The following is a 144,179-nucleotide window of genomic DNA, read 5'->3' as shown; positions in this document are numbered from 1 at the left end:
ATTTTAGCTTGTTCTCTATCCATCTCTTGCAAAATGTGGGCATATCTTGCCACAGAACAGTGTAGTGAAAATTCCGTGTTACAGAATTTATTCCATTCGTACTATAATTTGCATTAAATATTCACAGAAATGTATTCCAGATGCAAGAATTGTAAAATTTGTGGAAGTCAGTAGGGCACCTTTATTACTTCAGCAATAATCCCAGTGCTTGTTTTTGTATTTCCCATGATAAAGGATCATACTATAATAAGAAAGCCTATAACTACCATTCATAATATCTACTTTTCGCCTCTTCAGAACACGAAAGTCGAAAAGTAGAAGTTACGACAAAATGTGAGGCGACAACAACTTCCTAGGCGAAAAGTAGAAAAGTCGAAAAGTCGACAGTACAACAGATCATAGGTCGCTAATAGCGCAGTGTGTTAATTTCCTAATTTCTACTTTTCGAGTTACATTTTGGCTTGTATAGCGTGTTGGCGCCTTCTTACTGACATCAATAAATACAAAAATATGACTAAGTCGAAAGTTGACAAGACGGTATACAAGCCAAAATGCAAGTCGAAAAGTAGAAATTAAGAAAAAAACGGGGGGCGCTATTATCGCTGTGTGTTATTTCTTAATTTCCTATTTTCGAGTTGATTTTGGCTTTTATACCGTATTGTCGCCTCACATTTTGTCGTAACTTCTACTTTTCGACTTTCGTGTTCTGAAGAGGCGAAAAGTAGAAATTATGAATGGTAGTTATAGGCTTCCATACTATAACACTAATTTGTCATTTTGTATGTATAGACTTGGACAACCTATAAGGTGGGGGAAGGACTGCTAAATTTTTTATGAACAGTGTGATCAAACCCCGAAAATGCTATCTAGCACAAAAAGATCGGTGGAAAATTGCAACCTATATATAGCTCAGAAAATTTCTGTAACAGTGGACGGTGCAAAAGCATCTAAACATCTTTCTTCCAACTGGCAGACTACCTATATATACTATTCAAAAAAAGTAGGGGATATTTGATTTTTAAGTGTTATTAAAGTCACCTAATGAAACTGACGAAGAAACAAATGACAAAATGAAATGAAGTTCACATTCATCGATTTATTCCAAATGATCGTTAGACTAAGTAAGGCACAGACTGACCATTATAAGGGTAAAATGATACCCGGGGTCAAACAGCAAAGTTACCACAGCATCACAACCAAGTCAGTAACGGGTAAATCCTCCTCTGTTTGCCAAACAAGCATTGATCCGACGTGGCATACTCCTAATGAGACGTCTAAGGTCATTTTGGTCCAGATTGTCCCATTCCTGTTGCAACGCAGCAGCAAGTTCTTGGACATTGGCAGGACGTTGTTGACGTTGACGTAACCTCTGTCCAAGCATGTCCCAGACATGCTCGATGGGAGAGAGGTCGGGACTCAGTGCTGGCCAAGGTAATGTGGTGATGTTCTGTTGTTGGAGGTAACCTGTAACGATCCTGGCCCTGTGACATCTTGCGTTGTCATCCTGGAAGATGAAACGGCGGCCATGACGTCGTGCGAACGGCACAAAATGGACTGCCAAGATGTTGTCCCGGTAGTACTGGCCTGTAACACGCCCTGCAACAACATGTAAAGCCGTTCTTCCAGCAACAGTGATGCCTCCTCACACCATAACAGAACCACCCCCAAATCGATCATGTCTGATGACGTTAACGTCTTGGAAGCGCTCGTTTCGACGACGCCACACCCTCCTACGTCTGTCCAAAAAATCAACAGTGAACCTTGACTCATCTGAAAACATCACATTGCTCCAGCGTCGATTATCCCAGTGTTGACGATCCCTACACCAACGACGTCTTGCCTGAATGTGATGATCTCTCTAACAAGGGATCACGCGAGGACGTCGGGCGCGAAGGTGACCCCTATGCAGTCGATTCCGAATCGTCTGGCCACTCACTCTCACACCAGTGTCTGTTTGAAGACGAGCGCTGATCTGATTTGCTGTGATGACACGATTTCTCAAGGCCAAGGTACGGATAAATCGATCCTGGGCTTGAGTTGTCGCCCTTGGTCGACCTGAGCGTGGTCTGTCCTGTACAGATTGTGTATCACGGTATCTGGACCATAGCCTGCTTATGACAGACTGAGAAACATTCATCGTCCGCGCCACAACCGCCTGTGTTGTGCCGATCTGTAGCATGCCAAGGGCACGTAACCTTTCATTTTGGGTAAGCCGACGCATTTCAAAATTTGTTTTCTGGTCACTAAAACAATTAAACTGATGTTTCCACCCTGGAATTCAATGCCACAATGACTGTAACATTCAAAGTCAGAGTCGTGCAAATCTTGGGTTGGACCCCCATGATGATCCCAAGCATCACCTGCATTCCATGCGGTAGCTATTGGTGCGTTTGGGCGTCACATGTAACTGGAAATGTTTCTTCTGTTAGGTTCTATAGTGACTTTTTTCGTAGTCATTTGCATATTTTAGTATTATGCCCCCAAAATCAAATATCCCCTACTTTTTTTGAATAGTATATATAGTAGTCAGAACAAAATGTGGGTGGCGGACAGATGCGACGGCCATGTCCACGTGAAGCAATATTTTATGATTTTGTTCTTGATCTAAAAGTAAATAAAGACCTATAAATGCATAGATGAACAGCATCTGTAACTTCATTACAACAGAAGAAAACAATAGTTTCACCAGTTATAATATGATTAAACTTAATTTACATAGCAAAATTGACAAGATATCGTAACATAGAAATTGTCAGTCATTTATTTTCTCAACGATGTTCGAACTGTTCCTAAATCATTCCACATGTGTGTATGATAGTCTTTATATAAAGTCATGTTTTTCCAGGAGAATTTTTGTTCATCCACATAGTTTACACCAGGATACCATATACCAAGCTTCTTGTGGCTGGAAATGGTTGGACGGCGCATTCTCTCTACAATAGCTTTGGTACGGTCTATAGGCAGTTTATTTTGACTTGAATTTACTATGGCAACGTGATTTAACGTTAAGGGAATCTGGCCGCCATGATGGAGGTACTGTCCTGGCTGAGTTGAGGTCTGTTTCTTTTCTCCGTTCATACTGGTTTTGCGTTGATTCAGCTTTACAGAATTACTAATTACGTTGTGACCAGATCTGAAGCATATAAAGAATGGGTTCTGGGTTATATATTTTATAGAACATGCACCTATTAAACAGTGAACTGGTGTCTAAAAGTACGATTTCCCATTACAAATTACAAACACGAAATGTGATCAAAAGCTGAGATCTTACATTGATGGTAGTAGTCGTGACCGACCAATTGACTATTCGAAGAAAAATAACAAAATGCGTCTGTTAAACATACATTATGCAAGAGCTAAATCTGCCTATTACAGGTCTTTCTTTAGGCCTGAAATGTTATCTAAATTATTAATTAGACATTAATTAATTTATCCAGACCATAATCAACTCGCGATGTCATCGCTAGCCTGCGATGTTTATTGGATTAGGTTCCGATTTGCTGTTTGACTTCCATTTTTTATTTAATCATGAAATGGATAATCGAGACTATGTTTTTATCGTAATCACTAAAATCTTGGTTCAGAGTGGATCAATTTGACTGACATTTTCGGCAAATTCCCTTTAAATTATCTAGTTTTTAACTATTATAGTGATAGCTGTCAGCTCTTTATCTAATCTCCCATAATGTATCTTTAAATTCTGATATTCATTAAATGCGTTCAACGTTTACTTTATTATCCATCGCTGAACGAAGTTAGGGAGGGATAATGAAATGGAGTCCGTCCGTCCCGATTTCGTGTCCGGAGCATATCTCATAAACCACTCAAGATATCTTTCTGAAACTTTGTACACACATCATCCTATTAGAGTAGTTAAGCCATTTGCTAATAGAAATCTGTCGGATTTGGATGATTTTTGAATTTTTACTACACATTTGAATTAATTTTTGATATATAAATATTCTAGAGCATATCTCAGAAGCTGTTCAAGATTCCTTTATAACACATTTACATTCATCAACCTATTATTTTATTTTCTGATGACCGTCTTCCTCTCCCGATTTCATTTCCGGAGCATATTTCCCTATCCGTTCAAAAAATCTTTTTGAAACCTTATACAAACATCAAACTATTATAGTATTTTATTTTCTGTTAAAACATACAGCAGCTGATTGGGGTAGGCAAAGGTCGTTGTGCAAACCTTACAGGGAGTACATGTAGCAACCCTGCCTTGTCGAGCTACTATGATCAGAGTATGAATCTTCTGACTAGTCCCATTGATATTCCAAGAAGTTGTTTTTCCTTATGTCTCCCAAACAAGTGAAAAAATACGAACATGACATAATTTCTGTCAGTATTTTGTAAAATCTAATATCGATGTTGTCCTTCTATTCTAGACGAGCATACACCATGTGGGAATCCTTTACGTGAACGCCTAGGTAACACGGGTGGGTGCCTGTTCATTGGACGTATTGACGTCAAACCCATTTTCTTCCTCTCTAAGACTTACGGGAGCTTTACTTCATATTATGAATACGCGAGCTTGTTATTGCTCGATTTTGCCCAGTTGGTATACTTCTGTTTTTTTTAATTTAGAATTTAGTAGTCCAAGCATGTTTTGGACCTCAAAGATTATGATGTGTCAACGTTTAAAAGCACAGAAACTGTTAAAGAGAAAAGATATAATGGTTTGAACTTACCTTCTTACTGTCTTGCCACTCCATGTAAAAGTGTGAATAATCGTTAAGATCGCAATACTATCTAGCTATAATCAGCTTGTACATATTGTATAAGATATATACGTATTAAACATAGATTATTATGTAATAGGTATGAAGTAACCACTTAATGAGCTAGTGTGTGACATCCAACCAAAGAAATAAACACTCTCCCTACCTTACGTTGAAATCTTTCACTAAGTCTTTTAAGAACTTATATTTCCATATTATACAATTCTGACAGTGACAACTAATAAGCGTTTCATTGTCCAACAAAATACACCAGAGACTATCAATGTGTATTTTTACGCACACATTGAAATGTGGTCGTGTATTGTTGTCGCTCCCGCCCGTTTGTCCGTCCGTCTGGCTTCAATAAATAACTCTAGAGGCTAAAGTTTATATCCGATTGACTTTGAATTTATACACAGTGTTTAATGGCACGAGAGGAAGAATCCTATTGATTTTCAACTACCAGAGTTATGGCCTTTGTTCACTTTGAAAAATCTCGCCGACGCTTTAGAGGCTAAAGTTAATATCCAATTAACTTTTAATTTATACACAGTGTTTAAGGGGATGACCCATGACCAATTTGAAAAATCTTGTGCGCGCTCTAGAGGCTAAAATTAAACATACATTATGCAAGAACTAAATCTGCCCATTGCAGGTCTTTCTTTACGCCTGAAATGTTATGTAAATTATAAATTAAATATTTATTAAAGACACATTATGGGAGATAAGATAAAGAGATGGCAGTTCTCGCTATAATAGTTAAAAACTAGATAATGTAAAGGTAATTTGCTGAAAATTTCAGTCAAATTGATCCACTATGAGCCGAGAACGATCGAAGCGGGTGAAATTTTCTCATAATCTCGGTCATCATTACTAAAGTCATTAATATAAACAGCATAGTCTCGATTATCCACTGTTTTGATTTAATTATCAATGGCCGTTAAGCGGCATAGAGGAATCTAATCCAGCCAACATCGAAGGCTAGCCTTGACATCGAGAGTTTATTATGGTCTGGATAAGTTAATTAATGTCTAATTGATAATTTAGATAACATTTCAGGCCTAAAGAAAGACTTGTAATAAGCAGATTTTGCTCTTGCATAATGCATGTTTAACATGGTAAGACCTTAATCAATTGATTAAATGCAAAAATGGTTAATCGAGACTATGTTTTTTTTTATCGTACCAACTTAAGTAATGATGATCGAAGCTAGGCCTAAAATTCATTCACTAATATCTCGTTTTAGAGTGGAGCAATTTGACTGAAATATTCAGCATATTCCCCATACATTATCTAGTTGTAAACTATTATAGTGAGAACTGTAATATTGATTTTTAAAAGGTCTATTGATTATCAATGGTTTCCGATAATTACTGTCAGAGGTATGGTCCTTGATACTAAACGTTAGTATAGAACAGAACTAGAAGTCAAATGTGTTGTTACCCGTAATCAGATGTTAATATATTGTAAATGTTTTCATTACTGACAAAAGAAAAAAATATGCGACAACCCTTGTTGACTGCGTGGACGACTTAGCTGCTATGGGTGTATGTTTCATTGCCCGACAACCTATCTTTTAGCTTGCATGACAACCACTAGTTCCATTACATTCCGTTAAAGAAATGAAATAAAATCGGGGTTCCTTTAATCCATGCTAATGCCATGCAGTATACAATACTTTAAAACATGCAGTATCTGTCGGATGCCATTGTGGTTTTTAGACAAGTAATAGAATCCATCATGACAACGTAATAATAAAAGCAGTTGTTTGAATTAGCCAACACAAGGGTCTCAATACTATTTTAACTTTGTTGCCAGTTCTTATAATTATTCGTATTTCAAGTAAACTTTGGATAAAATAAAGTTAGGATTTAACCGGAATATTCTAAAGAACGTAAAAGAAAACAAGAACCTGACTAAAAAAGTGATTCCACTCACATTAACAACTAATGCCAGACACTCATGTAACTGTATTAACTTCAACGTGGAGATGGCCATTTTGTCAATATCGCCCACAGTATTGCAAAAAGGGACGGACAAGGAAAGATATGCTATAAATTTAAATGATTTTTTTTTAAAAAATGACAAATTATGTATTATACAATTTTGACAAAAACGGGCCTAATTGACCGACAATTCCCGACATGCGGTGATTAGTATGGCCCGAATTACGAAGTCGCGGGTCTCAGTATAATAATAAAGACGCTCTGTTGTCTAGTCTATTTAATTATACCAGATCATTGATAATCTGGGTTTTTTATCATTAATTATATAAGTAGATCCCGATCATTATTTGACACTTGTTTGATTGGCGTCTTCATACATTATCCATGGCTTGCTGTTTTTGTGTAGTTAGCGGACTAGACTAAGAAATAGTATTATCTAGTTTTGCTCCTTCATTATTTTCCAGCCTTGTTCCTAGTTGTCCATTTCTTTTCTTTGACTTTTGATTAAACCAGAATTGTTCAGATGGTGCCCGGGATAAATCGTCAATCTACAATTCATTAGCGCCCACATACAAATTTAAACGCAGTTCAGATCTGTTTGGCTGTCTGGACACGTTCTTCTTGTTCAATTAATTTTATTCTCTCACAGAGAGACTAAACATTTCATATTGTGAACACTTTTGACCAGTATTGATAAATCATATCAAAAGGAAGATACAGCATATATTGTAATAAATATATAAAAAGTGAGCTGTGTGTTATCACGCTTTGTAGAATAAATGCAAAAATACAATGCTGTCGCGTACACGACACCCACCACTAATTACAATTGAATGTAGAGATTGCTTGCAATTGGATTTCAGAAGCAGACTTAATGCGTAGTAGCATTGAATAAAGTATTGTTAGGTATATCTTACATGACACCTTTCACTATTGAATGGCGTGATGCTTTTGGTTATGTACCATACGATAATGTAATTTTTTTACAATGTTTAGTTGGCCTTTCTTCTATGAGGATTTATCAATAAAAATATTAAACACAACATAATTTATAATTTCTTAAATGGAAATGTATGCCGTTTTTGAATAATTCTATGTGATTCAATTAGGATCACCCAAAATCAATCTGAACACAGACCCTATTTCGTTTCGCTTTTTATAGTTCAAAATTTCGTTTTACTTGTCTTTACTACACTAGGATGAGGAAGAGTTGTTATATTACCGGCGTTTTGGTGGAAGTGGGGGATAAGCCAATGAAACGGTCTGTTACGGCAACTTCTTGGCGTGCCATGCACGGAACTGTCGGTAAACCACTAGAAACGCCACCGCGCATTGATTAATCAATGTCTGATGTCATAGGGTCAAAAGCCGCTCGTACGACCCCTGACACGATCTTCGAGTACAACTTGTCAGATCTTCATGTAGTGTAGCCCATCGAAAGTATAAAAAAACGAAACGAAATGTAGATCTATATTTTAATCAGATTGACTCAAAATGGGATTTTCGTCCTCTGACGGATTTTACTGCTGTTAGTCGATGTTACACGAATTCACCCATTGACTATCGGTATGGTTCGATTGTTCTGGAAGGGTCAAGTCAATCTACCTTTTCATTTGTTGTGCATTACAGCTTTACCAAAATCATTCAATCGGAACAGATATTATACACGTAGTACTTAATGAAGTCGCGAACAATAACTAATAATTTCCTATTGCCCAATATGGTTCCGACACTGGTGGTTGAAGACTACATATAATAGTATATTAATATACAGTTCATAATCCTAGTCCTGTTATATAGTCTTTTGTGTCATTAATACAAAATCCATTGTTAACTTATTAGGTTAAGGGATTAGCCCCCATAGCACGTTTAGCTAATCTCTTCCAAGTAATGATATCTTAACATATAATAATAAGTCGTTAAGGTTTTGTCGAACTTTTGGAAATATTTTTTAGAGATTAATAATATGTAAGCAGAATAACATCTAGTTAGAGCGCGGAGGTGTTTTCAACATTTATGGGTAAAGCATAACTGTAATTTGATTTAGGATAATCAGTTTGGAATTTGGTGAAGAACTATGTGTTATTTATGAAAAGATCCAGTTCGCCTTCCTGATCACCATTTTCTTTGGATGTTAAATCTATCAATTTATCAAGGGGTAAGTTAAAAGCACGTTAATTTATGAAATTGTATTTAATAATTAATTCACCATTCAATTTTTTTTATTAGCGTGTTCCACAAACAATTCATGGTTTCTTTTTAGTTTTGTTGGTATAATAAACATAAGTTATAGGTTTGAGCAATGTTAACATACAATGGCGTTAATGGCCTTTGTCCGGGTTTTTGTCATTGCACACGCTCCGCTTGGAGTAAGAAAATTTAGACACCCCCCCACCCCCGGATCTGCGCTTTGTAATATAGCTTTGACATCAAATGATATTTTGGTCCAGAATTCTACTTCGTCTTGTGTGGACATAATATACTGCAGTGTGCACACTATTGTTTACTGATGTTACAATTTTTAATGGTAATGAAGGAACAACGAATTAGCCAATTTGTAGATGCTTATATGAAATAAAATAAAATGGCGTTTAATATACTATCGGCAAAATGGCGGAGATTTTGCCAGGACAGCGGCGTCTTCGCCTATCAGGAGTTGGGGAGCCAATGCCATACTCACCGAGCATCGTATGTCTTATTAGTTTTGATTGTATATAAACACTTCTATCTATTTTTTGGTTCGACGAGAGTCCCGTATAGGCTATGTCTTTACCTCAATCGACCCCCAGCACAAGTAAAAAAATATGTTAAAGATGAAGCTTCGCTATTTATTATAATTAACAAAATGCCCATTTTTAATGATCTTTTCCTATATTTTCAGAGAGAATAACTTACAATGGATAATTACAAGCTAGGCCCCGGATCTGTGTATCTACCGTCATTTCCGGTAACATTTCCGGTTAAATCTCCATCTAGACCTGGATCGGCGCGATCCATAATGTCGGAACAGGTATTGGAAACACCAAAACAACAAGACAATAAACCAAGATTATTGAATACTGTTGTTTTTGAACAAGAACTGGACGGAATTGTTCGTCGCTTATCAAGACCAACCATATCAACTAGACTTAAATCTGCAAAGTACCGACCCCAGGTGAAATTTGTAGGCATGGACTATTATCGCTGGAATCAAATGGCTAATTTCTGCGAGCACCATGGCATGCTTTACACTAACCAAGGGGCTGTAAGACAAACTTTCAAGAAAACAACAAAAAGACCAGCCACCGTAGCGCCATCACAATACAGACTCCCTTTACCCATGTCCGTATGGTAGAACTTATGGTTTTACTTTTGTTAAACTTTTGGTCAATTTAGACCTACTTAAACTGTGCCAATTTCTCTCGTTGAAAATTATCAGAATTCTTATTTATTTTGAGAAACAAATCAGATCATTTTACTGTATTAACGGCATTTGAAGGCATCTAAACGAAGTAATCCTTTATTTGTAAAACTGGGATGATTATTATCTGATCGATACGGCATGGCCCGTTCTTGAAATATCATTACATCACATTCACAGTCCCGCCATTTATTCGTAAAAGTAACTAAGCCTATTATCGGTTACAAAGCTTGAAACGTTGTCATTAATTTCGGCAAAGAAATCATTTGTAATTTTACATCATCGACTTCGTCGTCGACAACCTGAAATAATTTGGGTACATGGAGATGGATGAAATTTCGAAGTGAGTGAAAAAATGACTTCCGCTCCCATGTGTGCTAACCTTATGTTTCAATGTATTCGCAGGGTAGTAATTGTCTTTACTTTCGATTTCGATTATTTCATAATTGTTTTACCCTTTAATGCGAACCGAAACAACTCTTATAAGATATAACAAAATGCTAATATTGCTGAAGAATAAAATACTTTATTTGTATGAACAATTTCTAGCCCATCGGACAAACGGCCCAATATGGCATGTTATAAACCCCTGTCCGTCGTCCGTTCGTCATCTGGTAACCTTTCACATTTTCGACTGTCACAAGTATATAAATAATGATAAATGTATCATTTGTACTCGATTAAATTTAATGCGATATAATGTCGATAGTAATGGTAATGGTACAGATGATACTAGCTAGCATTAACATCTGTCTGTTCAAACATTTAAAATAGCCACCTCTGGGTTTTATATATGGGACAGTTCCAAATATTAGAGGACACAAAGATGTGACGATATAGTTTATTTACTATAATTGAAATTAAAATATAGACTCGATCATGAGATTATTATTTTGGAGAGAAGTTTTTTGTAAGTTTGTGTAACTTTTGCCCGATCCGTTCACTTTAAAGTTAGAAATTATATTAAAACTATTAAACACGCATGTATAAGTGAGAAGAGAGAAGATTATTTTAAAGAAGGCAATGATTCGTTGTCGTACATCGATACCCCCTCCCCCCCCCCCCTCCCAAATAAAAAAAAAGAAAAAATGAAATGACGTTTAACGTATTAATGAGATAAATTTAATTATGGCTTTCTCTTATATCGAATTCCAGCTGCACGCCAATGTGTACATGGGGCCTCGGTTTTTCGTCCCATTAGACGACGATAGGTATCCCTTGCCAGACCCTCAGTCATGCACCACTGGCAAGGGGGGACCACGCCGGAAAATACCGATAAACTTTCTTGGCCAACTCCTGGATCGAACACGGACACCAGGTTAGCGAGCTTGCGCAGATAGAAATTTGTGATCAAAGAGAGCGTTTCTTTTTCAGTTGAGTTTTCTTGTGGTCTGGTTGGTCATTCCACAAATTTCACATACAATGTCGTTCTTATAAAATATTTTTTGGGAATTACTAAATACCAACCGCTATTTTAAAATCGGCTGATTTAGATTATGAAAACTTCGGATTGGTCAGCGCGTGTTTAATTCGTATTCACTTTAAGGCTAATTAATATTTCAATGGCCAAACTTAAACATACATTATGCAAGAGCTAAATCTGTCAATTGCCTGTCTTTATTTAAGCCTGAAATGTTATCTAACTTATTAATTAGACATTAATTAACTTATCCAGACCATAATCAACTCTCGATGACATCACGAGCCTGCGATAATTACTGGATTAGAACCCGGTCTGCTGCTTCTGGTTAAATCAAAAACTGGATAATCGAGACTATGGGGTGGGGGGGGGCATCCAGGGTCTTGCTTGTTCTTTTAACGATTTTATTTCTAGGGAAGGTTCAAATTAGATCCATTGCAAATTATTGGTGTACCACTTCCTTGCCACCCAGCGTCTTCGTGTCTGTGCCATATCCGTTTACTTTAAACAGAATGCTTACTTTAAATAAATGAATGTATTAGTATTATGATATCACGTTTATGTTGCCTTGATCTTATATTTATGTATCTTGGGCGAAATCAACCAGTCAATGAAACAATGAAATGACAAACATAACTTCAAATCACACACTGTACGCCTTGTCGATATAACTTTTATTTCAAACCGATTAGAAAGAGAATAACAATCATTGAACGTGTTTGTTGGATTACATTGAATCATTGAACTAGTCGTTACCTTCAAATCGCGGATGATTCAGCAATATATTTCCTTATTCGCTCAAAACAAATAAAGAGTAAAAATATTTTTAAAAATTGTATTTAAATGAAAATATTAACATTAAATAACATATTTAAACAAAGATAGCCAAAGCGTAGAAATACGCCCACATAGTCGCTTTGTTTCAACTGAAGCTTAACTGAAAAGAAAATACTTGGATCTTGAGCAAATTAATTGATAACTCCGGAACGAAAAGTCAAAGGATTCTTTATTTTATAATAGGACTCATCCTTTGTTAAAGACAATAGCTTCTATCGCCTTAACAGGTTTTTTTTTGACAAGAGGGGATAACCTCAGAAACTGAATATCAATGGGGTTCATCCTTTCGTGACCCCAAATGCTTCCTAGCAATTTTGAAAAATCCGTTAAAACTAAGGTATCTATCGCGTTCACAAGATTCCCGTCAAAGGAGGGATAACTATGTAAACATAGTTCATCCACTCATGACAATAATGTTTCACACCAAATTTGAAGAGAATCCGTCGAAAACGGTTGCCTCTATCGCTCGCGTTCCAAGATCTACGGAAAAGGGGCATACCTCTGGTATGACAGGTCGCAGAACGTTGAATATCGATAGGGTTAGGGTTCGTACTCTAGTGATCACAATGCTTCACATCAAATTTGAAAAGAATCCGTCAAAAACTGTTGCCTCTATTGCGTTCACAAGCCAAATGTTGACGGACTGACCGACGGACAGGGTGACTACATAATACATCCATACTGAAACAGTTTACAATAAATATTATACAAGAATAAAACAAAACATCACAGAACGTTGCTGGTTGTGATTTAGTGTGGGCGTATCCTGATTGTAAGCACTTCATTGTTTTAGTGTTTATTGGTGTTCAGTGAGATCAGCGGCGTAGATAATTGAATCATCGAGATTATTAAAGAGTCAGTCCAGATATATTTTAGTAAATAAATCTGGTAAATTAGTCGCAAAAAACTCTTCCAAAGATTTATAATCGTCGTGTGTAACGACCAAAGTTGTGTGGTAATTTTTGGAAAAAATACAAACTTTCAATTTTAATGTGTCCCAAATTCTCTGGATACAAAGTTATGGTGGTAACCAATAGTCTTGATTATCAAGTCACTCATAGAATTGAAGAATGAAATTCCTTAAATGAATTACATATTCCGTTAAACTAATCCAGGAATCGTTATTTCTAAACGACGCAATATCTTGTCAGTCACGGTAAATAGACCATATCGTCAGATTTTGCCATTTAATTTACATACGAACTGCCGCTTTTATTTACGATGTCCTTTAAGTGAGATTTACATTACTCACCGATGCAATTGGGCAAACAAGGCACCTGACTTGATTTGTTTTCAAACCTCAAGAAGAATACTTATAGATCACAAGTAACTTCAATAAAACAATGTAAAATGTTCGATTTACGTGTAGTAAGTTTTCCGATGCTTTCTGAAACAGTGTCGCGGTTTCATTCAGTGGACGAGTGCTAGTTATTTCATGTTTTTAGAAGCGGTGCAAAAAATACTCAAGTAATGACAGTTGGTAGACAATTGTCGCTATTAATAATAACCTTGGAAGAAAAATAATATAACAAAAGTTAAAATTGAACATAACATATAACGCTCGATTCTTAAGGAAACTGCTACGCCTTTAGTGCATTCTAATTTATCCTCCTCTTTCTCCTCCTCCTCGAGTCCCGAATATTCAAAATTTCCACAAGTAGGAAAACCTTTGGGTTTCCTTGGCATCTCATCTTTAGATCCAACTTGTATTATTAATCCCATTCCAATTTCTACATGAAATTCTATGTGGCAATGGAAAAACCATACTCCTGCAAAGTAATCGTTTAAGATATATGTGTACAGCGCTAATATACTCTTGCAAATGAATGAACTAGTTTTAGAAACAATAAAGCATACATTGGCTCCCGACAGACTCCCTTCACCACTTTACATCTAAAAGGAGAGATGGTTTAAAACTTGATTTCCGAATCAAAATTGATTGGCATAAATAAGTAATTCCTAATTTCAGACAGTTAATAGACTAACTACAACTAGCTATGATAAATTTCCCAGATAAAGCAATGGCTGTATATAATGTCCCACCAATTACATGTGTATGGATACTGTACCTGGATTATCGGCATAAAATCTAATAACAGTATAACCACCATCTGGTACAGTTACTGAATCTTTACTAACAGCTTTACTTAATTTTCTCTTGATAAAACCTCCTTCATCTAGAGCTTTAACTTCTTCTAATGATGTGGTTGTGTTTAACTAGAATACACATTACTTAATTTTCAAACGCATCAGTAAACGTTTTTTTGTGGTTATTAGAATTACCTTTTGAACATCTAATAACAGTAAAAATGAGGCATCTATACTTTCTATAAAAGAAAGAGCGGGGTTAAATGTCCCTGGAAGCGGACGTAAAATACAACTAACTAACAATAAATGTCCCTTCAGACATCATTTGGAGTTCCTAGGGAAGACATTATGAGGGCTTCCTAGAGAGATATACCGTTAGCAGCCTCGGCTTACAGACCGGGCTACCCACATCATACAGGGTTCTTAGGACGTACTCTCAGCCTTTGGTTCGAAGCCGGGATAGATAGTGTTTCAGCCGTTAGGGCTGAGTTCTGGACTTGTCATGTTCAGACTGTAGATATTATAATAACTCATACTGTACTATCATAGATGTTGTAGTTTTCCGTATTTCATATATAAATATAGTTTTAAAAACACGTTGTTCTGGAGTTAATTGATTATATACACAGCGTAGACGTCCGTGTTAATTCATCGATTTAACAACACTGTACTGTCACAAGTCTACCAGAAACCGCATTGAAATCTGATGTTGGCTACACAGGTTGCTCGACTATATGATGATAACATGATATGGTCTTGATAACATTTCGAATTGACAGATGGCGGCGAAAGAAGAGTAGAACGATGGTAACTTTTAAAGGTGCAAAAGAGACGAGACAAAGACATTGTTCCACCCGTTTGACTTTGCCTAGCCACAAAAATGAACAAGGAAAAATCCAAGACAAAGAAAAATAAGCCCATAAACAGAAAATTTACACGGGGTTATAAAAATTGTTTGCAGACGAGTTATGACGACAATATTAATGATCCCATAAATAAATCCCAGGTTTAATGGGGCTATAAACAAAAGGGTAAATGCAGAAATTTAAAACAATATTCCGCTAAATATCGATCGTGGGCGCAGCTGACAAAGGCAATAACCCTGAGCGTGTCTTGTTTAACAACCCAAGCAAAATTTTCAAAACTTCTGACCTTACCTTCCCTATAGCGACGACACGGAAGGAATGTCCATGTAGATGAGTTGGATGATTGGCATTAAATGTAACACCTTCATCTAACATTATTATTTCTACAGTATCATATAAATCTACTTGTAATCTGTGTACACACTGACAAAATTCCTTTCTACAGTTCTTTTGTATCGTATCTGTATTACAATACATATCCTTAAAAAATAAAAACAAAAAACATATGTGACCAAATAAGAACACCAAAGCTATTAAATTTTTGTGTGTTTCAAAAAACATGGCTTATTTTTGAGTGTCGGGGTGTGTGGGTGGGGTTATAACGTGTGTATGGATGGGAGAAGGGGTATGCACAAATAATACTACAAAAGTTTGTTGTACACCAACTAAGTACACCAAAACCACGCGTAGAAAATATTTTAAAAAATTAATCTCACAAGAAACCATCGAATATAAACTCAAACCCCCCCCCCCCTCCGCCCCCACCTCCACCAAAAAAAGAGACAACACCAGGGGCGGATCCAGGAATTTTTGCAGGAGGGGGTTTGCCAGGTTCATGAGAAACTGTATCCCCCACCCCCCCCCCCCCCTCGGCTTGAAATTTTTTGCATGGTCTCTATCGTCATTTTGGCGTATATACATACACATTGATCTTTTTAAAGGGACAATAACACTCTTGCTGGCTTGACAGCTCCAGAAAATAAATAATAGCTTTATTCTAAGTACTAGATGCTTAAGTGTCCTACCTGTTGTGTAAATTATCCATTACATCCTATTTTACTTGTCCAGAGGGTTCGAAAATATTTTTAAATCTAAGTCACATTTGAAAAGGTTTACGTTAGGCTTTTCAAATCATTTAGTTGAATTTTTCCAATTTTTTAAATTAGGTGTGTTAAGATGAAATTTGTATCACCAATTAATTGGAATATTGTAAAATAGTCAATTTTTATTATGAATTAATACGATGACATTGTGATTCAATTTTATTGATGCAAAGCATTAATTGTGATATCACATATGTCTATATCATTATTTCGCGCTTTGAGTGCCCATCCTGTCGCACCATCTGACGATAAAGGATAAAGCACAATTATGACTCTTTTCTCATAAAAAAGGTTGTTTTACAAAACATTTTATGTAGCTGAGCAGCCCCCCCCCCACCCCTGGACTCGCGTCTGAATACATACCTCCGGTATATCATCAAACTGTGTTAGTGGTGGTGCGTGTGGCAGCATATTCGAAATACCATTTATTTGTGGTGAATAAAGACGCTTCTCCTTAACAATAGATAACATTGGGTAGAGATCTGGATGATGGAAATGGAAATTGTTGATTGGGTTAAAATCAAAGGCTAGGTAAAACTTCTTATCTGGCTTTTCTTTCATGGAGTCGTCATCTGGGACCAACGCTGTTAGTTCAGAAACTGGTATTTTACTTTCTGTTCCGGCTTCGTTCCATGGATTCAGCAGCTAAATTATATAATAATAATAATAATAATAATAATAATAAAATAATAATAATAATAATAATAATAATAATAAAAACTTTATTCAATGATACGGTGACTAATTTAGGTCCGCTCAGTCACTGCGGCTTTGGATGGGTTGTAAAAAGGAACAAATGAATATCTTTATTCTGCAAGTTTATCATTAAATAATGCACAACAATATACAGATTAAAACATCGGTTGAGACATGTCCAATTGTATTATCTCGAGCGCTCGACTTAGTATCTCGAGAGCTTGACTTAATAATCTCAAGCGCTCGACTTAACTGTTAATTATCTCGAGCGCTCGACTTAGTATCTCCGGTGCTCGTCTTAGTATCTCGAACGCTCGAGATATTATTATTTTTTTTTTTTGCGTGTCCTAAATCAGCCACCGTATGCAACCCTAAGCTACGAAGACATATATACATGTAATATCAGGATAAATTCAAAATCATTTGAAAAATGCAATAGCATTTTGAAGTGAGAAGTTTGGGTTAGTAAGCCACTCCTTGGCTTACATTAAACATACATTATGCAAGAGCTAAATCTGTCTATTCGTTAGGCCTGAAATGTTATCTAAATTATTAATTAGACATTAATTAACCTATCGAGACCATAATCAGCTCTAGATGGCATCACTAGCCTGCGATCTTAAGTGGATTATGAGCCGATTTACTGCGTAACTTTCCTTCACGATTTAACGATTAAATGGATAATCGAGACTATGCTGTTTATCGTACTGACTTTAGTAATGATGATAGAGGCTAGGTGGAAATTTCAAAAGCTTAGTTTTCGGTTCATAGTGGATCAATTTGAATGAAATTTTCAGCAAATTGCCTTTACATTATCTAATTTTTAACTATTATAGTGCGAACTGCCAACTCGTTATCGAATCTCCCATAATGTATCTTTAAATGTTAAAAGGGATTTGTATTGTTTCAAACAGTGTTGTTATGAACATGCGTAATAAAATAAAATACAATCGGCCCTAACCAATGATCACAGGGCAAGATCTAACGGATTGATCAAGGAAGGAATTATTAGTGAGCAGAAATTCGGCCGTATATCCGTTATCACTCGTCACATCAGTCAGTTATATAGAGAGATGACTCGTGTTTTCCTTTGGCGTTCGTCACTTCCGACTCAGGAAACCTGTATTACTCAGCTATCGTAGCAATGATGTGTTAAAATTATATTTGGAATGTGTTTAACCAGCTCTATCACATATGTGATAATGACTGGCACCAATATTGTCCTTTAACTCATGTTTCATATTCACGAGGCGCTCGTGATCGCCATATTAATTTTCACCTACTTTTACTTTTTTTTGTTTTCTATCGCTGCAAATGTCTGCCCACAGTTCTGCGTGCTAGACGACAAGAATTCGACCCAACAGACCACTTGATTGGCTAATCTCTCAAACAGCAGGATGCACGTTATTTAACAACTCTTCCACATCCTAGTGTAGCGAAGACGAGTAAAGCAACATTTTTAACTATAAGAAACGAAACGAAATAGGAATCTTTGAGATCTTTGGGATATAAACACGTTCTTCTTGTATGTTTTGTCGAAATTGTGTAAAGAGTCCGCAAACAAAATGTTAACGGGTGGACGTCCTGACGAACTGTAACCTCCAAACGTGATATTTCGTACAATCAGGGGCAATAATCAGATACGTGCGGATAGGTGCCAATATCGAAAGGAGCCGAGATGTTTGGGGATGTAAACATATAGTTTAAGTTTCGTCAAAATCGGAAAAAAATTGTGACCTGTAGAGTTCCGCAAACAAATGTGAACGGAAGTCCAGACGTCTGGATGGACAGGGCGACGACATAATACGTCCACATACAAATCCTGCACTTTATTCGCCAAATACCTTGACCTATTAACCAGCATCGACCTTTATTCAACAGATGGAACATATTTTAGCTCGTTTTTACCATGGTCATGGTGTTACGACATTTCTTTCTATCAATAACAATAATGTTAATAAAAACTCACCCTTCCACCTCTCACTGAGCTATCGTAGTCTGTTGCACCCGTAGGGGCTTCCTCTAGACTCCCGTTATATCTAACAATGGCTAAAGCCTGTCCACGCTTCTGGTCTGCACCACAGTCTGCCAATCCACGAACTCTAAACCAATAATTTCCAATAGTTTTATTCGTAGCGAGTATAAAATCGTATCTTTCTCCAGCAAATATATTGAAAGAATCCACTACAATGGGGTCAAAGGGTTTTCCATCACTGGCTATAATTATCATCGGGTGGTCATCTACGGAAACTTGAAGTGGACAGTTGAGGATACCATTGCTGACAACTCGGAAGCGATATCGTTTGTTTGGTTCAACATAAAATATTTCTTGTGAAGTTTTGTAGATCTGACCAGACTCATCACCATATGTGAAATTTTTGAAAGCAGCTTTACCTTAAATACAATTTACAATCATTGATATTTCGTATACATTTGAAACTTTTTATCTCCAAACCACAACAAATGTAGTAACATTTATGTTTAGCAACACACAATGTTTATTATGTCACTAATAAATACTAATATAATGCAATACTTCTGTATGTAACATATAAATGATGTCAAAAAAAGAGAATAAAACGCGAATGGAGCTCCTTGCATTTTGATTTGTGTATGCAATTTAAATTTGATTTGAAAAACAACCAAAATAGAGTATCTTCAAATGGATAACAGAATAAATTGCTAGCGAACAATACAGGAAACGTATAGAATATTTTAAGAATCTGGGCTTGATTTTAAATGAATTTATCTTCTTCTTAAACACACATTCTTTATCGCCACATTATACCATACTCCTAATGCAATGGCCCAAGAAATCCCTCTTTAGCCATTGCTGTATTGAGACTGAAATCTCTCCTGAGTAAAATTTGGGAATTTTCATGACATATCCGGGGTGACATGTTGGTTAGTGCTGATTTCAAAATAAATTTTACCCTTGGGTGCATCGGGAACAAACATCGATACCTCGCATAGGTGAATTTGGCCTTCGCTGAAACTCGCTATTGGAACGAAAATTCTTTGACTCAAATCTCCGATATAAATTCTATAAACGCTTCTGTTTGTAGCAATTGTTACTGCTCCCTTTAAGTATTCGATTATTCGATAATATTTATCCATTTTTGTGAAGAAAATCCATCAATTATTTATTTTATCAAAAAAGTAGTACATGTCGTATTTCTATCTAGTTTGTTGAACCACAATACGCAGCATGACAGTCTTTCCCTTTGGTCTGCTGTATGGTCCAAGAGATGATAAAAAGATTCCACTTGCGCGGCGATTACCAAATGTTTACCACGCAATTAGCTTCTCTGCAATATTCACGCGTTCTGGCGTAATGTAGCGGCGTTTATCACACTTTACGGTAAGAGCTCTGGACCAGTCATAATTTGGGACAGAAATTTGCGCTAAGTATAGAAATGTTTAAGTATGCATTTATACCAGCTATTCATAAATTTATGTTGTATCCGGTAGCTCTTAAATACGTATATGGATAATGGGATATTAATTGTTTGAATGGCTGACACTTACCAACTAAGTGAATTTATGTTACCTTCTAAAGAGACATAAAATAACAATAAAGCAAGTTTAATTTTCTTATCACAATCTAAAGTGTTTAAGAATGTCGGGAAGTAGAAATAGAGTATATCAAATTGGTGACCTTCCACCTACCATTTATGATCATTAATCTGGGTTTGTTGTCACCGTCACTATGGTGATGCTCGGCAAATCGATCAATTGTTAGTTGATTTAACCAATCATTGACCATTACAGTATGTTCAGCAAGATCTTCATCATATAGCGAAAAATGGACTTCTCTACTTGGTGGTTGACGTACAACCAAATGACCAAATACTCCATCTGCTCTTTGCACTCCAGCATGAGCATGCCAAAAATGTGTTCCAGCGTTTGCAGCTTTAAATCTGAAACGTATATATTTTTCATGTAAAGTTATCAAATAATACGGCATTGGTTAAGCTAGTTATCCGACTGTATATGTGAGCCAATATATACATTGAGAATGCTTTCACCAATCCATCACAAAAATCAATTTCGACTACTTGCTAACAATTCTTTGCGGTTTCGTGCATAAAGTAAATGAATGAGATCGTGGCACTAAAATACTAACTGGTACTTTGACGACAAAATTTCGATATTCGCTCTTGTTTTTCAAATTTTGAACGATGAATCGAAAACAAAAATAATAAATTAAAGCAACAATCGAATTATGCTATGTAAATGTGGAACAGCAGTAGATACTTAATACCCCGTGTTTTGCTGCTTAGAATCATCATAAAAAATAGAGTTTCTTAAACAGTTGTTTGATCTTATTCGGGCTGTTTGTTTATATTAGTTTTCACTGAAATATTACCTGTATTGAAATGTAGAATGTGTTGGTATAGGGCACTGTGTTAACATCGGAACACCATCCATCCATTGAGAACCTTTCTGATAAATACCATGCCAATGTATAGTCGTGCCTTCATTTGTTTCTAACTGGTTCTTTACATTAACAACTATCATATCATTTTCACAAACCTAATAGATGCATAATTTAGAAAAGAATTATAACATAATTCAAAGGGCAATCATGTTAATTTAGATTAATATATTAAACAGGCATTATGTAAGAGCTAAATCTGCCTATTGCATGTCTTTCTTTGGAACTTAAATCTATATAAATAAAACCAAAGCATGTATGTATGTATGTATGTATGTATGTATGTATGTATGTATGTGTTCACGGGTTCATGCTGGTTAATTTGATACCACATATGTGAGGGGTGGAGCGAACACCCTGACATACATATATACATAGATGCATGCACGTAGGTGGGTATGTGTGTGTGTGGGTGTGTGTGTGTGGGTGTGTGCGGGTGTGTGTCTGTGTGTGTGTTCGCTCCACACCCACATATGTGTTATCAAATGAACCCGTGAATGTTTTGGGCCATCGAATGGCCTCGGGCGAATGACGCTTCGTCGCTGCTCTCCACACCCACATAATATGTGGTATCAAATTAACCAGCAGGACCCCGCCATATAATTTAGTCCCCGGACGAATTGGGTCCCTGGCGAATTTGGGTCCTTAACGAATTTGGGTCCCGGGCAATTTGGACCCAGGACGAATTTGGGCCCTGGGCCCCGAGGGAATTGGGCCCCGGGCAAAGCTGGGTACTAGTGTTATATAAATTATTAATTAGAGATTTATTAACATGACAAAATCATAATCAACTCTCGATGCCATCGGATAGCTCCGATTTTAAGTAGATTAGAACGGTTCGGCCATTTAATAATTTAATTTAAAATGGAGAAGTGAGGCTTAAACTCGAATGACCAGTATGGTGGTTACAATCAATGCACACATCTTGTCAAAACTAAAATCATTGATACCATTGCTCAAAATAAAGTAATTTGAATTAAATTTTCAATATATTCAAATTGCATTATCTATTTTTGCAATATTAAAGCGACAATGACCAGCTCTTTATCTAACTCCAACATAATGCCCCTTTAAATGAGCGGCGCAAAAATCCAAGATTCCCTCATGTAGATATTGAAATAAATCTATAAAGACGCTTGATTATTTGGTGGAGATTGGGCGGAGGCATTTCTCTAGTGTTGGTCACATAATCACAAAGAAAAATGAATAAACCATTATGCTAATCTGAAAATGACAGAACTATTTCGGGTACTAGACGTTATTTTGCTTACCTGTTCTTGCCGAGATATTTAGCAATGTTATACACAACCCCACCCTTGCATTAATTCCTTTTTGTGGAAAAAAATAGTGGATTAGATCTTGGTCAAGGCAATCAAACTTAAGCCAAACCCATACAGTGTTACTTACATGTATTCCTGGACCAGGTAACATTCTATTTACAACAACTACAGATCGTGGAACTCCATCAGCTGATATACAATGTGGTCTATTACAATCTGTTATATTTCTAGGACAATCATAACATGCTTTACTCAATGTATAATAATATTCTAGAGTAAAGTTATATATACATGTCATTATTTCTCCACCATCTTCACAAGCTCGTGCACATTTATGATCTTTATAACCTGAAACAGAATTCGTAAAAGATCACTAGTTCAAAGATCGCAGTGAAACGATGGGGGTTGAGGGGACTCTTAAGTTCACTATTCCAACTGACTCACTATTCCCATTGAACAAATTGTCATTTCTTTTTTATGCCACGTTGTACACGTTTAGGTTGAAAGAAGCACCCAAGTCTTTTAACAGGGTGAAAGACGTTCTAATCTGGCCCGAACGGTATAATATATACTGTTTCTTAATGTCCTTACTGGCGATTATTCATTGATTTTAGACCATGAACACTTCACAGCATAATGTATTCTGGAACCGATTCTCATACGTTTACATGATTTAAATGATTTATCTTATTAAATTTTTACAAATAAAGAAAAATTGAAATACCCGAATAGTCCACCGCTCCTTGCAATAATCCAAGTTGTGATATTATTGTTAGAAATAAAATTACTGAAGTCATATTGTATTATGTTAGAAATAGACGTCCTCTTCTTGTCTCTGACCGTTCAAGTGTTTTATAACAATTTGGTGTCGGTTCATATCCCCAATGACATCCTGCAACTTGATCCTTGTCAAGAAATAGTCATTACGGACTCTGTTTTAATAATGTTGACCCTTTCAATTATTATTATTATTATTATTATTATTACGATACTAGACTCATGTTGACAATATCTTAACTTTATGTATCTTGAAGATACTGTGTACCATTGGCGTATGCGGTGACACGAACCGTTTGTAATTGATATTAACACAATATATACAAGATACCAGAATTACTATTAAAGCATATAATATAATACAATATAAAAGATAAACTTAAAGATAAAGTTCTTATTTAAATATATATATCTCTCTTGTTACAAGGAAATTAAATAAAATAAAATAATTAAAGCGTAAAACTGAGTAAAGTCCAGACAATTGAGTAATAAACCCCAGTTTTAGATGTTTATAAAGAGACCATGACATTTTGGAGTAAAAATATAATTGTGATAAATTTATGAATTGTTTCTATTTCGTTCTTTCAATAGTTCATTCGTTCAGTATTCATTCATTCAATTAAACATTTCTATTATTCTTATTATGTCTCTGTTAATCCACCATTTTAATTAGACGTTAAGCTACTAATCTTATGACAGACGGTTGACAGCTGACACATTAACAAGTTCAATTACTATCTTATTGTTTTATTTTATTGCAATGCCTGTTATATTTTAATCTTTCCTCGTTAATTGTTAATTGTTATTAGTAGCCTTGGTGTATATTGTTAATTCCTTAGATACCATTTTATTATAAATACCGATTTGTACATTTATATAGTATTCACCAGCTCGTTTGGAAAATACCTGCCAAGCGGGGAACGGGGAATAAGCAGGAAACTGCCCAACAGCTGTTCGGCGTACACTGCAGAGATTGTGGCCATTTGTGACGCTATATCATGGATCTCCTATCAAAAGACTAGTAAATTCGTCATTCCAAGCGACTCTCTCAGCAGTCTGATTTCAATCCAAAATGACAACTCGGACTCAAGACCAGAAGTCATTTTGGAAATCAGACCAGACAGCTATACCAGAAGGTCCTAGAGAAGGGAAGCAAACTAGAGCTCGTGTGGATTCCATCACATGTGGGCATCAGAGGAAACGAGGAGGCAGATCGGCTGGCCAACGAAGGTCTCACTGACACAGCACCACTCCGCACCATAGATTACAGCACCACGGAAATCTACAGTATGGTAAAAAGACAGGTCAATTCAATCTGGGAACTGAAGCTCGTTGAACTTGACACATACAGATTCCGGCTGGATGACCAGATCTACACGAAGATCAATCACCCTAGAAGAGATATAATATTATGTAAGCTTATATCGAAACAAAGGGTGAAAGAGCGGCTACGTGAATTCAAACACCAAGTCATCGTCTGTGAGTGCGGAGAAGAATGTACCACCAATGTCCTGGTAGACTGTGAAACATACAAGGAAGAGAGAAGGGAACTAGTGGGGATTATGGAGACCAACAACATACCACACAACACTAAAAACCTACTTTTCCCGAGACCAGAACTGAAGCTGCAAATCTTCGAACTAATCCACGATCTGATGACCACGGTTGGATTAAGTAGAATAGTGAAGTAAGAGGGGGGCACGGTTAGACAGGCTCGGCATCTAAACACTAAACTACAAAGGGAAGATATACCAAATCGGCAGGATAGTGGAGTAAGGGGGAGTCACGACCAGACGGACTCGGCATCTAAACACTAAACCGCTAAAATGACATCAAACCTGCAGAGTGGGATAGTGGAGTAAGGGGAGATCACGATAAGACGGGTCTGGCACCTAAACACTAATCCCACAAAGACGACATCTACCAATCCAGAAAAGAAATCGACTACCAAACATTACGTTTTGTTTCTTGTATTCAATAAAAGGATGAACATCCAACTAAACCTACTCCATATCCTAAGGCCGCAAAAGGAAAGATTGCAAAATCATATTCTAAAAACAGGAAGAAGCTTCGGCTTTCCTATGCCTTGTCTGCGATATCACTTCTGTGGAAGCGGACGTTAAAACACCAGATAGTAGTAGTAGTTATATAGTATTCTAGGTTTCATCCCGTTTCCAGGACAGTTACTCTGCTTGTCGAACGTGCTGTTCTCCGTATATGATGTTTAATGTTTCCGGTAATAAATAGTTTCAAGGTTAGTTCAAGTCTTTAGTTATTACCGAAGATTCTCACTGCTACAGACATATCAGATATATTTCAGTTTGTGTATCTGGAACTGGGAATCTCAATTCGATATTTAGACAGCCATGAAAGCATGTAAAAGCAATATAAGTTATCGGTTATACTATTGTGACCTCATAACTCTTAGAGTGTATCGCGTTCACAAGCCGATTTTGTACAGTCGAAGATATAGAAGGCAATACAGCAACAGTTATATATTCATTTAGTTTATACTGAAACTTACTAATATGGGTTCATAAGGACAATTACCGTGAAAATTGTTGTATGTAATAGAATCGAAATACCTGAATAATTGTCCAATCCTTCAGCATAATTGAAAACAATGGTCACATAAACAAAATATAAAGCAACTCTCATCACTTCTGGATAAAGAAGCCCACTAATTCTATATGATCCGTATGTGATATAGCACAACTTTGGCTTTATTCAACCTCAATAAGGAGTAAAGCAGTTAAATCTGATATAGCCCCCAGCATATTCATTACCATAAACCACTTTAAAGTCGATAAAGGTACAATATTGTGTCGCTAGTATAGAAGGAATAAAATAGGGTACATGTATTCGTATTTGAGAGGCGTCCTCAAACACTTCAAATAAAATGTTTTTCATATTCAGTGATAATTCTGGCATTATAATACCCCCACAACTCTTGAATATGCATATTATATGGGTTTTTTTACAAATGCAGTATGTTTGACAACACAGTGTAAGACCAGATGCATGTCACCTCTTTCGCTTGTAGAAAACTAATATTGATTAACTTTAAAAGGGTAGTGTCGGTTTTCACATACATTACACAAATAGGTTTAAGTCTAGAAATCGAACCCCAACATGCACAGAAATAGCTTAGTGATCGTTATTTTAAGTCCAAAATATTGACCTGTTTGGTAACATACCCCAACATTGCTTAACCAGGTCAATACCACTACCCCCCCCCCCCTTCGCCCCCCCCCCCCAAAAAAAACAAAACAAAACAACAACAGGATAAATGAATAATTGATATTTTTATTGGAGTCACTAAAACTCGGAAAGAAAAATGCAGTTACTGTCAGCAGGGCTTGAAATGTTCGCCTGTCTACTTGTGGCTACAGGCAATTTGTATGTCTGACAGCTATACTTAAAACTACATATCCCAGTATTCTAAATTTTATTTAATGTTCGGTAAACTGACTTAAGACCAAAAAGCTCACATATTTAATTATTCATTTCCAAAATGATTGTAATACAAGAATTAACTACCAATAAATAATTGGAAAAGCCAACATTTGCATTATTTTCACAGGGCACAGTCGTATTGCGGTATATTAGATTCAAAATTCTAACATGCTATCGTCTAATTTCTAACTTCTATTCATATAATTTCTAGATTCTATCCATGTAATTTTAATTCTGTTTCATCTTATTTCTATTATTAAGACGAAAAATGTCTACTTTGTTGTCGCTTTACATGTTAAGTATGAAAGTCAAACAAATTTAGAATTTTCATACTTCTACTTAGCAACCAGGTTGAATGGTTTGGCGGAGTGTTGAAATTGAAAACAACATCGAACGTGACATGGTTTGCAAATACTATTTCAAGTATAAGCCAACAGCAAATGTTGTTTAGCTTGTATTTGAAATAATTTTCGCCAACCACATCACGTTCGATGTTTTCAAATTCAGCCTCGATTCCCCGCTTCGGCGGTTGTACGTGACAAGGAGTAGGGTCGTCTGTCCAACTTCGTGGCTTTTCTCCGGGTCCTTCGGTTTCCTTCCACTGCTAGCGAATTCTTGAAATAAAATTGAACCATATGTTAGTTAGGAAATGGCCTAGTTTGTGTCGAGTGGTCGTTGAACCCCCCCTCTCTCTCTCTCTCTCTCTCTCTCTCTCTCAATTTCAGCACTCCGTTCCCCCTTGCCAGTGATTGAGGACGAAGGACAGTTGTCTAGTCGTTCGGATGGTATGATAAACCGGGGTCCCGTGTACACATTGGCGTGCACGTAAAGCATCCATTGACAGTTGGAATTCAATGTAAGAGTAGGCCGTAGTGTCGCTGTCCGGGCAAAATTTCCCTCATAGCACACTGTATGGCGTATGCCCGTCTTCATTAGGCCAATTCGGAGCAGAACAGTAGGGCGTTAAACCCCATTTCATTTCCAGACGAAGAGTGAGTCGTTTATATCAACGTAATGATCCCGTCCAGGTGCGCAATCACCAAATGAGCACGCAGTGGGACAGAAGTGTTAAAATTTTAAATTCTTTGATGGCATCAATAAAGAAGACGTTTTTCGTCTAAATAATAGAAATAAGATGAAATAGAATTAAAATTTACACTGAACAAATAAAGAAGGTGGATTATACATTGTCTTAATTTAGAAATTACATGAATAGAAGTTAGAAATTATATGAATAAAAGTTAAAAATTGCATGAGCAAAAGTTAGAAATAAGACGATAAGGGGGGCGTGAGTTGTCTTCTATTAATAATAAAATAGTGCTATGTGCAGGTGCAAAGTCTTTTTTTTTGATATTGAATTTATTACGGATATTTTACCATCTGAATTCAACACAAAAAAAATATTTTTAAAAATCTTTAAAAAATCGATTCTGATTCTCGCGATTTAATGCGCGAATCTTGAGAAGGTAAATCGCGATACATCGATTCAAAGATATATCGTGCCTGCACTAATGTAATTAAACCCATTGTACTCATAAAACTTAAAAGAATTAATTTAGACTGTTCAATCAATTTAATTACAATTAATCTTGATAACAATCAATAACATACACCCTCGTGTTTTTTATGAATAAATATACATTCACAATCTTATTAATTTCAAACAGTGTATTTTTTATTTTCTTTATAATTGAATTCATTATATAATTTGTAATTAATAAATTTAATCAATGTTCTTATATTTTTGTAAAAAAAAATCTTACGGGAGATGAATTTATATAAACTCTGGCTTGTTTTCAGATCCCGTAAGTGTTTAATGTATGTCTCTATTTCATGTCAATATTTAATGAATAAATATCGTAAGAAAAAGAAACCTAGAATACATATTCCGTAACTTGAGGATCACTTGACATTGTAAATTGGTACATTCAGGTCATCTCCATAGTTTTATAAACAGTTTATCCAGTGTAAGCTAGAATTCCGTGGATATTGTGTCGCATTGTCATAATTTCTAATATTCATGATTATGTCATTTTGTGGATATACCTATTAAAATTTTAATATACACACTAGTGATCTGGGCCCTTATTCACGAAAACTTAAACTAAGTTACAACCGAAATTTTAAGAAATACTGCAACTTCATTGGATATATGCAAATTGATTTTACTGGTCAGCCAATCGAATTGCAGTTTTTCTTAAAATTTCGATTGTATCTTAGTTTAAGTTTTCGTGAATAAGGGCCCTGTATGTGTCAATAGTGTTATATTGCTCTTACACCTATACTTTACTGCCACTGGTCGCACTGTTGCTTCTTTCTTGCGTGAAGCGATGGCCCGGATATTTGTTGTTTATCGCTTGCTATGTCCGTGTAGTTCGGCGGGACGATTTACCCAATACTACCCAATACCACCCGAATACCACTCCAATATCACCACATACTACCCAGTACTACAACATAATGGCGCCAAATGAGCATATTACTTGATTATTTTTTTTTTTCAAAATTAGTGCGATATATCCTGAGAAATGTACTTATGTACTTCAAATGTGATTATCGATGTCTGGCTGTTCCATTGCCTCCCTATAACACCCAAATCAAGCAAAAAATAACCCAATACTACCAAATACTAAATACTATACCCAATATTATAAAATACAAACCTAATATCGTCAATTAGCAGCACATCACTATAATAATTGCAACGAATATTTGATAATTTACAGAAAATTGAAATATTTACGCAATGATCTCCCTTTACAACCGACAAATAGATTTTAGATTGCTGCTCAGATTAATTGTCTTGTGTTTGCAGTTTGTTTCCAAGACGACGAAGTTAAAATAAGGAAAACAGGTTCTTATAAATGCCCCCGCTATAGTGTATTCATACAATATTACAAATTAAAAGCATATCAATATATAATATAACATAAAATAAAAAGAGTTTTAAAAGAAGTTAACAAAGATTCGAAAATGCATTAAAATAAAACCAGTTTGTAAAATAAACAGTCAAACATCCAAATAAGAGAGAACTTTAGGGGTTTATTTAAAAATGTCCATTTAACCGTCTCGTGGCCTACTCAAAAGTCTTCTTATGCTATAATTATTTCTTCACCTGGTGATTTTAATATGATAACACGTTGTCTACAAGGGCACGCGGTGCTGTAAAAAAAATCATTTAGGTATAATATGTAGGGAAAGCACACGAATTTATCTTTATATTTGTCTTTTAATGACTTATTAACGCGTCTTCTTTGTCTTTTAAATGATCCCGGTTCCAACCCAATCGCCTTTGAAAAAAAAACCTCTCGTCAAAATTTCACCGATTCTTCGAATATCTTTACTATTGAATAGATTATAAGTATTCTACTGTATATATCCACATGTGACGATGTCGCGACGATGTCATTACCACCTATATGAATAGACACGGCCACCAGTTTCCTCCCACATATGCAAAATATGTTTATATTTATCTTTTCATGTCAACCATTAAGTTATTGCATATATACTTAATGGACGATGTTTTATTTTTAAATTAATGAAATTGCACATGTTTATTACAAATATGTAATGCTCTAATCGTATATACATTTCAACTGACTTAACAATTAATCAACGGGGTTAAGATTTTTGATTGGGTAATCAAGTTCTGGTTTATTTACATTATCAAAGAAACCGACAGAGATGTAACAGGCCGCAAATGATAGTTTTGATGAAATGAGAAATATCGCGTCGAGAATTACACACAGGAATAAAACATGTGCAATTTCGTTAATTTTAAAATAAAACATCGTGCAGTAAGTAAATACGCAATAACTTAATAGTTGACATGAAAAAATGAATATAAACATTATACAATTGTTTTGTTAAAGCATTAATTCTTAAATAAATACAACCAATCGACACTAACTAGGTAATTTCGGGACTAACATCTAGTTCAATATTATTTCATTAACTCGCTTGCGCGAAGGGGTGTTTGCAGTGAGATGAAACCGGGGGACCCGAGAAAACCCACCTTGTTTGACAGACGACCCTATCAAGTGGTATTAGGTTGTTATTTGATAATATTGGGTAGTATTTAGTAGTATTATGTTGTAGTTTTGGGTAGTATGTGGTGATATTGAGGTAGTATTGGGGTGGTATTGGGTAAATCGTCCCACCCGTGTAGTTTGCATATTCCTGAAGCAATGGCCCGAGCAATCCCTCTCTGGCCATTGCTGGATTGGCTTCTGATCCTTGAGCTTTGAGGGAGTTTGTCTATTCTTCCCGTTCAATCAAATATATCCCAAGTAGGCTACAGCAACATGACAGCCCTTCGTTTAATCTGGGTCTTCCCTAAAACTTTGGACAGTGATTTAAGGTTTTAAAAACGGTGAAAGTATGTTCGTCTCCAAACAGCATTGTTTACATTGTTTTCGATTTGATAGCCTCGTTTGTCACGCAATTAGTGTTTCTGCAATATTCTGCTATGCACTGGTTAATTGGGCATAATAAAATCGTGAGTCACAACGTAACGTTATGTAAACATATTTGGTCCAATTTGGAGCTCTGTTAATGCCTTTGTAACGCAGTTAGCTATTTGTTGTTAAGCGGACCATTGATCAGTCATAATTTGGAACAGAAATTTGATTTCGTTCAAGTAGTGTTTAGTGGGATTAGGTCTAATTAAACGAAACACTGCGAGGAGTATGTGTAGTTTGTGTCTCTTCAACAAGTTCGTATTTTTTGGTTTCATTTATGTAGTGCTGTCCCCCTGTACTTATTATAATAGTCAGGGGCGGATTAAGGGATCGGTCAACGGTAGTTCAGCTCTGAACGTAGGTCTCATTACACTCGGCCTGCACGTTCAGGAACTCCCCCATTGAATCCTTGTCGAAATTCCAATGGCTTCCCAGTCAATTTTACTGGGCAACTGTTTACTGCTAAACGGTCGCGTGTCAGTTCCTGTGAACGCCTGAACAATATAAATGAACATCTTAGTGAGAAAATAAGACCTTGCTTACCTCGTTTCATCTTATATGGCCGGGTTCGAAAATTTGTGCGTTGCCGTTTCAATGAAGTCCGTCAAGTCGGTTAGAAAACGGAGACGTATTTTTTAAACAGCGTGTTGTGTCGCTCATACTGACTCTAGCGGAGTAAGCAAGGTCTTATTTTTTCACTAAGATGTTCCTTTACATTGTACAGGCGTTCACACGGATTGACACCCCTCCGTTTAGCAATAAAAAATTGCCCAGTAAGATTGATTTGGGCGGATCTCGGTTTCGAAAAGGATTCAATAGGATAGTTCCTGAACGTACAGGTCGAGTGTAATGAGACCTACGTTCAGAGCTGAAATAGGTCAACGGATACTCGTTTTGAAGGACCCCAGCGAGGGCTTGGGGCCTGTACCCCCCTCCCCCCAAATAAAATAAAAAGCTTTTTAAAATAATACATGAGATTTAGAACACTTTTCTGTCATTAAGAAGCCCGTATCATTACAGGTCCGGGACTATACAGCGTATAAGTGGACACTGGACACATAAGGCCCGCCCGGATGGATTGATTTGATATCTGTTGCAATATCGTCTATGTGGTATTGTCTTGAACGAAGGTTCGTTTTATTGGTTTTGTTTGTGTGCAGTGCGGTCCTCCTGCACTTATCGCAACTTTCCTTTTTTTTCAAATCTTTGTTGCGGATCAACAGTAGAAAAGATCCCTGTTAAAATTATATTTGGAATGTATACGATTACCCATGTACAGAAACATGACGGATTTATGATGGTTGCATATATTTCATGGCGCGTAATCATTTTTTGATAAGTAGAAAATGCATTTATTTATCTTAAGTTGATTTTGTATCTTGGTTTGTGGGTTTTCTAATATCCGGTGTAAGCTATAGTTCCTCTTTGTCGGTATTACGCCACTTTGCCAAAATTTCAATCCATAATTTTGTCATTTTGTTGTGCAATCATTCAAATTTTAGACATGATGCATTGAATATTAATACCGATAAAATATATTTCCTTTGTTCAATACTGTGGTTATTATTGACTGTGATTAGTAGGACCCGACACCACCTCCTTTATCTGTTTTTGGTAAAAAAGTGTGTTTTCCCCTGTTCCCTTTAACTGTACATACTTTAAGAATATTGGTAAGCCATTGCTTGATAGCGTGAGCAAAAGGTTTTGATTTAAATTTTCTTAAATTTAAAACTACAATAAACACTATCTATGACACAAATTATAGTACACAGTTCGTATTATTATATAATCAACAAAATACACCAGGTTAACCTATAATTTATACTCTTTAGTTTCTACAAACACATTATCATATACATTATTAAGTTTCAAAAGCATGACCAGCAGTATGGGCATGTTTTGTTTTGCAAAAAAGGGACATAACTCTAAAAATAAGAAAATAATTTTGGCAAAAAATAAGGAACTCCGTTTTATCATAACACAAGTCTCATGAAAATTTCAATATTTTTTTCTTAAATCAAAACTCTGCCCTCTATTGTGCGGTCAAGCATTAAAAGCTCATAGAGCATTTAATAGCGCAGTTTTGATACGAACACCGGGTACCTTCGAACTATGGACAAAGTTAGCTCCAGAAATATCTTCTTAGACTAAAATTATATCTACCATATAAAACAATACTTAAAAACTACGATGAAAAATAAAATATGTATCATATTCCTGATCTAAAATATATCAACAAATTAAAATAGTTAAGTAAGTGTTAAGTGCAAAAAAGAATACATCGATTACATGTGTTATTAACAGACGACAGTTGAAAGACGTTTCCTATAAATCGCAATATTTGATGAATATAGCGATACTAAATTAATCTGAACCTTTAAAACTAAAGTCCCTGTAAAGATACTGTACATGTATATAAAAGAAAGGAAATGGTCTCGCAAAAAATGAAACCACTATCAACTGATCTGATCGATGGATGTTGTTTGCTTTGGAAAGTAAAATGGTCAATACTAAAGCATTTTGAACGTAACATATATAAATAAAACAAATTTAAGATGGAAGTTCAACTGTTGTGATGATGTACTAGAACTGCACTTGTCTTTGGGATTAGGGTCAACTTCCATACCAGAATACTGCCAAGTTCCACATTTGGGGAACCCCTTTGGCCTTTTCGGCATTTCATCCTTAGTACCAACTTGTATTATGACTGCCATTCCGATATCTGCATGGAACTGTATGTGACAATGGAAAAACCACGCTCCTATAATTACAAAAATCAAATTAAATGAAACATACAGTATTGTGTCGTTTGTGAAAATGTGGAATTATTATCTCTCATCCCCGATTATCTCCACTTCTCTCAGCCACGATTTTAATGTAATTTGAACAAGTTTAAGTTAAGCGGGTGTTTGTTTCTGGGCAGTTAGTTCGTAATTAGTTAGAACTAGATGAGACATAAAGACCAAATCCAACGTATATCTGTTCATTCTGTAAGTATTGCATTCGGCACCATTAACGGCCCAAAACCTGTTCTTACCTGCATTATCGGCATAAAATCTAATAACAGTATAACCACCATCTGGTACAGTTACTGAATCTTTACTAACAGCTTTACTTAATTTTCTCTTGATAAAACCTCCTTCATCTAGAGCTTTAACTTCTTCTAATGATGTTGATGTATTTAACTGTAAATAATATGTTTCTAAACACAATAGTATATATTGTCAACCCTTAATTTAATGGTCCAGTTTTATTCTTAAAAAAAAATAAAATAAAATGGACCGTCGTCAGTCTTGATTCACGGTTATTCCGCCGAGGCGAGGAATGCGACGCTAGCATTCTATCCAGGCCTGGAATAACATGGTGGTGGTGGTGGTGGGGGGGGGGGGCGTGGAGCATATCACATTTCGTATTAACGAATAAAACCTATCTCTTACGGAAGAGTGAAAACAATCTGTTGCCATGCAAGATACGTCCACGTTTTGCAAGAGATGGAAGGAGAAATCGATAAGGTATACCTCTCTTTTGGCATCGTGGGGGGGGGGGGGTAACTCCGGAACAGAAGGTGTTGGAACGCTGAATATCGACAGAGTTCGTCATCTCACAAACCCAGTGTTTTACACCAAATTTGAAAGAGATCTGTTACACAATGTAGCCTGTATCGCATTCCCAAAGTTTACGGCTAAGGAGTCATGGACCAGATACGAAGGGTTTCAATAAGCTAATTATCGAAAGGGTTCGTCCCCTCATGACCCAAATGTTTCAAACTAAATTTTAACAAGAGGTTGCTATGCAAGATATGCCCACATTTTGCAAGAGATGGACAGAGAACTGGTTTTAAAAAAACGAATTTTCGTACAATCAGGTGCTGTAATCCAGGTTGTTACGGTCCTACAAGCGACAACATCAAAAAGAAACCAAGATCTTTGGGATATGAAAATATATTTATCAAAATCAAATTAAAAAAATGTGACCTCTAGGGGTCCGCAAACTTAAAACGCGACAATCAGGGGCCATAATCCAGGAAGTTTCGGTCCTATATGCGCCAATATCGAAAGGAACCGAGATCTTTGGGATATAAATATATATTTTAAGTTTCATCAAAATCGGATAAGAATTGTGACCTCTAGAGGGTCCACTACCTTGGTATTACATACTTTTACACCTTGGCCAATTCTACGAATCTAGGGTATCGGAGTCTCCCGATGTTTGCCGAATGAGCCTTTATAGTAAGTGGCGAAAGTGCGGGTAATGTTTTCGGTACCGTTGAAGAATTCTGCATACGCATTCTGTCAATATTGGAGGGTATTCACCTAAAAATAGTTTTAATTGTGATGAAGCCAGTTTGTCGTTTTCAGAACAGGTCATCCAAGATCTTTTAAACCTTAACATATTTTAAGATTCGCCTTGGTATATATGTGACATGCTTTGCCACTATTTGGGTAATGGGGAGGGGGCATTTTGATGGGAAGTTTTGGTCCGCATTTCACGAAATTCGAACTCATCAGCGATTGTTGTGTAGTGAACATTTGTTCGGCATTGAAATCGAATAATCCAGAACGTTACGGTCCGAAATCAAACACTGAGATATGTGCAATAAAAACGCGCATTTCACTTACTTTATCCATGGCAATTACTCTGAAGGGATGACCATGTAAATGTGTTGGATGATTGGCGTTGAACGTGACACCTTCGTCAATCAATACAATTTCAACAGTATCACCTAAATCTACTTTAAGTCGGTGAATACATTGGCAAAATTCTTCTGTGCAGTTCTTTTGAATAGTATCTTTATCACAGTACAGTTCCTTAAAAAATAACAAAAGGGTTTTAATTTTCAGATATTCGTACTCCTCTGATTAATAAAATAGCATCGGGTCCACTTTAGTAACTAAACTGCGTTAAAGACTTTAGAAACACTTATTCTAGCCATGCACATCTATCTAAAAACGTCGTACATAGATCCCGTTAACTATAAACATTTTACATATAATACATTAAGCTGAAACTTTTAGACAAGGTGAGTATACTAGACTATATTGATTTGCATACGTTATCCGCTTTTATCAAAGAATATCCTCTGAAATCTAGGATTGCTCTCGTAAATAAAATAGTATTTTCTTCATGGCTTACTAATTAATTAAACAATGGGGAATTGTTGTTGGCAGTACCCTGAGTTCAAGCGTGGTGTCACTGTTTGACTTGGTTTGGATCGGTTCCTTGTCCATTTAACTTTAGAGAAACCGCGTCAGTTATGCATCTATTAGGTTCTTCGTCCTAACATATTTTATAAAAACCTAAAACTGATTTATCAAGATACTTTATATTGTCTTTATGAAACGTCACCCAACTGTTTATTATTGATATAAATCATTTCTTATTATGTTTTTCTTTTCTTTATTTTTTTTTATTACTGCCCACCATTTTTCTTGCAATATTATTGGCTTTTTGTAACAAAAAGAGAAACCAAGTCAACCCAGGTACGAGTTAAAATTATTATATATACGTTACGATAGGAACAACAAACGTGCATTTGTCTCAAACTAACCAAAACTTATCCAGCTGTCGGTTGGGGACCTTAAATCACAAATACAGCGAACGGTGACATGGGGGAGCCACGGCTGCTAAGTAAGTAAGACGTTGGCTCGCCATCCTGGAGGTTGCGGGTTCGATCCCAGTGTTGGCCGGCGTTGTTCCCCCTTGTCAGTCGTGCAGGACGGGGAACCTGACAAGGATGGCTGTCTAGTCGTTCGGATTGCCAATACAATGTTAAAGGTTTCATACATATGACTGTGACTCAAAGGAATTCCCCACGACAAGTTCAGTACCCCAGGAATAGAACCCATACACCCCTACCGAGTAAGCTAAAGGAAACTTCCCCCAACATCTAAACACGAAACAACACGGGGCAGACAGAAGATACATACCTCCGGCACATCATCATGTTGAGTCAAAATTGGAGCATGTGGCATCATGTTGGAGATTCGATTGATTTGTGGTGAATACAAATGTTTCTGTCGGACCACTGATGAAAGTGGATAAAGATCTGGACGATTATAGAAAATATTATCAATTTTGGAAAAATCGTACGTCAAATAAAACTTTTTGTCTGGTTGTTCTTTGAGTGCCATATCATCAGGAACCATCGAAGTTAATTTAGTAACAGGAATCTGGTCCTCGTTTTCCTTTTGGTTCCATGGATTGAGCAGCTTTAAAAAATAACATCAAATGTTTATTGAAATTTTACAGACGAAAGTTAATCTAAAGCAAAACTCTATATCTCCCTTAATTTTATGTCAAAATAGCATCAATAATTATTGAGATATGTAATGCCGCATTGATTATTTAAACAATTTAACTATCATCATTAAAAATTTGGCACTACTTGCAAAACCTTGGCAATGTAAATATGATTAGATATCAAGAACGGTCAGATAGAATTTTCATTCCTGGGCTTTTAAAATGCGTATTACAAAAATGATAAAACTGAATACTAATATAGCACACGTACTTTTCCACCTTGCTTCGACCTCATATAGTCTTGTGGAGCTGTTGGAAGTTCTTTGGGGCTGCCATGATATCTAAGAATGGCGAGGGCTTGGGCTTGCTTTTGGTTTTCACCACAATCAGCTAATCCCCGAACTCTAAACCAATAATTACCGACATCTTTATTTGCATTTAACACGAAGTCGTATCTTTCTCCAGCAAAGATATTGAATGAGTCCACTACGATGGGTTCAAAAGGGTTTCCATCACTTGCTATTATTATGATGGGATGATCATCAATGGATATTTGAAGAGGACAGTTGAATATAGCATTGCTGACAATTCGGAACCGATAACTTTTAGTGCGATTAACGTGGAAAACCTCCCTGGGAGTGTTCAATATTTTACCAGGTAGATCATCATACGCGAAGTCTTGGTAAGCTGCTTTACCTAAAAAAGACCAACATTTTTTTCGAATTAATAAATTAATAATGTATAACTTTCCTGTAATTTTTGGTACTAATTATATATTTGTAGGCTATTTACTACGGCCACGTGTGCAATGCCAAGTTTGCGCTTAATCTTCTTCGAGTTCCAATGTCAAGGTTATTTTATGTGTAAACCTGTATGACAACCTGCCTTCATAGAGCATATCCTTTGTCTTAATAAGTTGTAGCAATGGGGATTAAGCTAATGAACCCCCATTTTCCTTCTCAGGCCCTCTGTCATAGGGAAATCAGACTGCAAAATCCTTTTCACAATATCCCCCCCCCCTACTGAACATATAACAATGTTATGGTACTTAACGTGGGAATTGTAAATTAGTGAAGAAAATGAACTGACATTAATCAACTTGAGAGCACCTCTATTTAGTAACACGAGGACCTCATTTAAATATAACTAAGGATCCAGCCAAATATACTTGCCATTTATAAGCATCAGTCGAGGTTTGTTGTCACCGTCACTATGGTGATGCTCGGCAAATCGATCAATTGTTAGTTGATTTAACCAATCATTGACCATTACAGTATGTTCAGCAAGATCTTCATCATATAGCGAAAAATGGACTTCTCTACTTGGTGGTTGACTTACAACCAAATGACCAAATATTCCATCTGCTCTTTGTACACCAGCATGAGAATGCCAATAATGTGTTCCAGCGTTTTCAGCTTTAAATCTGTAACGGGCGTATACATGTATTAATTGAATAATCATTTGCAATTTGTATCCAGCGGACATCAAATCTCTCTCTCTCTCTCTCTCTCTCTCTCTCTCTCTTATCCACATTAGCCTTCTGATTACACTGACTTTTATAGGTCTACCTAATTTAATGTATTTTCAGGGTCCATTCAGTTTTGTTAGTTACTTCAACTCCCGCTAATAGCATGTGGTCAATAGATGGAGGTATGTATGACTTCAGATTATAAATCCTAGGTGAATTTATTAGCATCTAATAAGTAAATAATACCAATATTGCCAATTCATCTAACTCTTAGAGGTGATTTATTTCCGTAAGGTCTGATTATACAAAAGAAAAGTAGTATCGAATGTATTACTTGATGAATGAGAAGCCTGACTGACAAAGAGAGGTTCTCGTTTTAAACTTTGCCAGTCTTACCTGTATTGAAATGTAGAATGTGTTGGTATAGGGCATTGTGTTACCATAGGAACACCATCCATCCATTGGGAACCTTTCTGATAAATACCATGCCAATGTATAGCCGTGCCTTCATTTGTTTCTAATTGGTTCTTTACATTAACGACGATCATATCATTTTGACAAACCTTGATATAGAGAAAGAAATAAATATTCTTATTAGGTGTAAAGGTGTTCCAAATCGGTGAAGCAGAAATGCTGGACGGACACTCTGCATTAAGTAATTATCGACAAAAGTTATGTGCTAGAACTTTCGGTTTCTTTAAGATTGCGCATGACAAGGTAGGAAACCGCGGAATGATTGGATTTCGTATTATCAAGATCTCGCGTTAACGAAAGTATTGCATTTCGGCTACCATGTCTGTACATGACATGCGTAATATATCAGCTGTTCTCCTTTTTCTTATCTACTAGTCCATCGTAAAATGGTAAAGGTTGAAAAATGGATTGTTATGTGCTAGAACTTATGATTTCTTTAAAATTGCGCATAACAGATATAGACCGGAAGACGAAATGACATCACTTTCCAGCTTCTTGCCTTCGCCTTCCGAGGTGTGAACAACACGAAGGCTTCTTGCCTTCGCGTTGGTAACTCATGATAGCGAAGCAAAGTATCGAGGGGATGAGATTAGGACAATTGTCCCGGCTTCTTTACTTCACCTTCTCACTTAGTTAAAGTAGCTAAGTCTCCAACTCAATATCAACCAAAATCTTCAACATTGAAAACACAAATTATTTGTCAATTTAAATCAACATTGATGCTGTGATCTTACCGGAAAAAGATGGGCTTCTGATATCCAATATTTAAGACAAAATAAACATTTTGCCATTGGTACACGAATCGTGTACCATAATGCGTTTCAGCCCCAGTTCTAGCAAGAGACTCGAGGAACGAGGCTAGACATATTGCATCAAACCAAATGTAGACTGGAATAACCAGGCACTAGAAATTTGCATTCGATTGAGACTGCGGGCTTATTTCGCGGAACATAACTGATTTGAAATTCGAGTAAAAACGGAAACCATTGAATGTGTATCAGTTTATATACATTCATATTACAGTATTATATGAGTTGCGACCCACTTGTGTCAATTTCTAGGTCCCAAATGTTAGCGATTTAGCTCCTTTAAATCGAAGGCAAGGATAGAAGGGGTACTCATCGGCTTCCATAAAGTTCTGCCAAGTAACCAATTTTAAGGCAGGTTACAAGCAGTCGTTTAGATCAAGGTCAGATGGTGTATCTATGGAACTTGTATTAAACCTACAGCCGATATGTCATTCTTTCAAGGACTAAGCTTTACGGAAATGTATATGCATTTTAATACGAGAAAATGCGATTAAAAATCTCTAGGCGACTGTTTCAAAGTTGATATTGGTCTTTATCTTTCAGTAATACGGGGTTTGATATCTTAACAAATAACATACCCGGATTCCTGGACCAGGTAACATTCTATTAACAACAACTACAGATCGTGGAACTCCATCAGCTGATATACAATGTGGTCTATTACAATCTGTTATATTTCTAGGACAATCATAACATGCTTTACTCAATGTATAATAATATTCTAGAGTAAAGTTATATATACATGTCATTATTTCTCCACCATCTTTACAAGCCCGTGCACATTTGTGATCTTTATAACCTGAAACAATGTATAAAATGTCGAGTTTTCAAAAGTATCTGTAACATTTATGATGACGTAGGAAATATATGGTTTGTCGTGGCCAGCTGTCTGATGACTGTATGTAGGCCTAAATCTTATCTGTTTTTGCATCACATTAGAAACATGTTACTAAAAAGTCAATAAATGTGCTTTGTTTTCAACTCAGGTTGGATGTGATATTAATATATCTTTATACCTAATAATAATGTTACTAAAACGAAAGGAAAGGTCATAACACACGGATCTTATGGACAATTACTTTTCTTTGAATTCTACAATGCCAGGGCTTATTTTAGCCGTAAGGCTATGTTTTTAAGGAATGCATTCGGATTTGTATTTTATCCAAACTATCAGGCTTACTTTCCTTGACAGGTAGAAGCAGGGCCTGTAGATCCCGATGGTTCTTCTTGACTTAAGGCGAGATTCGTATCAGGGACATTCTAGTGGAACACTCCAACCCATCCCCAAAAACTCCACTTTATTTTGAACGTTGATATTTCCTAACTTGACCCACCTCCAAAGCGAAACACAGGTTGCTATTCTATGGACATGCCTCACATTGTGACCACTAATACGCACTATAGTCGCCAGTTATTCAAGGGTAACTTAATTAATCAATGACCCGTACAGGTTATAATACATGTATATAGCAAAGGGAGGACGCTAAAATATGGTCACCCCATAACAATTAATTCGCAAATAAAAGGCATCAACACTTAAAAGATAGGGTAATAAAATCCAAATCATAGTAGAAGTTGGTTGTTAAAAATGTATTAATTCTGCCTTAAAAGCCTAATATATGGTCATGTTTACTCCGGACAGTGGTTTATTTGATTAGACCAAAGCCGTATACATGTATATAGGGCTTTGGATTAGACCTACGGGATTACTCGCACCATCGCTTCTGGAAAATGGCGGTCGTGAGAAAATTCCTAAACTGGTAATAGTCGTGTATCGCTTATTAAAGACTTGGTTGTTGATTTGTTTTCTACAAGAACCGCTTTCAATTTAAATATGTATGCCCCAAACACTGTCGTATATATCAAAATTGAAATAGTAATATAAATTAAATATAAAAAAAGTAAATCAGTAAAGATAAGCCAATTTGCATATATATATTTGGCATCAAAATTAACACTAATGGTGCTAAAGGATTTATTTGGAAATTTAACGAAGCGGGCGTAATACAATTAAACATTTCGGTTGATTACTATTCATTGGCTTTCTATTTAATAAGAATCGAAGCAGACACGCGGCACACCAGTTTAATTAAAACCTTACTTGAAAAAAATTATGACTACACTGAAAAAACACTTGTGTTGGATCTCAACACAAGTACTTGTGTTAAAACTAATCTACACAAGTTATGTGTTGTTTTTCATTGCATTAACACAAACTTGTGTCGATTTATAAAATCTTGTGGTTTTTTTCTTATCATTAACACAAGTAATGTGTACCTTCCAAGATTTGTTTTCTTTTTAAAAAAAAAACTCCATACAAAGTCTGAATTCGGGAGTCGTCAAGTTTTAAGAAAAGTAATAAAGGGCTTAATTCACATCTCGAAAATCACATGCTGTTCTTCACTGGAAGGGTGTGAGTACCAATTAATCAGACAATTGCCAGACAGACTTGAATGTTAATTGATGTTAAGTTGTCTGTAAAGTTAAAATGTCTGTCTTTTTTTATTGACCCAATAAACTGATAGATCAAATGAATATATAGTGTACATGTGATTTTCAGCACCCTGGTGTTTTCGAAAATTGATTCAATGTACAATGAACAAAAAAAATGAGTAAAACTCTAAATAATGTAATTGGTTGATGTAATCGAAATTGGACAGTATTGGTTAACTGAAAAGTAACCAATCATTTAATTGATCATCCACGTGTATCTCATAATCGACTTATTGATATAATGGTTCTCCAAGTTATCTATACTTTTTGTCTGCGATATCACTTCGGTGGAAGCGGACGTAAAATACAACTAATTTACTAAGAAGAAGTATCTATACTTTAGTCATTGCGACAAATTCTTTCTTTGATATTATATCAGCGACATTCAGTTAGATAGATGTAGTGAAGTTAGCATCAACAGGGTGCTTTAGCCGTGATATTTTAAAAAAAATTATAATGGTCACATAGAATACCAGACCGCAGGTTTGTAAATTTTTACAAAAAATAAAACTGTGTATTTAATTCAGCATGTATATATTGCTTCTATGTATATAATAATTCGTTTCGTTTAAAACAGTCAGATTTAGAACTACTGCCACTGACTGCACCGGAAGTCTATTTATATAATGGCGCCACAAAGAAATTTTTTTTGATGTGTTCTAAAAGTGTTCCGCTAATTCAGCAATCTAATGAATCTGTCTTAATTTTTCTGAAATCGTGCTTAATTATTATTAGCTAATCGGCGCTACACCGTTGTTCAAATACTTATAGCAAGAAACCCCCGACTAGGACCAGCAGGTAAGAATCTGTCTTGATTTTATAGTAATACCCGGTTGCAATTATTGGCCGCCATCTTTGATTTTTATAGACGTTCGGGCAAAAGGAGAAATGTATATCCAGACATGGACTATAGCTAGATACTAACTTTTGTGTTAGTTGTTTAGTTGAAATGTAATCTTATTTCTGTAAAAGAAAAAAACAACAAACAAATCAGCCTTTTTTATATATTGTGATGATCCGAAATTTCTGTAACTAGTAATAGTATTAAGTTTTCATGTATATTTGGCTTTAAATTTAATTACGGGTTTCTTTTGGTTTCTAAAATTATCTCTTTGGCTTTTTGTGTCTCACCTTGCCTACGGCTTCGTCAGTTGTTTATTTTTATATCTAATTTTAATGTCATCATTGTCAATTGTATTTGTTTTATCGGTAATCCTTCTATTTGTTTATCGTTCGCTATAATGTCCTGTATTGTGTGTGGTTAATCTAGTCTACTTCCGTCTCTTTTGTCTCACTGCGCATGCGTGGCGCGCATTATTTAAGAACGGACAACTAGTCTGTCTGGGATTCAGATGCTTGATTTCAAGGTGAGAGGTCGCGTGTTACTTCTCGTGTCTGGATACCTGACCATTTCTTGGGCCGTGTGCTTCAAGTTACCTTGACCATAATCTGGGCTTTTGCTCATACGTTGGTCGATACTTGTACGCCCTAGTGTCTCAGTGTTAACCAGTGTGTTCTAGTGGAATACAGCGGGTGGCCGCGAACGTGTCTCGTGGGTCAAGCCATTTTCTTGGCCTTTCGTACAACGCGTAGACGTCGGCTGTGGGTTGATCGCATTAGTGGATTTGGGGTTGCCCCTTCCCGTTGTTGTATAATCGACTCCCACTCGTGAGTTAACTCTGAGTAAGCCTTTTATTGGTCGGATTTGTGTCGACTTTAGGCCTCTATTGGATAGTGAAGTGCCTTATTTTATATAATATATTCCGTCCCAGTGTTTTACCAGTGGATTATTTTTAATATTTATTATATGATATTCATGTTTTTGGATTATTTGTACCCGTATATGTTTATGTGTTGAAACTGAAAGGATTACCGGGATACCAATTGCTTTATTGTTGAGATTATTTTTGTCCCCCGCCTTTCGAAGAAAGCAGGGGACTATTAAAATGGGTTCGTCCGTCTGTCTGTCCGCCCGTCCGTCTGTCTGTCCGTCACACTTTTTGGGACACAATAACTCTCTTCCTAATTGAGCTAGAATGTTCAAACTTGGTGTATGTGTTTATTAGGTCAATGCCTTGATGGAGTTCGAAGATGAGCATTTTCCGCTTAGGGTAAGCAGAGATAAGCAATTTGATTGGTTGATGCTTTGGGACACGATAACTCTCTTCCTAATTGGGCTAGAATGTTCAAACTTGGTGTATGTGTTGATTAGGTCAATGCCTTGTTCTAATTGGGCTAGAATGTTCAAACTTGGTGTAGGTGTTTATTAGGTCAATGCCTTGATGGAGTTCGAAGATGAGCATTTTCTGCTTAGGGTAAGCAGCGATAAGCAATTTGATTGGTTGATGCTTTGGGACACGATAACTTGAGTTCTAATTAAGTGAGAGTGATGAAACTTGGTGTATAGTTTTATTACATCAATACCTTGACTAAGTTCGATAATAAGCATTTTCTGCTTATGGGTAAGCAGAGCGATAAGCAATTTGATTGGGTGAGACTTTGGAACACATTAACTCTCCTTCTAATTGAGCTAGAATGTTCAAACTTGGTGTAGGTGTTTATTAGGTGAATGCCTTGATAGAGTTCGAAGATGAGCATTTTCTGTGTCTGTCTGTCCGTCACACTTTTTGGGACACAATAACTCTCTTCCTAATTGAGCTAGAATGTTCAAACTTGGTGTATGTGTTTATTAGGTCAATGCCTTGATGGAGTTCAAAGATGAGCATTTTCCGCTTAGGGTAAGCAGAGATAAGCAATTTGATTGGTTGATGCTTTGGGACACGATAACTCTCTTCCTAATTGGGCTAGAATGTTCAAACTTGGTGTATGTGTTGATTAGGTCAATGCCTTGTTCTAATTGGGCTAGAATGTTCAAACTTGGTGTAGGTGTTTATTAGGTCAATGCCTTGATGGAGTTCGAAGATGAGCATTTTCTGCTTAGGGTAAGCAGCGATAAGCAATTTGATTGGTTGATGCTTTGGGACACGATAACTTGAGTTCTAATTAAGTGAGAGTGATGAAACTTGGTGTATAGTTTTATTACATCAATACCTTGACTAAGTTCGATAATAAGCATTTTCTGCTTATGGGTAAGCAGAGCGATAAGCAATTTGATTGGGTGAGACTTTGGAACACATTAACTCTCCTTCTAATTGAGCTAGAATGTTCAAACTTGGTGTAGGTGTTTATTAGGTGAATGCCTTGATAGAGTTCGAAGATGAGCATTTTCTGCTAAGGGTAAGCAGAGATAAGCAATTTGATTGGTCGATGCTTTGGGACACGATAACTTTAGTTCTAATTAAGTGAGAGTGGGGACACTTAGTGTATAGGTTTATCTCATCAATACCTTGAGTAAGTTCCATAAATAAGCATTTTCTGCTTATGGGTAAGCAGAGCGATAAGCAATTTGATTGGTCGAGACTTTGGAACACAACTCTCCTTCTAATTGAGGAAGAATGTTCATACTTGGTGTAGGCATTCATTAGGTGAATGTCTTGATGGAGTTCGATGATAAAGCTTGTCTACTTACGGTCAGCAGAGATAAGCAATCTGATTGGTTGATAACTTTGGTTTTAATTAAGTGAGAGTGATGAAACTCTGAGTATAGATTCGTTATATCATTACCTTGACTAAGTTTGTTAATGAGAATTTTTTGCTTAGGCTAAGGATCGATAACTTTGATTCTATATGATAGAGAGTGATCAAACTTAGTGTATAGGTGATAATTTGTTTGATTGCTTGATATTTTTGAAAAAAAATAAATGTGCGATTAATGAATATGTGTCATCTATTTATTTTGGGATTTCGGCGGGGGACATCAGCCTCACTGTTGGCTTGTTCATGTTATTACTCGATGCCTTTATATTTTAATATATAAAGTATCACCTGGATAATCTTGTGGGTTTTTTTGTGTTATTGAGATCAGAAAGAGAGAATTTGGGGATCTTTAAACGTCAAGACATTGACATAAATTCAGGGTCTCGGGTCTGGCAGTAGATGAGTATGGTCACTTTTGAGCTGACACTTGCCCCCGTTTTCTCCGAAGAGCAGCTGTGGTCTGAGGGTAGACCGAAGAACCTCATCCCTTGGATTTCCGTGAACAAGCCATGGTCTCAGCTGTTTTCCATACACGCCTTCATTAAGACTGGAGAGACCACCCGACAGTTACCATTGGTGTTTTGTGTAATGTCGGGTAAAAGCCAAGACGACTATTATAAGGTAAATAGCACTTACTGATTGAATTACTATTAATAGTAAAAAAGGACTATTATTTGGGACCTTGAAATTGTCACAAATGGGTCGTAATAACAGCGACATTTGTTTCAGGCATATTTGTTTCATCGGTGACACGTCTGGTGTCATGTGAATGCAACGACAACAGCCTGGTTGATTGATTTGTTGATTGGAGTTCAGGTTGCCGTATTCACGGCCAGGCAAGACCGACTTGAAATTTCTAGAAATTTTTCTGGGGGAGACAGGCCCCAACAAATCCCCCGACGGTGCGTTTCACGACTTTGGCGCAAGACAGTGACCTTGAAGAGACGTCGAAAACCATTTAATAGACATAGTAAAAGTCATATCTTACGAGATTATCGCTGGTCTTGTCAGAAAATGCTATTTTATATATGACCAGTTTGTGTTTGAAAAATTTAATTATTTATTCTCCCACCATTAAAGCACACTAATTACGAAATATCGCTCTCAGAAACTTCATGGTTTCTTTTGCAATTTGTTTGGGGTAAGACGTTATATAAATAATATCAATCTGTCTACCACACAAATTTAACAGATACAAATGCATGTTATTCCACAGGTAGACAGACAGGGCCTCCTTTGAAGGGACTCAGTGAAGGGAACGCAGTTGGTTTAGAGTTTGTCTTACCCCTTTGAATATTTGCATCTCATCTCCAATGAAAACAATCATGTTGCTCTCATGCTGTTCTCAACCAGAATCAAACATATATCGTACCTGAGATTTGTTAGCATGTTCCACACAACCCAACATTTATCGGCACCGGGATTAAGGGTGTATATCTTTGTTTCTAACGCTTATTGGGAATACGCCACGGAAACTACAATAAAAACTTATTTACAAAAACATTCTAAAGAGGGAAAACTGACATATTTCAAGCTTTACTGTATTTAAAGAAATAATTTAAATCAGCCGGCTGAAACCCCGTCTCCGCTATTTGTTCAGTCATTCTTTAGGTATAGTGTCAGTTTCCACCGACAATGATATTGCAAACAAGTGTCCAATCTATAAAAGCATACATTCCTACAAAATGTTTCTTTAGTCAAGTGAAACAATAAATTCATGACTATGCGAGGGTGTGGTGAGTAAATTCGTGGTAACAAGTGTGAATAGGCTAATGTGACATAGAACAAGGTCACATTGATGTTGACAAATACGTAAGACGATATGAACATCAACTAAAAAGATATGTAATGTGATTTAGCTGCAAGGTGATACATGCATACATGTACATGTATATGCAGCATAGATAATTAAAACTTCTATTCAAGTTAAACCAACTGTATCTATTTATTTAAGTCTTACGTCGAGCTGAATACATTTTATGATTTATTTTCATCTATTGGTGGTTAACAGTGTGTAACTAAAACTAAAATTGGATCTTATTATTGCCAATGATATAATGTACATGTAATAGCAAGTGTATATATATTTTTTGTTCAGTCTGTACACAGTAACATATCTGAGAACCATATTATTATCATTTCTGCCCAAGGCTCCCTGTGCCTTATAGTTAGCAGTGATACAAGGCAATTACCAATTTTCCATGTTCTTGGCCTGAAGAAATAAAATAATAAAAGTCAAGTTTTTATTATTATGCAAGTGGAAAAATACAATTATTCATAGTATGATTTGAATAAATACAACTGATTTGAAGTTGGAATTATTATTTGTCTAAGATGACTGGGCATTTACAAATTGAAATAGCTACTCTTCATCAAGAAAATACATGAATATTTTTCCCAATTCACCTGGATTTTATTGTAGGTCTTTGTACGTGAAATAGCTTTATTTAACGTCCGCTACCACCGAAGTGATATTGCAGAAAATTAACAAATTCGGATTCCCTTTTAAAGGAAATTGACTGCACTATCGCTGGATTGTATTATATAGGTCATGTCAGTTTTTTTCAAAATGGCGCCCAGAACAAAAAACAAACATTGCAATTCAGGGCTGACTGGTGTCGAGGCTGTATCCTAAGAATGATTTTTTGAATATTTAATCACACAGAAACACAAGTATGCACATGCAGTTATGATATAATATTAAATTAGCTTACCTCAAATACCTCGAAATATACTGTTTGGTCAGTTTGTCCGCCCGCCATATTTCTATTAGTCACACATCCTTCGGCCAATTAAAATGGACGTATATTTTGTTTTAACCGAAACGAAAAAATTGCGTTATAAATAGTAAACGAGCTTGATTGACCGACCACTGCTAATGTTTTTTCGTGAAACGGTATAACTGCAATCAACACACGGCCGCCATTCTCGATGATTGACAACTCACGTTTTTCCTCATCCACCAAAGAACCGTTAGGTTTCTTTGAACATACTGTAATAACATAGGGATTATCAGTTAATCAGCTTTAATTATCCCGCTTTGATCGTTGCCATTTCTTATATTTTTCACAAAAAAACTTTGCCTTGTACGCACTAATTTATCAATTGGTATTGCCATCTACGACAAGCATGTCAACGTGCAGCTCACGGATTATCGTTAACAATTTCTAGGGGCTTGTAAAAAAAAGATTGCATGTCGTGTAAATATTTATTTTGTTTTTTGTGTAGGTCATTTTCAAATAAATTCATCAGCATATTATTCGTTTTAAATAAATATAAAACTTTTATGAGAAACGATGATTATCAAAGAACCGTAAGTGCAACTAATGTTTTATCGTTTGGTTGAGCCTTTTACTAACCACATGTTTCATGTTAATAAATATTTTCTTTCGTGTTTTGTTTGAATTGGCCTATTTCTAATAAATTATCCCGAGTCCCAAACTTCGTTAACCCGAGTCCCAAACGACGTATACCAAAGTCCCAAACGTCCTATACCGGAGTCCCAAATGTCGTGGTCATATTTTTTTGAGTCCCAAATGACGCGAGTCCCAAATGACGTGAGTCCCAAATGACATGTAATCAACCTAGAGTTGTTGTTAGTGTTTGTCGGATAGATCCTTTATACTTACTGGCGCTAGGTAATTTCGAGGCTAATATTGTTCAATTTTATTTGAATGATTTGCTTGCGCGTACCGTAGGAGTGTATTAGAAACAGTGTTTGCGCAGGTTCGAGAACGGCAGAAGAACATGAAAACACTTTCATGAGTCTCGAACATGAGAGAACGGTATCCATGGTAACAAGATGAATTAAATTTATACAATCTGTTACGATAACTTGTTTAGTATTTACTTCGCTATTAAGCATAATTTTGATAAATTATGACACCGTTTTACTCCTTTTCAATTCTTTGGATGACGATTACATCACCTTTTGATACGCCCTCGTCCGTAGGTTTGTCCGTCGTCTACAGAACTGATTATTTTGAAATTGATATGTTGTTTATTTTAATGAGATGAATCCTATTTAATTTCAATAATTTCTGTTAGTTTCTTCTGGAGTTATGGGCCTTGTTTCACTTTGTGAAATTCATTTGAATCTTTTAAATTAGTGAAACGAAGACGTCTATTAAATTTCTGCGATTTCTGTGAATTATGTCTAGAATTGTGGCCCTTGTTTCACTTTTTCGAACCTTGTGAACGCACGAACAACAAAATTATCATCCGATTTGTATGAAAATTGTATGCATTATTTAAATTAGTAAAACACAAAACAAAAAAATCTGTCAAATTTCAACAATTAAGGCCCTTGTTTCAGTTTGTAGAACCTTTGTAAACCCACAAACGACGAAAATTATAATCTTGTATGAAATTTTCTTGTAAATGCCCACATTACCTACAAAAGAATGAATATGCGACAATCCCTGTTGACTGCGCAAACGATTAAACTGCTGTGTGCATATGTTTCGTTGCCTGGCAACCTAACTTACTTGATGTTATACTGGCCACATACTACATCCAATTTTCGAACGGTATTAAACTTCTAAATTAATAAATGCACCCATGATGCTGTTTTCTCAGCAGTTATCGATGCGTCGACCTTTGTAAACCCACAAACAACGAAAATTATAATCTTGTATGAAATTTTCTTGTAAATGCCCACATTACCTACAAAAGAATGAATATGCGACAATCCCTGTTGACTGCGCAAACGATTAAACTGCTGTGGGCATATGTTTCGTTGCCTGGCAACCTAACTTACTTGATGTTATACTGGCCACATACTACATCCAATTTTCGAACGGTATTAAACTTTTAAATTAATAAATGCACCCATGATGCTGTTTTCTCAGCAGTTATCGATACGTCGACCATGTTTGTTCTCCCTCACACCAGCTATGAGGAAGTGTGGGATTTGAGAACGGGAATGTGTTCGTGAACGCATTCCAGACTGCTCAAGTCTGACAAGAACCCATTCTCCGTCCGTTCTCTGCACCGGAACACTGTTTCGAATACACCCTAGGGGTATTTAGCAAAGGGAGGAAACCGGAGGACCCGGAGAAAACCCACAAGGCTGGACAGGCGACCCTATTCCTAGTCACATTCAAGTGGGGAATCACATAATAATGGCCTATTTCAAATAAGATATTTGCATATAAAGAAAGTAGGCTTACAGCCTCTTTCAAAAGTGATATTTGCATATAAAGAAAGTACAAACTTAAATCGTCAGTGCTGGATAAACTAGCCAAAGGATTTGGCTGAATCAATTGGCGCTAAACTTCACCTAGTTTATCCACTGACATACGCCCGATCAAACATGTTTGATATATTTGGCTGAATTGTATTTGAGTGGTGTGTCCGCTTCGCCGAAGCATTCGTCTGATTTTAGAATTCATTAGCCAATCACCACTCATTCATATCGAGTGGGTATCGCAAACTAGCAGTCGAACTGTGACACGGGTGCTACAGCCAACAAATTCCAGCTACCATACTATCGGCTTAAATGCACGCCAATGGGACCTCAGGTTTTGTGTTCCATTGAAACGACTAGAAATGAAATGAAATGGGGTTTAACGTCCTACTGTTTTGCTCCGAACTGGGCTAATGAAGACAGGCATACACCACACAGTGTGCTATGAGGGAAATTTTGCCCGGACATCGGCACTGCGGTGTATCGAATTCCAACTGTCAAGGGATCGTTTTTTCATTTCATCCGAATGACTAGACAGTTGTCCGTCCTGCATCACTGACAAGGGGGAACCACGCCGGGAAATCTGGGTGAACTTTCTCGGCCAATGCAGGGATCGAACACCCGACCTCCAGGCTAGCGAGCCAGCGTCTTACCCACTTAGCCACCATGACGACTAGGCATGGAATCCATGCTGAAAAATTCAAATGAGCTTTCTCGGTCAACACTGGGAGCGAACCCGCAACCTCCCGGGTACCAAGCCAGTGCATTACACACTAAGCCACATGACTCGCTTCTAATTACTGTGACAGTCCAGTCACATGACAAACAAGGGTTATTAAAACAGATTTTCAAGGCTTGGGTAAGATCTTCGGGATTCAAATGGTTTTAGATATCACACAGTTTGTATATGGTAAGGTATCTTAAACAGTTTATTACATGTCACATTTTCATATTTTTCAGTTTCCATATTACATGTAGATGCCATAGCAAATCAAAGATCATATAATAAAATAAGTCAAAAAACCCAAATATGGAAAAAGAAAGAGCTGAAGAAATGGTGATTTGAGCACCTATGCTTTCTCATAGGTGTTTTTGGAGGGTGAGTGTTCAATTCTAATAGAAAAGATTGTTGTTATGGTATTTTAGAATCTCACCATAATGTGTTTGGCACAATATATCCCGGTTGGAGCTGATGTGACATAAACCTCCATTTCATTTTATTGTTTTGAAATTTAAAATTCAGTTTAGTATAGTAAATTTGTACACGTACATGTATGTGCACAAACAGAATCTTACTTATGTCCAGATACATGTAGATATGACTGTCTCATCTGTGGGGGACCACGGTGGCCAAGTGGGTTAGACACTGGCTCGCATATTTTAAGGTCGCGGGTTTGCAGTAAGACATTGCAGTACGGAGGACTGGGCTAATGAAGTTGGGCATATGCCATACAGTGTGCTACGAGAGAAATTTTGCCGGGTACCGTGACCTTAAGGCCTTCTCTTGTATCAAATTCTAACTGCCAGGGGATCTTTTACATGCACACCAATGTGTACACGGGACCACGTTTTTTTGTTCAATCTGAATGACTAGACAGCTGTCCTTGTCAGGCCCTCCGTCCTGCATCACTAACCAGAGGAAACCACGCCGGAAAATCTGGGTGAACTTTCTCGGCCAATGCAGGGATCGAACACCCGACCTCCAGGCGGCTAGCGAGCCAGCGTCTTACCCACTTAGCCACCATGACGACTAGACAGGGAATCCATGCTGAAAAATCCAAATAAGCTTTCTCGGTCAACACTGGGAGCGAACCCGCAACCTCCCGGGTAGCAAGCCAGTGCCTTACACACTAAGCCACATGGCTCTCTTTTAATTACTGTGACAGTCCAGTCACATGACAATCAAGGGTTATTAAAACAGATTTTCAAGGCTTGGGTAAGATCTTCGGGATTAAAATGGTTTTAGATATCACACAGTTTGTATATGGTAAGGTATCTTAAACAGTTAATTACATGTCACATATTCATATTTTTCAGTTTCCATATTAGATGCCATAGCAAATCAAAGATCATATAATAAAATAAGTCAAAAAAACCCAAATATGGGAAAAGAAAGAGCTGAAGAAATGGTGATTTGAGCACCTATGATTTCTCATAGGTGTTTTTGGAGGGTGAGTGTTCAATTCTAATAGAAAAGATTGTTGTTGTGGTATTTTAGAATCTCACCATAATGTGTTTGGCACAATATAGCCCGGTGTGGTTTCCTCTGGTTAGTGATGCAGGACGGAGGGCCTGACAAGGACAGCTGTCTAGTCATTCAGATTGAACAAAAAAACATGGTCCCGTGTACACATTGGCGTGCATGTAAAAGAGCCCCTGGCAGTTAGAATTTGATACAAGAGTAGGCCTTAGGGTCACGGTACCCGGCAAAATTTCTCTCGTGGCACACTGTATGGCATATGCCCAACCTCATTAGCCCAGTCGAAGCTGAACAGTAGGACGCCAAACCCCATTTCATTTCATTTTTTTCATTTTGTCTCATCTGTGACAAAGCAAACCAACACATTACAATACAATTTAATTAAATTAAAACTTTCGTCTATTTAAATATTGAATCGATTTAAGTCAACTAAAACATAGTATGTTTTTTTTCTCAGTTAACTACATCAGAAAGATCAAGACAGTTGGAAATGGCTATTCATATTATGGAAACTTTTTCTCACAGAGCTTGATAATCAGGTAAAATGTAAGTAACATACATATTTGTATTTTTAATCATCAACTAGTTCTATACACTTGATTGGTAATCTAGTTATTCTTCTTGGGGCAATGCCTAGGACTCTCCTATTCAAGTCTTGGCATTCTTGATTTTTGACAATCACATCCATTGATTTTCTTCAAGTTGTGATAGACCCTATGTGTATTTTTACAGTAAATAGCAGTATAAAAATGGACAATATTTTACTTTTCAAATAGATTTTAATAGGTAATATCCAATTTGTTGTCGATGGAAATAAAATATAATAATCTGCCTGGGTCTGTTACTGGACAAGACACAATAAGTGTTACCCAAAGATGAAACAAAATAGACTCAGTCTCGATGTGGCAAAATAAATTGTTTATTTAAACATTGTGAACCATAAATAGTAAGAAAGTATTCTTATTGCCTACTTTTTATTTTTTAGGCTGGAAGATTATTTGATGTATGATAACAACAAGAGATCCCAAGCATCAATTTATTTTATAATTCTGGAAAAGAATGCATTTGACCCAATTTTTGAATATTTTTTTTTGTTTTTACTGTTAAATATTCATCCCAAACACAATTAGATTTTAATTCTCTACAGAAATTTATGTATAATATAGAATGTAAAGTGACATATAAATCACTTAGAATTTGGTCGGAAATCATAAAGTATTTAATAGGCATAGTCTAGAAACCAAATGTAGATCAAATATACCCAGAATTACAAAAAACCTTGACCTACATTAAGGTGACTTTCCCTTGCTTATGAAATGAAATAGGGTTTAATATCCTACTTTTCTGTGTTATTATGGTGATTCTGCCCTACAACCTACAACCTACTCTTATATCAAATATTTCAACTGTCAAGGGTTGTTTAAAGGGAACCCAGGAGGGCCGAATGGTTAACACACGCACATTGGATCAGAAGGGTCTGTCATTGAGTCAGATAATTCGATTGTCAAGGGTTCTTTAAAGTAAACGCAGTGGGGGTAGTTTCAATTCTGGGCTTATACCCAATTATCCCTTGCCATGTCCTACACTACTGACGTGTGGGAACTATGTCGGAAAATCCAGTTGAAATTTCTCGGCCAATGCACTCACTGAACCACAGTGGCTCCTCCTTGCTTTTGACTTGTGATTATTTATATATATTTTGTACATATTATTTAATGTTTGCGATTTTCTCTGATATTTTTTTATTTTTCAATCCTGTAATCTTGATGCTTTGCTCCTTTTATGTAAAAAATATTCATTTTGTTTGAGGAAAAGGTTCTACATCATTTTATTACTCCTGCAAAATAGTGCATTTTTCTTTTGTTAGTTTTCTGTGTATGCTAGTTATTTCTAGATGCCTCACAAATCACTTGTAATATGATTTTGTAGCACTTTTCAGTTTCTGAAAGTATTTCAATTTAGTGCATAGTTAATATAATTAGGGCTTGGTTTGGATGTTATTAAATTTAGATATATTTGAATTATATATTTTTGGGGTATGGGGTAGGGATCTTTCTTTTCTCAGTTCTTGTTTTCGGGTAAAGAAAAAATTAAATAGCTATTTTGTATTTTGTGATGTGGGGGGAGGGGGGCAAAGTATAACAAAAATTTTATTAGTATTAGAATTATATCTCTGTTTTTCTGTTAACATTTCAAATGATGTCTATTTAGTTTTGATTTGGTGGTGTTAATTTACTTTTTCCTATCATTTTATGAATAAATGATAATTTAACAAATAAAATTATTGTTACCTCATTTATCAAACTTTACAGGTTAAACAGAGCAAAAGGGGTGGGGGGCTGCATGGGAAAGATTGCTAAATTGAGGGAAAATAAAACACAAGTTTTTGTTGGTGGTTATACACACGTTTTTATGAAACCACACAAGTTTCAGAAATTTCAACACAAGTTTCAGAAATTTCAACACAAGTTTCAGAAATTTCGACACAAGTTTCAGAAATTTCAACACAAGTTTCGACACAAGTATTGTGTAGATTTTCACACAAGTTTGTGTTGTTTGGTAAGACAAATTTTGTTGATAAAGTGGTTTCAGGAAATAAATATGTCCCAAAGGTTGCCCCCACTACCCTACCGCAAAGTATCTATCAAATTAAGTTTCAAATCCAACTGGTCAAAAATGTTATACTTTGCCCATGGAATGTACCACTGCCCAACCATTATGAAAGCAGTTAACGTCATATAATGCAAGCCATTTAGCCCAATCATCACGAAAGCAGTTAACGTCATATAAATATAATGCAAGCCATTTAGCCCGCTTTAGGAAACACTAATTTTAATCAACCTGAATCTGCACCAGCCAAGGAACATACCTATCAAATTAGCTTGGAACCCCCCAGATGCTTCAGAAAGAGAATTTTAAAAATATAACGAACGGGCGGCGGACAGTGGGGATGATATAAAGTTAATAATTTGATCATACATGTTTCTCTCATAAATAAATAATAATATTAAACTATAGATATTTACTGATATAGATAATAATATTAAAAACTATAAATATTTTACCAACTGTCCATAAATAATATAGTTACCTGAATAATCGTCAAGTCCTACGACATAATGCAAAACTAGGAATACATAAGCAAAAAACAAAGCGTTCTTCATCATTGCTGGATAGATGTCTTCTTTCCCGTGCTCATAAATTTTATATATTCAAACTAGCTGACCAGTGATGTGTAACGCTTGCTCAGTCATGCAGTTCAATTTACCAACAAACACAAAAACAACTTACATAAAAAAATGATGGTGCAAACGGTCAAGTCGTGAAATCTATACATTATAAGAGAGGTCAGGTTAACGTAAAAACAGATATTTTCAGAAATTTTAAAACGGACACCAACAGTTTATTATAAGCAAAAATAGCTTTATGTTTAGAAATTTTGGCGTACGTGGGACACTCAGTGCTTCTTAAAATATAATAAATTCTCGCAGTTAATCATATCAAAATTGACCAGTCAGTTTTGCCCTAAACTGAAAGTTGTTACTACACAGTAAAGATTCAATGCTTTGTATATTTTGTTAAAAATTTATTTTATTGCCTCCACTATATACGAACAAAACTGTATTATTTAAACATAATGCACAGGTAAATGTCTCGATGTATAATATTGCATTTAGGAATATTGAATCTGATTGTTGACAGTACTCTATGTATATTATAATAATAAGAGATACCTACACTACGACAACAACTATTATTAAACATACATTATGCAAGAGGTACGACAACAACTATTATTAAACATACATTATGCAAGAGGTACGACAACAACTATTATTAAACATACATTATGCAAGAGCTAAATCTGCCTATTTGCAGGTCCTTCTTTAGGCCTGAAATGTTTTTTTAAATTATTAATTAGACATTAATTAACTTATCCAGGCCATAATCAACTCTTGATGGCATCTGGCCCCTGTTTCTCGAAATCTTAACTAAAGATAAAATCCAATTTTAGTAGATATTCACTCGCAATAGAGTAATTCGAATGAAATTTTTAAATTATTAATTTTACATTACCTATTTTCGAACTATTATAGCAAGAATGGCTAGCTCTTTATCTAAAGCTTATATAGTGTATGTAAACGAGTAATTCAGTTTCTGTAGAATTGGGGTTAATAACCTCTTAAAAAATGTAAAGGTTGTATTGTCATCAAAGAGATAACCTCAAACCTAAATACTCATTGGACTCTGGAGGCACTACACAACCCTTGGTCAATTTTGTAGGAGTTTAAATGAAAACTATCACTTTTTCACCAATGAAATATTAACATCGGTTTAAATTACATCTTACTATTTCATTTGTTGCATGTATGTTTTGATTGCAAATTTGTTTTAATGTTGATCTATTTTATGATCATCGTATGCAATCTGACTGGCATGTTACACCGTGCTAAGGGTTGTATCCATTGTTCTTGACATTGCCCACCGTCGTTTGGACATTGCGACTGAGCCTGATGTGTCTAACACCACCAATAGTTCATTTCTAAAACTGAAATTTGCTAATAAAGGCATTGATGCTATCGGGTTAAGCCAAATATTACACCATAAGCAAGTCACAGCACACATCTCTCCTTACTTTAAAACTGTTACTGTTCCTAGGATTTCTTATACGTATACTAAACCTATTGCATCCAAAATATTAAATACAGAAACGCATTATCTAACATCAATGCAAAAGAAATATATGATAACCCTCTACCCTGTTCTTACTCTACGTCGTCCTTCATTTACCAACCAGCTGGACGTGTAGTCACTGGTGATTTAAACATAGTCCAGAATAATTAATTACGTGAGATTTTGTCTAAAGGACCCTAATACCGGGAACCGCAACCATTTTCATGGAATCAAAATTTCAAACTTATTATGGATGCCGTAGAGGACTACGCTAGATCATGGGCCAATGGGGGAAGATGTTATCTCTGATACTCTCTCAGATTGGACTAATTCTGTTGGAAATCTCAACGCCTTACATGACAAGTATGTCATTGTACCGGCTGACAAAGCGTCCAATAACTTAGTGTTTATATGTAAACGATATTAGTATGACTGCCCGTTCAAAGAACTTAATTTCGGGAAGTCAATCGACAGTGCTACTTATAAACGCTCTACTCTTAGTAAGGATGAAATTATATCCAATCACAGATCTGTACTCACTTCATTTGGTACTCCATGTGGAGATACCTATACAGATCTGCCCTTGTTATATTGGATACCTAAACTACATAAAAATCCCTACAAGCAACGTTTTATAGAAGGTTCATCCCGTTGTTCCACAAAACCACTTTCAAAAGTATTGACATCCATACTAACGGCAGTGAAAGAGGGTATTCAAAAATACTGTGACAAAATATACTCTCGTAGTGGTTTTAATCAAATGTGGATATTAAAAAATTCCAAAGAATTACTTGATTGTTTGCAATCTAGATCACTTGCTTCAATCTCATCTATACAAACGTTTGACTTTTCTACTTTGTACACTAAAATTCCCCATAGTAAATTAAAAGCTCGGTTAAAAGACATTATTCACAGTGTCTTTTCATCTAAATCGGGAAATGTTAAATATCAATATTTAGTTGTTAATTACAATTCCACACATTTTGTTAAGAACCATAGTGATTCTAAAAATAAATTCACCGCCAACAAGATAATTCAGATGTTGGATTTTTTAATTGATAATATCTTTGTTGAATTTGGAGGGGAAATTTATCAGCAAGGGGTAGGTATCCCCATGGGCACCAACTGTGCACCTTTGCTTGCTGATTTGTTTCTCTATTCCTACGAAGACGATTACATACAGACACTCGTAAAATCAAATAAACGATTAGTCAGACATTTTAATTTCACTTATCGATATATCGGTGATGTTCTATCACTGAATAATCCAAAATTTAGTGATTATGTAGAATTCATATATCCTGACAATTACGCTTCCTACTTGGATCGGCGTCTCGATTTTGACAATTGCCATAAACTTAGTGTTAAATTGTAAGATAAATGTGATGACTTTGACTTTACGATTGTTGTTAACTTTCCATTTATTAGTAGTAACATTCCGATATCACCAGCTTATGGAGTGTTTGTGTCTCAACTAATTCGTTATGCGAGAGCTTGTTCATTTTATTCTGATTTTTTAAGTAGATCGAGGCATTTGTCATCTAAGCTTCAACTACAGGGATACTTGCGAACTAAACTTATATAAACCTTTAAAAAGTTTTATGGCCGTCATATTGACTTGATTGGTAAATATAACATGTCTCTCTCGGCTATTATTCTAGATATTATTTAATTGACGCGTATACTATCTCCCTGATAATGTCTGTCTACTACATCGTTAACACTGTTTATCACGTGCATTTTGCATACCGATAGTCCATTGGCCAATCACGCTATTTTACCGAAATTTCGCCTAATAGTTTGGATGCAGCTATGGCGGGTGTGGCGCCAGGCGTGGTAAGCTTACTCTTCCGGACACCTATTACCACTGTTTGTCATGTATTTTGTACACGGTGAACAGTCCATATGCTGATTACACTATTTTGCCTGATTACACTTTTTTGCCTATACCGTTTTTTTAGGACTTCGAATTTTGTCTAATGGTTTGGATTGTTCGTACTTAGTTTTATTTTATTGTTTGAGTTGTCTACATAGCGCGACCAAGCCAGAGTTCATCCAAGGACTAACGATAATTAACATGGGTTTACACATCGCGGTTAATTTATTATATTTGGTAAATTGGAATATGATAAATTTGGAAGCGCGGATAAAAAAGGCACTAAGTCGATTTATTAGGAAGGTAAACTTGCGTCTCTCTCGGATAATAAATAGCATTTGGTACTTAGTGGACGAAACACATAGCAAGGAGCTAAGCACAATAATACATTTAATGGGAGTCAGGCATTGGCAGCAGGAAGATATTCAGATTCAAGTTTCATAGACACTTCCGCATTTCTACCCTGTAATGTACTAGAGCACGATATAACCTCTTACTCAGAACTGACCAGTTTTATCCACTAAAATATATGTCGTGTGAATTTGATTGGACGATTCGTGTATTGATTTATCGGGCCTACCCCTACGGTCGACAATCCTTACTGTCACATAATGTTTTATGATTGATAACGAATATAGATTAACACCCCTTATCGTCTTTTATTGATGGTCTGAGATGGTTTCCTTTTGTGTACATAGTTTAACAGGTGTTCCGTCTTATTTCAGCTCATTCATCAAATCAATTCCATTCAATAACATATCATTCGAGTAAACTGGAATTTTCAGAGATTTTGGAAATGATACTGCAGAACAAACTGAAATCTACTTGTCTGAAATAACGTTTTCGACAAACTAAGAATTATCAGTCTTCTAGGCTGTTGCTCTATACGAGCATTATAATTACATTTCAGAAAAATTCAGGAAACGCTTAAAATCAGTTGTTTAATCGGATTAACTACCTGGATTAAGGATTTTGAGATTGATTGTGTGACAAAACATTATGTCCGGAAACGGAGTATAAGAAGACATAGTGAATATAGGAGAGAATGAAAAGTACTAAGAGTTTTTGGTCTTTTTATTTATCTATGCCAACTAAATAAATGAGAAATGGTATAATGCGTTGTAGGAATCCTAACCCGCCACTACTTCATATGTTTCCGGTAACAGTCATGCGATTTAATAAAACCGAATAAAACAGGTATGTTATCTAACAATGGTATGGTAAAGTAAAAGGTAAATATCTTTTAAGTAGCTATTACATACCGAAGTCCCTCCTTGTGCTGTATGCAAAGTAATAAATTCTTAAATTTGTTAATAGTAATTAAACTTGATCTTTATAATGTCTTACGAGGCCTTTTTGAAATAAAATATGGATTTTCTTCTTTATTAAAAAATAGCCTGTTATGTCTACTGCCCCTAAAATTTAAAGCATTAAACATAGAATTTAATCTTTTCATTGAATGGTTTTATTTCATAACGGTCATGTCCCTCCGTTGACCGTTAGGAAATACTAGACATGTATTCAGTGTTGGTAATACCCATTGTTAAATATTTTCAGTTTTAAATCCAGAGAAGTTACCGGATAGTCGTCTTTCGATGCATAACAACAGTAGCATATGTGGACCGCATGGCGGATTCAGTGATAACTTTAAAAGAAGTATGTTGATTCCTCTGTCCATTTCAATACTTGTAACTAATGGAGTAGTCTTGTTCACCTTTTGTGCCAAAAAAGATTATTCTCGACCGGCATACTGGTTCATGGTTTCCTTAACCGTTGCAGACATATTTGTTGGCTGTGTTGCAATAGCGACCTTCGTAACCCGTGGTAGAGACTTCACACTTCATTCGTGTTTAGTTCGCTTTGGATTTACTATAACCGCAATACAAACTTCAATTCAGTGTTTGTTATGGATAGCCATAGACCGTTATATTGCCATAAAGCATGCTTTGGCCTATACTAGAATCATGACACCGTGCAAAGTTGCCCAGGCTAATATCTACCTTTGGACACAGTCTCTGGTTATCGGATTTCTACCTTTAATAGCATGGAATGATGGTATTTATCACCAGACATACTGCTCGTTTCTCTATGTACTCAGTCCTTGTTACGTCATATTTATGTTCACTACAGCATCAATTCCAATTGGGATCATTTTCATAATTTATTTGATCATTTACAGACAAGCAAGGAGGCATATCCGAAGGATCAATGTCATGGAAAACCTGGGATGCCTAAATAAAAATAATGGTGTTTTAGGAATATCTAGTCAAGGATGGAAGTCGTTAAAAACTTTAATATGCATTACTGGATTTGTAATGATTACGTGGTGCCCGTTTTTAGTTACAACTATAGTGGTGTTAATAAATGAAGAACAGAACTGTTATTTAAAAGATATAGTTGGAACATACCTGCTGCTGCTTGGATTTTCTAATTCATTTTTTAATCCTTTGATATACGCCTTTCGGAGTAAAGATTTCCGTGTGGATTTTTCCAGTATGGTGAGGCGTGTATGTCATAAGATAAATTGTAATAGCTAAGATAAATTTTAGAGTAATTTGGACGTAGGTTTCGACATGTAAGCACGAGCCCTGAAGAGCTTTTGAGTAGGATACTATAATTCTAAGTGTGCCATAAACCTGTTAATTTATTTTAAAGTGCGCCGTTTTACCACGAATAAATATACAAAACATTATACAAATATACTTGTCCTCGTTATACTGTAAAAGAATAGGGTTACTGGCCCATCGATTACAAATCTTATGATACTGAACAAGTGGGTCATCGCAGAGCAGAAAGGGGGTGGGGGTCGGGGGTAGGGAATAGGAGTAAATCGGCGGGACGATTTACCCAATACTACCCAATACCACCCAATGCCACTCCAATACCACTCCAATGTCACCACATACTACCCAATACTACAACATAATGGTGCCAAATGAGCATATTACTTGATCTTTTTCAAAAATAGTGAGATATATCGTGGGAAATGTACTTCAAATGTGATTACCGATGTCTGGCTGTTCCATATGCCTCCCTATATCACCCAAATCAAGCAAATAATAACCCAATACTACCAAATACTTATCAAATACTACCAAATACTACAAAATACTACCCAATATTATAAAATACAAACCTAATATCGTCAATTAGCAGCACATCGGTATAATAATTACAACGAATATTCGATAATTACAGAAAATTGAAATATTTACGCAGTTATCTCCCTTTACAACTGACAAATAGATTTTAGATTGCTACTCAAATTAATCATTTCGCGCGTTATAACTCTCTATTTTGGAAAAAAATCAAACGATATGTCTATTTTGCATCATTATGTTGTAGTATTGGGTAGTATGTGGTGATATTGGGGTGGTATTGGGTAGTATTGGGTAGTATTGGGTAAATCGTCCGACCCGGAGTAAATGAACACGTCTTTACTCGGTTTTACTAGTGTCACTAACTACACGCCATTCTAATTTGGAATACCAGTTGAATGTATTCGACAGATGTAATTATTTTTAATTTCTAGTCGAAAAGTCAGTATTTATTCTACTTCGACTGTCATATTTAATGAAATCGGAAAATGTCTTTAAGCGTATGAAAGGTTTAAACGGATTAGAATTCAATAACAAAACTAATTTTTCTATTTATTTAGAGCAGATGTCTATCCACAAAGCAGATCGTTCTCTGTGTCCAAAATGTATGATTGTCCATGGCAGTGCTATATTTATTTACCCCTTTTTTATAATTCGATTAATTACACACATATTATAAACAATTTGACTGATCAATCATTTCGGGTAAGGTGTACACCGACCCAAAAATTATCGGTCAAATAGCAGTACATCAAACATATATGAAATGATAAGTGGTTCGAAACGTATAAGAAAAAAGATTTATCTCCCTTGATTTAACATAAGTATAAACCACATTATAATGTCAATATAAAGCCAAATAATCGGTACACAATATCTGTTGATCATTTTGGTAATCTTGAGACAAATATGTCGTAATCTTTATTTGTATGCTTACGTTGCAATGCGAGGTAGGGCTCTTTTACAGGAACAGTGTCGCATTTAACAAAATTCTAGTTTTCAGAACATCATTGTGTCACTAATTCGTGCCAAAGAATGGTTATTTATGTAGAAAATAGACGCTATCAAAGACCCTTCAGGACTAGTGTTATATGACTACTTCTATTAGACCGAGAAACAATCGTAGCTACGGCGTTTTGTGCACACTGTAATTTATGAATAAGGTTTTGATTTATACCCGGTTTAGACTGTTACTTTAATCAATTCCTGATATAGAGATAAGGTTTGACGAATGTGTCTTAAATAGAGGTAGAAAGTTATAAAAAGATGATAAACACGCTTTTTACATCACAAGTTCCTCCGCCAAATATTAACCAAGATCTTTGACATTGTGCCGGGAAAATGCTTTTTGACACCGTTTAATATGATTACCGTATTTTTTTTTGTATTTTTTTTAAGCAGTTTTAGCGTCATCCAGGAATTTATTTGTACAATTTAATATTATATTGTAGTTTGAATGTAGACAATGATATTAGTATCATCCGCGTAGCAATAGTAAAGAAAATTGAACTTTTAACAAATATTAGCAATGCGGGACCAAGTATTGGACCCTGGGACACTCCATTTACTAGGGGTTACTAAATCAGATATAATGTGGTTAAGATCTGATCAGCCTGATTTCGAAAATGTAAGATCGAAGGTGTCAAAGACAGGGGATAAGTCCAACATTACCAGTGATTAACAAGCAGTAGATAGTAACCGCTTTCCTGGTTGGTATTCGACATAGAAACCATCTAGATTGGCCGCTATCTGACTTACACATCCACACAAACTATAAAGATTATCGCCAGGTATTAGTTTACTTGTGAGTGATACTTGAAGTCCAGGTTATCCAATATCACCCGCTTAACAGTTATTGAGAGTTAATATTACCCCCTAATGACTTGAATAAGGGTAGATGGGGAACAGCCACCTTTAAACATCTATAGTTGTTCGAATCATTCAAAGAATCTAGGAACAAGATCAAAAAGCAAAATAAACCAATGGCAATCAAAATATCGAGTGCACGATAAGGTATACCACGCAAGTTTGGTCAAAACCGATACAACAGTGTGGGAGATATGCCCCGGAAAACCAACTCGCAGCATGACATCTCCACTATAATGGTAAACTATCCGCTGTGTCCTGTGCTGTTGAACCAACAATATGTCGACAATAATTCAATGGAAACATCTCTTTATGGATGTCTACTTGATTAACAGCTACCTAAACCAGATACACGCGTTGTAATAAAAGATGGGGCCTGTCTTAAAATCTAAATATGGACAGATTGTGTCGATGTGACATTAAATTCCCTTTCATTCCATTTCCCCATTTCCAATAAAACCATAAGACCTTTTCCAAGAAAGCCGGCTAGATTAACAAACGTCACAACAGTAAATTGTACAGGTATTGTATAATATAACATTATCACGTGACGCGTACCTACAAAGCGTGTTAATCTATCTTGTTATTTGATACGATCTATATGAGAGCTAAGCAAGATCATATGTTTACAGGCATATCTATACTCGCTGAGACAAGTAGGTATATGTGTCGAGGTCGCCTATGTTATTGTCGATCAGCAGTGCACTGTTTACATGTAAGTACCTATTATATTAATACAGTTTATGCTGGAATCATTAACTAATAGGCAGTACCTGGTTTTTATTTTTATATATATAAACAAAGAACGTATTAAGGAAATTGGATGCTGTATAAAATATATCCTCGAACTAGTTCCTAGAAACACTTTCTAACCCGGATATAATAATACCCTTCTAACATGTCTCTCTACCATATCATATAATTATAAATAATTGATGATACAAAATATAAGTGGCATCAGTCATATGCGTTAACACAATCTTGAACTATCTTGAAGTTAACATACACAGTGCCATGGAGTTTTATAGATTTTTATGCTTTGTGAAACAAGACCCGGGGCAATGTCACATATGTGGTTGCATATATATACAAATTCGTGATGTTTAAGTATAATTTTATCAACCAAATGCAAAGTCCGTCTTTATTCGTACTTAAGTGAAATTGCCACCTCTTTAAAAACAAATTCGCCTATAAAGGAATGCCCAGTAAGCATCATGTAGTTACAGATGTTTTTAATGTAACTAATTCATTTGTGAGATAACTGGAACGCTCTATATAGAGCAGGAAGAATTTACTAAAGATACATACATGTATTATTACTAATATCAGCCCCCCCCCCAGTCTAATGTATATTTTATGGGGCCCTTTCCACTGCCGTGCGATGAGTCATAGGATTGTTCCTATTGAGTCCACGATCTGCTGCATGCAGATACGTTCTTATAGACTTTCAACTGCCTTTCTCGCGACAAGGCATTTTTACTACTCAGGTTATATCCCATTCTGAAATCTGTTTTTCCATTCACCAATCTACCGTATCTGTCTACACCCTAAGCTATACTAAATTTGTAACATTTGACCAGCCATAGATTTTTACCGTCGAAATCAGTTGATTTGTGGATTGGTATGATTTACAGTCCAGCCCCATTGGTATTTGTAGGGAGCCGCAGTAAGGTACTGGACTGGCGTTTTGGTATTAGCGGGCCCGGGAAGGAACAGCTTCTGGGGATTCGTTGTGAATAACAACCGAGGTCCTGTGTAGACCTAGATGCGCACACAGATCCCTCGGCAGTAGTTGCATTTCGAAATCACATTAGGTAGTGTATGCCTATTTTAATTAGTCCAGTTGGTGCAGAACAGTAGGACGTTCATCCCCATTCATGTCATTTCTCTTATTTGCAAGTGTTTGCTTGGATATAGGTAGTCTCGAATCACAGTAGGTTACGTGATAAGGACATCATGGGAAGGCTTTCACACAACTGACAGTGCATTTATGGCCCCGACCCGGATTTGATTTCTACTGCTCCGATCCAGTCGATCAAGTATTAGTATAATATAGCTCAGTCTGTCTTATGCCCCTTTTGCAGTGGCGCAATGTCAACAAACACAACCCTTGTGGGACGTCTATCTGTTTGGAAAGTCACGTTCAACAAGAAAATAGACACAATGTCTTGAATATAACCATATAGCTCACCTTATTTGAGATTTTACTAACCAATGACCACTGAACTACTGAACCACCCCATATCCCAGTGATGAATTTTGCATATTATACATGTTAATATAACACCCTCCGATGTAACTATTAGTTGACAACTTGAATTACAGCAAACCGAAAATTAAATTTTTACCGAGATCCCCAAAGCGGCATACCTCTTTAAAAATAAACTGTCGCCAAGCCTCGCCAGACAAGAAATAATTTTGTAACCAACCGAAAGCTCTGAGAGATATTTCATTCCACTTTAAATACTTTAAATGAATGATTGATATGCAAATTATTCGATATTGATGATTAATAGTTAAGTGAACCTTGTAATTTAATCACTTAATAATAATATAGATATCTGCGTTTATAGGAACATAATAATGTCTCCTACGTCATTGTTTATCGCCATTTAATCAGAGTAGGTTAAAGGGGAAGACCAACGATTTTCAATAAGGTTTCCATAAATAATAAATATATATTTAGAAATAATCCCTCCTATAACATATGCAAAAAATAATTTGCAAGCGAGAAATTAATTTTTATTAATACCGGAAGTGACGTAGTTGGTTCGACACGCTCACTGGTCACTATAGTAAACATACAAATTTGGAGCAAGTTTAGCGCTGTATTTTGTGATCGTTTCGCCGTTTGGCAGAAAATCTGATGAAAGGTAATCTTTATTAGGATATTAAGAACAAGAACTTACGGTGTTTTGAAGGTATAATATACAACGCGTTTGTGTAAATTAAGTTTCTAAACTGGACACTGTGACACAATTTAAGCCACATGGCTAATTGTTTACATCGCGTGATAGCTGGCACGTGACAGATATTAACCGAACACAAATTGGCGACCTATTCAGCTAGCGACCTATTCGACCGATCCAGCTGGCAACCTGTTCGTTGGCAACCTATTCAGAATGAGAGCGCACCCCTTTAATATGATTGTGCCAACTTTTACTAATAATATTTCGAAAGCTTATTTAATATATTTAGTTGGATGTCCAGAATTTTGTAAGATAATGCGAAATTACATCTCTATTCTGAGCTAAAGGAATGGATAAATGATAATATATTCTACTTTCATTTGATATACGTTACGTTGGATTTTATTGGTTGATAAAATAGATGAGTTTGGGCGACTGTTGAATTTATTCTGAATAGGTTGCCAACGAACAGGTTGCCAGCTGGATCGGTCGAACAGGTCGCTAGCCGAATAGGTGGCCAATTTGTGTTCGGTTAATATCTGTCACGTGCCAGCTATCACGTGATGTAAACAATTAGCCATGTGGCTTAAATTGTGTCACAGGGTCCAGTTTAGAAACTTAATTTACACAAACGCGTTGTATATTATACCTTCAAAACACCGTAAGTTCTTGTTCTTTATATCCTAATAAAGATTACCTTTCATCAGATTTTCTGCCAAACGGCGAAACGATCACAAAATACAGCGCTAAACTTACTCCAAATTTGTATGTTTCCTATAGTGACCAGTGAGCGTGTCGAACCAACTACGTCACTTCCGGTATTAATAAAAATTAATTTCTCGCTTACAAATTATTTTTTGCATATGTTATAGGAGGGATTATTTCTAAATATATATTTATTATTTATGGAAACCTTATTGAAAATCGTTGGTCTTCCCCTTTAAGTAGTAGTTTAACGTCCGCTTCTACTGAAATTGGTATTTCCCGGGAAAAGGTCAGTCATGATTGAGAGACCACGACCAGCATACTGTAGGATAGGAAATGCTGTGTGAAAATGGGTGGTTTTACATAATTTTTTAATTAGTTTTTATGAACCTATTCAACTGAGTTGTTGCTGAGAAAGCTGCACCGCCAGTGAGGTACTTTCTAAAACTGTGATTCGTTTGACCTACACCTTTAAATCTACCAACTCACCGAATACAGGTGACAGCAAAAGGATAAAATCATTGATAGCATGATTATGTGAAATTGAAAGCAAGAATGCGCACATTTCCAAGTGGTGAGCGAAGAATAGTGAATTCAATAGGCTTCATCCTGTCATGGTCCCAATTTGACGAAAACCGTTCAAGAAGTCTAGGCTTCATCACATTTACAGGGATTTTCTGAACGACGGACGGACAAAACAACGGATGAAAATCGATGGGGTTCCTGCTTTCATGGTCCCAATGCTTCGCGCTAAATTTGACCGTATCAAATCGTTCAAACTCATTGCGTTAACAGAATATTGTTGAGTGATGGGCCCCCGTTTAAGTCGATTGAATCGAAACCGGGAGATTATCTAACGTTGACATTTTTTTTAATATTCACTTTGAGTACATATATTAGCGCGATATTATTCTTAATATTTTCATACGTCATTTATAACATGTTAATTATCTTTAGTTGTTTAAAGACGATCATTATTGAGCAATACAACCTTTAATAAACCCTACTATAGAAGTCAGGGTCTATTTCGTGACTTAACATTGCACACTTTCTAGTATATTATGACATTATCAATGAACGACCCATAAATTATATCACAAATTTCTTAAGAATCATAAGTTTGCCTTTCGTAGAAATCTGTATTGCACACTTTCTAGTGTATTATGATATTATCAATGAACGACCCATAAATTATATCACGAATTTCTTAAGAATCATAAGTTTGCCTTTCGTAGAAATCTGTATTTCTAATACCGCGTATTCTACATAGTCTGTAGTTTCTAGAAAAAAGAACATACATTTCAATTCTAGTCGGGAACCAGATAACTTTTGTTAGGTAAATTATTCATCTTATACAAAAATAGTTTCACGAATGTTAAATATCCTTATGATATAGACGACACACGAAGAGCACACACGCGCGATTGTATGACAAATGCAATAGTATTAATTTTCCAGTTACTTTTATTAATGTGTCTATCGAGACATCATGTTTATAGCGTTCTGGTATGAATTTGATAGTTAATTCAAAATTATTATAAAGGAACCAAATGATATCCATATATAGGTTAAGTGTTGGTCCTTTTCTCATTGGCTTCATGAGGATGTTGTTGATATTAGGTCAAGTGGAACGGACAAATATCCTGTTCAGGGGTTGATTAGTAGGGAAAATAAAGGAAACGAAATAAAATGGGGTTTAACGTCATACTTTTGTGCACCAACCGGGATAATAATAAAGACGAGCATTGTGTACAGTGGGGGAATTTTGCCCGTACAGTGATTTTTCGGCCTAGTCCTACTCTCCAACTGCCTAGGGTTATTTTACATCCCATCCCTACTACTACTAGACGTGGATCCTTGACAATCCACAGTCTTGCAGCATTGACAAGGGGGAAACCATGCTGGAAAAACCCCAGGGAAATTACGCGGCCAACACTGGGATGGGACCCGGAACCTCCTGGCTAATGAGTCAGCACCCTTACCCACTGAGATATAGTTACGCAACATCATATCACATCACCATGTATATATATACGATAGTTTCTAATTTTACACAAGTGACTTGATTTAAAATAGCCCAAAAAGCAAGTTTTAGTTTCTTGATGACTGTAATCACCGAATATCTTCCTTTTTCACGGGGAGGGTTCTATCAATCTCCTACATATTATAAAAATATTCGGTGCAATGTATATTAGTGGTCTTTGAGGCAATTAAATTCCGAGTGTGTCGTAAGTTTCTGAAGTGTCCATTTCCTAGGTCTTTGTTTCTAGTTTAATGTGAGGAATCCTGGTGGCATGTGATGAATTTCCATTTGTAGTGTAAATTATTTGAAACATTTACATATATTGAAGGAATTTCGTTGTTTATTTTACAGTTGAATGGAGTCAAATATTAGGAAAATGTTCAGCTTTGATCAGTACAACCATTAAGAGCAGTGAAGGTTTGTTACTTAATATTATTCTGATATATAACATTTTTTTTTAAAACCGTATTATTAGGTCAACTTAGATAATGAGTAATGTGCTGTATATTATGTATGTATATTAAATGTGCTTGCAAAATATTCAAGGCAGATGCCGCTATTATGTTTTTTTTATTTTGCCGAGTCAAACCGTGACATCCATTCAAAACCTGTCGGGGTAATACGTGCGGAGCTGGCGAAGAAAGCGAATCTTGTATATAGGTTTGGGGCAAGTTTGTATTTGTTCCTTGGAAGTCCAATGCCCAGTCATTAGCCATGGCGTGTACTATCACGATCTAATTTGACGAGTTCATATAGCTAACAAACTTCTACGGTTCTTTTCTAATTAAAACAAAAGACAAAACGACAATAGATACTTTACTAAGCTGAGACTAGGACTATAGTACTGGTGAGCCGTGGGTCGTGTTAAGGGCGTAGTTTTTACTGTATCACTGGTGATTCGACATCAATAACAAACCAATAGTATATTATAAACTAAATAAATGTCATACAAAACAGGAAAATGTTCAGAGAAGAGTACAGTTCACGGTTTGATCACATCACATAAATGACCAAGTAAAAGGTCTAAATTCACCTTATAAAAGATTCACCATACATATTCATTCACACAGAATATATATTGAGTTCACAATTCACCGTTATAATAAAGGAAAGTTGAGTGTCAACATCAAATTCATCGTGAAAAACGATATCAAAACCCTCATTACACACACACGAGGGCTTGGCTCACCGGTCACCAAGCGTCTGCTTTCACATCCTATAATAGTCAATCACCTAGCAACACGCGCTTCCACTCAGACACACTCGAACATCCAGACTCTCATTTACCGATTTTGAACATAACAAGGACGTATCAGCAAGAAAACAGACACTTTTAGAAATTCTCTGAAAGGTAAATGAGATTATCATAAAATTGATATTTATACGAAACAGTACTTCTTCAAAACCTTTTATTGGATATTCGAAACAACCAGTAAATTGGCACCTTTTCATTACGAAAAAAATAAATTTTCGGTCACAAAAGGACGTAAACGGTCAGAACTGGTTCAACATGGACAGGTTTTATTAATGGTTAATTCATTTATTGGGTTTCCAGTCTGTATATATAGTGGATAAGTCAATATTGTAATTGGTTGATATGGGATATACGGGGATTTGAGATTATCGCATGACTATAAGTGAAACAACTTCCTACTACTAATGTATGTTAGCCTTGTGATCAGTGCATTATTTCTTAATCACTGCATATACTAGGAAGCTTAGTCAGAAAAACATAAAGACAATGTTCCGTTCTGATAAGCGAGTCCGCTTTCACGAAACTTTTTTATATGATTATATGAATCACCTGGGTAAATATCATAGCATTAGAGGGATATCGTCCTATAAAGAAACAAACTCGAATTGGACGATCTTGGTTACAATAATACAATTTACGTCAGCTTTTTGTCAAACGGAGTAGCGGTTAGTGTCAAGAGTTTGTCACCATTTACATGTAAATGACGGTTATTTTTGGGTAAAACTTTCATAAATTAATTTTTCAGTGTTGAGGGACTTCCCAACAGAAACATGGTTTTATTCAACTGGTACATCTGGGTTAGTGTAAAAGAATACTTAGTACTGAATTGTAATCACCATGACCAAAACATGAACCAACAGGTGGTCCAGTCATTCAACGTATAATCATCCAAATACTAACAATGCAACGATTACACAGCGTGGATTCTGGATCCCAACTAATTCCTGGAGATGATGCTTCAAATCATTCTTATGCGTCTGTTGGCTACAAAAAAGTACGGGGGTTCATTAGGCCCGACAATACTAGGGCGAGACCACAAAGAAAAGAACTAGTTTGTACAGTAGTTGGGTTTTCTTTGGCTATTTTGGCAAGTTTCGCATCAGCTTATGTTTTGTACATATATTTGTCTATTTCGGTCGCTGAACCGATTTGTGTCAGATGTGACAGTCTTAACGGCAGCATACAATACCTGAATTTTGGAAAACAATATAAGAGTGGTAGTACATACTGCTGTACCAGCCACCCCAATCATCTTAGGAATGCTTTACACCAGGTATGTTAAAGTTGCAATTTCATATTTTTAAGTTATATTTTTAAAATGTATTAAAATAAAGCCTTAAAATAGATGGTATCTATAAACAGTCCTACCTTGTTAAAGAATAATCCTATTAATCCTATGATTCACTATTTCCAGTTGAGAAATTGACAAAAATATCATTTTCAACTTCAAATTCAAACGTTTGAAATTAGCTAGTCCATTGGGGGAATAGGGAAACAAGGGAGGTAATTGTGTTATAATTTCCGGTGTCAATGAATTTTAAGTGTGAGAAATAATGCCTATGATAGTATAATAGTGAGTTGACAACCTACTGAGCAAAAAGACATAGAAATAATTATGTTTTGACTTTCTTAGAAAATATGAAATTATCGCTTTATCGGGTAATTAGTATAACTTTATTAAAATAATATAAATTAAAAGTAGGGCCCCGAAATTGTTGCGAACAGACGAAATGAAATTTAAAACAGATTTTAATATTAGGATTATTTAATACCAGGGCTCAATTAAAAAATAAACAGGTTTCATAAGGAGTAAAAATTCGGTTATTTCCCGAATATATCCTGCATTATTTTCCGGGTAATTTAGTGCAAGAACGGTAACCAATAATATGACTTGAACATCCGTTGTATGGTTATGTTCATGAGGGATGGGGACTAAATCAAAAGCGTTGATACATCCATTATTTTACTGAAAAGAATTGTTTCGGCGAGGGAGACCGTTTGTTTAATATAGTACGCTGTCGATACACACATTTCTATACCATCAGTGGCCATTTTCTAATGACTTAACAAATCGACAAAAGCTGGTTCATAAATTATTCTTTATACTGGCAAAAAATATAAATCAGTTATACTAGTGACTTTATTTCCAAGAATACCTAGATAGTGAAAGTAGGGTATAACTCTGGAATTCCGGGGAAATACAATTTAATGTTAATCTTAACGAGAACAGGGTTAGTCGTATCAGTGTTGAAAGAATCAGGGTTAGTCGTATCGTTGTTTAAAGAGAACGGGGTTACTCAACGGGGTTAGTTGTGTCGATGTTTAAAGAGAACGGGGTTAGTCGTATCAGTGTTTAAAGAGGCGTTGTCAGTCTCATCAAGAAATATAAATCCTAGACTCACCCGTTATCATAGGAAATCAAATCTGTAAATCGGCAGTTAAAACATGTATCTCTCATCAAATGTTCTGTGTAAAATCTCGTTTGAGCATGTCCCTAGTATAAAAGAGAAATGGTACCAAAAAAAAGAAGACTGTTTTAGTCACCGCCTACAGGGAACGAGTTAATGTAAAGCTGGGAATGGTGGTAGAACTGATAATGTTACACCGGCTCTACCCTTCACTCTGTACATTCCTGTAAATTTGACTTCAAATTATTGCCTCTTCCAGGAACAATAGAACGATGTAGAACTATGTAGAATATAATTTTAAACTTGAAATTCATTTTGCGAGCCATGTATGAAAACAGATATTGCCTGGATAATTTTAGGATATAGTTTCCTGCAACATTCCTTTTAGGTAGTTCAAATATCCCACATGTATTCTGTTTTAATAATAAAACATAAAAATTGTTCATCCTTACGCTATTATTGCTTTTTATATAATTTATAAAGGTATTGTATGACGGGGAATTTGAGTCAAAAGTCAGTGTTGTTAGTTGTTGTTAGTGTTTTCACATACCCCAACCCTGCAAATGTGTAAATTTGACACAAATCGTGTTCAAACGCGGAAATGACCAAACAAAACAACCCCATCGGTTTGGTTTGAGACATTCTTTTTCTTTTATTGTGCATGTATAGTTAGAATCTATTTCACAGACCTATTAGGAAAACCTTCTAATAACTCTGTATAAGATGACTAACCTTTATCATCTTCAATAAAAAGCTTGATCTCGCTTTAACTCTGTACTTCTTACCAAGCCCTTCATATCCTGCTTATTTCGGCACTAGTTTCGATTGGCTACTGACAAAGTTGGGGGGCCTATAAGATTCCTTGATACCAACTCTCGCGCTTTCCAGGTAAAATGTTTACCTGCGATTATCGAGTTGCAAAGTTCAAGGTTTCCGTGGAGGTCGCCATGTTTGATTTGAGTGTTTGTGTTACAACCTCTGATTGGACGCTATCGTTCATGTGTCTGTGTTAAAGGGAGATAGCGTAGCTATATGTTCGGGAATTTCAGACCAGTCTAGCAACGTCTAGATGTTGTAAAACTCGCAGTCGTTGCTTCAGGAACATGGACCGTTATAAGTTCAAAATAGGTTGTCAGATCACGAACGTCAATCACTGGCTCCTGCTCCATGGCGCTTGCATTGTTTACATAAGACGTTGTAGCGTGAACTGGTCCAGGCAGAATGATGACTTTTACTCATTTTTATATACCCATTTATTCTAAATGGGAAATATTTTTTTTATCTAGATATACTTTAAACACCTTTATTTATTTTTCTCTAATACTTCAAAAAAAAAAGTTCTACAATAATTTAATTTGCAGAAGGATAAAAGTTAATATCGCGAGCTCATTAAGCCGCATCGATGTCATCCCTATCAGTGATTGTAGCGGCTTAGCGAATATTCACTGTTGATCAGTGTGGTATAGTTACTGTCATATTCTACTTCAACATCGCCTTTCTATTTAAACCTTGTTTATTGACTACAATGTCACCTTGAGACTAGATGTCTACTTTGAGTGGTTATAAAATATATTTGTATAGAACTTACTTTCCTTGTCATGTTGAGCCTTTTCACCCTCCCATTCATGCTTAAATGATTTTCTTGTGTATCGTTGTTTCTTTTGATAATATTGTAGGATGTCTATTTTGTAAATATTTCATTTCTTTACCAGTTTTTTTTAATTTACATGATGATGATCTAAATAATATTAACATGCCTGTCTAATTAGTTTTTTTGTTATAAAACTATGTTTCGCTCTTGGGATTGCTTAAGTTTTGTTTGTTTCGGATTTATTGTTGTCGTGCAGAAACTGGGCCCAAAGCGCTATACTCGTCTTGTTGCTGTTGTTGCTATTGTTCTTCTTGTCGGTGACGCGTTTAGAAAAAAATAGACAAATTAAGTTTACCATCTTCTATAACGCTTTCATCGTACTATTATTTGAAGAGGACTTTAGACAGCAGATATCCGAGATAACTTTCGATTAATAATTGTATTTATCATATAATCTGATATTGTTTATTGATATACATATCATACTTATCAAGTATCAACCTAGGTGCTACTGACATGACTTCCTTATTTACTTGTCACCTGTCACATTATATACTGCAAAAAATGCATAGGTGTTTACGAAACTACTTTCTTGGTGATGCGAGAATGGCTAACATAACTTTGTTGTTGATTGCGAATGACCGCGTGTGACTCCCAAATAATGATGCCCACAGATGATAACCATGCTTCAAAAGAGATAAAAAAAAAAAAACTCAACGAAAATATGATAATGATAATGTTTGCTACGAATTTGACCGCCCCGTTAGTTCTGATTACATGACGTCATTTGCTCTACAATTAACTGCTTTAACCATAGAAATATATAAATGTATTTCTATGCCCAATGTCCTACTTGTGATCTCATTTTCTCTCCATTTCACTTCACATAATAATTGTGTCAAAATGTTATACGTAGCGTATCGTGTCATATAAAAAGCTAATCTTAAAGTAAGTAACTTGCACAATACATCATCCGGGTTACATATAATGAAACAGAGACATATACACACGTTATTTAAAGGCGCCACGTCTTTAACTCACTATCATCCAGTCTTCGACATTGCAAACACGACTTATTGGTCAGTTTAAATCAACATTGATGTTGTAATCGTACGTGAAAAGATCGGCTTCTGATATCCAATATTTAAGACAAAATGAAAGTTTTAAAATTGGCATACGAATCGCGTGCCAGATTGCTTTCAAGCGCCATTTGTAATGAAGCGACTCGATGAACGAGGGCTAAACATATCCCACAGGAGATACTACCGTTGCAGACCGGAACAACCAGGGGCCAAAGACTGCTATTTAATTTAGACTCTTGGCGTATTTCACCGAACATTTGGGTCCATTTCTAGCTGGCAAGCAAGAGATTCAGCTCTTTTAAATAAACAGACTAAGCTTCAAATTTATCTTTTATGAAATGAAATGGGGTTTAACGTCCTACTGTTTGGCTTAAAGGGGGCAACGAAGACGGGGATACGCCATACAGGGTGCTATGAAAGGCATTTTGCCAGGACAGTGGCTACATTATACTCTTATTTCGTAATGGTTCTTTTAGGTGCACGCCATCGTGTACACGGGATATCGGGTTTTTGTTCCATCGGAATGACTAGGAGCTGTCCTTGCCCTCCATCATTCAACCCTGCCAAGGAGAGGCCGTGTCTCGAAATGCCGAGGAACGTTCGCAGCCAACACCGGGATCGAACCCTGGACCGATCTCCGGTTAGCGAGCCAGTGTCTTACTCACGGGGCCACCACGGCTAATGCCTGTTCAGAGTGTGGGTTCCCGCAATTATTCCTCAATTGGATTTTAGGGTCCTCTGCATCACTGATAGTCTCAATTAAAATTTTAAGAGTCAAATTGTTTGAAGTTTAATTGTTACCTATCAGTATCATGTGTTTTGTTTTCAGTCTGCGTCTAATCTCGATATTAAACATACTTTCTTTGAGCCTGAAATGTTATCTAAATTATTAATTAGACATTAATTAACTTATCCAGTCCATAATCCACTTTTCGATGCCATCGCTATAACCTGCATTATTTAGCGGACTGGAATACATTTTTTGAAAAATAATTAAAATGGATAATCGAGACTTTGGTTATTTTTATCGTACCGACTTTTGTAATGATGATCGAGTCTAGCCTAAAATTCAAAATCAGAGTGAAGCAATTTAACTGAAATTTCATAGCGAGAACTGCCAGCTCTTTATCTCATCTCCCATAATATCCCTTTAAGATTTGACTATTAATATTTTATGGCAGTATCAATTTAGATTCCATCATATATTTAACAAGAACACACATTTTAAAGAGAAGCCTTTTCACTCTTTCTTAGAAACTAAATTAATATAATTTATTTAAAAAATATCATCCATAAGATTACCATTGACTCACTAATCATTAAAACCACCTCGTGTACTGACCTTCTTATCGTATATTTGTTTTTTGAACGAGAGCCCCAGTATTTGTAAATTGAAAACTAAAATATCTGTGTTTCAGTCGAGGATTTGGGGAATTTGTCGAAATTTTGCATACAACTAAATTTCAACATATAACTTTATAGTTTAATCACGTTAAATATAAAAATATTTTACAAACGTTTAAAATACTTTATAGCTTAATCACGTTAAATCTAAAGATAATTTTACCAAGGTTTTAGTAACTCAAAGGTGCTTAATGTGTCTTTAAGCTTCGTTTCCTAATGTTCCAGTAATAAAGACTAGTAGTTAGAGACTAATAACTAGAACTGCGAAGCAGTAATGACGGGTTTCACCGGTGCCACGTTACCCTTGAACTTATGTCACTTCCTGTACCAATGAAACCGTTAAACAGGTTTCCACATAAGCATTGCACACATGAAATAAAATGGACGCAGAAACAACCAAATCCAGCAATCAATTCATTTGCTACATGTCAGTGATCCTGTCAAAATTACATTACTTCCGGTGATAATGAAAATGTTAAATTGGTTTATGAAATCAGAAATAGCATCATCACATGGTGAAAATTTTATGTAAATCCTATAATAATTGCCACCTTTATAGACCAAAAACCTTGAAAAATGACTTGTAGAAAATCGCCTATTTCTCTGCAACCGTACAAGTTAGAAACCATTTTGAGGTATCTGTATGATCGAATGAGTTCATTCTATTTGTTGATTGGAATCAAATATCATAATTTTAAAAACATTACAAATCTGATTCATTTGAATAAAATATCTGTTTTGAAGGCTAAAAATACAGTTTTTGCCAAAATGACGTTACTTCCGGTGATAATGAAAATCTTAAATTACTTGTATGAAATCGTAAATGGCATTATGTATCACACAGTGAAAATTTCATGAAAATCGAATAATAATTGACACTTTTATTGACAAAAAACCTTAAAAAGTGACCTGTTGAAAATTGCCTATTTCTCCGCAACTGAACAAGTTAGAAACCATTTTGTGATATCTATATGATCGTAAGGGTTCATTGTATTAGTTGATTTGAATCAAATATCAAAATTTTAAACAAATAACAAATATGACTCATTTGAATAAATTACTGGTTTCGAAGGCTATAAATACAATTTTTGCCCAAATTACGTCATTTCCGGTGATATTGAAAATGTTAAATTGGTTTGACCTAGTTAAAATTGACATTACACATCAAATGGTGTCACTTTTATGAAAATCGAATAATAATTGACTCTTTTACAGGCAAACTAGCGTAAAAAGTGACTCATGCAAAATTGCCCATTTCTCGGCAACTGCGCATATTACAAATTAATTTTCACATACATTCTCTCCGTACAGATTATTGCTACGAGTTTATGAAAGTTACGAAGTAATATTTTAAAATATGAAAACGCTGGATGGGTTGTAAATAGCTTAATTTTACACCTTTTTTCACCTTTTAATCGAAATAGCCCGAAAACGGAATCGAAATTAAAAAAACTGGTCCCAACATTTTGTGCGCCTTTAAAGGGCGCACAATTTCAGTTATACCAGATTTGAAAAAAATAATATTTGCTTTCGAAAAATGGTACCTAACTGTCAAAATTGTAGTTTTTTGTCAATTTACGCCACTTCCGGTGCCGACAGATAACACTATTGGTAACAAACAAAATGACAATTGAGACAACGGAGCATATGAACTTTGTTTTATACAAATCGAACAATAAATAATTAATCTAGGACTGAAAAACTGAATTAGCCAATGGGGGCCAAGGAAAATTACCGAAACAAAAATTTTTCACATTTTTGCCCAAGTCAGATGACTCGTTATATTTGTGTAAAACACGATTAAAGAATATTCATAAATAAAAAAGTTTTTTGTAAAAATTTAAATTTTCTAAATTTAGCGCCTAATATCTGCGAAGATTTGCCGAAAATCAAAAATCAAAAGTAGCGTAGCTATGTGCCCCGTCTCCGGCTATGCCAAAATGCATCGAAAGTTAAAATCCAATGATTATTGTTAAAATTACTGCAATATTTCTAAAAACGATAGCTTCGGTGATTTCGGACATTTCGCATTGTCGCAGAACGTTCAAAATAGCTTTATCCTCTAAGTCACACCCACTTTTCCGATAAAACCGAAGAAATCGTAACGATCCGACAATCAGTTGCTGAGATCTACTCAAAACAAAAGAAGAATAATAATAATAAGAACTAGAACTGCGAAGCAGTAATGACGGGTTTCACCGGTGCCACGTTACCCTTGAACTTATGTCACTTCCGGTACCAAAATTACATTACTTCCGGTGATAATGAAAATGTTAAATTGGTTTATGAAATCAGAAATAGCATCATCACATGGTGAAAATTTTATGTAAATCCTATAATAGTTGCCACCTTTATAGACCAAAAACCTTGAAAAATGACTTGTAGAAAATCGCCTATTTCTCTGCAACCGTACAAGTTAGAAACCATTTTGAGGTATCTGTATGATCGAATGAGTTCATTCTATTTGTTGATTGGAATCAAATATCATAATTTTAAAAACATTACAAATCTGATTCATTTGAATAAAATATCTGTTTTGAAGGCTAAAAATACAGTTTTTGCCAAAATGACGTTACTTCCGGTGATAATGAAAATCTTAAATTACTTGTATGAAATCGTAAATGGCATTAGGTATCACACAATGAAAATTTCATGAAAATCGAATAATAATTGACACTTTTATTGACAAAAAACCTTAAAAAGTGACCTGTTGAAAATTGCCTATTTCTCCGCAACTGAACAAGTTAGAAACCATTTTGTGATATCTATATGATCGTAAGGGTTCATTGTATTAGTTCATTTGAATCAAATATCAAAATTTTAAACAAATAACAAATATGACTCATTTGAATAAATTACTGGTTTCGAAGGCTATAAATACAATTTTTGCCCAAATTACGTCATTTCCGATGATATTGAAAATGTTAAATTGGTTTGACCTAGTTAAAATTGACATTACACATCAAATGGTGTCACTTTTATGAAAATCGAATAATAATTGACTCTTTTACAGGCAAACTAGCGTAAAAAGTGACTCATGCAAAATTGCCCATTTCTCGGCAACTGCGCATAGTACAAATTAATTTTCACATACATTCTCTCCGTATAGATTATTGCTACGAGTTTATGAAAGTTACGAAGTAATATTTTAAAATATGAAAACGCTGGATGGGTTGTAAATAGCTTAATTTTACACCTTTTTTCACCTTTTAATCGAAATAGCCCGAAAACGGAATCGAAATTAAAAAAACTGGTTCCAACATTTTGTGCGCCTTTAAAGGGCGCACAATTTCAGTTATACCAGATTTGAAAAAAATAATATTCGATTTCGAAAAATGGTACCTAACTGTCAAAATTGTAGTTTTTTGTCAATTTACGCCACTTCCGGTGCCGACAGATAACACTATTGGTAACAAAAAAAATGACAATTGAGACAACGGAGCATATGAACTTTGTTTTATACAAATCGAACAATAAATAATTAATCTAGGACTGAAAAACTGAATTAGCCAATTGGGGCCAAGGAAAATTACCGAGACAAAAATTTTCACATTTTTGCCCAAGTCAGAGGACTCGTTATATTTGTGTAAAACACGACTAAAAAATATTCATAAATAAAAAAGTTTTTTGTAAAAATTTAAATTTTCTAAATTTAGCGCCTAATATCTGCGAAGATTTGCCGAAAATCAAAAATCAAAAGTAGCGTAGCTATGTGCCCCGTCTCCGGCTATGCCAAAATGCATCGAAAGTTAAAATCCAATGATTATTGTTAAAATTACTGCAATATTTCTAAAAACGATAGCTTCGGTGATTTCGGACATTTCGCATTGTCGCAGAACGTTCAAAATAGCTTTATCCTCTAAGTCACACCCACTTTTTCAGTAAAACTGAAGAAATCGTAACGATCCGACAATCAGTTGCTGAGATCTACTCAAAACAAAAGAATAATAATAATAATAACTAGAACTGCGATGCAGTAATGACGGGTTTCACCGGTGCCACTTTACCCTAAACATGTTACTTCCCGTACCAATGAAACCATTAAACAGGTTTCCACATAAGCATTGCACACATCAAATAAAATGGACGCCGAATCAACAAAATCCAGCAATATCAATTCATTTTATACATTTGTTACATGTAAGTGTACTGTACTTCCGGTGATAATGAAAATGTTCAATTACTTTTATGAAATCAGAAATGACATAGGGCATCACATGGTGAAAATTGTATGTAAATCGAATAACAATTGCCACTTTTATAGACCAAAAACCTTGAAAAGTGACTTGTAGAAAATCGCCTATTTCTCTGCAACCGTACAAGTTAGAAACCATTTTCTGGTATCTGTATGATCGTATGGGTTCAATCTATTTGCTGATTGGAATCAAATATCATAATTTTAAAAACAATACAAATAAGACTCATTTGAAAAAAATATCTGTTTTGAAGGCTAAAAATACAGTTTTTGCCAAAATGACGTTACTTCCGGTGATAATGAAAATGTTAAATTAGTTCTATGAAATCATAAATGACACAAGATATCATATGGTGAAAATTTTATGAAAATCGAATAATAACTGACACTTTTATAGACCAAAAACCTTGAAAAGTGACTTAAGGAAAATCGCCCATTTCTCTGCAACCGTACAAGTTAGAAACCATTTTGTGGTATCTGTATGATCGTATGGGTTCAATCTATTTGATCAATAGAATCAAATATCATAATTTGAAAAAAATAACAAATACGAATCATTTGAATAAAATATTGTTTTTTGAAGGCTAAAATTTAAGTTTTGAGCAAATGACGTCATTTCCGGTGGCAGCGCAAGGGGTAAAATGGTTTGACATAGTCCACTATGGCATTAGGCATCCAATGGCGAAAGAAAATTGAAAATCGAATAATAATTGATTCTTTTACAGCCAAAATTACGTGAAAAGTGACTCATGCAAAATTGCCTATTTCTCGGCAACTGCTTATATTACAAACTAATTTTCACATACATTCTCTTCGTATGGATTATAGCTACAAGTTTATAAAAGTTACGTAAAAATATTTTAAAATCTGAAAAGCCTGAATGAGTTGTAAATAGGTCAATTTTACGCCTTTTTTCACCTCTTAATCCAATTTGCTAGAAAATGAAAAAGAAATTAAAAAAACTGCTTCCGACATTTTTTGCGCCTTTAAAGGACACACTCTTTGAGTCATATAATTTTTCAAAAAAATAATATTTGTTTTCAAAAAATGGTACCTAACTGTCAAAATTGTAGTTTTTGGTAAAATTATGCCACTTCCGGTGCCGACAGATAACACTTTTGGTAATAAAAAAAATGACAATTGAGACAACGAAGCATATGAACTTTGTTTTATACAAATCGAACAATAAATAATTTAGCTAGGACTGAAAAACTGAATTAGCCAATGGAGGCCAAGGAAAATTACTGAGACAAAAAATTTTAACATTTTTGCGCAAGTCAGATGACTCTTTAATTCTGTGCACAACACGAGTAAAAAATATTCATCAATAAAAAAGTTTTTTGTAAAATTTTAAATTTCCGAAATTTGGCGCCTAATATCTTCGAATTTTTGCTGAAAATCAAAAATCGAAAGTAGCGCAGCTATGTGCCCTGTCTCCAGCTATGCCAAAATGTATCGAAAGTTAAAATCCCATGATTATTGTTAAAATTACCGCAATATTTGTAAAAACGATAACTTCGGTGATTTCGGACATTTCGCATTGTCGCAGAACGTTCAAAATAGCTTTATCCTCTAAGTCACACCCACTTTCCCAGTAAAACCGAAGAAATCGTAACGATGCGACAAGTAGTTGCTGAGATCTACTCAAAACAAAAGAAGAATAATAATAATAATAAGAACTAGAACTGCGAAGCAGTAATGACGGGTTTCACCGGTGCCACGTTACCCTTGAACTTATGTAACTTCCGGTATCAATGAAACCGTTAAACAGGTTTCCACATAAGCATTGCACACATGAAATAAAATGGACGCAGAAACAACCAAATCCAGCAATCAATTCATTTTCTACATGTCAGTGATCCTGTCAAAATTACATTACTTCCGGTGATAATGAAAATGTTAAATTGGTTTATGAAATCAGAAATAGCATCATCACATGTTGAAAATTTTATGTAAATCCTATAATAATTGCCACCTTTATAGACCAAAAACCTTGAAAAATGACTTGTAGAAAATCGCCTATTTCTCTGCAACCGTACAAGTTAGAAACCATTTTGAGGTATCTGTATGATCGAATGAGTTCATTCTATTTGTTGATTGGAATCAAATATCATAATTTTAAAAACATTACAAATCTGATTCATTTGAATAAAATATCTGTTTTGAAGGCTAAAAATACAGTTTTTGCCAAAATGACGTTACTTCCGGTGATAATGAAAATCTTAAATTACTTGTATGATATCGTAAATGGCATTATGTATCACACAGTGAAAATTTCATGAAAATCGAATAATAATTGACACTTTTATTGACAAAAAAACCTTAAAAAGTGACCTGTTGAAAATTGCCTATTTCTCCGCAACTGAACAAGTTAGAAACCATTTTGTGATATCTATATGATCGTAAGGGTTCATTGTATTAGTTGATTTGAATCAAATATCAAAATTTTAAACAAATAACAAATATGACTCATTTGAATAAATTACTGGTTTCGAAGGCTATAAATACAATTTTTGCCCAAATTACGTCATTTCCGGTGATATTGAAAATGTTAAATTGGTTTGACCTAGTTAAAATTGACATTACACATCAAATGGTGTCACTTTTATGAAAATCGAATAATAATTGACTCTTTTACAGGCAAACTAGCGTAAAAAGTGACTCATGCAAAATTGCCCATTTCTCGGCAACTGCGCATATTACAAATTAATTTTCACATACATTCTCTCCGTATAGATTATTGCTACGAGTTTATGAAAGTTACGAAGTAATATTTTAAAATATGAAAACGCTGAATGGGTTGTAAATAGCTTAATTTTACACCTTTTTTCACCTTTTAATCGAAATAGCCCGAAAACGGAATCGAAATTAAAAAAAATGGTCCCAACATTTTGTGCGCCTTTAAAGGGCGCACAATTTCAGTTATACCAGATTTGAAAAAAATAATATTTGCTTTCGAAAAATGGTACCTAACTGTCAAAATTGTAGTTTTTTGTCAATTTACGCCACTTCCGGTGCCGACAGATAACACTATTGGTAACAAAAAAAATGACAATTGAGACAACGGGGCATATGAACTTTGTTTTATACAAATCGAACAATAAATAATTAATCTAGGACTGAAAAACTGAATTAGCCAATGGGGGCCAAGGAAAATTACCGAGACAAAAAATTTTCACATTTTTGCCCAAGTCAGAGGACTCGTTATATTTGTGTAAAACACGATTAAAAAATATTCATAAATAAAAAAGTTTTTTGTAAAAATTTAAATTTTCTAAATTTAGCGCCTAATATCTGCGAAGATTTGCCGAAAATCAAAAATCAAAAGTAGCGTAGCTATGTGCCCCGTCTCCGGCTATGCCAAAATGCATCGAAAGTTAAAATCCAATGATTATTGTTAAAATTACTGCAATATTTCTAAAAACGATAGCTTCGGTGATTTCGGACATTTCGCATTGTCGCAGAACGTTCAAAATAGCTTTATCCTCTAAGTCACACCCACTTTTTCGATAAAACCGAAGAAATCGTAACGATCCGACAATCAGTTGCTGAGATCTACTCAAAACAAAAGAAGAATAATAATAATAAGAATAATAATTTTAACAAAAACAATAGTGTTTCACACAAGCTACGCAGTGTGAAACCCTAATAATAATTTTAACAAAAACAATAGTGTTTCACACAAGCTTCGCAGTGTGAAACCCTAACTAGAACTGCGATGCAGTAATGACGAGTTTCACCGGTGCCACTTTACCCTAAACATGTTACTTCCCGTACCAATGAAACCATTAAACAGGTTTCCACATAAGCATTGCACACATCAAATAAAATGGACGCCGAATCAACAAAATCCAGCAATATCAATTCATTTTATACATTTGTTACATGTAAGTGTACTGTACTTCCGGTGATAATGAAAATGTTCAATTACTTTTATGAAATCAGAAATGACATAGGGCATCACATGGTGAAAATTGTATGTAAATCGAATAACAATTGCCACTTTTATAGACCAAAAACCTTGAAAAGTGACTTGTAGAAAATCGCCTATTTCTCTGCAACCGTACAAGTTAGAAACCATTTTCTGGTATCTGTATGATCGTATGGGTTCAATCTATTTGCTGATTGGAATCAAATATCATAATTTTAAAAACAATACAAATAAGACTCATTTGAAAAAAATATCTGTTTTGAAGGCTAAAAATACAGTTTTTGCCAAAATGACGTTACTTCCGGTGATAATGAAAATGTTAAATTAGTTCCATGAAATCATAAATGACACAAGATATCATATGGTGAAAATTTTATGAAAATCGAATAATAACTGACACTTTTATAGACCAAAAACCTTGAAAAGTGACTTAAGGAAAATCGCCCATTTCTCTGCAACCGTACAAGTTAGAAACCATTTTGTGGTATCTGTATGATCGTATGGGTTCAATCTATTTGATCAATAGAATCAAATATCATAATTTGAAAAAAATAACAAATACGAATCATTTGAATAAAATATTGTTTTTTGAAGGCTAAAATTTAAGTTTTGAGCAAATGACGTCATTTCCGGTGGCAGCGCAAGGGGTAAAATGGTTTGACATAGTCCACTATGGCATTAGGCATCCAATGGCGAAAGAAAATTGAAAATCGAATAATAATTGATTCTTTTACAGCCAAAATTACGTGAAAAGTGACTCATGCAAAATTGCCTATTTCTCGGCAACTGCTTATATTACAAACTAATTTTCACATACATTCTCTTCGTATGGATTATAGCTACAAGTTTATAAAAGTTACGTAAAAATATTTTAAAATCTGAAAAGCCTGAATGAGTTGTAAATAGGTCAATTTTACGCCTTTTTTCACCTCTTAATCCAATTTGCTAGAAAATGAAAAAGAAATTAAAAAAACTGCTTCCGACATTTTTTGCGCCTTTAAAGGACACACTCTTTGAGTCATATAATTTTTCAAAAAAATAATATTTGTTTTCAAAAAATGGTACCTAACTGTCAAAATTGTAGTTTTTGGTAAAATTATGCCACTTCCGGTGCCGACAGATAACACTTTTGGTAATAAAAAAAATGACAATTGAGACAACGAAGCATATGAACTTTGTTTTATACAAATCGAACAATAAAAAATTAAGCTAGGACTGAAAAACTGAATTAGCCAATGGAGGCCAAGGAAAATTACTGAGACAAAAAATTTTAACATTTTTGCGCAAGTCAGATGACTCTTTAATTCTGTGCACAACACGAGTAAAAAATATTCATCAATAAAAAAGTTTTTTGTAAAATTTTAAATTTCCGAAATTTGGCGCCTAATATCTTCGAATTTTTGCTGAAAATCAAAAATCGAAAGTAGCGCAGCTATGTGCCCTGTCTCCAGCTATGCCAAAATGTATCGAAAGTTAAAATCCCATGATTATTGTTAAAATTACCGCAATATTTGTAAAAACGATAACTTCGGTGATTTCGGACATTTCGCATTGTCGCAGAACGTTCAAAATAGCTTTATCCTCTAAGTCACACCCACTTTCCCAGTAAAACCGAAGAAATCGTAACGATGCGACAAGTAGTTGCTGAGATCTACTCAAAACAAAAGAAGAATAATAATAATAATAAGAACTAGAACTGCGATGCAGTAATGACGGGTTTCACCGGTGCCACTTTACCCTAAACATGTTACTTCCCGTACCAATGAAACCATTAAACAGGTTTCCACATAAGCATTGCACACATCAAATAAAATGGACGCCGAATCAACAAAATCCAGCAATATCAATTCATTTTATACATTTGTTACATGTAAGTGTACTGTACTTCCGGTGATAATGAAAATGTTCAATTACTTTTATGAAATCAGAAATGACATAGGGCATCACATGGTGAAAATTGTATGTAAATCGAATAACAATTGCCACTTTTATAGACCAAAAACCTTGAAAAGTGACTTGTAGAAAATCGCCTATTTCTCTGCAACCGTACAAGTTAGAAACCATTTTCTGGTATCTGTATGATCGTATGGGTTCAATCTATTTGCTGATTGGAATCAAATATCATAATTTTAAAAACAATACAAATAAGACTCATTTGAAAAAAATATCTGTTTTGAAGGCTAAAAATACAGTTTTTGCCAAAATGACGTTACTTCCGGTGATAATGAAAATGTTAAATTAGTTCTATGAAATCATAAATGACACAAGATATCATATGGTGAAAATTTTATGAAAATCGAATAATAACTGACACTTTTATAGACCAAAAACCTTGAAAAGTGACTTAAGGAAAATCGCCCATTTCTCTGCAACCGTACAAGTTAGAAACCATTTTGTGGTATCTGTATGATCGTATGGGTTCAATCTATTTGATCAATAGAATCAAATATCATAATTTGAAAAAAATAACAAATACGAATCATTTGAATAAAATATTGTTTTTTGAAGGCTAAAATTTAAGTTTTGAGCAAATGACGTCATTTCCGGTGGCAGCGCAAGGGGTAAAATGGTTTGACATAGTCCACTATGGCATTAGGCATCCAATGGCGAAAGAAAATTGAAAATCGAATAATAATTGATTCTTTTACAGCCAAAATTACGTGAAAAGTGACTCATGCAAAATTGCCTATTTCTCGGCAACTGCTTATATTACAAACTAATTTTCACATACATTCTCTTCGTATGGATTATAGCTACAAGTTTATAAAAGTTACGTAAAAATATTTTAAAATCTGAAAAGCCTGAATGAGTTGTAAATAGGTCAATTTTACGCCTTTTTTCACCTCTTAATCCAATTTGCTAGAAAATGAAAAAGAAATTAAAAAAACTGCTTCCGACATTTTTTGCGCCTTTAAAGGACACACTCTTTGAGTCATATAATTTTTCAAAAAAATAATATTTGTTTTCAAAAAATGGTACCTAACTGTCAAAATTGTAGTTTTTGGTAAAATTATGCCACTTCCGGTGCCGACAGATAACACTTTTGGTAATAAAAAAAATGACAATTGAGACAACGAAGCATATGAACTTTGTTTTATACAAATCGAACAATAAAAAATTAAGCTAGGACTGAAAAACTGAATTAGCCAATGGAGGCCAAGGAAAATTACTGAGACAAAAAATTTTAACATTTTTGCGCAAGTCAGATGACTCTTTAATTCTGTGCACAACACGAGTAAAAAATATTCATCAATAAAAAAGTTTTTTGTAAAATTTTAAATTTCCGAAATTTGGCGCCTAATATCTTCGAATTTTTGCTGAAAATCAAAAATCGAAAGTAGCGCAGCTATGTGCCCTGTCTCCAGCTATGCCAAAATGTATCGAAAGTTAAAATCCCATGATTATTGTTAAAATTACCGCAATATTTGTAAAAACGATAACTTCGGTGATTTCGGACATTTCGCATTGTCGCAGAACGTTCAAAATAGCTTTATCCTCTAAGTCACACCCACTTTCCCAGTAAAACCGAAGAAATCGTAACGATGCGACAAGTAGTTGCTGAGATCTACTCAAAACAAAAGAAGAATAATAATAATAATAAGAACTAGAACTGCGAAGCAGTAATGACGGGTTTCACCGGTGCCACGTTACCCTTGAACTTATGTCACTTCCGGTACCAATGAAACCGTTAAACAGGTTTCCACATAAGCATTGCACACATGAAATAAAATGGACACAGAAACAACCAAATCCAGCAACCAATTCATTTGCTACATGTCAGTGATCCTGTCAAAATTACATTACTTCCGGTGATAATGAAAATGTTAAATTGGTTTATGAAATCAGAAATAGCATCATCACATGTTGAAAATTTTATGTAAATCCTATAATAATTGCCACCTTTATAGACCAAAAACCTTGAAAAATGACTTGTAGAAAATCGCCTATTTCTCTGCAACCGTACAAGTTAGAAACCATTTTGAGGTATCTGTATGATCGAATGAGTTCATTCTATTTGTTGATTGGAATCAAATATCATAATTTTAAAAACATTACAAATCTGATTCATTTGAATAAAATATCTGTTTTGAAGGCTAAAAATACAGTTTTTGCCAAAATGACGTTACTTCCGGTGATAATGAAAATCTTAAATTACTTGTATGAAATCGTAAATGGCATTATGTATCACACAGTGAAAATTTCATGAAAATCGAATAATAATTGACACTTTTATTGACAAAAAAACCTTAAAAAGTGACCTGTTGAAAATTGCCTATTTCTCCGCAACTGAACAAGTTAGAAACCATTTTGTGATATCTATATGATCGTAAGGGTTCATTGTATTAGTTGATTTGAATCAAATATCAAAATTTTAAACAAATAACAAATATGACTCATTTGAATAAATTACTGGTTTCGAAGGCTATAAATACAATTTTTGCCCAAATTACGTCATTTCCGGTGATATTGAAAATGTTAAATTGGTTTGACCTAGTTAAAATTGACATTACACATCAAATGGTGTCACTTTTATGAAAATCGAATAATAATTGACTCTTTTACAGGCAAACTAGCGTAAAAAGTGACTCATGCAAAATTGCCCATTTCTCGGCAACTGCGCATATTACAAATTAATTTTCACATACATTCTCTCCGTATAGATTATTGCTACGAGTTTATGAAAGTTACGAAGTAATATTTTAAAATATGAAAACGCTGGATGGGTTGTAAATAGCTTAATTTTACACCTTTTTTCACCTTTTAATCGAAATAGCCCGAAAACGGAATCGAAATTAAAAAACATGGTCCCAACATTTTGTGCGCCTTTAAAAGGCGCACAATTTCAGTTATACCAGATTTGAAAAAAATAATATTTGCTTTCGAAAAATGGTACCTAACTGTCAAAATTGTAGTTTTTTGTCAATTTACGCCACTTCCGGTGCCGACAGATAACACTATTGGTAACAAAAAAAATGACAATTGAGACAACGGGGCATATGAACTTTGTTTTATACAAATCGAACAATAAATAATTAATCTAGGACTGAAAACCTGAATTAGCCAATGGGGGCCAAGGAAAATTACCGAGACAAAAAATTTTCACATTTTTGCCCAAGTCAGAGGACTCGTTATATTTGTGTAAAACACGACTAAAAAATATTCATAAATAAAAAAGTTTTTTGTAAAAATTTAAATTTTCTAAATTTAGCGCCTAATATCTGCGAAGATTTGCCGAAAATCAAAAATCAAAAGTAGCGTAGCTATGTGCCCCGTCTCCGGCTATGCCAAAATGCATCGAAAGTTAAAATCCAATGATTATTGTTAAAATTACTGCAATATTTCTAAAAACGATAGCTTCGGTGATTTCGGACATTTCGCATTGTCGCAGAACGTTCAAAATAGCTTTATCCTCTAAGTCACACCCACTTTTCCGATAAAACCGAAGAAATCGTAACGATCCGACAATCAGTTGCTGAGATCTACTCAAAACAAAAGAAGAACTAGAACTGCGAAGCAGTAATGACGGGTTTCACCGGTGCCACGTTACCCTTGAACTTATGTCACTTCCGGTACCAATGAAACCGTTAAACAGGTTTCCACATAAGCATTGCACACATGAAATAAAATGGACGCAGAAACAACCAAATCCAGCAATCAATTCATTTGCTACATGTCAGTGATCCTGTCAAAATTACATTACTTCCGGTGATAATGAAAATGTTAAATTGGTTTATGAAATCAGAAATAGCATCATCACATGTTGAAAATTTTATGTAAATCCTATAATAATTGCCACCTTTATAGACCAAAAACCTTGAAAAATGACTTGTAGAAAATCGCCTATTTCTCTGCAACCGTACAAGTTAGAAACCATTTTGAGGTATCTGTATGATCGAATGAGTTCATTCTATTTGTTGATTGGAATCAAATATCATAATTTTAAAAACATTACAAATCTGATTCATTTGAATAAAATATCTGTTTTGAAGGCTAAAAATACAGTTTTTGCCAAAATGACGTTACTTCCGGTGATAATGAAAATCTTAAATTACTTGTATGAAATCGTAAATGGCATTATGTATCACACAGTGAAAATTTCATGAAAATCGAATAATAATTGACACTTTTATTGACAAAAAACCTTAAAAAGTGACCTGTTGAAAATTGCCTATTTCTCCGCAACTGAACAAGTTAGAAACCATTTTGTGATATCTATATGATCGTAAGGGTTCATTGAATTAGTTGATTTGAATCAAATATCAAAATTTTAAACAAATAACAAATATGACTCATTTGAATAAATTACTGGTTTCGAAGGCTATAAATACAATTTTTGCCCAAATTACGTCATTTCCGGTGATATTGAAAATGTTAAATTGGTTTGACCTAGTTAAAATTGACATTACACATCAAATGGTGTCACTTTTATGAAAATCGAATAATAATTGACTCTTTTACAGGCAAACTAGCGTAAAAAGTGACTCATGCAAAATTGCCCATTTCTCGGCAACTGCGCATATTAAAAATTAATTTTCACATACATTCTCTCCGTATAGATTATTGCTACGAGTTTATGAAAGTTACGAAGTATTATTTTAAAATATGAAAACGCTGGATGGGTTGTAAATAGCCTAATTTTACACCTTTTTTCACCTTTTAATCGAAATAGCCCGAAAACGGATTCGAAATTAAAAAAACTGGTCCCAACATTTTGTGCGCCTTTAAAGGGCGCACAATTTCAGTTATACCAGATTTGAAAAAAATAATATTTGCTTTCGAAAAATGGTACCTAACTGTCAAAATTGTATTTTTTTGTCAATTTACGCCACTTCCGGTGCCGACAGTTAAAATTATTGGTAACAAAAAAAATGACAATTGAGACAACGGAGTATATGAACTTTGTTTTATACAAATCAAACAAAAAATAATTAATCTAGAACTGAAAAACTGAATTAGCCAATGGGGGCCAAGGAAAATTACCGAGACAAAAAATTTTCACATTTTTGCCCAAGTCAGAGGACTCGTTATATTTGTGTAAAACACGACTAAAAAATATTCATAAATAAAAAAGTTTTTTGTGAAAATTTAAATTTTCTAAATTTAGCGCCTAATATCTGCGAAGATTTGCCGAAAATCAAAAATCAAAAGTAGCGTAGCTATGTGCCCCGTCTCCGGCTATGCCAAAATGCATCGAAAGTTAAAATCCAATGATTATTGTTAAAATTACTGCAATATTTCTAAAAACGATAGCTTCGGTGATTTCGGACATTTCGCATTTTTGCAGAACGTTCAAAATAGCTTTATCCTCTAAGTCACACCCACTTTTCCGATAAAACCGAAGAAATCGTAACGATCCGACAATCAGTTGCTGAGATCTACTCAAAACAAAAGAAGAATAATAATAATAAGAATAATAATTTTAACAAAAACAATAGTGTTTCACACAAGCTTCGCAGTGTGAAACCCTAATAATAATTTTAACAAAAACAATAGTGTTTCACACAAGCTTCGCAGTGTGAAACCCTAACTAGAACTGCGAAGCAGTAATGACGGGTTTCACCGGTGCCACGTTACCCTTGAACTTATGTCACTTCCGGTACCAATGAAACCGTTAAACAGGTTTCCACATAAGCATTGCACACATGAAATAAAATGGACGCAGAAACAACCAAATCCAGCAATCAATTCATTTGCTACATGTCAGTGATCCTGTCAAAATTACATTACTTCCGGTGATAATGAAAATGTTAAATTGGTTTATGAAATCAGAAATAGCATCATCACATGTTGAAAATTTTATGTAAATCCTATAATAATTGCCACCTTTATAGACCAAAAACCTTGAAAAATGACTTGTAGAAAATCGCCTATTTCTCTGCAACCGTACAAGTTAGAAACCATTTTGAGGTATCTGTATGATCGAATGAGTTCATTCTATTTGTTGATTGGAATCAAATATCATAATTTTAAAAACATTACAAATCTGATTCATTTGAATAAAATATCTGTTTTGAAGGCTAAAAATACAGTTTTTGCCAAAATGACGTTACTTCCGGTGATAATGAAAATCTTAAATTACTTGTATGATATCGTAAATGGCATTATGTATCACACAGTGAAAATTTCATGAAAATCGAATAATAATTGACACTTTTTTTGACAAAAAAACCTTAAAAAGTGACCTGTTGAAAATTGCCTATTTCTCCGCAACTGAACAAGTTAGAAACCATTTTGTGATATCTATATGATCGTAAGGGTTCATTGTATTAGTTGATTTGAATCAAATATCAAAATTTTAAACAAATAACAAATATGACTCATTTGAATAAATTACTGGTTTCGAAGGCTATAAATACAATTTTTGCCCAAATTACGTCATTTCCGGTGATATTGAAAATGTTAAATTGGTTTGACCTAGTTAAAATTGACATTACACATCAAATGGTGTCACTTTTATGAAAATCGAATAATAATTGACTCTTTTACAGGCAAACTAGCGTAAAAAGTGACTCATGCAAAATTGCCCATTTCTCGGCAACTGCGCATATTACAAATTAATTTTCACATACATTCTCTCCGTATAGATTATTGCTACGAGTTTATGAAAGTTACGAAGTAATATTTTAAAATATGAAAACGCTGAATGGGTTGTAAATAGCTTAATTTTACACCTTTTTTCACCTTTTAATCGAAATAGCCCGAAAACGGAATCGAAATTAAAAAAAATGGTCCCAACATTTTGTGCGCCTTTAAAGGGCGCACAATTTCAGTTATACCAGATTGGAACAAAATAATATTTGCTTTCGAAAAATGGTACCTAACTGTCAAAATTGTAGTTTTTTGTCAATTTACGCCACTTCCGGTGCCGACAGATAACACTATTGGTAACAAAAAAAATGACAATTGAGACAACGGGGCATATGAACTTTGTTTTATACAAATCGAACAATAAATAATTAATCTAGGACTGAAAAACTGAATTAGCCAATGGGGGCCAAGGAAAATTACCGAGACAAAAAATTTTCACATTTTTGCCCAAGTCAGAGGACTCGTTATATTTGTGTAAAACACGATTAAAAAATATTCATAAATAAAAAAGTTTTTTGTAAAAATTTAAATTTTCTAAATTTAGCGCCTAATATCTGCGAAGATTTGCCGAAAATCAAAAATCAAAAGTAGCGTAGCTATGTGCCCCGTCTCCGGCTATGCCAAAATGCATCGAAAGTTAAAATCCAATGATTATTGTTAAAATTACTGCAATATTTCTAAAAACGATAGCTTCGGTGATTTCGGACATTTCGCATTGTCGCAGAACGTTCAAAATAGCTTTATCCTCTAAGTCACACCCACTTTTCCGATAAAACCGAAGAAATCGTAACGATCCGACAATCAGTTGCTGAGATCTACTCAAAACAAAAGAAGAATAATAATAATAAGAATAATAATTTTAACAAAAACAATAGTGTTTCACACAAGCTACGCAGTGTGAAACCCTAACTAGAACTGCGAAGCAGTAATGACGGGTTTCACCGGTGCCACGTTACCCTTGAACTTATGTCACTTCCGGTACCAATGAAACCGTTAAACAGGTTTCCACATAAGCATTGCACACATGAAATAAAATGGACGCAGAAACAACCAAATCCAGCAATCAATTCATTTGCTACATGTCAGTGATCCTGTCAAAATTACATTACTTCCGGTGATAATGAAAATGTTAAATTGGTTTATGAAATCAGAAATAGCATCATCACATGGTGAAAATTTTATGTAAATCCTATAATAATTGCCACCTTTATAGACCAAAAACCTTAAAAAATGACTTGTAGAAAATCGCCTATTTCTCTGCAACCGTACAAGTTAGAAACCATTTTGAGGTATCTGTATGATCGAAGGAGTTCATTCTATTTGTTGATTGGAATCAAATATCATAATTTTAAAAACATTACAAATCTGATTCATTTGAATAAAATATCTGTTTTGAAGGCTAAAAATACAGTTTTTGCCAAAATGACGTTACTTCCGGTGATAATGAAAATCTGAAATTACTTGTATGAAATCGTAAATGGCATTATGTATCACACAGTGAAAATTTCATGAAAATCGAATAATAATTGAGACTTTTATTGACAAAAAACCTTAAAAAGTGACCTGTTGAAAATTGCTTATTTCTCCGCAACTGAACAAGTTAGAAACCATTTTGTGATATCTATATGATCGTAAGGGGTCATTGTATTAGTTGATTTGAATCAAATATCAAAATTTTAAACAAATAACAAATATGACTCATTTGAATAAATTACTGGTTTCGAAGGCTATAAATACAATTTTTGCCCAAATTACGTCATTTCCGGTGATATTGAAAGGGTTAATTTGGTTTGACCTAGTTAAAATTGACATTACACATCAAATGGTGTCACTTTTATGAAAATCGAATAATAATTGACTCTTTTACAGGCAAACTAGCGTAAAAAGTGACTCATGCAAAATTGCCCATTTCTCGGCAACTGCGCATATTACAAATTAATTTTCACATACATTCTCTCCGTATAGATTATTGCTACGAGTTTATGAAAGTTACGAAGTAATATTTTAAAATATGAAAACGCTGGATGGGTTGTAAATAGCTTAATTTTACACCTTTTTTCACCTTTTAATCGAAATAGCCCGAAAACGGAATCGAAATTAAAAAAACTGGTCCCAACATTTTGTGCGCCTTTAAAGGGCGCACAATTTCAGTTATACCAGATTTGAAAACAATAATATTTGCTTTCGAAAAATGGTACCTAACTGTCAAAATTGTAGTTTTTTGTCAATTTACGCCACTTCCGGTGCCGACAGATAACACTATTGGTAACAAAAAAAATGACAATTGAGACAACGGAGCATATGAACTTTGTTTTATACAAATCGAACAATAAATAATTAATCTAGGACTGAAAAACTGAATTAGCCAATGGGGGCCAAGGAAAATTACCGAGACAAAAATTTTTCACATTTTTGCCCAAGTCAGAGGGCTCGTTATATTTGTGTAAAACACGACTAAAAAATATTCATAAATAAAAAAGTTTTTTGTAAAAATTTAAATTTTCTAAATTTAGCGCCTAATATCTGCGAAGATTTGCCGAAAATCAAAAATCAAAAGTAGCGCAGCTATGTGCCCTGTCTCCAGCTATGCCAAAATGTATCGAAAGTTAAAATCCCATGATTATTGTTAAAATTACCGCAATATTTGTAAAAACGATAACTTCGGTGATTTCGGACATTTCGCATTGTCGCAGAACGTTCAAAATAGCTTTATCCTCTAAGTCACACCCACTTTCCCAGTAAAACCGAAGAAATCGTAACGATGCGACAAGTAGTTGCTGAGATCTACTCAAAACAAAAGAAGAATAATAATAATAATAAGAACTAGAACTGCGAAGCAGTAATGACGGGTTTCACCGGTGCCACGTTACCCTTGAACTTATGTCACTTCCGGTACCAATGAAACCGTTAAACAGGTTTCCACATAAGCATTGCACACATGAAATAAAATGGACGCAGAAACAACCAAATCCAGCAATCAATTCATTTGCTACATGTCAGTGATCCTGTCAAAATTACATTACTTCCGGTGATAATGAAAATGTTAAATTGGTTTATGAAATCAGAAATAGCATCATCACATGTTGAAAATTTTATGTAAATCCTATAATAATTGCCACCTTTATAGACCAAAAACCTTGAAAAATGACTTGTAGAAAATCGCCTATTTCTCTGCAACCGTACAAGTTAGAAACCATTTTGAGGTATCTGTATGATCGAATGAGTTCATTCTATTTGTTGATTGGAATCAAATATCATAATTTTAAAAACATTACAAATCTGATTCATTTGAATAAAATATCTGTTTTGAAGGCTAAAAATACAGTTTTTGCCAAAATAACGTTACTTCCGGTGATAATGAAAATCTTAAATTACTTGTATGATATCGTAAATGGCATTATGTATCACACAGTGAAAATTTCATGAAAATCGAATAATAATTGACACTTTTTTTGACAAAAAAACCTTAAAAAGTGACCTGTTGAAAATTGCCTATTTCTCCGCAACTGAACAAGTTAGAAACCATTTTGTGATATCTATATGATCGTAAGGGTTCATTGTATTAGTTGATTTGAATCAAATATCAAAATTTTAAACAAATAACAAATATGACTCATTTGAATAAATTACTGGTTTCGAAGGCTATAAATACAATTTTTGCCCAAATTACGTCATTTCCGGTGATATTGAAAATGTTAAATTGGTTTGACCTAGTTAAAATTGACATTACACATCAAATGGTGTCACTTTTATGAAAATCGAATAATAATTGACTCTTTTACAGGCAAACTAGCGTAAAAAGTGACTCATGCAAAATTGCCCATTTCTCGGCAACTGCGCATATTACAAATTAATTTTCACATACATTCTCTCCGTATAGATTATTGCTACGAGTTTATGAAAGTTACGAAGTAATATTTTAAAATATGAAAACGCTGAATGGGTTGTAAATAGCTTAATTTTACACCTTTTTTCACCTTTTAATCAAAATAGCCCGAAAACGGAATCGAAATTAAAAAAACTGGTTCCAACATTTTGTGCGCCTTTAAAGGGCGCACAATTTCAGTTATACCAGATTTGAAAAAAATAATATTTGCTTTCGAAAAATGGTACCTAACTGTCAAAATTGTAGTTTTTTGTCAATTTACGCCACTTCCGGTGCCGACAGATAACACTATTGGTAACAAACAAAATGACAATTGAGACAACGGGGCATATGAACTTTGTTTTATACAAATCGAACAATAAATAATTAATCTAGGACTGAAAAACTGAATTAGCCAATGGGGGCCAAGGAAAATTACCGAGACAAAAAATTTTCACATTTTTGCCCAAGTCAGAGGACTCGTTATATTTGTGTAAAACACGATTAAAAAATATTTATAAATAAAAAAGTTTTTTGTAAAAATTTAAATTTTCTAAATTTAGCGCCTAATATCTGCGAAGATTTGCCGAAAATCAAAAATCAAAAGTAGCGTAGCTATGTGCCCCGTCTCCGGCTATGCCAAAATGCATCGAAAGTTAAAATCCAATGATTATTGTTAAAATTACTGCAATATTTCTAAAAACGATAGCTTCGGTGATTTCGGACATTTCGCATTGTCACAGAACGTTCAAAATAGCTTTATCCTCTAAGTCACACCCACTTTTCCGATAAAACCGAAGAAATCGTAACGATCCGACAATCAGTTGCTGAGATCTACTCAAAACAAAAGAAGAATAATAATAATAAGAACTAGAACTGCGAAGCAGTAATGACGGGTTTCACTGGTGCCACGTTACCCTTGAACTTATGTCACTTCCGGTACCAATGAAACCGTTAAACAGGTTTCCACATAAGCATTGCACACATGAAATAAAATGGACGCAGAAACAACCAAATCCAGCAATCAATTCATTTGCTACATGTCAGTGATCCTGTCAAAATTACATTATTTCCGGTGATAATGAAAATGTTAAATTGGTTTATGAAATCAGAAATAGCATGATCACATGGTGAAAATTTTATGTAAATCCTATAATAATTGCCACCTTTATAGACCAAAAACCTTGAAAAATGACTTGTAGAAAATCGCCTATTTCTCTGCAACCGTACAAGTTAGAAACCATTTTGAGGTATCTGTATGATCGAATGAGTTCATTCTATTTGTTGATTGGAATCAAATATCATAATTTTAAAAACATTACAAATCTGATTCATTTGAATAAAATATCTGTTTTGAAGGCTAAAAATACAGTTTTTGCCAAAATGACGTTACTTCAGGTGATAATGAAAATCTTAAATTACTTGTATGAAATCGTAAATGGCATTATGTATCACACAGTGAAAATTTCATGAAAATCGAATAATAATTGACACTTTTATTGACAAAAAACCTTAAAAAGTGACCTGTTGAAAATTGCCTATTTCTCCGCAACTGAACAAGTTAGAAACCATTTTGTGATATCTATATGATCGTAAGGGTTCATTGTATTAGTTGATTTGAATCAAATATCACAATTTTAAACAAATAACAAATATGACTCATTTGAATAAATTACTGGTTTCGAAGGCTATAAATACAATTTTTGCCCAAATTACGTCATTTCCGGTGATATTGAAAATGTTAAATTGGTTTGACCTAGTTAAAATTGACATTACACATCAAATGGTGTCACTTTTATGAAAATCGAATAATAATTGACTCTTTTACAGGCAAACTAGCGTAAAAAGTGACTCATGCAAAATTGCCCATTTCCCGGCAACTGCGCATATTACAAATTAATTTTCACATACATTCTCTCCGTATAGATTATTGCTACGAGTTTATGAAAGTTACGAAGTAATATTTTAAAATATGAAAACGCTGGATGGGTTGTAAATAGCTTAATTTTACACCTTTTTTCACCTTTTAATCGAAATAGCCCGAAAACGGAATCGAAATTAAAAAAACTGGTCCCAACATTTTGTGCGCCTTTAAAGAGCGCACAATTTCAGTTATACCAGATTTGAAAAAAAAAAATTTGCTTTCGAAAAATGGTACCTAACTGTCAAAATTGTAGTTTTTTGTCAATTTACGCCACTTCCGGTGCCGACAGATAACACTATTGGTAACAAAAAAAATGACAATTGAGACAACGGAGCATATGAACTTTGTTTTATACAAATCGAACAATAAATAATTAATCTAGGACTGAAAAACTGAATTAGCCAATGGGGGCCAAGGAAAATTACCGAGACAAAATTTTTTCACATTTTTGCCCAAGTCAGAGGACTCGTTATATTTGTGTGAAACACGACCAAAAAATATTCATAAATAAAAAAGTTTTTTGTAAAAATTTAAATTTTCTAAATTTAGCGCCTAATATCTGCGAAGATTTGCCGAAAATTATAAATCAAAAGTAGCGTAGCTATGTGCCCCGTCTCCGGCTATGCCAAAATGCATCCAAAGTTAAAATCCAATGATTATTGTTAAAATTACTGCAATATTTCTAAAAACGATAGCTTCGGTGATTTCGGACATTTCGCATTGTCGCAGAACGTTCAAAATAGCTTTATCCTCTAAGTCACACCCACTTTTTCGATAAAACCGAAGAAATCGTAACGATCCGACAATCAATTGCTGAGATCTACACAAAACAAAAGAAGAATAATAATAATAAGAATAATAATTTTAACAAAAACAATAGTGTTTCACACAAGCTACGCAGTGTGAAACCCTAATAATAATTTTAACAAAAACAATAGTGTTTCACACAAGCTACGCAGTGTGAAACCCTAATAATAATTTTAACAAAAACAATAGTGTTTCACACAAGCTTCGCAGTGTGAAACCCTAACTAGAACTGCGAAGCAGTAATGACGGGTTTCACCGGTGCCACGTTACCCTTGAACTTATGTCACTTCCGGTACCAATGAAACCGTTAAACAGGTTTCCACATAAGCATTGCACACATGAAATAAAATGGACGCAGAAACAACCAAATCCAGCAATCAATTCATTTGCTACATGTCAGTGATCCTGTCAAAATTACATTACTTCCGGTGATAATGAAAATGTTAAATTGGTTTATGAAATCAGAAATAGCATGATCACATGGTGAAAATTTTATGTAAATCCTATAATAATTGCCACCTTTATAGACCAAAAACCTTGAAAAATGACTTGTAGAAAATCGCCTATTTCTCTGCAACCGTACAAGTTAGAAACCATTTTGAGGTATCTGTATGATCGAAGGAGTTCATTCTATTTGTTGATTGGAATCAAATATCATAATTTTAAAAACATTACAAATCTGATTCATTTGAATAAAATATCTGTTTTGAAGGCTAAAAATACAGTTTTTGCCAAAATGACGTTACTTCCGGTGATAATGAAAATCTGAAATTACTTGTATGAAATCGTAAATGGCATTATGTATCACACAGTGAAAATTTCATGAAAATCGAATAATAATTGAGACTTTTATTGACAAAAAACCTTAAAAAGTGACCTGTTGAAAATTGCTTATTTCTCCGCAACTGAACAAGTTAGAAACCATTTTGTGATATCTATATGATCGTAAGGGGTCATTGTATTAGTTGATTTGAATCAAATATCAAAATTTTAAACAAATAACAAATATGACTCATTTGAATAAATTACTGGTTTCGAAGGCTATAAATACAATTTTTGCCCAAATTACGTCATTTCCGGTGATATTGAAAGGGTTAATTTGGTTTGACCTAGTTAAAATTGACATTACACATCAAATGGTGTCACTTTTATGAAAATCGAATAATAATTGACTCTTTTACAGGCAAACTAGCGTAAAAAGTGACTCATGCAAAATTGCCCATTTCTCGGCAACTGCGCATATTACAAATTAATTTTCACATACATTCTCTCCGTATAGATTATTGCTACGAGTTTATGAAAGTTACGAAGTAATATTTTAAAATATGAAAACGCTGGATGGGTTGTAAATAGCTTAATTTTACACCTTTTTTCACCTTTTAATCGAAATAGCCCGAAAACGGAATCGAAATTAAAAAAACTGGTCCCAACATTTTGTGCGCCTTTAAAGGGCGCACAATTTCAGTTATACCAGATTTGAAAACAATAATATTTGCTTTCGAAAAATGGTACCTAACTGTCAAAATTGTAGTTTTTTGTCAATTTACGCCACTTCCGGTGCCGACAGATAACACTATTGGTAACAAAAAAAATGACAATTGAGACAACGGAGCATATGAACTTTGTTTTATACAAATCGAACAATAAATAATTAATCTAGGACTGAAAAACTGAATTAGCCAATGGGGGCCAAGGAAAATTACCGAGACAAAAAATTTTCACATTTTTGCCCAAGTCAGAGGGCTCGTTATATTTGTGTAAAACACGACTAAAAAATATTCATAAATAAAAAAGTTTTTTGTAAAAATTTAAATTTTCTAAATTTAGCGCCTAATATCTGCGAAGATTTGCCGAAAATCAAAAATCAAAAGTAGCGCAGCTATGTGCCCTGTCTCCAGCTATGCCAAAATGTATCGAAAGTTAAAATCCCATGATTATTGTTAAAATTACCGCAATATTTGTAAAAACGATAACTTCGGTGATTTCGGACATTTCGCATTGTCGCAGAACGTTCAAAATAGCTTTATCCTCTAAGTCACACCCACTTTCCCAGTAAAACCGAAGAAATCGTAACGATGCGACAAGTAGTTGCTGAGATCTACTCAAAACAAAAGAAGAATAATAATAATAATAAGAACTAGAACTGCGAAGCAGTAATGACGGGTTTCACCGGTGCCACGTTACCCTTGAACTTATGTCACTTCCGGTACCAATGAAACCGTTAAACAGGTTTCCACATAAGCATTGCACACATGAAATAAAATGGACACAGAAACAACCAAATCCAGCAACCAATTCATTTGCTACATGTCAGTGATCCTGTCAAAATTACATTACTTCCGGTGATAATGAAAATGTTAAATTGGTTTATGAAATCAGAAATAGCATCATCACATGTTGAAAATTTTATGTAAATCCTATAATAATTGCCACCTTTATAGACCAAAAACCTTGAAAAATGACTTGTAGAAAATCGCCTATTTCTCTGCAACCGTACAAGTTAGAAACCATTTTGAGGTATCTGTATGATCGAATGAGTTCATTCTATTTGTTGATTGGAATCAAATATCATAATTTTAAAAACATTACAAATCTGATTCATTTGAATAAAATATCTGTTTTGAAGGCTAAAATACAGTTTTTGCCAAAATGACGTTACTTCCGGTGATAATGAAAATCTTAAATTACTTGTATGAAATCGTAAATGGCATTATGTATCACACAGTGAAAATTTCATGAAAATCGAATAATAATTGACACTTTTATTGACAAAAAAACCTTAAAAAGTGACCTGTTGAAAATTGCCTATTTCTCCGCAACTGAACAAGTTAGAAACCATTTTGTGATATCTATATGATCGTAAGGGTTCATTGTATTAGTTGATTTGAATCAAATATCAAAATTTTAAACAAATAACAAATATGACTCATTTGAATAAATTACTGGTTTCGAAGGCTATAAATACAATTTTTGCCCAAATTACGTCATTTCCGGTGATATTGAAAATGTTAAATTGGTTTGACCTAGTTAAAATTGACATTACACATCAAATGGTGTCACTTTTATGAAAATCGAATAATAATTGACTCTTTTACAGGCAAACTAGCGTAAAAAGTGACTCATGCAAAATTGCCCATTTCTCGGCAACTGCGCATATTACAAATTAATTTTCACATACATTCTCTCCGTATAGATTATTGCTACGAGTTTATGAAAGTTACGAAGTAATATTTTAAAATATGAAAACGCTGGATGGGTCGTAAATAGCTTAATTTTACACCTTTTTTCACCTTTTAATCGAAATAGCCCGAAAACGGAATCGAAATTAAAAAACATGGTCCCAACATTTTGTGCGCCTTTAAAGGGCGCACAATTTCAGTTATACCAGATTTGAAAAAAATAATATTTGCTTTCGAAAAATGGTACCTAACTGTCAAAATTGTAGTTTTTTGTCAATTTACGCCACTTCCGGTGCCGACAGATAACACTATTGGTAACAAAAAAAATGACAATTGAGACAACGGGGCATATGAACTTTGTTTTATACAAATCGAACAATAAATAATTAATCTAGGACTGAAAAACTGAATTAGCCAATGGGGGCCAAGGAAAATTACCGAGACAAAAAATTTTCACATTTTTGCCCAAGTCAGAGGACTCGTTATATTTGTGTAAAACACGATTAAAAAATATTCATAAATAAAAAAGTTTTTTGTAAAAATTTAAATTTTCTAAATTTAGCGCCTAATATCTGCGAAGATTTGCCGAAAATCAAAAATCAAAAGTAGCGTAGCTATGTGCCCCGTCTCCGGCTATGCCAAAATGCATCGAAAGTTAAAATCCAATGATTATTGTTAAAATTACTGCAATATTTCTAAAAACGATAGCTTCGGTGATTTCGGACATTTCGCATTGTCGCAGAACGTTCAAAATAGCTTTATCCTCTAAGTCACACCCACTTTTCCGATAAAACCGAAGAAATCGTAACGATCCGACAATCAGTTGCTGAGATCTACTCAAAACAAAAGAAGAATAATAATAATAAGAATAATAATTTTAACAAAAACAATAGTGTTTCACACAAGCTACGCAGTGTGAAACCCTAATAATAATTTTAACAAAAACAATAGTGTTTCACACAAGCTTCGCAGTGTGAAACCCTAACTAGAACTGCGAAGCAGTAATGACGGGTTTCACCGGTGCCACGTTACCCTTGAACTTATGTCACTTCCGGTACCAATGAAACCGTTAAACAGGTTTCCACATAAGCATTGCACACATGAAATAAAATGGACGCAGAAACAACCAAATCCAGCAATCAATTCATTTGCTACATGTCAGTGATCCTGTCAAAATTACATTACTTCCGGTGATAATGAAAATGTTAAATTGGTTTATGAAATCAGAAATAGCATCATCACATGGTGAAAATTTTATGTAAATCCTATAATAGTTGCCACCTTTATAGACCAAAAACCTTGAAAAATGACTTGTAGAAAATCGCCTATTTCTCTGCAACCGTACAAGTTAGAAACCATTTTGAGGTATCTGTATGATCGAATGAGTTCATTCTATTTGTTGATTGGAATCAAATATCATAATTTTAAAAACATTACAAATCTGATTCATTTGAATAAAATATCTGTTTTGAAGGCTAAAAATACAGTTTTTTGCCAAAATGACGTTACTTCCGGTGATAATGAAAATCTTAAATTACTTGTATGAAATCGTAAATGGCATTAGGTATCACACAATGAAAATTTCATGAAAATCGAATAATAATTGACACTTTTATTGACAAAAAACCTTAAAAAGTGACCTGTTGAAAATTGCCTATTTCTCCGCAACTGAACAAGTTAGAAACCATTTTGTGATATCTATATGATCGTAAGGGTTCATTGTATTAGTTCATTTGAATCAAATATCAAAATTTTAAACAAATAACAAATATGACTCATTTGAATAAATTACTGGTTTCGAAGGCTATAAATACAATTTTTGCCCAAATTACGTCATTTCCGGTGATATTGAAAATGTTAAATTGGTTTGACCTAGTTAAAATTGACATTACACATCAAATGGTGTCACTTTTATGAAAATCGAATAATAATTGACTCTTTTACAGGCAAACTAGCGTAAAAAGTGACTCATGCAAAATTGCCCATTTCTCGGCAACTGCGCATATTACAAATTAATTTTCACATACATTCTCTCCGTATAGATTATTGCTACGAGTTTATGAAAGTTACGAAGTAATATTTTAAAATATGAAAACGCTGGATGGGTTGTAAATAGCTTAATTTTACACCTTTTTTCACCTTTTAATCGAAATAGCCCGAAAACGGAATCGAAATTAAAAAAACTGGTTCCAACATTTTGTGCGCCTTTAAAGGGCGCACAATTTCAGTTATACCAGATTTGAAAAAAATAATATTTGCTTTCGAAAAATGGTACCTAACTGTCAAAATTGTAGTTTTTTGTCAATTTACGCCACTTCCGGTGCCGACAGATAACACTATTGGTAACAAAAAAAATGACAATTGAGACAACGGAGCATATGAACTTTGTTTTATACAAATCGAACAATAAATAATTAATCTAGGACTGAAAAACTGAATTAGCCAATTGGGGCCAAGGAAAATTACCGAGACAAAAAGTTTTCACATTTTTGCCCAAGTCAGAGGACTCGTTATATTTGTGTAAAACACGACTAAAAAATATTCATAAATAAAAAAGTTTTTTGTAAAAATTTAAATTTTCTAAATTTAGCGCCTAATATCTGCGAAGATTTGCCGAAAATCAAAAATCAAAAGTAGCGTAGCTATGTGCCCCGTCTCCGGCTATGCCAAAATGCATCGAAAGTTAAAATCCAATGATTATTGTTAAAATTACTGCAATATTTCTAAAAACGATAGCTTCGGTGATTTCGGACATTTCGCATTGTCGCAGAACGTTCAAAATAGCTTTATCCTCTAAGTCACACCCACTTTTTCAGTAAAACTGAAGAAATCGTAACGATCCGACAATCAGTTGCTGAGATCTACTCAAAACAAAAGAAGAACTAGAACTGCGATGCAGTAATGACGGGTTTCACCGGTGCCACTTTACCCTAAACATGTTACTTCCCGTACCAATGAAACCATTAAACAGGTTTCCACATAAGCATTGCACACATCAAATAAAATGGACGCCGAATCAACAAAATCCAGCAATATCAATTCATTTTATACATTTGTTACATGTAAGTGTACTGTACTTCCGGTGATAATGAAAATGTTCAATTACTTTTATGAAATCAGAAATGACATAGGGCATCACATGGTGAAAATTGTATGTAAATCGAATAACAATTGCCACTTTTATAGACCAAAAACCTTGAAAAGTGACTTGTAGAAAATCGCCTATTTCTCTGCAACCGTACAAGTTAGAAACCATTTTCTGGTATCTGTATGATCGTATGGGTTCAATCTATTTGCTGATTGGAATCAAATATCATAATTTTAAAAACAATACAAATAAGACTCATTTGAAAAAAATATCTGTTTTGAAGGCTAAAAATACAGTTTTTGCCAAAATGACGTTACTTCCGGTGATAATGAAAATGTTAAATTAGTTCTATGAAATCATAAATGACACAAGATATCATATGGTGAAAATTTTATGAAAATCGAATAATAACTGACACTTTTATAGACCAAAAACCTTGAAAAGTGACTTAAGGAAAATCGCCCATTTCTCTGCAACCGTACAAGTTAGAAACCATTTTGTGGTATCTGTATGATCGTATGGGTTCAATCTATTTGATCAATAGAATCAAATATCATAATTTGAAAAAAATAACAAATACGAATCATTTGAATAAAATATTGTTTTTTGAAGGCTAAAATTTAAGTTTTGAGCAAATGACGTCATTTCCGGTGGCAGCGCAAGGGGTAAAATGGTTTGACATAGTCCACTATGGCATTAGGCATCCAATGGCGAAAGAAAATTGAAAATCGAATAATAATTGATTCTTTTACAGCCAAAATTACGTGAAAAGTGACTCATGCAAAATTGCCTATTTCTCGGCAACTGCTTATATTACAAACTAATTTTCACATACATTCTCTTCGTATGGATTATAGCTACAAGTTTATAAAAGTTACGTAAAAATATTTTAAAATCTGAAAAGCCTGAATGAGTTGTAAATAGGTCAATTTTACGCCTTTTTTCACCTCTTAATCCAATTTGCTAGAAAATGAAAAAGAAATTAAAAAAACTGCTTCCGACATTTTTTGCGCCTTTAAAGGACACACTCTTTGAGTCATATAATTTTTCAAAAAAATAATATTTGTTTTCAAAAAATGGTACCTAACTGTCAAAATTGTAGTTTTTGGTAAAATTATGCCACTTCCGGTGCCGACAGATAACACTTTTGGTAATAAAAAAAATGACAATTGAGACAACGAAGCATATGAACTTTGTTTTATACAAATCGAACAATAAAAAATTAAGCTAGGACTGAAAAACTGAATTAGCCAATGGAGGCCAAGGAAAATTACTGAGACAAAAAATTTTAACATTTTTGCGCAAGTCAGATGACTCTTTAATTCTGTGCACAACACGAGTAAAAAATATTCATCAATAAAAAAGTTTTTTGTAAAATTTTAAATTTCCGAAATTTGGCGCCTAATATCTTCGAATTTTTGCTGAAAATCAAAAATCGAAAGTAGCGCAGCTATGTGCCCTGTCTCCAGCTATGCCAAAATGTATCGAAAGTTAAAATCCCATGATTATTGTTAAAATTACCGCAATATTTGTAAAAACGATAACTTCGGTGATTTCGGACATTTCGCATTGTCGCAGAACGTTCAAAATAGCTTTATCCTCTAAGTCACACCCACTTTCCCAGTAAAACCGAAGAAATCGTAACGATGCGACAAGTAGTTGCTGAGATCTACTCAAAACAAAAGAAGAATAATAATAATAACTAGAACTGCGAAGCAGTAATGACGGGTTTCACCGGTGCCACGTTACCCTAGAACTTATGTCACTTCCGGTACAAATGAAACCGTTAAACAGGTTTCCACATAAGCATTGCACACATGAAATAAAATGGACGCAGAAACAACCAAATCCAGCAATCAATTCATTTGCTACATGTCAGTAATCCTGTCAAAATTACATTACTTCCGGTGATAATGAAAATGTTAAATTGGTTTATGAAATCAGAAATAGCATCATCACATGGTGAAAATTTTATGTAAATCCTATAATAATTGCCACCTTTATAGACCAAAAACCTTGAAAAATGACTTGTAGAAAATCGCCTATTTCTCTGCAACCGTACAAGTTAGAAACCATTTTGAGGTATCTGTATGATCGAATGAGTTCATTCTATTTGTTGATTGGAATCAAATATCTTAATTTTAAAAAACATTACAAATCTGATTCATTGGAATAAAATATCTGTTTTGAAGGCTAAAAATACAGTTTTTGCCAAAATGACGTTACTTCCGGTGATAATAAAAATCTTAAATTACTTGTATGAAATCGTAAATGGCATTATGTATCACACAGTGAAAATTTCATGAAAATCGAATAATAATTGACACTTTTATTGACAAAAAACCTTAAAAAGTGACCTGTTGAAAATTGCCTATTTCTCCGCAAATGAACAAGTTAGAAACCATTTTGTGATATCTATATGATCGTAAGGGTTCATTGTATTAGTTGATTTGAATCAAATATCAAAATTTTAAACAAATAACAAATATGACTCATTTGAATAAATTACTGGTTTCGAAGGCTATAAATACAATTTTTGCCCAAATTACGTCATTTCCGGTGATATTGAAAATGTTAAATTGGTTTGACCTAGTTAAAATTGACATTACACATCAAATGGTGTCACTTTTATGAAAATCGAATAATAATTGACTCTTTTACAGGCAAACTAGCGTAAAAAGTGACTCATGCAAAATTGCCCATTTCTCGGCAACTGCGCATATTACAAATTAATTTTCACATACATTCTCTCCGTATAGATTATTGCTACGAGTTTATGGAAGTTACGACGTAATATTTTAAAATATGAAAACGCTGGATGGGTTGTAAATAGCTTAATTTTACACCTTTTTTCACCTTTTAATCGAAATAGCCAGAAAACGGAATCGAAATTAAAAAAACTGGTCCCAACATTTTGTGCGCCTTTAAAGGGCGCACAATTTCAGTTATACCAGATTTGAAAAAAATAATATTTGCTTTCGAAAAATGGTACCGAACTGTCAAAATTGTAGTTTTTTGTCAATTTACGCCACTTCCGGTGCCGACAGATAACACTATTGGTAACAAAAAAAATGACAATTGAGACAACGGAGCATATGAACTTTGTTTTATACAAATCGAACAATAAATAATGAATCTAGGACTGAAAAACTGAATTAGCCAATGGGGGCCAAGGAAAATTACCGAGACAAAAAATTTTCACATTTTTGCCCAAGTCAGAGGACTCGTTATATTTGTGTAAAACACGACTAAAAAATATTCATAAATAAAAAAGTTTTTTGTAAAAATTTAAATTTTCTAAATTTAGCGCCTAATATCTGCAAAGATTTGCCGAAAATCAAAAATCAAAAGTAGCGTAGCTATGTGCCCCGTCTCCGGCTATGCCAAAATGCATCGAAAGTTAAAATCCAATGATTATTGTTAAAATTACTGCAATATTTCTAAAAACGATAGCTTCGGTGATTTCGGACATTTCGCATTGTCGCAGAACGTTCAAAATAGCTTTATCCTCTAAGTCACACACACATTTCCGATAAAACCGAAGAAATCGTAACGATCCGACAATCAGTTGCTGAGATCTACTCAAAACAAAAGAAGAATAATAATAATAAGAACTAGAACTGCGAAGCAGTAATGACGGGTTTCACCGGTGCCACGTTACCCTTGAACTTATGTCACTTCCGGTACCAAAATTACATTACTTCCGGTGATAATGAAAATGTTAAATTGGTTTATGAAATCAGAAATAGCATCATCACATGGTGAAAATTTTATGTAAATCCTATAATAGTTGCCACCTTTATAGACCAAAAACCTTGAAAAATGACTTGTAGAAAATCGCCTATTTCTCTGCAACCGTACAAGTTAGAAACCATTTTGAGGTATCTGTATGATCGAATGAGTTCATTCTATTTGTTGATTGGAATCAAATATCATAATTTTAAAAACATTACAAATCTGATTCATTTGAATAAAATATCTGTTTTGAAGGCTAAAAATACAGTTTTTGCCAAAATGACGTTACTTCCGGTGATAATGAAAATCTTAAATTACTTGTATGAAATCGTAAATGGCATTAGGTATCACACAATGAAAATTTCATGAAAATCGAATAATAATTGACACTTTTATTGACAAAAAACCTTAAAAAGTGACCTGTTGAAAATTGCCTATTTCCCCGCAACTGAACAAGTTAGAAACCATTTTGTGATATCTATATGATCGTAAGGGTTCATTGTATTAGTTCATTTGAATCAAATATCAAAATTTTAAACAAATAACAAATATGACTCATTTGAATAAATTACTGGTTTCGAAGGCTATAAATACAATTTTTGCCCAAATTACGTCATTTCCGGTGATATTGAAAATGTTAAATTGGTTTGACCTAGTTAAAATTGACATTACACATCAAATGGTGTCACTTTTATGAAAATCGAATAATAATTGACTCTTTTACAGGCAAACTAGCGTAAAAAGTGACTCATGCAAAATTGCCCATTTCTCGGCAACTGCGCATATTACAAATTAATTTTCACATACATTCTCTCCGTATAGATTATTGCTACGAGTTTATGAAAGTTACGAAGTAATATTTTAAAATATGAAAACGCTGGATGGGTTGTAAATAGCTTAATTTTACACCTTTTTTCACCTTTTAATCGAAATAGCCCGAAAACGGAATCGAAATTAAAAAAACTGGTTCCAACATTTTGTGCGCCTTTAAAGGGCGCACAATTTCAGTTATACCAGATTTGAAAAAAATAATATTTGCTTTCGAAAAATGGTACCTAACTGTCAAAATTGTAGTTTTTTGTCAATTTACGCCACTTCCGGTGCCGACAGATAACACTATTGGTAACAAAAAAAATGACAATTGAGACAACGGAGCATATGAACTTTGTTTTATACAAATCGAACAATAAATAATTAATCTAGGACTGAAAAACTGAATTAGCCAATTGGGGCCAAGGAAAATTACCGAGACAAAAATTTTTCACATTTTTGCCCAAGTCAGAGGACTCGTTATATTTGTGTAAAACACGACTAAAAAATATTCATAAATAAAAAAGTTTTTTGTAAAAATTTAAATTTTCTAAATTTAGCGCCTAATATCTGCGAAGATTTGCCGAAAATCAAAAATCAAAATTAGCGTAGCTATGTGCCCCGTCTCCGGCTATGCCAAAATGCATCGAAAGTTAAAATCCAATGATTATTGTTAAAATTACTGCAATATTTCTAAAAACGATAGCTTCGGTGATTTCGGACATTTTGCATTGTCGCAGAACGTTCAAAATAGCTTTATCCTCTAAGTCACACCCACTTTTTCAGTAAAACTGAAGAAATCGTAACGATCCGACAATCAGTTGCTGAGATCTACTCAAAACAAAAGAAGAATAATAATAATAATAAGAACTAGAACTGCGAAGCAGTAATGACGGGTTTCACCGGTGCCACGTTACCCTTGAACTTATGTCACTTCCGGTACCAATGAAACCGTTAAACAGGTTTCCACATAAGCATTGCACACATGAAATAAAATGGACGCAGAAACAACCAAATCCAGCAATCAATTCATTTGCTACATGTCAGTGATCCTGTCAAAATTACATTACTTCCGGTGATAATGAAAATGTTAAATTGGTTTATGAAATCAGAAATAGCATGATCACATGGTGAAAATTTTATGTAAATCCTATAATAATTGCCACCTTTATAGACCAAAAACCTTGAAAAATGACTTGTAGAAAATCGCCTATTTCTCTGCAACCGTACAAGTTAGAAACCATTTTGAGGTATCTGTATGATCGAAGGAGTTCATTCTATTTGTTGATTGGAATCAAATATCATAATTTTAAAAACATTACAAATCTGATTCATTTGAATAAAATATCTGTTTTGAAGGCTAAAAATACAGTTTTTGCCAAAATGACATTACTTCCGGTGATAATGAAAATCTGAAATTACTTGTATGAAATCGTAAATGGCATTATGTATCACACAGTGAAAATTTCATGAAAATCGAATAATAATTGAGACTTTTATTGACTAAAAACCTTAAAAAGTGACCTGTTGAAAATTGCTTATTTCTCCGCAACTGAACAAGTTAGAAACCATTTTGTGATATCTATATGATCGTAAGGGGTCATTGTATTAGTTGATTTGAATCAAATATCAAAATTTTAAACAAATAACAAATATGACTCATTTGAATAAATTACTGGTTTCGAAGGCTATAAATACAATTTTTGCCCAAATTACGTCATTTCCGGTGATATTGAAAGGGTTAATTTGGTTTGACCTAGTTAAAATTGACATTACACATCAAATGGTGTCACTTTTATGAAAATCGAATAATAATTGACTCTTTTACAGGCAAACTAGCGTAAAAAGTGACTCATGCAAAATTGCCCATTTCTCGGCAACTGCGCATATTACAAATTAATTTTCACATACATTCTCTCCGTATAGATTATTGCTACGAGTTTATGAAAGTTACGAAGTAATATTTTAAAATATGAAAACGCTGGATGGGTTGTAAATAGCTTAATTTTACACCTTTTTTCACCTTTTAATCGAAATAGCCCGAAAACGGAATCGAAATTAAAAAAACTGGTCCCAACATTTTGTGCGCCTTTAAAGGGCGCACAATTTCAGTTATACCAGATTTGAAAACAATAATATTTGCTTTCGAAAAATGGTACCTAACTGTCAAAATTGTAGTTTTTTGTCAATTTACGCCACTTCCGGTGCCGACAGATAACACTATTGGTAACAAAAAAAATGACAATTGAGACAACGGAGCATATGAACTTTGTTTTATACAAATCGAACAATAAATAATTAATCTAGGACTGAAAAACTGAATTAGCCAATGGGGGCCAAGGAAAATTACCGAGACAAAAAATTTTCACATTTTTGCCCAAGTCAGAGGGCTCGTTATATTTATGTAAAACACGACTAAAAAATATTCATAAATAAAAAAGTTTTTTGTAAAAATTTAAATTTTCTAAATTTAGCGCCTAATATCTGCGAAGATTTGCCGAAAATCAAAAATCAAAAGTAGCGCAGCTATGTGCCCTGTCTCCAGCTATGCCAAAATGTATCGAAAGTTAAAATCCCATGATTATTGTTAAAATTACCGCAATATTTGTAAAAACGATAACTTCGGTGATTTCGGACATTTCGCATTGTCGCAGAACGTTCAAAATAGCTTTATCCTCTAAGTCACACCCACTTTCCCAGTAAAACCGAAAAAATCGTAACGATGCGACAAGTAGTTGCTGAGATCTACTCAAAACAAAAGAAGAATAATAATAATAATAAGAATAATAATTTTAACAAAAACAATAGTGTTTCACACAAGCTTCGCAGTGTGAAACCCTAATAATAATTTTAACAAAAACAATAGTGTTTCACACAAGCTACGCAGTGTGAAACCCTAATAATAATTTTAACAAAAACAATAGTGTTTCACACAAGCTACGCAGTGTGAAACCCTAATAAGAATAATAATTTTAACAAAAACAATAGTGTTTCACACAAGCTTCGCAGTGTGAAACCCTAATAATAATTTTAACAAAAACAATAGTGTTTCACACAAGCTTCGCAGTGTGAAACCCTAATAATAATTTTAACAAAAACAATAGTGTTTCACACAAGCTACGCAGTGTGAAACCCTAATTACACTTATTTATTATCTATCAATTATAAATGTGCATTTCAGGTAATTGGTGACCAGTATCATATAAATATACCAATAAAGAAACCAGGTATTATAGTTTTATCTATATATATATATATATATATATATATATATATATATATATACTTCTTTAATGGAAAAATTTATGTGCTTAATCGCACCTTCAGTTACATCACACGAGAGAGAGAGAGAGAGGGACAGAGAGAGAGAGAGAGACAGAGAGAGAGGGGTTTAAAGTCCACTCGACACAAACTATGTCATTTTGAGACAAACATATGATTCTATTTTATTTCAACAATCCGCTAGCGCTTAGGGGTCTTTAGCAGTGAGTGGAAACCGGAGGACCCGGAGAAAAACACGAGGTTGGACAGGCGACCCCACTCCTTGTCACGTACAAGCGGGGAATCGAAACCACGCCACTTAACTCAAACACAGACCTTATGATCAAACGCACACGCATTAACCATTCAACCACCCAATCCCCCAGAGTGGAAAAGATAATAAACAGTATTAGGAGACAGATTATAATGCCTGTTCCTCAATATATTTCAATTTTTTGAATAAAAGATTATTACAAAATAAAGAATTTGCAAGTTGAAAATACAGACTCAGCCATTTTTAATTTATTTACCTTAAAGCTAAGAAGATAAAGATTCCTCAACCAACAAAAGTTGTTCATGTCATTTTGACAGACATTTGTTCAAGAAACTGTGTTGAACCGCAAAGCAGTAAGTTTTCTTTTCTACACTTCCAGTGTTGTGTGTAGAAAATAGAAACATAACATTCGTGCAATATAAGCTTGATTAATTCTGAATTAATGCAAATATGGGACCAAACAAACACGGTGACTTTGGTTACAAGGGCGATAACATGCTTGGCAGTGAACAAATGATGCTTGACTCGGAACAAATGAAGGTTATGTCTGAAATTGAATAATTAAATAATACAACCGAGTTGGAAATAAAAATCTTATGAACTCTTATCTCCAGAGTAAGTACATATACATGGTTTCGATGACAGAGGCAAAAATTTGTTAGGGATTCTGCCTATTAGTCCTTGAATAACTTCACCATCTCAGTATTCCAGGCAAGGTAACATACGCCCACTAGTAGCCTCATCGTCTGTGATGTACAAAGACCCTTCGTATTTTAATTTTTCCATTTTCATTTTTTTAAAAAAATGTTTTTAATGTCCGGGGCAATAAATGGCTCCTTTGTATTATTACTAATAAGCATTTCGTGAAAATGGATTACGGCCTGCACCCTCTCGAATGAATAATGCTTTGATGAACCATCAGTCATGGGCAATAACTGTTTACTAAGTAATCCTGAAATTCCTGTGAAAGTTGGTCAAGAACTTAACCTTGTAGGGTGAGAAAAAATAAGTGTTGACGGATTGATGAAAATCTATGCACTGATTACCAGCAGGGCTGTTGTTTATATTGGGTGCTTTGGGGCTAAACCAGTGGTTCTCAGCCTTTTCTTGCCAACGGCACATCTTGGAACACATGCAAAAATAGCGGCACGCCTGGCTAAATATATATGACAAATATTTGAATTTTGCAAAATAAAATAATTTATAATAATAATTTAATACATTTATAAAGCGCACATGTTCCAGCTAGTATAGCTGCTCAGTGGCGCTGGTTTTACATCAAGATAAATACTTTAAAAATACATTTTAAATATGAGATTTATTAAATTTATAATTTTTTAAAAAACATATACGATTTAAACAATTATTTAAAAAACACACAAGGCTTAAAATTACTCAAAATTTAAAATATATATAAGTTTTAAAAGTTAATTAGCAAATACGAATAAAATCATTACATGAATAAAGCAATTTAAACACTATTTACACACTATTTATAAGCATGATTAATAAGTTCAGTTTTAAGGTTTTTCTTAAATACTGCATAGTTTGAGCTGGATTTGGTTTGTTGGGAAAGTTTGTTCCACAGCATCGGGGCAGAAAATGAGAAGGCTCTTTGTCCAAATAGAGTAGTGACTTTTGGAATTTCCAAAAGATTTTGATCACTTGGTCTTAAAGATCTTGATGGCCTGTAAGGTTGAATTAGGTCTTTAAGATATCTTGGAGCATTGTCACAGTTTAAACAGAGGTATGTCAATGATAATATTTTAAACTCAATACGGAATGGGATTGGAAGCCAATGTAAGACTTTGAGCACTGGTGTTATATGTATACTCCTGTTTGTCCGGGACACTATTCGGGCAGCTTTATTTTGAATTAGCTGTAACGGTTGGATATATGAAGAAGGAAGGCCAGAAAGCAACGAATTACAGTAGTCTAATTTTGAGGTGATAAAGGCATTTACAAGTAGTTTAGTTGTGTCATAATCAATGAAGGACCTAATTTTGCCAATATTATACAGGTGATAATTGCAGGATTTGCACATTGCAGTTATTTGTGCTTTCATTGACATCTTTGAGTCGAATATAACACCCAAGTTCTTTACGGTATCAACACATGCGATTGAACTATTACCAATACGTACTGCATTGGTTTTTAAATTGTGTTTATTAAAGCGGGTTGAAAATCTTATAACTTCGGTCTTGTCGTCATTCAGTTTTAATAGATTGGTTTTCATCCAGGCTTTAATATCTAAAATACATTGTTCTAGAATAGTAATTTTCACAGTTTCAGAATGTTCATTTACAGCAACATAGAGTTGGGTGTCATCGGCGTACAACTGGTAGTCTAATCCATGATCTCGAATGACATCACCAAGAGGAGCTGTGTAGGCTGTGAAAAACAATGGGCCCACTACGGAGCCTTGCGGTACTCCGTATTTTAATTCTTTTGGTTGAGACGAAACGCCGTGTATTGATACTTTTTGACATCTTAATTTTAGATATGATTCGAACCACGCATGAGCACATCCGTTAATTCCGAATCTCAATTTGAGACGTGTGGGTAGACTCTCCTGGTCGATTGTGTCAAAAGTGGCACTTAAATCTAGTAGAATCAGGAAGACACAGTTTTTACCAGCTAATGAAGACACTACATCGTTGTGAACCCTTAAAAGAGCTGTTTCAGTGCTGTGCTTCGTTTTGTAAGCTGATTGAAAAGGTTCCTCAAGTCTGAATTGTTGCAGATGGCTACGAAAACGGACGGCTACAATTTTTTCAATTACTTTCGACAGAAAGGATAAATTGGAGACAGGCCTATAGTTTTTTTTTAAGATTTCAGGGTCCAGAGTAGGTTTTTTTTAGTAAAGGGTTTACAATAGCTTGTTTCAATATGGGAGATACATAACCAGTTTGTAAGGAAGTATTTACAATTTGTTTGATAATCCACAGTAGATCTGGTAAAGATAATTTTAATAGCCATGTTGGAACTGGATCAAGACTGCAGGATTTACTAGGTGATGCCATGATGGTTTGTTTAAGTTCATCCTCAGTTACCAATGTAAATGTGTTAAGATCGGTATCACTAGCCACAGAGTTATTGATATGCGTATGATTCAACAGAATGTCACTTTCTAATTCACTTCGTATTTCGGCTACTTTATTGGTGAAGAAAGACGAAAATCTTTCTGAAAGTTGGACATTGTCAGGAATCGATGGTAGCTGACTTTGATTACTTTGTTTAAGCAGACTATTACACTTGTTTAGAATTAGTTTTGTTTTCTTCAATTTGTTTTTGAATGTGGTTTCGTTTTGTTGATTTTATTAATTTATTTTCTTCAGTACGGAGATTGTCGTATATTTGTCTGTTTATTTCAATTTTACAATTTCTCCATATTTTTTCCGCTTAAACCTTTTTTAATTTTTATAACTAATATGTCCTTCGTAAACCATTGCTTGTTTGGACGTTTTGTCAATAGTTTTGTTTGTTCAGGAGCATGTTTGTCAAATATTGTAGCCAATTGTTTGTCATATTCCGAAATTTGATCATCCAGATTACTTAGTTTGCTAAAATGAAAGAAAACGTCATTAATGTCACTTCTAAAACTATCTATATTTATGTTCTTTGTATTCCTAAAAGTCAGTCTTTCTTTTACACTGCCAGGTTTGTTGAGCTTAAGGGAGGCAAAAACACTGTAATGATCGGAGATACAGTGATCAAGAACATTTGTACCGGCTATTATGTCATCAATATCTCTTGTAATAATTAGATCCAGAGTATGGCCCTTTCCGTGAGCAGGAACTTGCACATGTTGTGTAAGGTTATATGAAGATAAAATATTGAGAAACTGAACAGATTGCCTATCACTGACATTGTCAATATGAAAATTAAAATCACCAACTATTAATAAATGACCTGTTGATGTCACTAAATTTTGCAGTAATTCAGAAAATTCGGCTATAAATTGATCAAATGTAACTTTGTTTTTAGGAGATTGTGGAGGACGATATATAGATACAAGTCTAATATGTTCACTTTTGGTCGACAGTAATGTGTGTAATATTTCAAAAGTTTTGAAACCAGGATTTTTAATTTCCATTGATTTAATAGAATTTTTGTATATATTGCAATACCCCCGCCAGTTCGCCCTTTCCGATTTGCAGTTGTACAGGAATAATTTGCAGGAACAGTTGATTGATAGGAACACTGTCATTGTCTTTAAGCCAGGTTTCAGTCAGAGTAGAATATCGATGTCATTATCGGTAATATATTCGTGAATTTCGTCTGTTTTATTTTTGACAGATCGGACATTTAGTAAACAGAAACTGAATGTGTCTTTCGGGTCAAGATGTTTTCCTATGCAAGTGTTATTAGTATGTCTAGTATTAATTAGCCTCAAACTGCTGACACGTTTTTGAACCCTCTCATTTATTGGTCTGGAATGTATTGTTGTTTCAATATTATATACAGTTTCAGGTGCATTAAACTGAACATGATTATTAGAATTTACACATCTTTTATAGTTATTAACATCAACTAAATTTGAAAAAATCTACTTCCCTTTTTCCCCTTTTCCTGGGCTTGTTGGATATTTTAACAGGGATATAATTGTTAACACCACAGTAAGAGTTAAGTGGGTTGTTGTCTGCTGATATAAGTTCAGGAAACTGTTCATTAACAACACAGAGAATAGGAGAGTTATTTTGTGTTGGGTGACAATTCGGAGATTTCAGCTCACTAACACTGTAGGTGATCATACTGATGATTACTATTCACCACTGTAGACTGTCAACTATATGCTATTTTCATCCAAAATACACATTTAAAATAAGAAAATCTTTAAAATAATTTTCAACAGGTATCCTTATACTATAAACCAAGTCCATGCAAAAACTAGCAAGTAATAATAACAGTTAAAACACATAAAATTACAAAAAACTAGCAGACAAGACACAGTGCAACCTCTTGGCAGCCATCTTGTATCATGCATAGATGGCATACAACCGTAGACACAGACTATAGTCATAGCCACATAGAATGACTTAAACTAAATAAAGAAAAACACCGCTATGAACTTACTTTATTGCAGTGTTTCGAATTTCATCAGTCAAAATTTCGCGGCACACTTAGGAAGATCTCGTAGCACACATGTGTGCCACGGCACACTGGTTGAGAATCACTGGGCAAAACAAATTGTAACTGTGCACGCTGTCTTCAAGAACGCAATTTAACTTTTGTACATTATGGATCTAATATATAAATTATGTATTCTTATTTTAAAGAGCCTAAAGCACGTTCACATCATCTGTTTGTTCGGAATATTGAAAGACCCAAAAGTCATGGTGGTGAGGTGGAAGTGTCGGGTGATTATGTCACAATCAAGACAACTGGAAAATATTATATCAGCAGCCAATTTATGTGCCAGTCCAACACAATTGGCAGTACGCGCGGGCATATAGTTAAAAGACATAACAAGAATCTACCGAACGACCGCATTGAAACTTTAATAGCCGGTTACAATACGGGCGATGGACCAATGAAGATTTACATAGCTGGTGTATTTCAACTGAACAAAGAGGATAAATTGTTTGTTAAGTCAAGCATTTGTTTATTTCCAGATCAGCGAAAGAAAAATTATTTAACGTTGATAAAACTGGGTAACACAACCGCTCATCGGTGATCCCAAATTGGATGTGTTCATCTTCCAAATACTTCATGAAAATCACGAAAATGTGTGAAACATGTTGATCGTGATAAATCTCACACTTGTTTTAAAGAAAAAGAGAGATATATCACTTCTTATCTATTTGAAAGTAAACAATGCAAATTGTTACTGACTACCGGTACAAGATCAAATGTATATAGCGCGAAAATTACGTACCAAAAACTCTATATCTGCCATCTATAAGTATGTCTAATATTCTGTATGTTCATTTTGTACAAACAATATAACATTTGTTACCTCACGAGAGGTAAGAACCTTACAGTGGGATACGTAATCAAAGAACAAAGTAATAAAAGAAAGCCAAAGATCAACGATCAGCGACATTACTTCTTTTCTTATGCCCATCTTCGTTAGTCCAGTAGGAGCAGACAAGTAGGAAGTTAAACCCCATTTCATTTCACTTATATCTAAATGGCAGTCTGTCAGAAAGTTGTATTTCAAAATATATTCTTTAATTGCGTGATTCTACGATATTGCAGTCGCTACGTATTAAATGTTATTGATACTTCATTTTGTTTTTTATAATCGCATAACCATAATTAGATGGATGATATTATCCATCTGGATGATATTATCCATCTGGAAGCAAGTCTAATGTGTGTTTTATTTTAGTCTGCGTATATGCACTGCTGTCCTAAAGACATTGAACCTCAGTCTGTGCACTATTTACTTCAAGAATAGATCTCTGTCTTGAACGGTCGCCATAAGTGTTGTTCTAATCCATTTTACATCTACATGTATCATAGCACAAAGACTAAATAAATATTTTCTGTCTTTTTTTAATGGAAGCAGAATATATATTGTGTATAGTGTTTTCGAATAAATTCGCCGATTTAGAAAATAAAATTTCGGTCAATTAAGTTCGTTTCTGTTCTCGACTCCAGCGGAGCTAATTATCGACAGGCGTTGTAACTTTCGTATGATTGACCGTCAATGACGGGTATCAATCTGTTTTACAGACCTAATGCGACCTCCGTCTTTTATCTCTGTCCAAGATGACTGACCTTTAAAAGGTCAGACCGCTGTAGTTCTAAGGGTAACGTCACATCACAATGTTTACCAACAAAGCAAGATGGCATCGATAACGCCAAAAAAGATTACTTCTGTGGCTTGTTTTTGTTGTTTTAAAACAAACACGAGCAGGTCAATCAGATTAGACGGTAAAAAATGTACTTCTGAAAGAATTCAGAGTAAACAAACAGAAAAAAACGTCAAATTGATGGTCACACGTGCGTTGTTTACATCGAACGTAGTAATATGAACTGGTACGGGCAGAATTATATCGTTTTACCCATTTTACGAATCCGCGTAGTATTTTCTGTACCTATTTACGCTAATTATGGAATATTTTTTATCAAAATATACTTCAAACACCTTTATTTATTTTTCTAATACTAAAAAAAAATGTTTCAGAATTTAATTTTTCGAAAGAAAAAAGTTAATATTTTGTAGTCATTAAGTCGCATCGATGTCATCCTTATCAGTGATTGTAGCGTCAAGCGAACATTCACTGCGGATCAGTGTGGACGGGTATAGGAAGACTGAAAGATAAGAATTAATAGATAATTATATGCTATTATTACTAATTATTGAATAACATATATTCATCACTACCTACGACCCACTACGTAAATACATTTATTTGAAATTTAAATCACGTCATCAATTATTGTGTATTATGGCATGTAAATATAGTTCTCAGGTTTAATGTCCCAGTGGCCTCTGACAATATTTTAGCAAATTACAAAACTCCAAACGTTTCGTTTTAATCGTGTTTTGCTTAAAAAAAAAATGTTTCCAAAACAAAGTTTCGTATGTCTTTTTCTTTAATATTCAGTGGCAAGCATATACTGGGACATATTAAAAAGGAACCTTGTGATTATTTCAAATGGCTAATTACATTTATAATTATACGTCATGTATTTCATAATATTATCATGTATATTACCATGTACTGTATTATATTTAGACAGATATAACTGTTAAAATTCTCTATGTCTCATGTGGCCGAATTCTGATGTTGCTGATCGAAATTTACCGTGAACTTTAGGAACTTTTATTCCATTCTATAATAGATTCAATACTGTATTTTATGGGAATAAACGGCGAATGTCCAATAATTTGGGCATTATTTCTGCTTGCACATGCGCATTTCACACTACACGTGCACAATTTACTCGGTTGCAAGATCTTCATTTTATGGAGCTGAATTGAACTTAAACAAGTTATACGTCGTAAGTGTTTAAGTTTAATTTGTATTTTTGACAATCTCGTGATCTGCCCACATCAACGAAATACGTCCCAGTTGTGCATTCAGTTGAATTTGTTCTAACCATAGCCGATGTCATGCCCCTAATGACCTCTCATGCAGTATCAAATATCTGAGATGATTTTCTGTCCCCTGTTCTAATATTTTCAATATGTTTCAAAGAGTTATTATGGCACAAACTTGTAATACTTGTGTTGTTTTTATGTGTCTCTGTAACAGTTTTATTATCCTATATAATAGGCTATTTAGTGGTTTATGGATTTTGAAATATGGTTTAAAAAGTGGGAATATATATGCTAGGAAAAAAAGTTACCATATTTATTTTCCATATTTGAAAACTGAATTTCTATTAATTGAAGAAATTTCTGTAAAGTACAGGAAAAATCAATACAGATAAAAGTGTTTCCTGGCTGTTAGTATTTATTGTGAACATATCTCAGCTGAAAGAATAATATTTTAGATGAAATCATATGCTGAGTTGGTTCATGTGGAATGTATACTGAATCCTTTCTGTGTGGTAAGCCCGTGATGCGTATAGATTATGAACTCGTATTTAGGATACCTTGCTCAACTAGGGACCAGAAGAGACCCCCCCCCCCCCACACACACACACGGGCGTTTCTTGTCTCTTCACTACCGACATCCCCACATCTCCAAATGATCTCTGACATTGTACTGTACTACATTACTTACATTATATATCAGTATTGCCTACTTTATCTTTATTAAGGCTGATGAAATACTTATTGTTGTGTTTTATCATGATTTGGTATAATAAAATAAATTTAAATCAATTCAGTGTTATGGCGTTTATTCTTGTTGTATAAAATATATGGTTTAATAAACTGTTTAAAATATTTAATGAAATCTACTATCAAATGTGTTTATTTATTCATAAGATAAACATAATATAGTGTATTTAACGAGAGCCGCGGTGACTCAGTGAGTAAGACGCTGTTGACCGACAAAGTTCCTCGGGATTTTCTGGCGAGGTTTCCCCTTGTCAATGGTGCTGGACGGAGGGTCTGGTAAAGAATGTGTCCAGGCAAAATGTCCTATAATAGCACACGGCATTGAACACGCATATATTTTGAACAGATATGGCTACGAGGCGTTTCCAAGGGTTATAGCTACATATTTAGATATTTATTTTAATTTGTTTAGTTTTTCTTGTGGGACTGCGCAATGTGGAACAATATAAAGTTATGTCTTTAAATGATTAACAGGAATGTTTGCAGGGAATTAAACGTTTTAGAATTAGTGGTTCTAAAGTTTCACGACAAATAAATATTTTTAAGAGTTTATATTTTCACAGTTTGTTATATGGACGACAAGGATTTAATATAATATATCATATAATTGTCAAATAGAATTTACTTTTTGCTAAATATCACCTCGTCGCTATTTAAAGTCAACTAAGATATACATGTTATATATACACACTATGATTCATTAATGCAAAACACACTTGAGGCTTTATTTAAGAGTATAGAATAACAACCGCTATATATTGTGTGGTTATAGGCTTAGACATGCACGTAGTGCGGTTAAGAAAAATGAGTCATTCAAAATATCTTTATCTTAGGCCCTATGGAATTATTAGCCATTGGTAAAAACCCATACGTAAGCTATTTAAAGAGAAATGAAAGGAAATGAAATAAGGAAAAAACGTCCGATTGTTCTGCACCGACTGGGCTAATGAAGACTGGCATACACCATGCAGTGTGCTACGAGAGAAATTTTGCCCGGACAGCGGCGCTACGGTATAATCTTATTTTGAATTCCAACTACCAAGGGTTCTTTTACGTGCACGCCAGTAGGTACCCGGGACCTCGACTTTTTGTCCCATCCGAACAAGTCTATATTTGTTGACTCTTGCCAGGCCCTCCTTCCTACACCACTGACAAGAGGGACCCACGCCGGAAATCCCGCGGACTTTTTTCGGTCAACACCGAGCCACCGAGGAATATAATACTTGCGAAGAAATAGCGAAGAGGCATAATTTCTGCTTTGGGGGTCTCGGTCGGTTAATAATAAACTAATTGTCGATTTGACGTCAGTTGATTATACCAAGCCATAAAATTGTTTTTAAAAGTTTGAACTATGAATTTATTGTCAGTGGTGGTTTTCAAGGTATTTAACGACAGCTAACACAAAATACAAGTATGTTATAATAAGCACTGGGGATTTCGGTGGTTAAATTATTAGGAATATGATTTTATTCAAAATTAATCACATTTGTGTTACTTGGCGAGAGTGAAAATGACCTTTAAATTTTCGATAGGTAAGGGTTGTTTTTACTGTTACAAAATCACTTTAACGATTCTTAAATAGTTGAGAATATTAAAAAACAAAAATCATAACGGACAGACGTAACATCAGATTTTAACCCGAGAATGACTATAGTCGCTATATTTGCTTAATGTATACTCTGGGTGACTCTTTGGCAAATCATAATTGTCAATTCTCTGGGTATATGATTATCAATTAAAGATGAAGGATGAGCTTTCTGTCACACATAAAATAACATATCACAAGCACTTCAGGTTTATTTCGAAAATACATCCTTAAGTGCACGCATGATAACACTTAGATGTCTATTTTTACATAGGCCTACGATGATTCATTTTCTCAAGTGGTGCATAGAAATTCATATTGCATAGAAATTTATAATTTGATAGTGAAGTACAGTTTATTCAAATTTAAATACCAGTAACATAAGCTTGATATGACTCATCTTTTATCTCGTCAAGTGTTACATTTTAAAACATCCGTTGCTTTGAAGTGATGAAGTAGGGTGTCCTGTAATGGGACTGTCTTTACGTGGCTCGCCAAAGAGCTCAGATAAGTCTTAGTGAGATCGATTCCATAGCTAGCATTAAATCAAAAGAAATGACACAAGGCATTAATAAAGAATCAACAAGTTTTATTACCACTAACTGGCCAATAAGGCTTATAAGGCTAAAATAGGTTTCATAGAATTATATGTCAAGGATGCCGCGGATATGTGGTTAAATAGTCCAAATAAGACTAGGCCTATAGCCTATAACTATAGGCTAACGGTAGACAGTGGCGGAGTAAGCTCCACCAAGGCCTGAGGCGGCAGTTGCTGGAGGGCCTATTTAGTTTTTAAATAAAGTTAGAGCCAAGGTAGTTGCTAACATTAAAAATGGGATTCGTTACTGAGGTTATAATATTATTAAAATATTAGTTATAACTATTGAAATTTGTCGTACAAAATGCTTTGACAGCAGAAACGTCACCGGAAACCAACTGTACATACACCTATTTTCAAGGATAATATTTCCTCATGATGGGGTGTTTACATCGAAACTAGCGCAAGATCTTTTGCTAGATATTTTTTCTTAAGCCAAAGTCGTTTGATATTGGTTATGTAACTTTATATGCCCATAAATGACGTCACGTGGATACAATATATTAAGCAAGACATAACCGAAAACTTACAAGGATTTAACGTACATTGTAGGCCTACGTTTAAAAAATAAGATCAGATCTCCAAACAATAGGGCCTATTTAAAATGGCGTTGGCCTAATTAATTTCGGGTGAGGGCCTATGTTGATTTCCGTTGGGCCTAAACCCCACCCCCTAACATTCATTGTCTATGCGTTTTTAATCGTATCAGACAAGTCTACAAAAAATTTTTTTTACAAAATCTTTGGGCCTGAAGCTGCAGCCTCATCAGCCTCACTGATAATCCGCTACTGACGGTAGACTCGAAACGCCGTGAATAATTATAAAACAACAATATATAATTTATAAACTGACTTTATAATCAGACTAACACCGATTCTCCTCCATGGTTTGATTATAAATGTTTTTATAAATATATATTAAATATTTTAAGAAAAGGTTATTCTATATGGGACGATCACTGTCTAGCAGACGTGAAATCGAGCCAGGGCGTAGAGCGCAGAAACAACGAACGTGGTTGCCTATAAAATACCGTTGCATCGGTATCACGTGACTAGATTATCCAATCTCTGCATGGGATTTCTTCTCGTCTAATGGGAACGCCCGAAATGCCACGCACTGTCAATCTCCCAAACAGAGTTGTCTTCCCTTGCAGAATGCTGGATTGCGAGACTTGTGTGGAGAGTGACGCGCTGTATCTACTAAAAATGCATATAAAATGAACTATAATATGAGTGTTAAAGGTAATCAAGTTCAAGGAATTCATAAAAGACATTACAATTAACTGTCAATATACTTATGGTGAAAATAAGCTAAATTACACCATGTTAGTGCACTTCCGGTTTAACGTAACAGAACGAGACCGAAGAAAGGCCTAGATAGATGTAAACTATCTAAAGCATCTAAAATGACAGTTAGCCGTCCAATTGTATGATAACCAGTACTATACATCTATGATTTATGGTAATTAATACATGTTTTGATAATAAATATATCTACAATCTATACAATAATGTTTTCATTGATAATATAAATAATTCGTAATAGTTCCAAACATCCTGATTTGATCTCTAACAACTACGGTACGGTAACAAAACTTGACCGTACTTTAGTGAATGTTTAAACTCAGTGATTAAGAAGTTGGCTTACTAACCAGCAGTTCTCGGGTTCGCAATAGGTGTTAGCCAATAAAGTTCTTCGAAGATTTCCCGGCGCGGCTCCCCTATTCAGGACCTTGCAAGGACAGCGTCAAGTCGTTCTGGTGGGACGAAAAAACGAGGTACACAAAATTTCCTTCATTGTACATTGTATGGCGTATGCTCGTTTTCATTAGCCTTGTCGGTGCAAAAGAGTAGAACGTTAAACCGCATTTCATTCCATTTCTATATCTGAAGTTATTACTAACAGCTCCGGTACGTGTGGGGGTTGGATGGCCGAATGGTTAGCACGTGCACAGTAGCACACTGTATCATAAGGTCTGTCATTGAGTGAACTGCCGTTGTTTCGATTGCCCGGTTGTACGTGCCAAGGAGTAGGGTCGCCTGTTCAACCGCGTGGGTTTTCTCCGGCTCCACCGGTTTCCCCCCATTGCTAAAGACCCCTACGCGAAAGCAAATTATTGAAATAAAATGAAACCATATGTTAGTCCCGAAATGACCTAGTTTGTTTCGAGTTGACGTTACCCCCCCCCCCCTCTCCCCCCGCTACACGTGTGTTATATTCAATATTGATCTTATAGTAACAGAATGTTTTATACATCGGCTCTGGACACATAATGATCATAAATACGTATGACAGCCTATTTTTAGAAGAGGTTCCTTGACAGGAGCATATCAGTGGTGCTTGTTGAATGGATTTCATTTTTACTTGGTTAAAGCTACAGGTACAAAGCAGTGTAACATAGTAAGTTCTTAATATATCTGGTACTTCTATTCACATTTAAATTTAATACACTTCGAGTATAATAGGTTTGTTGTCAGGAACATATATACAAATTATTATACGGTACACAGCCATACAATACTCGTACGGTGTAGACTACTAGACTGGGCTAAAAGGCCAACTTCATAGGTAGATGTCTTCACGTCGATATCACAGCCAGTCTGCTTCCCACACCTTTTCTCTGATTTTAAGGGTCTTATATACACATAACATATCGTATGAACAAATCAATATACGCTTTGTAGTCAAAGTTACTAGATATTTGTTCGGTATGGCATACCTGTATTATGTAATTGAGTTTATCGTCTATCAATTAAGCATGGCTATTACTGCTTTGTAGCAGCAGTAATTGTGTATGACCTGTACATTTATGTATCTATAAAATTACAGATCTCGTTTAAAATGCAGTTGTATAGTTAATGTTCTATATACGGTACTTAAACGTATTAAGAATCTATATAAAACAATTTAAATTCAAATTCTCCAGATCTGTTTTGTGCTGTCCAGTTCTTCAAGTACAGGCCATCCACCGCATTGTAGGCAAGGTAATGATCTACAATTATATTAAAAACATGTTGTACGGTTATAAATTTATGTTTCTTACGACATTACGGTGTTGGTTATTGGCTGACAGACGTTTTGTTTTAAACTCAGAGTACGCTGTTACCTGGCAATGGAGCGGAATTCACGACCAATTCGGGGAAAATCCCTTCTAGTGAACAACATTTCTTTGCAAGAAAATCTGTATCATTCTGAACATCAATGCCGTGAATTATTAAACATACATTATGCAAGAGCTAAATCTGTCTATTGCAGGTCTTTATTTAGGCCTGAAATGTTAGCTAAATTATTAATTAGACATTAATTAACCTATCCAGACCATAATCAACTCTAGATGGCATCGCTAGCCTTCGATCTTAAGTGGATTGTGATCCGATTTACTGCATTACTTTCCTTCTCGATTAAACGATTAAATGGATAATCGAGACTATGTTGTTTAACGTACTGACTTTAGTAATGATGACCGAGGCTAGGCAGAAATTTCATTTGCTTAGTTCTCGGTTCATAGTGGATCAATTTGAATGAAATTTTCAGCAAATTGCCTCTACGTTATTTAGTTTTTAATTATTATAGTGAGAACTGCCAACTCGTTATCGAATCTCCCATAATGTATATTTAAGTAAGATATTTTGCACAAAACCTTTAGCTGGGAAAATGAACTCTAGCGTACGCTTCATTCCAAAATTTTATGTTAACTTACTTTTACTCTTTACTGACTGGAAATAGTTGATATCATTAGCTTCTTTGGACTTGGTGCGAAAAAAGAACCGTTTATCAACTTTGACTCTTTTTTCTGCAAACTCAATTGGCTGCATCTTTAAAAAAAATATGGAAGAGAATTTATCAAACTCCTTATACGCCCATAAGCAGTTCTAAAAAAATCCCGCTTAAAGATACATTCCCGGGTACAAATTGGGTGATTTGATGATATATTTGGACTAAAAACATATTCAAACTAATTAATTTATCATAATTTTGCTTCAAATCCTTCTCAAAACATTGCAATTGTCAGGGAATAGCCGGCTATAAAAAATCGATCAAAAGAGGTCATGTTTGTGTCACGTGACACAATGGGTGCGAGCTCGGAGGAGAATTCATTGCATACACAAGACAATGTTGCCTTTATCGCTGATTATTTATTACAAATATCGAAGCCTAATTAAATTCTCGGATTAGCCACTGTCCGCGTCTCTTTCCGTGATTTTTACAAGTGTTGTACGTCTAACTCTTCATAAAGTTTATCAACATGTAAACCAAGCGCTCAATCTCCGCGTGCAACCTTCGACGTCACGCGTGCAGACACTCCTAATCGTCGGGCTGTCGATTAGGGAAACCCGTACATTTTTGTCCTGTATGTGCTCCATGAGTGTTTTTCAGGGAATCTATTATTTTTCTAGTAAGATTGGATATTTCTACTTTCCATATATACCAAAATTGCCATACTTTTATTGGAAATAACCACCCGATAAATACTTTTCTGGGAACGTAGCTTGACTATGACAATTTTGCATTTTTAACCACGATATGCTGTCTTAATATGACAACGTTTCGGCTTTAAATATATGTTTTATAAGATGGTAATTTTATTTAGTTCACGTATAATAGCAAGTGCAGGGACGAGGGCGTCACTACACACAAACAGTTACACAAGAAAAACCTACGGACAGGGCGCAATATACACCCACGCCTCAAAGAACAAACGTGCGTATCAGATCAAGCCAATGAATCCGTGGGCTAGCCGTAAGCGTCCACTGCATTATGCAGACCTGGCCTGTAGTGATACAAGCTTCACTCGTAATAAAATACCCCAATGGCTTCTTTTTTGTTTTACTATAAATATCACCTTTTAGTTTAACTAAATATCATTTGTGCTTGATAACGATAAGAGAATACTTGTCGAAACGTCGTGCTATACTTATAAACCAGTGATTGTATTTCCATATAAACTGTGTTGTGTTTTTAATGTGTTCAATCGCTAAATGCCACTCAAGAATTATAAAAAAAACCTAATTAACAATAAGGGAAGTAACTCAAGAAAAGGGTGGGGGATATTTCCCAAACGTTGTAAATATAATACTGGTGTGAGTGACGATTCGCTGTGAGCTACAAGAAATCCCAGTAGTGTTTTATATCACGTTATGAGACTGCTGTCCTTAACTCAGATCGATTTCAAATACAGAGGGTTATGGGTCTAGACTGTGTTACACCAGGGTTACCCCATGCTAGCCCCTGTGATTAAAACTACTCCGTCTTAACAATATACCCACGCCTGTAAACGGCTGGCCGGAAGCACACAGGTAACGACAATATTGCGTATTTTGAATGTTGGAATATAAACTATATTTAAACGATTCTTAAAGATGCGTTATGCATAATTGAGATAGAGAGCTGATCGTTTTTGCTATAATAATTCAACAATAGATAATGCAAAATGAATATTACTTCATTTTGAGCGAAGTTATGAATATTTGAAGTTTTAACTAGAAACAGCGTAAATAGTGTCGATTGTAAAATACCGTTGCTGCGATCATTAGTCTCGGTTTTCCATTTTAACATTATCCAATCCAATTAATATATCCGTCATCCCATGGTCTAGAGAGATGATTACGGGATTGCCATGTGAACAACTATCTAAATAATAATTTATAGAACATTTGAAGCCAGAAAAAAAACTGTGTTAGGCAGATTTAGCCCTTACATAATGATTCTTTAAATGTATTTTAACAGGACGTGTGCATATTTCAACAGTAGACTTACCGATTCAAATTGAATATCTTTATTACCCCTACATTGGCATAGAAAGGTATTATGTGATACATCCTGGATACAGCCCATATATTCATATTTTCCATCTACAGGGCCCACCTGGAATTCTGTATATAAGAACTTGACTGAAAATGGCGACAATCAAAAATTAAAATTAGTGTCCAATTAAAGTGACATTGAGCTTATAGTGCCTTCAGTTGAATAACTTTGTGTTTCCATGAAAACAAAACTGACTTGAGTTATATTCCGGATCATATCTCTTACTAGCATAATCACTGACAAGAACTGACAATGCAGCGAAATTAATAATAAATGGGTGATAGATAGAACTGACATGTAACCCATTCACAAAATCAGTTCAATTGACTGAATATTACGGAAGATATGTGGTTTGTAAGAGCCCGTGCATATCTCAACAAATGAAATTAAATGGGGTTTAACGTTCTAACTTTTCTGCATCGACTTCGCTATTGAAGACAATGGCCGAGACGGACATGCGCCATACCGTGTGCTATGTGGGAACTTTATTTGCCCGGACAGCAGCGTTATGGCATACTTTTAAGGCGTGCACGGGACCTCGCTTTTTTGTCTCATCCGAACGACTAGACGCTGTCCTTGTCAGACCCTCATTGTTGCACCAATGAAAATGTGTCATAAATGTGTCATAAATACATGCAGGGATATTTCTGAAAATGAGCAAACTACGACTTACAAAAAAGGTTCTTTTCGCCGTCAATTACATCCATGCTAATAGCCTTTCCATCGTATTTCAAATACTTTAGATGACTATAGCAACAAAGTCGTATAATTCTGGCTGGTATTCTTTCAATATATTCAAATGAACGTTCGGTGATAGAAAACTTGAAATTTTCTGTAATAGTAGTAATATAGATTGTACAAACAATTATATCTTATTTGTTTTAAAAGATGCCTACCGTTCCAACATTGACAAAACCTTTAAAAAATCACCTTCATTACTCAATATAGCAGTATCAAGTTTCTCAAAGTTTCGTCAATAATTGCAAAACATCGGTCAAGAATTCCCATTAACGTCGCACATTTTGCACATTACAAAACTTTTACCAAGGTTACACTGTCAAAACCGGGTGCAATGATAAACAATAAGTGACAAAAAATTTATACCGTAGCTAGTCTTTATAACATGTAACGCTGCGTCAATGTTATTTAGATGTCAAGGGATGTTTTGATGTCAAGCTGTATCAATTTCACACCGTAAGCGATGGGTTGCAGACGTGTGCATGTCTACACCAATTTGGTGTTTTTTGTTAAATATCTCTATATTCGGCGTTAATCTCATTAGTTCCAAAATATAAGTTATTTGTAGCATGTTTTATCAATAGCTGATCTTTACAGCAAGGGTTTGGAACGGGGATGAGTCCGGAATGGAAAGTCGCGGAATGCTGCATATTGATAAGGGTCATATCGTGCTATGGTGGCTACACAGCTTCATCTTAAATTTGGGGATCACGGTGGCTAAGTGGGTAAGACGTGGATTCAGTGATGCAGGACGGAGGGCCTGACAAGGACAGCTGTCTAGTCGTTCGGATGGGACAAAAAACCGAGGTCCCGTGTACACATTGGCGTGCACGTAAAAGATGCCTTGACAATTGGAATTCGATATAAGAGTAGGCCGTAGAGCCGCTGTCCTGGCAAAATTTCCCTCATAGCACACTGTATGGCGTACGCCCGTCTTCATTAGCCCAGTTCGGAGCAAAACCCCATTTCATTTCGTTTCATCCTAAATTTGAAAAACATGTTAAATAATGTAACCCATTTCGCGTTCGCGAAACGGTGTGTTGAGTATCGATATGTTTCATGCCTCCATAACCCCAATTCTTCAATTCTTCAAACCAAATTTCAAAACATTCGGTTAAGAACTATAACCTCTATCGCGTTCACAAGGGGTGGTCATCACACGACCACAATGCACCACACCGAATTTGAAAACAATTGGTTAAAAGTTATAGCCTATATCATGTTTACAAGGTTTTCAGAAAGGGAAGATAACTCCTTGGTGGAATATCAACAGGCCTCATCCTTTATGACACTTACTTAACACCAAATATTGAAAACATTCAATGAAAAACGGTGGTCTCTATCGCATTCACTGGGGTCTTTGTAGTGGGAGAATTACACCGGAACGGAAAGTAGTGGAATGCCGAATATAGCGTGTACAAGGTTTTCGAAAAAGGGGGCAAAGCACTGATATGAAAGGTCGCAGAATGCTCAATATCGATAGGTTCCGTCCTCTCATGACCACAGTAACTCACAACAAATTTGAAAAGCCGCTATCTCGTTCACAAGCCAAATATTGACTGACGGACAGGGGCGACAACTATACGTGTAGGCGTATACAAAGTATTTGTAAATCTCACGGAATATATAAAATTACAATTACATACTAAGTATTTTTGAACATGGGCCATCTTCTTCATACTGTGTGGCTTGACTGGTGAAAGTTATGAACTCGGTGATTCCGCTCTCCACTCTCTTTACTTCTATAACCTGAAGATAAAGACTAAAATTACTTATGTGATTATTGCAATCCTCTATGCGGTATCCTATATTTTTTGTTAAATTTAACAACATATAAAGCATTGCAATACTTTAAGCTATAAACCTGTTATCTGTATAGTGCGTAGCTTGTGTTATGAAGGAATAATGACAAAACAGTGTATGTATGTCACCAGCTAGCCTCCACATAACCTTCTTCGCAACAGATTGGAATTAATGCCAAACTATACATTCTTCTGAAAAGCCGTCAATCCATGAAGTCCAATCAACTAAAGCGAATATATGACAATATCTCTCTACTATCAAGTTTCTACCGACAATCAAAGCTAAGAACCATGATGATTATATCAGTAAAATGTATACACATATAAGCTCCAGTTTGGCCAATCTTATGCGGGAAGAAAACATTGAGATATGTGCAATGAATATGGATCTTCGTCAAATAATTAGTATGAATTATTGTGCTGATCGTCCTTTGAACTGCACATAATCAAATCTAAAACGTTTTTAATGATCGTGATGGGAATTCAAAATTGAATAAATCAGTATGGAAAACAGATAATGTGATTAAAAGTTGTACAAACCAATGTTGATTCTTCTTTATAAAAATCTTCAATCTCTCTGTTAAAGTGCTTCACTAGTTCAGTGTGTGAGAAGCTGATTGTACTGTTTACAGATATTACTTCATCATCTTTTCTAAAACTAAAATACCATGATTAAAGTCCACAGTCTACCAAGACAAAGATCTTTAAGGATAGGAAGACCTTTTCTTTGTTTTTGTTTTGTTTATTTTAGATCTGATTGCTATCATGGTAAAGGAAAAGGTTGGTGTTCATATGGTTAAACAGATAAATCTTTGTCATGGTTTATCCATAACAACAATTTGATGGGTCTGTAAGTTTCACGGGAGTCACGGTGGCTAAGTGAGTAAGGCGCTGGCTCGCTAGCCTGGAGATCGCGGGTTCGCTTCCGGTGTTGACCGAGATAGTTTATCTGGATTTGCCGGCGTGGTTTCCTCTTGTCAGTGATGCAGGACGGATGGCCACTACAAGGACATCCGTCTAGTCGTTCGGATGGGACGAAACAGTTGGAATTCGATATAAGAGTAAGCCTTAGCGCCGCTGTCCGGGAAAAATGTCCCCCAATAGCACACTGTATAGCGTATGCCCGTCTCAATTAGCCCAGTCGGAGCAGAAAAGTAGGACATTACATCTCATTTCATTTCATTTTGTAAGTTTCAGCGGTAAGATTTACAACAATTGGGATGTGTAACTAATTATATAATACATTTCAAATGTGTGTCATTTGATAATGAACATGTAAATTTGGGGTAATTTAATAATGCTGAAAGTTGTTTGAGCAACTTTTGCCGTCTATTAAAAATATTTTTGAAATGTGTTTAAACAAGCCTATCACATATTATGACAAATTGGTGGATATACGAATCTTGACCTTCAATACTGTTTCTGTGTTACTTTGTATGTTTGTGTTTAAAAGGGGAGATTTACCATTTTTCCAGTCTGACCTTTTTTCTATGCAGGACGGGGGGTGAATGGCTGAATTGTTAGCGTGTGTGCGCTGTATCATAGTCTGTCATTGAGTCAACTGGCGTGGTTTCGATTTCCCGGTTGTACGTGACAAGAAGTAGGGTCGCCTGTCCAGCCCCCTGGGTTTTCTCCGAGTCCTCCGGATTCCTCACACTGCTAAAGACCCCTACGCGCAACCGAATTATTGAGATAAAATTAAACCATATGATAATCCCGAAATGACCTAGTTTGTGTCGAGTGGACGTTAAACCCCATCTCGCCTGTCCAGCCCCCGTGGGTTTTCTCCGAGTCCTCCGGTTTCCTCCCACTGCTAAAGACCCCTACGCGCAAGCGAATTATTGAGATAAAATTAAACCATATGATAATCCCGAAATGACCTAGTTTGTGTCGAGTGGACGTTAAACCCCATATCTCTCTCTCTCTCTCTCTCTCTCTCTCTCTGTGCAGGACTTTTGATAACCCGGACGGCTAAGTGGGAATCAAGAACCTAGAGGGGTCGTCTCGGCCAACTGTGGGATCCGAACCACATAACCAAACAATAAATACAATCCAACTTATGCAAACGGTGGTAATTTGGTCGAGAAGCAATTGGGCATCCGTAGATGTAACTTAACTCTGTGCAAACATACAGGAAAAGTCATTCACATAATATATTTAAGAAGTAAAAAAAAAATGTATTATGTAATAAAAGGAAAAACAACATTCATGACGCATTGATTAGCTTTTACGAAAACGATAGCACAGTTATTATTACCGGTACTATATTTGTCTTAGAGAGATAAAGATGGTCGTACGAAATCGATTTAAATAATATTGTGAGCAAATTGCTTTTTTTTATATTCATGGTCCCGAACTCTATAATTAAGTTACATTATAGCATTTGCGTACGCTGGGGGTTTATTTAAGGATGTATAATGTACTAAATAATCTCTGCATGTACAATATTCTATAATGTGATAGATATACTCACTATTTTCTGAAGTTTTCACACTTTATCTTACTTATGATGTGTTTGTTTGTATTAAGGGTCGTTAGTTCAAATAAACAGTATTTCCTTCTAGCTTTAGGTTCAGCAGAGGAATCTGGCTCATCTGATTCTTCGTCCGCTTCTACCAAGATTTCGGACGTTTCGGTATTACTACATGCTCCGGTCTGTGAAATTGTCAAGGAATCAATTTCTTTATAGAGTATCTCGGTTTTTACACAAGAACTGTTCATTCCCTCTTTCTCGAGCACGGACTCGTTATTTGAACACATAGCCCCCTTTGGACAGGGCTGACCATTTGTTCGCCTATTGGCCATTCTGGTCGAGGAATTAGTTTCACATCTATTGGAATGAGACCAATTGACGAGAAGCACTGTAACTAGGATTCTTCACAAGTAAATTAGTCAGTAAATCAGATGAAGTTGTTCAACATGTAGTTTATACCCAATAAACATCTCTTATCACTATCTGGCTTAACAAAGCTGTTCAACATGTATGTTTATACCCAATAAACATCTCTTATCACTATCTGGCTTAACAAAACTAGAACAAATAGATTAAATTAAATAAATAATATCACTTTGAGTACGAAATTAAATGCAGTTAGTTAATATACATGTAATGTCATATATATAAGAAAATCCTAAACTTAGAATTCAATCGTTGGCCAACTTATTGCATGAGTGTCCAGTAGTATTTACTACAATGACTATATTAAAATTGTCTGTGTCCCATCTCAGACAAAGGATTGACAGATTTCACATGCAATCTAATTAATTGACCATTAAACAAAAAAATGTATACGTGTGTCGATTACCGATTTGGGATTACTGTTATACTTTTCTGCTATAACCAAGCTAATGAAGAAGGTATGCGCAATGGACATGAAGTGTTCGGGGCGACATTTTGCGAGCATAACGGCGTTTAGGCCTCGTCATTGAATTCTACCAGTCAACAGTTGGTTTTACGAGCACCCTAACGTGTACATGCGACTTTGTTTGTTTTCGTCCAGTCCGAAAGACGAGAAGTCGTTCCCCAGGAACTTCTTCCTACACTACTGACAACTGGAAACCAGACCAGCCACGAAAATCCCGTGGAACTTCCCTGGATCGAACCCTTGTCCCCTGATTTTTGAGCAAGCGTCTTAATCACTGATCCACAGTGGCTGCTCTATATCCCACATACATAATGCAGCATAAAACCTGGTACCGTCTGTTCAGTGAACCAGTGCCATACTCACCGAATCAATACCAACCAACATTGAAACCCGAAGGGATTAAATATCGATTTCTTACCAGGAAATATAAGAATTTTAAATCGTAACGCTCGTCGCGTATTTGCAAATAATTCACAAGGTATTGCACTTAATGCTAATACATGTATAATCCTACGTCGCACAGTAATAAACATTACTTCCATTGTGGTCACTGTTCAATTACTGAATGTCATTAAAATAGATATGCTATCATCCATTTCCTCTATTGATTCAAGGGACCCAGTAGTATTTTCAGCCAGGGTCCCCATGCAAGCTTAATCAGGAGCTGTATATATAGCTAAAGTCTTACCTATATTATGTGTTTGAAACGCCATAACGAACTAATGCTAAACGGCTATGTTATGTCATTATAACATGGTTATGTCCTATCGTAACAAATAAATAATTTAGATGTCAACGCGTGTGCAGCGATGTACATCATTTCCCGTCAGTAAATTTTAAAGGTGCGATTAGCCGAGCTTAGATTCGTTAGATAATCATTTTCGTTTCTTTTTATATGGGGTTCATTTTAAACTGTACATGGTTCTCGTACACGATCTAGTGTATGCTTACAATGTTGTAGAATTTTCAATTAGGAAGGTCTATTAATATTGTTTCATTTTATTCGGGCCTTCCTTAGGATTTTGTTACTACCGGTACGTTTCTGCTTCATCAAGATATGCCCAATTCGTTGTAGTGGCGATTTTATTTTCTTAATTAAATGTTAAATAATCAATTTGATTATATACATGTATATTAGCGGGGATTGAATTTGATATTTTCCTAAAAGTACAAATCACGCATCGTTACTTTAAGGACCTTAGAACGTTTTATTTTATTTCATTGTGTTGGAAGGGATATGAAAATAGGACTGCAGTGTTAGTCGTGCTAATACTCATCACGGGTTACCGCCGTCAGCTACATGTACATCACTGACGATATTTTGCAATAGCTGTTCTGAATAGATCGGAAATCTTATTTCGTTTACATTCATTTTGTGTCTTATTTTTAGTTAAGTGCCGACGAGTCCCGATTTGTATTTCGAGCCTCTTATTATCAACCAGCGTCCAGTCGGTTTTCTCCGACCGTGCTTCTAGCTGTCATGTCGACATTGTTGTCCACAAACTTTTCAGTCTGTCTTTAACTGTCAAAATGTTGTATTAAATTAACTGACTAGCTTTAGTCATTGCAAGGGCGAGATAGATCCACTCTCCAGGTACTATTCTAGATCAATTGTATTGCGTGTTATTCAGTGTTCTTAGAATTATGTGTCAGTTTCAACGAGTGACCATACAGCGTGTGTTCGCCCCGCGTGTTTGCCGTCTGCCAGGACATTATTAAAAATGGTTATTTACATTTTGATGTTATTTCAGACTATTATAAAATACAGAAATGACTTTTAGGGATTAATATTCAATGCCTCTAAAATAATGACTTTTCTGTGTATTTACCAAAGTTTATTATCATTGTTATTTGTTTACATTTGTCATAGATCCATGCTTTTGTTAGATGTCATGCAGCCACTTGTCAGTGGATTGGCGTTCTAGTCTAGGCCTTTAAAGGAACATTGTCATATTTTGTCATATCTTCTTTAAAGGGACATTGCATACAACTGTCATATTTCGTCATAGTCTAACCTTTAAAGGGACATTTATGTCATAACTTGTCATAATCAGTTCTAGTCCTTATTGTCCTTAACTTTTGTCTTTTCAGAATGAACGATAATGAACGAACGATATATGTGAATGACATATATGAATGGCATAATTATGAATGATAAATGGTATATGATACAATATGAATGATATGATTGACTATATGAATAAACGTCTACATGTCTTAAAGTCTAAATATATGTCGTCATTAACGGAAGATCATTGAGCCCTTGAATAGCTACAACGCGAGTAGTCACATCAATAGCATGGCAAGCTTTATAAACTTATCTGTATTTGTGAAGTTGACCCATATTTATGACACAGCCTGCTTGTGGATTATTCTTAAAATGGTGGTCTGGAATGCCATTTTCTTTTCTTTTTTATGTTGATTTAATTGAAATGAAATGAAATGAAATGTTGTTTAATGGCACGTCAGCTCCAACCGGGCTATATTGCGCCAAACATATGGTGAATATTACAAGACAGGCTAAATTATATCACAGAAAAACATTATATGCATAAATAAAAACAATATCACAGTTAGTAAAATTAAAAATAAAATACAACTTTTATACACATAAATATTAAATACAAAAATGAAATGATATATATATATATATATATATACAATTAAAATTTATGATAAAATCCTGTCTCGATTTAATTGAAAGTCGATATCTAATTTATATAAAGTCAATGATAAACGGCAATATTACATTCAGTAAATTGCGATTCCGAAAACATGTACGAGAGTTTCGGTATGCCACCGGGTTTGTGAGTGGTGCAGTTTTGCTTCTAAATTAATATGACACCCGCCTTACCTTGCTTGCTGTGAACTATATCACCCGGATATAAACCAGTATATGCCATTGTTTCAAATTATCAAGGGAAATTGATAAATCGAATTTCATCAATCCATGCACAATTCCCTAGTAACAAGCATGTCAAATTTCATGTCGATCTTACTTGAATTGCCAGAGCCTTAATCGTTGAAGAGCGTTGCTCCCAAGAACAAGAAGAACAGCATGATGAAAAGCGCGTGAGGCCAAGTTCCTGGTGGAAATGGAACACAAGCAAACATGTTCAAATGTAATATTATATCCTTAACTCCTGTGAAAAAATAAATAAATCGTTTGAAAATTTTCATCAAAACTGTTAAAGTTTACCTTCAATAAATCTAAGAAGATATCACCAAATTTCCCGTTGTCTATTAATAGTGAATACAATATCCGACGTTTTGAAAGAAAATTTTTGTTGATCTCCTTCACAGAAATACCACTATGACGGATGATAATGCTTGTTAACATCAAAATATTTCTCCACGAGGTTATATAACCCTTGAGGTTAACGTTGTCCTAATACATATGCACTACGGGGTCAATAAACAACATGCTGTTATGAATGGGTTATTTTTAGAAATAGGAAACTTCCAAGTGTGTTATCTTACAACTATGGTGGCTGATTGGTATCATGTCGTAATGTCGTGATGTCGCCTTTCATAACGCGACAACCCGACATCACGACATTTCTACACAACCCGACATCACGACATTTCTACACGACATCACGACATTTTTACCCGACATCACGCCTTTTTTACCCGACATTACGACACTAAAGGCGACATCACGACATTACGACATGATACCAATCAGCCACCATATACAACCGATACGTGGGAGGAAATGACATGGCTATATACAATTGATGCATGATCACCGGTGACTAAAGATCAACCATCCTTATCCGTTAAGATTTATTGTGAATACACGTTAGAATATAAAGTTTCTTTCAATAAAGAAGATGATGTTTCGGCGATCATAAAATCCTTTCTTACATAGCTCCTCAAAAACTGTCTTGCTGAAATGGCACCTCGCATTATTACTGACATTACCATTTCATCTATAAAAAACATATGTTGTTCCTGATATATTTTAAGTCGCTCAAGTATTACCAGCTAATAAAAATTTAACTTAAATGAATTAATAACACATTATTAATAACTCGTTGATAAAGTAAAAAAAAACTCGGCAGAGCGTCGTTTTTTGTTACTTTATCAACTTGTGTTGATATTTTTGGATATCAAAAAAGACTGGTAGGAGATTCTCTATATCTTAAACATAGAGAACAATATATTATTGTTATTGGAAAAACCGAAGTCCCACAGGGATCAGTATTTGGTCCGATTCTTTTTAGCCTGAACATATCACCGCTTGGCAGAGTTGTATAGACATATAGTTTGTCATTATACGCTGTTGCCTCCCTGTTGAATATATTGTCATTGTTAATGACAACAATTCAATTTCAATAGGAACCGGTCTTGTTTTAAGATACAATAAAAGTTTACCTTATACGTAGTTAGCTCCCTTCATCTGATTAGAGCCACAGTAATAATTCAAATATAGGAATACTTGAGTTTGTAGATCCGAAGGTTAATTCAATATATTTAGTTCTAGCTGGCATGGGCGATGACCGATCACACCGCCATCTACTGTTACAATTACATCTGTCACGTCTATCAGGCGGAATGCCATTTTTAACTGCATGCATCGATATATCCGGCGTACGTGACAAACTGGGTTCATATTTTATATTTCGAACTAGTTTTATACCGGCGGTTGTCATGTGTTATTAATTCATTTGGGGAAACCAGTTCGTCTTCATAAGTAGGAATTTAGACAATATGGGGTTTAGCGCACACTCTACATAAAATAGGTCATTTCGGGACTAACATAATTATGGTTCAATTTTATTTCATTAATTCGCTTGCGCGTAGTGGTCTTTAGTGGTGGTGGTGGGGGGGGACCGGAGGACCCACGAGGTTGTACAGGCGACCCTACTACTTGTCACGTACAAGCGGGGAACCGAAAACACGCCACTTGACTTAATGACAGACCTTATGATCTAACGCGCACGTGTTAACTATTCTAATCAATTTTCCGTTAAAGAGTTTTTGAAGTAGTTTTTTTTTCTGAATGAATCTTGAGGACTG

At 34.9% G+C, this 144,179-nt stretch overlaps 5 protein-coding genes and 1 long non-coding RNA gene across 14 annotated transcripts; 3 read left to right on the top strand and 3 right to left on the bottom strand.

The window, feature by feature from the left end:
* Window positions 1-12,193: 12,193 nt before the first annotated feature.
* Window positions 12,194-23,694, bottom strand: LOC126825317 (uncharacterized). The gene is made up of 9 exons (XM_050554906.2): window positions 23,529-23,694; window positions 22,932-23,152; window positions 21,456-21,622; window positions 20,756-21,006; window positions 19,056-19,480; window positions 16,754-17,035; window positions 15,579-15,767; window positions 14,403-14,550; window positions 12,194-14,102 (listed from the first exon to the last, which is right to left on the bottom strand). Exons 1-9 carry the CDS (start codon window positions 23,599-23,601, stop codon window positions 13,831-13,833), a joined length of 2,028 nt encoding a protein of 675 aa, XP_050410863.2. The 5' UTR covers window positions 23,602-23,694; the 3' UTR covers window positions 12,194-13,830.
* A 9,613-nt stretch (window positions 23,695-33,307) lies between these two features.
* LOC126810253 (uncharacterized) lies at window positions 33,308-75,662 on the bottom strand. Of its 2 annotated transcripts, none has more exons than XM_050535271.2 (9): window positions 75,516-75,662; window positions 41,070-41,290; window positions 39,605-39,771; window positions 38,913-39,163; window positions 38,012-38,436; window positions 37,428-37,709; window positions 36,120-36,308; window positions 34,538-34,685; window positions 33,308-34,261 (listed from the first exon to the last, which is right to left on the bottom strand). In XM_050535271.2, the coding sequence occupies exons 2-9, from the start codon at window positions 41,238-41,240 to the stop codon at window positions 34,011-34,013; spliced, it is 1,884 nt and encodes a 627-aa protein (XP_050391228.2). In that variant the 5' UTR covers window positions 41,241-41,290; window positions 75,516-75,662; the 3' UTR covers window positions 33,308-34,010. The 2 variants fall into 2 exon arrangements, with proteins under 2 accessions (XP_050391228.2, XP_055956024.1); XM_056100049.1 differs by lacking the exon at window positions 75,516-75,662 and adding an exon at window positions 57,061-57,195.
* Window positions 45,606-55,964, top strand: LOC126824684 (uncharacterized). The gene is made up of 5 exons (XR_008787766.1): window positions 45,606-47,202; window positions 52,730-52,868; window positions 53,807-53,940; window positions 54,427-54,515; window positions 54,955-55,964. It is a non-coding gene; the product is annotated as an uncharacterized LOC126824684 (long non-coding RNA).
* LOC126810265 (adenosine receptor A2b-like) lies at window positions 62,277-63,056 on the top strand. The gene is made up of 2 exons (XM_050535293.1): window positions 62,277-62,507; window positions 62,895-63,056. The coding sequence occupies exons 1-2, from the start codon at window positions 62,277-62,279 to the stop codon at window positions 63,054-63,056; spliced, it is 393 nt and encodes a 130-aa protein (XP_050391250.1).
* Window positions 66,053-125,303, top strand: LOC126825409 (uncharacterized). Of its 5 annotated transcripts, none has more exons than XR_008787765.1 (6): window positions 66,053-66,198; window positions 71,472-71,537; window positions 73,121-73,648; window positions 116,165-116,210; window positions 116,782-116,871; window positions 121,807-125,303. XR_008787765.1 is itself a non-coding variant. In XM_050555089.2 (6 exons), exons 3-6 carry the CDS (start codon window positions 73,277-73,279, stop codon window positions 122,193-122,195), a joined length of 906 nt encoding a protein of 301 aa, XP_050411046.1. In that variant the 5' UTR covers window positions 66,053-66,198; window positions 71,472-71,537; window positions 73,121-73,276; the 3' UTR covers window positions 122,196-125,303. The 5 variants fall into 5 exon arrangements, 4 of the variants coding, with proteins under 4 accessions (XP_050411046.1, XP_055956037.1, XP_050411054.1 ...); XM_050555089.2 differs by having other exon boundaries at window positions 121,798-125,303; XM_056100062.1 differs by lacking the exon at window positions 66,053-66,198 and adding an exon at window positions 67,174-67,297 and having other exon boundaries at window positions 121,798-125,303.
* Window positions 125,304-127,418: 2,115 nt separating this feature from the next.
* Window positions 127,419-143,682, bottom strand: LOC126825390 (uncharacterized). 4 transcript variants are annotated; one of them, XM_050555041.2, is made up of 8 exons: window positions 143,535-143,682; window positions 138,263-138,820; window positions 136,330-136,447; window positions 135,634-135,736; window positions 133,923-134,081; window positions 133,202-133,335; window positions 131,145-131,259; window positions 127,419-130,436 (listed from the first exon to the last, which is right to left on the bottom strand). In XM_050555041.2, exons 2-8 carry the CDS (start codon window positions 138,592-138,594, stop codon window positions 130,330-130,332), a joined length of 1,068 nt encoding a protein of 355 aa, XP_050410998.2. In that variant the 5' UTR covers window positions 138,595-138,820; window positions 143,535-143,682; the 3' UTR covers window positions 127,419-130,329. The 4 variants fall into 4 exon arrangements, with proteins under 4 accessions (XP_050410998.2, XP_050410988.2, XP_050411008.2 ...); XM_050555031.2 differs by lacking the exon at window positions 143,535-143,682 and adding an exon at window positions 142,354-142,546; XM_050555051.2 differs by lacking the exon at window positions 143,535-143,682 and adding an exon at window positions 139,843-139,917.
* Window positions 143,683-144,179: the final 497 nt, after the last annotated feature.

This window comes from Patella vulgata, chromosome 1 (assembly GCF_932274485.2).
Source record: "Patella vulgata chromosome 1, xgPatVulg1.2, whole genome shotgun sequence".
Taxonomy (NCBI): domain Eukaryota; kingdom Metazoa; phylum Mollusca; class Gastropoda; family Patellidae; genus Patella; species Patella vulgata.
This window is presented reverse-complemented; position numbering and strand designations above follow the sequence as displayed.

Excerpts from the sequence above, each read along its gene's own strand:
- LOC126825390 (XM_050555041.2), bottom strand. The coding sequence starts at position 138,594 with ATGGCCAATAGGCGAACAAATGGTCAGCCCTGTCCAAAGGGGGCTATG. Across the intron at positions 133,336-133,922 it reads CGGCGAAAAGAACCTTTTTT|TCAAGTTCTTATATACAGAA; the intron begins GTAAGTCGTAGT and ends CGCCATTTTCAG. Across the intron at positions 130,437-131,144 it reads CCAGTCAGTAAAGAGTAAAA|ATCATTACCTTGCCTACAAT; the intron begins GTAAGTTAACAT and ends ATATAATTGTAG.
- LOC126810265 (XM_050535293.1), top strand. The coding sequence starts at position 62,277 with ATGGTTTCCTTAACCGTTGCAGACATATTTGTTGGCTGTGTTGCAATA. Across the intron at positions 62,508-62,894 it reads CACCGTGCAAAGTTGCCCAG|AACTGTTATTTAAAAGATAT; the intron begins GCTAATATCTAC and ends AATGAAGAACAG.
- LOC126825409 (XM_050555089.2), top strand. The coding sequence starts at position 73,277 with ATGCAACGATTACACAGCGTGGATTCTGGATCCCAACTAATTCCTGGA. Across the intron at positions 73,649-116,164 it reads TTAGGAATGCTTTACACCAG|GTAATTGGTGACCAGTATCA; the intron begins GTATGTTAAAGT and ends TGTGCATTTCAG. Across the intron at positions 116,872-121,797 it reads CTGTGTTGAACCGCAAAGCA|AGCCTAAAGCACGTTCACAT; the intron begins GTAAGTTTTCTT and ends CTTATTTTAAAG.
- LOC126825317 (XM_050554906.2), bottom strand. The coding sequence starts at position 23,601 with ATGACTTCAGTAATTTTATTTCTAACAATAATATCACAACTTGGATTA. Across the intron at positions 21,007-21,455 it reads CATTCTACATTTCAATACAG|ATTTAAAGCTGCAAACGCTG; the intron begins GTAATATTTCAG and ends TATACGTTTCAG. Across the intron at positions 19,481-20,755 it reads CAGATTAATGATCATAAATG|GTAAAGCTGCTTTCAAAAAT; the intron begins GTAGGTGGAAGG and ends ATTGTATTTAAG.
- LOC126810253 (XM_056100049.1), bottom strand. The coding sequence starts at position 57,136 with ATGATGAAGAACGCTTTGTTTTTTGCTTATGTATTCCTAGTTTTGCAT. Across the intron at positions 39,164-39,604 it reads CATTCTACATTTCAATACAG|ATTTAAAGCTGAAAACGCTG; the intron begins GTAAGACTGGCA and ends CGCCCGTTACAG. Across the intron at positions 38,437-38,912 it reads TCGACTGATGCTTATAAATG|GTAAAGCAGCTTACCAAGAC; the intron begins GCAAGTATATTT and ends GGTCTTTTTTAG.